The following is a 128,019-nucleotide window of genomic DNA, read 5'->3' on the forward strand; positions in this document are numbered from 1 at the left end:
CCAGCCACGTCCTGAGAGTGCGAGACACCAGCCACAGACAGTGTACCGGCTATGTAATCACAGCTCAGTGTACGGGACAATGTGTCAACTACAAGAAGCCACAGCAGGGTTGCCACCAGTTTACAATCAACGGGGTCTACTCGTTCTATAGGATTAGTGAAACTGCTTTTGGGGGACCCCACTCTCTCTAGAATGTAAGCTTGTTTGAGCAGGGCCCTCAACACCCTCTGCCCCCGTGCGTCCAACTAATCTTGTTGCAAATACTTGTCTGTTAGTCCACCTATCTTACAGCGCCGTGGCATTTGTAGAGACTTTATAAATAATAATAATAATAATAATAATAATAATAATAATAATATGCCAATAAATGTCTGCAGAACAGGGAGACTTTATGGGATAAAATAGACCAGAACTAGATCTCCCTCAGGTTAGGGTGGGGACTGCTTGTAGCTGAGGACAGACCCACTAAACAGTGTATCTTTATTGTATTTATTTATATCTTTATTTTATTTAATTTATTTTAGGTATTGTGTATCTGTTACCTATACAATGCATTAAAGAGGGGGTCATGTTTCCATGTTCACTCAGCCCCCCTCACTGTGTATACACTAGGGCAGCTCCTGAGCAGACCTCCAGCAGTTGTAGGACTACATTTCCCATGATGCCTTGCAGCATTGTGGTGGGGGGGCTGCCATATTCTCCCCCTGTGGCCCCCTGCTCTCCTTACCTGGTCAGTCTGCTCTCTCCTCGCCCCCTACTGCATGCCAGGCTGCGCTCGGCTCTCCCCCGCCCCTAACGGCTCCAGGGACGCTCCCTGCGTTGCCCAGCACTAAAAAACTCAAAGTCCTTCCGGGACTTCTCTGCCTAGCAACGCCGTAATCCCGCCCTTATTGAGCTCTGATTGGCCAGCTAACATAATCCTTGTTTTCTATTGGATGGTCGAGCTGTCAATCTTTCTAGCAGCTCAACGACGAAGTTCCGGTTTCGCAGAGCTTTCCGGGAAATGTAGTTTTTTTTTTAATCTGTGCCTCTGTGGCTGTCTGAGCTTGGCTGCACTCACATATATTATCTGTATACAGTGAGTCCTTCATATATTATCTGTATACATTGAATATTCCATATATTATCTGTATACAGTGAATATTCCATATACCATCTGTATACAGTGAATATTCCATATATTAACTGTATACAATGAATATTCCATATATTATCTGTATACAGTGAATATTCCATATACTATCTGTATACAGTGAATATTCCATATATTATCTGTATACAGTGAGTCCTCCATATACTATCTGTATACAGTGAATATTCCATATATTATCTGTATACAGTGAGTCCTCCATATACTATCTGTATACAGTGAATATTCCATATATTATCTGTATACAGTGAATATTCCATATATTATCTGTATACAATGAGTCCTCCATATATTATCTGTATAGAGTGAGTCCTCCATATACTATCTGTATACAGTGAATATTCCATATATTATCTGTATACAGTGAGTCCTCCATATATTATCTGTATACAGTGAATATTCCCTATATTATCTGTATACAGTGAGTCCTCCATATACTATCTGTATACAGTGAATATTCCATATACTATCTGTATACAGTGAATATTCCCTATATTATCTGTATACAGTGAGTCCTCCATATATTATCTGTATACAGTGAATATTCCATATATTATCTGTATACAGTGAATATTCCATATATTATCTGTATACTGTGAATCCTCCATATATTATCTGTATACAGTGAGTCCTCCATATACTATCTGTATACAGTGCGTCCTCCATATACTATCTGTATACAGCGAGTCCTCCATATACTATCTGTATACAGTGAGTCCTCCATATATTATCTGTATACAGTGAATATTCCATATGTTATCTGTATACAGTGAGTCCTCCATATATTATCTGTATACTGTGAATATTCCATATATTATCTGTATACAGTGAATATTCCATATATTATCTGTATACTGTGAATCCTCCATATACTATCTGTATACAGTGAGTCCTCCATATACTATCTGTATACAGTGAATATTCCATATACTATCTGTATACAGTGAATATTCCCTATATTATCTGTATACAGTGAGTCCTCCATATATAATCTGTATACAGTGAATATTCCATATATTATCTGTATACTGTGAATCCTCCATATATTATCTGTATACAGTGAGTCCTCCATATACTATCTGTATACAGTGCGTCCTCCATATACTATCTGTATACAGCGAGTCCTCCATATACTATCTGTATACAGTGAGTCCTCCATATATTATCTGTATACAGTGAATATTCCATATATTATCTGTATACAGTGAATATTCCATATATTATCTGTATACAGCGAGTCCTCCATATACTATCTGTATACAGTGAATATTCCATATACTATCTGTATACAGTGAATATTCCCTATATTATCTGTATACAGTGAGTCCTCCATATACTATCTGTATACAGCGAGTCCTCCATATACTATCTGTATACAGTGAATATTCCATATATTATCTGTATACAGTGAGTCCTCCATATATTATCTGTATACAGTGAATATTCCATATATTATCTGTATACAGTGAATATTCCATATATTATCTGTATACTGTGAATCCTCCATATATTATCTGTATACAGTGAGTCCTCCATATACTATCTGTATACACTGCGTCCTCCATATACTATCTGTATACAGCGAGTCCTCCATATACTATCTGTATACAGTGAGTCCTCCATATATTATCTGTATACAGTGAATATTCCATATGTTATCTGTATACAGTGAGTCCTCCATATATTATCTGTATACTGTGAATATTCCATATATTATCTGTATACAGTGAATATTCCATATATTATCTGTATACTGTGAATCCTCCATATACTATCTGTATACAGTGAGTCCTCCATATACTATCTGTATACAGTGAATATTCCATATACTATCTGTATACAGTGAATATTCCCTATATTATCTGTATACAGTGAGTCCTCCATATATTATCTGTATACAGTGAATATTCCATATATTATCTGTATACTGTGAATCCTCCATATATTATCTGTATACAGTGAGTCCTCCATATACTATCTGTATACAGTGCGTCCTCCATATACTATCTGTATACAGCGAGTCCTCCATATACTATCTGTATACAGTGAGTCCTCCATATATTATCTGTATACAGTGAATATTCCATATATTATCTGTATACAGTGAATATTCCATATATTATCTGTATACAGCGAGTCCTCCATATACTATCTGTATACAGTGAATATTCCATATACTATCTGTATACAGTGAATATTCCCTATATTATCTGTATACAGTGAGTCCTCCATATACTATCTGTATACAGCGAGTCCTCCATATACTATCTGTATACAGTGAATATTCCATATATTATCTGTATACAGTGAGGCCTCCTCCTCCATATACTATCTGTATACAATGAGTCCTCAATATACTATCTGTATACAGTGAGTCCTCCATATACTATCTGTATACAATGAGTCCTCAATATACTATCTGTATACAGTGAGTCCTCCATATATTATCTGTATACAGTGAATATTCCATATATTATCTGTACAGGGAGTGCAGAATTATTAGGCAAGTTGTATTTTTGAGGATTAATTTTATTATTGAACAACAACCATGTTCTCAATGAACCCAAAAAACTCATTAATATCAAAGCTGAATATTTTTGGAAGTAGTTTTTAGTTTGTTGTTAGTTTTAGATATTTTAGGGGGATATCTGAGTGTGCGGGTGACTATTACTGTGCATAATTATTAGGCAACTTAACAAAAAACAAATATATACCCATTTCAATTATTTATTTTTACCAGTGAAACCAATATAACATCTCAACATTCACAAATATACATTTCTGACATTCAAAAACAAAACAAAAACAAATCAGTGACCGATATAGCCACCTTTCTTTGCAAGGACACTCAAAAGCCTGCCATCCATGGATTCTGTCAGTGTTTTGATCTGTTCACCATCAACATTGCGTGCAGAAGCAACCACAGCCTCCCAGACACTGTTCAGAGAGGTGTACTGTTTTCCCTCCTTGTAAATCTCACATTTGATGATGGACCACAGGTTCTCAATGGGGTTCAGATCAGGTGAACAAGGAGGCCATGTCATTAGATTTTCTTCTTTTATACCCTTTCTTGCCAGCCACGCTGTGGAGTACTTGGACGCGTGTGATGGAGCATTGTCTTGCATGAAAATCATGTTTTTCTTGAAGGATGCAGACTTCTTCCTGTACCACTGCTTGAAGAAGGTGTCTTCCAGAAACTGGCAGTAGGACTGGGAGTTGAGCTTCACTCCATCCTCAACCCTAAAAGGCCCCACAAGCTCATCTTTGATGATACCAGCCCAAACCAGTACTCCACCTCCACCTTGCTGGCGTCTGAGTCGGACTGGAGCTCTCTGCCCTTTACCAATCCAGCCACGGGCCCATCCATCTGGCCCATCAAGACTCACTCTCATTTCATCAGTCCATAAAACCTTAGAAAAATCAGTCTTGAGATATTTCTTGGCCCAGTCTTGACATTTCAGCTTGTGTGTCTTGTTCAGTGGTGGTCGTCTTTCAGCCTTTCTTACCTTGGCCATGTCTCTGAGTATTGCACACCTTGTGCTTTTGGGCACTCCAGTGATGTTGCAGCCCTGAAATATGGCCAAACTGGTGGCAAGTGGCATCTTAGCAGCTGCACGCTTGACTTTTCTCAGTTCATGGTCAGTTATTTTGCGCCTTGGTTTTTCCACACGCTTCTTGCGACCCTGTTGACTATTTTGAATGAAACGCTTGATTGTTCGATGATCACGCTTCAGAAGCTTTGCAATTTTAAGAGTGCTGCATCCCTCTGCAAGATATCTCACTATTTTTGACTTTTCTGAGCCTGTCAAGTCCTTCTTTTGACCCATTTTGCCAAAGGAAAGGAAGTTGCCTAATAATTATGCACACCTGATATAGGGTGTTGATGTCATTAGACCACACCCCTTCTCATTACAGAGATGCACATCACCTAATATGCTTAATTGGTAGTAGGCTTTCGAGCCTATACAGCTTGGAGTAAGACAACATGCATAAAGAGGATGATGTGGTCAAAATACTCATTTGCCTAATAATTCTGCACTCCCTGTATACAGCGACTCCTCCATATACTATCTGTATACAGTGAATATTCCATATATTATCTGTATACAGCGAGTCCTCCATATACTATCTGTATACAGCGAGTCCTCCATATACTATCTGTATACAGTGAATATTCCATATATTATCTGTGTACAATGAATCCTCCATATATTATCTGTATACAGTGAGTCCTCCATATATTATCTGTATACAATGAATCCTCCATATATTATCTGTATACAGTGAGTCCTCCGTATATTATCTGTATACAATGAATATTCCATATATTATCTGTATACAGTGAATATTCCATATATTATCTGTATACAGTGAATATTCCATATACTATCTGTATACAGTGAATATTCCATATATTATCTGTACACAGTGATTCCTCCATATATTATCTGCATACAATGAATCCTCCATATATTATCTGTATACAGCGAGTCCTCCATATACTATCTGTATACAGTGAATATTCCATATATTATCTGTACACAGTGAAAATTCCATATATTATCTGCATACAATGAATCCTCCATATATTATCTGTATACAGTGAGTCCTCCATATACTATCTGTTTACAGTGAATATTCCATATATTATCTGTATACAGTGAAAATTCCATATATTATCTGTATACAATGAATATTCCATATATTATCTGTATACAATGAGTCCTCCATATACTATCTGTATACAGTGAGTCCTCCATATATTATCTGTATACAATGAGTCCTCCATATATTATCTGTATACTGTGAATCCTCCATATATTATCTATATACAATTACTATTCCATATTTTATCTGTATACAGTGAGTCCTCCATACATTATCTGTATACAATGAATATTCCATATATTATCTGTATACTGTGAATATTCCATATATTATTACTCTGTATACAGTGATTCCTCCATATATTATCTGTATACAATGAGTCCTCCATATATTATCTGTATACAATGAATATTCCATATATTATCTGTATACAGTGAGTCCTCCATACATTATCTGTATACAGTGAGTCCTCAATATACTATCTGTACACATTGAATATTCCATATATTATCTGTATACAGGGAGTCCTCCATATACTATCTGTATACAGCGAGTCCTCCATATATTATCTGTATACAGTGAGTCCTCCATATACTATCTGTATACAGCGAGTCCTCCATATATTATCTGTATACAGTGAGTCCTCCATATATTATCTGTATACAGTGAATATTCCATATATTATCTGTATACAGTGAATATTCCATATATTATCTGTATACAGTGAGTCCTCCATATATTATCTGTATACAGTGAGTCCTCAATATACTATCTGTACACAGTGAATATTCCATATATTATCTGTATACAGTGAGTCCTCCATATATTATCTGTATACAGTGAATATTCCATATATTATCTGTATACAATGAGTCCTCCATATATTATCTGTATACTGTGAGTCCTCCATATATTATCTATATACAATTAATATTCCATATATTATCTGTATACAGTGATTCCTCCATATATTATCTGTATACAATGAATATTCCATATATTATGCTTATACAATGAATATTCCATATATTATCTGTATACAGTGATTCCTCCATATATTATCTGTATACAATGAATATTCCATATATTATGCTTATACAATGAATATTCCATATATTATCTGTATACAGTGAGTCCTCCATATATTATCTGTATACAATTAATCCTCCATATATTATCTGTATACAGTGAGTCCTCCGTATATTATCTGTATACAATGAATATTCCATATATTATCTGTATACAGTGAATATTCCATATATTATCTGTATACAGTGAATATTCCATATACTATCTGTATACAGTGAATATTCCATATATTATCTGTACACAGTGATTCCTCCATATATTATCTGCATACAATGAATCCTCCATATATTATCTGTATACAGCGAGTCCTCCATATACTATCTGTATACAGTGAATATTCCATATATTATCTGTACACAGTGAAAATTCCATATATTATCTGCATACAATGAATCCTCCATATATTATCTGTATACAGTGAGTCCTCCATATACTATCTGTTTACAGTGAATATTCCATATATTATCTGTATACAGTGAAAATTCCATATATTATCTGTATACAATGAATATTCCATATATTATCTGTATACAATGAGTCCTCCATATACTATCTGTATACAATGAGTCCTCCATATATTATCTGTATACAATGAGTCCTCCATATATTATCTGTATACTGTGAATCCTCCATATATTATCTATATACAATTACTATTCCATATTTTATCTGTATACAGTGAGTCCTCCATACATTATCTGTATACAATGAATATTCCATATATTATCTGTATACTGTGAATATTCCATATATTATTACTCTGTATACAGTGATTCCTCCATATATTATCTGTATACAATGAGTCCTCCATATATTATCTGTATACAATGAATATTCCATATATTATCTGTATACAGTGAGTCCTCCATACATTATCTGTATACAGTGAGTCCTCAATATACTATCTGTACACATTGAATATTCCATATATTATCTGTATACAGTGAGTCCTCCATATACTATCTGTATACAGCGAGTCCTCCATATATTATCTGTATACAGTGAGTCCTCCATATACTATCTGTATACAGCGAGTCCTCCATATATTATCTGTATACAGTGAGTCCTCCATATATTATCTGTATACAGTGAATATTCCATATATTATCTGTATACAGTGAATATTCCATATATTATCTGTATACAGTGAGTCCTCCATATATTATCTGTATACAGTGAGTCCTCAATATACTATCTGTACACAGTGAATATTCCATATATTATCTGTATACAGTGAGTCCTCCATATATTATCTGTATACAGTGAATATTCCATATATTATCTGTATACAATGAGTCCTCCATATATTATCTGTATACTGTGAGTCCTCCATATATTATCTATATACAATTAATATTCCATATATTATCTGTATACAGTGATTCCTCCATATATTATCTGTATACAATGAATATTCCATATATTATGCTTATACAATGAATATTCCATATAGTATCTGTATACAGTGATTCCTCCATATACTATCTGTATACAGTGAATATTCCATATATTATCTGTATACAATGAGTCTTCCATATATTATCTGTATACAGTTAATATTCTGTATATTATAACTCTGTATACAGTGAGTCCTCCATATATTATCACTCTGTATACAGTGAGTCCTTCATATATTATCGGTATACAGTAAATATTCCATATATTATTACTCTGTATACAATCAATATTCCATATATTATCTGTATACAGTGAATATTCCATATATTATCACTCTGTATACAGTGAATATTCCATATATTATCTGTATACAATGAGTCTTCCATATATTATCTGTATACAGTTAATATTCTATATATTATAACTCTGTACACAGTGAGTCCTCCATATATTATCACTCTGTATACAATCAATATTCCATATATTATCTGTATACAGTGAATATTCCAAATATAATAACTCTGTATACAATCAATATTCCATATATTATCACTCTGTATACAGTGAATATTCCATATATTATTACTCTGTATACAGTGAATATTCCATATATTATCACTCTGTATCCAGTGAATATTCCAAATATTATTACTCTGTATACAGTGAATATTCCAAATATTATTACTCTGTATCCAGTGAATATTCCATATACTATCTGTATACAGTGAATATTCCATATATTATCTGTATACAGTGAGTCCTCCATATACTATCTGTATACAGTGAATATTCCATATATTATCTGTATACAGTGAGTCCTCCATATACTATCTGTATACAGTGAATATTCCATATATTATCTGTATACAGTGAATATTCCATATATTATCTGTATACAATGAGTCCTCCATATATTATCTGTATAGAGTGAGTCCTCCATATACTATCTGTATACAGTGAATATTCCATATATTATCTGTATACAGTGAGTCCTCCATATATTATCTGTATACAGTGAATATTCCCTATATTATCTGTATACAGTGAGTCCTCCATATACTATCTGTATACAGTGAATATTCCATATACTATCTGTATACAGTGAATATTCCCTATATTATCTGTATACAGTGAGTCCTCCATATATTATCTGTATACAGTGAATATTCCATATATTATCTGTATACTGTGAATCCTCCATATATTATCTGTATACAGTGAGTCCTCCATATACTATCTGTATACAGTGCGTCCTCCATATACTATCTGTATACAGCGAGTCCTCCATATACTATCTGTATACAGTGAGTCCTCCATATATTATCTGTATACAGTGAATATTCCATATGTTATCTGTATACAGTGAGTCCTCCATATATTATCTGTATACGGTGAATATTCCATATATTATCTGTATACAGTGAATATTCCATATATTATCTGTATACTGTGAATCCTCCATATACTATCTGTATACAGTGAGTCCTCCATATACTATCTGTATACAGTGAATATTCCATATACTATCTGTATACAGTGAATATTCCCTATATTATCTGTATACAGTGAGTCCTCCATATATAATCTGTATACAGTGAATATTCCATATATTATCTGTATACTGTGAATCCTCCATATATTATCTGTATACAGTGAGTCCTCCATATACTATCTGTATACAGTGCGTCCTCCATATACTATCTGTATACAGCGAGTCCTCCATATACTATCTGTATACAGTGAGTCCTCCATATATTATCTGTATACAGTGAATATTCCATATGTTATCTGTATACAGTGAGTCCTCCATATATTATCTGTATACTGTGAATATTCCATATATTATCTGTATACAGTGAATATTCCATATATTATCTGTATACTGTGAATCCTCCATATACTATCTGTATACAGTGAGTCCTCCATATACTATCTGTATACAGTGAATATTCCATATACTATCTGTATACAGTGAATATTCCCTATATTATCTGTATACAGTGAGTCCTCCATATATAATCTGTATACAGTGAATATTCCATATATTATCTGTATACTGTGAATCCTCCATATATTATCTGTATACAGTGAGTCCTCCATATACTATCTGTATACAGTGCGTCCTCCATATACTATCTGTATACAGCGAGTCCTCCATATACTATCTGTATACAGTGAGTCCTCCATATATTATCTGTATACAGTGAATATTCCATATATTATCTGTATACAGTGAATATTCCATATATTATCTGTATACAGCGAGTCCTCCATATACTATCTGTATACAGTGAATATTCCATATACTATCTGTATACAGTGAATATTCCCTATATTATCTGTATACAGTGAGTCCTCCATATACTATCTGTATACAGCGAGTCCTCCATATACTATCTGTATACAGTGAATATTCCATATATTATCTGTATACAGTGAGGCCTCCTCCTCCATATACTATCTGTATACAATGAGTCCTCAATATACTATCTGTATACAGTGAGTCCTCCATATATTATCTGTATACAGTGAATATTCCATGTATTATCTGTATACAGCGACTCCTCCATATACTATCTGTATACAGTGAATATTCCATATATTATCTGTATACAGCGAGTCCTCCATATACTATCTGTATACAGCGAGTCCTCCATATACTATCTGTATACAGTGAATATTCCATATATTATCTGTATACAGTGAATCCTCCATATATTATCTGTATACAGTGAGTCCTCCATATACTATCTGTATACAGTGAATATTCCATATACTATCTGTATACAGTGAATATTCCCTATATTATCTGTATACAGTGAGTCCTCCATATATTATCTGTATACAGTGAATATTCCATATATTATCTGTATACAGTGAATATTCCATATATTATCTGTATACTGTGAATCCTCCATATATTATCTGTATACAGTGAGTCCTCCATATACTATCTGTATACACTGCGTCCTCCATATACTATCTGTATACAGCGAGTCCTCCATATACTATCTGTATACAGTGAGTCCTCCATATATTATCTGTATACAGTGAATATTCCATATGTTATCTGTATACAGTGAGTCCTCCATATATTATCTGTATACTGTGAATATTCCATATATTATCTGTATACAGTGAATATTCCATATATTATCTGTATACTGTGAATCCTCCATATACTATCTGTATACAGTGAGTCCTCCATATACTATCTGTATACAGTGAATATTCCATATACTATCTGTATACAGTGAATATTCCCTATATTATCTGTATACAGTGAGTCCTCCATATATTATCTGTATACAGTGAATATTCCATATATTATCTGTATACTGTGAATCCTCCATATATTATCTGTATACAGTGAGTCCTCCATATACTATCTGTATACAGTGCGTCCTCCATATACTATCTGTATACAGCGAGTCCTCCATATACTATCTGTATACAGTGAGTCCTCCATATATTATCTGTATACAGTGAATATTCCATATATTATCTGTATACAGTGAATATTCCATATATTATCTGTATACAGCGAGTCCTCCATATACTATCTGTATACAGTGAATATTCCATATACTATCTGTATACAGTGAATATTCCCTATATTATCTGTATACAGTGAGTCCTCCATATACTATCTGTATACAGCGAGTCCTCCATATACTATCTGTATACAGTGAATATTCCATATATTATCTGTATACAGTGAGGCCTCCTCCTCCATATACTATCTGTATACAATGAGTCCTCAATATACTATCTGTATACAGTGAGTCCTCCATATACTATCTGTATACAATGAGTCCTCAATATACTATCTGTATACAGTGAGTCCTCCATATATTATCTGTATACAGTGAATATTCCATATATTATCTGTACAGGGAGTGCAGAATTATTAGGCAAGTTGTATTTTTGAGGATTAATTTTATTATTGAACAACAACCATGTTCTCAATGAACCCAAAAAACTCATTAATATCAAAGCTGAATATTTTTGGAAGTAGTTTTTAGTTTGTTGTTAGTTTTAGATATTTTAGGGGGATATCTGAGTGTGCGGGTGACTATTACTGTGCATAATTATTAGGCAACTTAACAAAAAACAAATATATACCCATTTCAATTATTTATTTTTACCAGTGAAACCAATATAACATCTCAACATTCACAAATATACATTTCTGACATTCAAAAACAAAACAAAAACAAATCAGTGACCAATATAGCCACCTTTCTTTGCAAGGACACTCAAAAGCCTGCCATCCATGGATTCTGTCAGTGTTTTGATCTGTTCACCATCAACATTGCGTGCAGAAGCAACCACAGCCTCCCAGACACTGTTCAGAGAGGTGTACTGTTTTCCCTCCTTGTAAATCTCACATTTGATGATGGACCACAGGTTCTCAATGGGGTTCAGATCAGGTGAACAAGGAGGCCATGTCATTAGATTTTCTTCTTTTATACCCTTTCTTGCCAGCCACGCTGTGGAGTACTTGGACGCGTGTGATGGAGCATTGTCTTGCATGAAAATCATGTTTTTCTTGAAGGATGCAGACTTCTTCCTGTACCACTGCTTGAAGAAGGTGTCTTCCAGAAACTGGCAGTAGGACTGGGAGTTGAGCTTCACTCCATCCTCAACCCTAAAAGGCCCCACAAGCTCATCTTTGATGATACCAGCCCAAACCAGTACTCCACCTCCACCTTGCTGGCGTCTGAGTCGGACTGGAGCTCTCTGCCCTTTACCAATCCAGCCACGGGCCCATCCATCTGGCCCATCAAGACTCACTCTCATTTCATCAGTCCATAAAACCTTAGAAAAATCAGTCTTGAGATATTTCTTGGCCCAGTCTTGACATTTCAGCTTGTGTGTCTTGTTCAGTGGTGGTCGTCTTTCAGCCTTTCTTACCTTGGCCATGTCTCTGAGTATTGCACACCTTGTGCTTTTGGGCACTCCAGTGATGTTGCAGCCCTGAAATATGGCCAAACTGGTGGCAAGTGGCATCTTAGCAGCTGCACGCTTGACTTTTCTCAGTTCATGGTCAGTTATTTTGCGCCTTGGTTTTTCCACACGCTTCTTGCGACCCTGTTGACTATTTTGAATGAAACGCTTGATTGTTCGATGATCACGCTTCAGAAGCTTTGCAATTTTAAGAGTGCTGCATCCCTCTGCAAGATATCTCACTATTTTTGACTTTTCTGAGCCTGTCAAGTCCTTCTTTTGACCCATTTTGCCAAAGGAAAGGAAGTTGCCTAATAATTATGCACACCTGATATAGGGTGTTGATGTCATTAGACCACACCCCTTCTCATTACAGAGATGCACATCACCTAATATGCTTAATTGGTAGTAGGCTTTCGAGCCTATACAGCTTGGAGTAAGACAACATGCATAAAGAGGATGATGTGGTCAAAATACTCATTTGCCTAATAATTCTGCACTCCCTGTATACAGCGACTCCTCCATATACTATCTGTATACAGTGAATATTCCATATATTATCTGTATACAGCGAGTCCTCCATATACTATCTGTATACAGCGAGTCCTCCATATACTATCTGTATACAGTGAATATTCCATATATTATCTGTATACAGTGAATCCTCCATATATTATCTGTATACAGTGAGTCCTCCATATACTATCTGTATACAGTGAATATTCCATATATTATCTGTGTACAATGAATCCTCCATATATTATCTGTATACAGTGAGTCCTCCATATATTATCTGTATACAATGAATCCTCCATATATTATCTGTATACAGTGAGTCCTCCGTATATTATCTGTATACAATGAATATTCCATATATTATCTGTATACAGTGAATATTCCATATATTATCTGTATACAGTGAATATTCCATATACTATCTGTATACAGTGAATATTCCATATATTATCTGTACACAGTGATTCCTCCATATATTATCTGCATACAATGAATCCTCCATATATTATCTGTATACAGCGAGTCCTCCATATACTATCTGTATACAGTGAATATTCCATATATTATCTGTACACAGTGAAAATTCCATATATTATCTGCATACAATGAATCCTCCATATATTATCTGTATACAGTGAGTCCTCCATATACTATCTGTTTACAGTGAATATTCCATATATTATCTGTATACAGTGAAAATTCCATATATTATCTGTATACAATGAATATTCCATATATTATCTGTATACAATGAGTCCTCCATATACTATCTGTATACAGTGAGTCCTCCATATATTATCTGTATACAATGAGTCCTCCATATATTATCTGTATACTGTGAATCCTCCATATATTATCTATATACAATTACTATTCCATATTTTATCTGTATACAGTGAGTCCTCCATACATTATCTGTATACAATGAATATTCCATATATTATCTGTATACTGTGAATATTCCATATATTATTACTCTGTATACAGTGATTCCTCCATATATTATCTGTATACAATGAGTCCTCCATATATTATCTGTATACAATGAATATTCCATATATTATCTGTATACAGTGAGTCCTCCATACATTATCTGTATACAGTGAGTCCTCAATATACTATCTGTACACATTGAATATTCCATATATTATCTGTATACAGGGAGTCCTCCATATACTATCTGTATACAGCGAGTCCTCCATATATTATCTGTATACAGTGAGTCCTCCATATACTATCTGTATACAGCGAGTCCTCCATATATTATCTGTATACAGTGAGTCCTCCATATATTATCTGTATACAGTGAATATTCCATATATTATCTGTATACAGTGAATATTCCATATATTATCTGTATACAGTGAGTCCTCCATATATTATCTGTATACAGTGAGTCCTCAATATACTATCTGTACACAGTGAATATTCCATATATTATCTGTATACAGTGAGTCCTCCATATATTATCTGTATACAGTGAATATTCCATATATTATCTGTATACAATGAGTCCTCCATATATTATCTGTATACTGTGAGTCCTCCATATATTATCTATATACAATTAATATTCCATATATTATCTGTATACAGTGATTCCTCCATATATTATCTGTATACAATGAATATTCCATATATTATGCTTATACAATGAATATTCCATATATTATCTGTATACAGTGATTCCTCCATATATTATCTGTATACAATGAATATTCCATATATTATGCTTATACAATGAATATTCCATATATTATCTGTATACAGTGAGTCCTCCATATATTATCTGTATACAATTAATCCTCCATATATTATCTGTATACAGTGAGTCCTCCGTATATTATCTGTATACAATGAATATTCCATATATTATCTGTATACAGTGAATATTCCATATATTATCTGTATACAGTGAATATTCCATATACTATCTGTATACAGTGAATATTCCATATATTATCTGTACACAGTGATTCCTCCATATATTATCTGCATACAATGAATCCTCCATATATTATCTGTATACAGCGAGTCCTCCATATACTATCTGTATACAGTGAATATTCCATATATTATCTGTACACAGTGAAAATTCCATATATTATCTGCATACAATGAATCCTCCATATATTATCTGTATACAGTGAGTCCTCCATATACTATCTGTTTACAGTGAATATTCCATATATTATCTGTATACAGTGAAAATTCCATATATTATCTGTATACAGTGAATATTCCATATACTATCTGTATACAGTGAATATTCCATATATTATCTGTACACAGTGATTCCTCCATATATTATCTGCATACAATGAATCCTCCATATATTATCTGTATACAGCGAGTCCTCCATATACTATCTGTATACAGTGAATATTCCATATACTATCTGTATACAGTGAATATTCCATATACTATCTGTATACAGTGAATATTCCCTATATTATCTGTATACAGTGAGTCCTCCATATACTATCTGTATACAGCGAGTCCTCCATATACTATCTGTATACAGTGAATATTCCATATATTATCTGTATACAGTGAGGCCTCCTCCTCCATATACTATCTGTATACAATGAGTCCTCAATATACTATCTGTATACAGTGAGTCCTCCATATACTATCTGTATACAATGAGTCCTCAATATACTATCTGTATACAGTGAGTCCTCCATATATTATCTGTATACAGTGAATATTCCATATATTATCTGTACAGGGAGTGCAGAATTATTAGGCAAGTTGTATTTTTGAGGATTAATTTTATTATTGAACAACAACCATGTTCTCAATGAACCCAAAAAACTCATTAATATCAAAGCTGAATATTTTTGGAAGTAGTTTTTAGTTTGTTGTTAGTTTTAGATATTTTAGGGGGATATCTGAGTGTGCGGGTGACTATTACTGTGCATAATTATTAGGCAACTTAACAAAAAACAAATATATACCCATTTCAATTATTTATTTTTACCAGTGAAACCAATATAACATCTCAACATTCACAAATATACATTTCTGACATTCAAAAACAAAACAAAAACAAATCAGTGACCAATATAGCCACCTTTCTTTGCAAGGACACTCAAAAGCCTGCCATCCATGGATTCTGTCAGTGTTTTGATCTGTTCACCATCAACATTGCGTGCAGAAGCAACCACAGCCTCCCAGACACTGTTCAGAGAGGTGTACTGTTTTCCCTCCTTGTAAATCTCACATTTGATGATGGACCACAGGTTCTCAATGGGGTTCAGATCAGGTGAACAAGGAGGCCATGTCATTAGATTTTCTTCTTTTATACCCTTTCTTGCCAGCCACGCTGTGGAGTACTTGGACGCGTGTGATGGAGCATTGTCTTGCATGAAAATCATGTTTTTCTTGAAGGATGCAGACTTCTTCCTGTACCACTGCTTGAAGAAGGTGTCTTCCAGAAACTGGCAGTAGGACTGGGAGTTGAGCTTCACTCCATCCTCAACCCTAAAAGGCCCCACAAGCTCATCTTTGATGATACCAGCCCAAACCAGTACTCCACCTCCACCTTGCTGGCGTCTGAGTCGGACTGGAGCTCTCTGCCCTTTACCAATCCAGCCACGGGCCCATCCATCTGGCCCATCAAGACTCACTCTCATTTCATCAGTCCATAAAACCTTAGAAAAATCAGTCTTGAGATATTTCTTGGCCCAGTCTTGACATTTCAGCTTGTGTGTCTTGTTCAGTGGTGGTCGTCTTTCAGCCTTTCTTACCTTGGCCATGTCTCTGAGTATTGCACACCTTGTGCTTTTGGGCACTCCAGTGATGTTGCAGCCCTGAAATATGGCCAAACTGGTGGCAAGTGGCATCTTAGCAGCTGCACGCTTGACTTTTCTCAGTTCATGGTCAGTTATTTTGCGCCTTGGTTTTTCCACACGCTTCTTGCGACCCTGTTGACTATTTTGAATGAAACGCTTGATTGTTCGATGATCACGCTTCAGAAGCTTTGCAATTTTAAGAGTGCTGCATCCCTCTGCAAGATATCTCACTATTTTTGACTTTTCTGAGCCTGTCAAGTCCTTCTTTTGACCCATTTTGCCAAAGGAAAGGAAGTTGCCTAATAATTATGCACACCTGATATAGGGTGTTGATGTCATTAGACCACACCCCTTCTCATTACAGAGATGCACATCACCTAATATGCTTAATTGGTAGTAGGCTTTCGAGCCTATACAGCTTGGAGTAAGACAACATGCATAAAGAGGATGATGTGGTCAAAATACTCATTTGCCTAATAATTCTGCACTCCCTGTATACAGCGACTCCTCCATATACTATCTGTATACAGTGAATATTCCATATATTATCTGTATACAGCGAGTCCTCCATATACTATCTGTATACAGCGAGTCCTCCATATACTATCTGTATACAGTGAATATTCCATATATTATCTGTATACAGTGAATCCTCCATATATTATCTGTATACAGTGAGTCCTCCATATACTATCTGTATACAGTGAATATTCCATATATTATCTGTGTACAATGAATCCTCCATATATTATCTGTATACAGTGAGTCCTCCATATATTATCTGTATACAATGAATCCTCCATATATTATCTGTATACAGTGAGTCCTCCGTATATTATCTGTATACAATGAATATTCCATATATTATCTGTATACAGTGAATATTCCATATATTATCTGTATACAGTGAATATTCCATATACTATCTGTATACAGTGAATATTCCATATATTATCTGTACACAGTGATTCCTCCATATATTATCTGCATACAATGAATCCTCCATATATTATCTGTATACAGCGAGTCCTCCATATACTATCTGTATACAGTGAATATTCCATATATTATCTGTACACAGTGAAAATTCCATATATTATCTGCATACAATGAATCCTCCATATATTATCTGTATACAGTGAGTCCTCCATATACTATCTGTTTACAGTGAATATTCCATATATTATCTGTATACAGTGAAAATTCCATATATTATCTGTATACAATGAATATTCCATATATTATCTGTATACAATGAGTCCTCCATATACTATCTGTATACAGTGAGTCCTCCATATATTATCTGTATACAATGAGTCCTCCATATATTATCTGTATACTGTGAATCCTCCATATATTATCTATATACAATTACTATTCCATATTTTATCTGTATACAGTGAGTCCTCCATACATTATCTGTATACAATGAATATTCCATATATTATCTGTATACTGTGAATATTCCATATATTATTACTCTGTATACAGTGATTCCTCCATATATTATCTGTATACAATGAGTCCTCCATATATTATCTGTATACAATGAATATTCCATATATTATCTGTATACAGTGAGTCCTCCATACATTATCTGTATACAGTGAGTCCTCAATATACTATCTGTACACATTGAATATTCCATATATTATCTGTATACAGGGAGTCCTCCATATACTATCTGTATACAGCGAGTCCTCCATATATTATCTGTATACAGTGAGTCCTCCATATACTATCTGTATACAGCGAGTCCTCCATATATTATCTGTATACAGTGAGTCCTCCATATATTATCTGTATACAGTGAATATTCCATATATTATCTGTATACAGTGAATATTCCATATATTATCTGTATACAGTGAGTCCTCCATATATTATCTGTATACAGTGAGTCCTCAATATACTATCTGTACACAGTGAATATTCCATATATTATCTGTATACAGTGAGTCCTCCATATATTATCTGTATACAGTGAATATTCCATATATTATCTGTATACAATGAGTCCTCCATATATTATCTGTATACTGTGAGTCCTCCATATATTATCTATATACAATTAATATTCCATATATTATCTGTATACAGTGATTCCTCCATATATTATCTGTATACAATGAATATTCCATATATTATGCTTATACAATGAATATTCCATATATTATCTGTATACAGTGATTCCTCCATATATTATCTGTATACAATGAATATTCCATATATTATGCTTATACAATGAATATTCCATATATTATCTGTATACAGTGAGTCCTCCATATATTATCTGTATACAATTAATCCTCCATATATTATCTGTATACAGTGAGTCCTCCGTATATTATCTGTATACAATGAATATTCCATATATTATCTGTATACAGTGAATATTCCATATATTATCTGTATACAGTGAATATTCCATATACTATCTGTATACAGTGAATATTCCATATATTATCTGTACACAGTGATTCCTCCATATATTATCTGCATACAATGAATCCTCCATATATTATCTGTATACAGCGAGTCCTCCATATACTATCTGTATACAGTGAATATTCCATATATTATCTGTACACAGTGAAAATTCCATATATTATCTGCATACAATGAATCCTCCATATATTATCTGTATACAGTGAGTCCTCCATATACTATCTGTTTACAGTGAATATTCCATATATTATCTGTATACAGTGAAAATTCCATATATTATCTGTATACAATGAATATTCCATATATTATCTGTATACAATGAGTCCTCCATATACTATCTGTATACAATGAGTCCTCCATATATTATCTGTATACAATGAGTCCTCCATATATTATCTGTATACTGTGAATCCTCCATATATTATCTATATACAATTACTATTCCATATTTTATCTGTATACAGTGAGTCCTCCATACATTATCTGTATACAATGAATATTCCATATATTATCTGTATACTGTGAATATTCCATATATTATTACTCTGTATACAGTGATTCCTCCATATATTATCTGTATACAATGAGTCCTCCATATATTATCTGTATACAATGAATATTCCATATATTATCTGTATACAGTGAGTCCTCCATACATTATCTGTATACAGTGAGTCCTCAATATACTATCTGTACACATTGAATATTCCATATATTATCTGTATACAGTGAGTCCTCCATATACTATCTGTATACAGCGAGTCCTCCATATATTATCTGTATACAGTGAGTCCTCCATATACTATCTGTATACAGCGAGTCCTCCATATATTATCTGTATACAGTGAGTCCTCCATATATTATCTGTATACAGTGAATATTCCATATATTATCTGTATACAGTGAATATTCCATATATTATCTGTATACAGTGAGTCCTCCATATATTATCTGTATACAGTGAGTCCTCAATATACTATCTGTACACAGTGAATATTCCATATATTATCTGTATACAGTGAGTCCTCCATATATTATCTGTATACAGTGAATATTCCATATATTATCTGTATACAATGAGTCCTCCATATATTATCTGTATACTGTGAGTCCTCCATATATTATCTATATACAATTAATATTCCATATATTATCTGTATACAGTGATTCCTCCATATATTATCTGTATACAATGAATATTCCATATATTATGCTTATACAATGAATATTCCATATAGTATCTGTATACAGTGATTCCTCCATATACTATCTGTATACAGTGAATATTCCATATATTATCTGTATACAATGAGTCTTCCATATATTATCTGTATACAGTTAATATTCTGTATATTATAACTCTGTATACAGTGAGTCCTCCATATATTATCACTCTGTATACAGTGAGTCCTTCATATATTATCGGTATACAGTAAATATTCCATATATTATTACTCTGTATACAATCAATATTCCATATATTATCTGTATACAGTGAATATTCCATATATTATCACTCTGTATACAGTGAATATTCCATATATTATCTGTATACAATGAGTCTTCCATATATTATCTGTATACAGTTAATATTCTATATATTATAACTCTGTACACAGTGAGTCCTCCATATATTATCACTCTGTATACAATCAATATTCCATATATTATCTGTATACAGTGAATATTCCAAATATAATAACTCTGTATACAATCAATATTCCATATATTATCACTCTGTATACAGTGAATATTCCATATATTATTACTCTGTATACAGTGAATATTCCATATATTATCACTCTGTATCCAGTGAATATTCCAAATATTATTACTCTGTATACAGTGAATATTCCAAATATTATTACTCTGTATCCAGTGAATATTCCAAATATTATCACTCTGTATACAGTGAATATTCCATATATTATTACTCTGTATACAGTGAATATTCTATATTGTATCCTCCATGGGGGGTGGGATTTCTGCTATTACTGTAATTAGCAATAGATGCTACTGATTGCAAAGAGCATGAGTTATAGCATTATAATAATAAAAAATAACAATACCAACAATAAAAATGATAATTATGTCATTAAGACATTTATATATATATATATATAACGCAGTAATGGCAAACCTCCCTTTCCCCTGTTTCTTAACTGCATTTCCCACGATTCTCCCCAATTCTTTAAACTGGCTAAGCATTATGGGTAATGAAGTTCAGAAAGATGGTGGGGGGGGGAGGGCATTTTTAGCCATTACTGGATTCCAATATCTCTGTAAAAGCCCCGATTCTCCTGGGTATGGTTTGTTTCTGATATCCACAACCCTCCTGTAAACAACATTTTTCAGTTCTCCTTAAATTACTATTTAGTGAATAACCCCCGTGGTTAAATAATAATAAATAAAAATAATATTGTTGTTATTATTCTGTGTTTTTAAATATAAGCTGATGGAGTTTGTACAGACAGTAATTTGGGCTGATCACACCCGTCAGGGCAATCTGACCCACAATCTGTTGGTTCTGAATGGATTGTGCTCGCTGGTCCCACACTGGATACAAACAGTCACATTGTTTATTTGTGTTCCTCCAGGAATGTTACAATGTATCAGCAGGTGGGTCCATCGCCTCGTGTCTCACTGTTACCAATCCTACAGGAACTACATCTCCCATGGACCTGCAGGAAGCCCCCTCCTCCTCCTGCTTGTCAGGACCAGGAGATCAGCAGTTCCCAGCCACTGACTTGTAAAGACAAGGAGAAAGGAGGAGATCTAAACACAGCTGCCTGGCACCATCAGGAGGGAGGGTGAGAGAGACCCAGGCATGCACTCAATCCATCCATGATGAGGGAGGTGGCAGTGGGAGACACTGGGGCCTGGAACATGACAGCATCCAGCTTGGACCTCCTCCCTGCAGACCTCTAGATCAGAGCATCCTTATCTCCCCTGGGGGAGGAAGGAGACACCCAGGATCTGTGTGAGATACACTGAACTGGCATGGGAAAGAATTGGGATTGACACAGGTCCCAAAGAAGAGGTGTCTCCCCTGGGGCTCCTCAGTGAGAGGAGGAGGAGCAGGTTGGCAAGATGGAGCTTGGAGCCCGTGCCAGTGCAAGCAGCATTTTTCTAGTGCTGCTCCCCTGGTTGCTGTCAATTGCTGGGCAGGTGGCCATCAGGGTACCTCTGAAGAATGGAGCAGGTCCTAATGGAGCCCAGGGCAGCAGAGTCAGGAGATCAACAGAAGAGTCTGGACAGGACAGAAACTTCCTGAACATGAGAGATAACCTGAGGGGGAAGTCTGGCCAGGGATATTATGTTGAAATGAGGGTGGGTACCCCTCCTCAGAAGGTAGGTGACACCTTTACATCCACCCATCTCCCTTGATCAATGAAACAGAGAGAATATATAATTAGATGGGGTATATTAAACGTGGGTTTGCTGGTACCCTGCTCCAAACACATAATACAGGGCAGGTAAATAGGGAGCAGGCAGGATTTTACTGTCTGACTCTACCCCTAGTGAATGGCCTTCCTCCTCCCAGCCTTTGTTATAGTAGGACAGCAAATCCTACTATACATTGGCACTGGCTGGCTGCTAATGATGGGAGTTGCACTTTCAACATGTGGGGTGCCTCAGGCTGATACACAGTGTTTAATGTGTGTGAAGCTGCTCTCAGATTTAGTTAGCAATGCATGCCCACACTAGGATTTTATTTATAAACAGATTCTACTCCAATAGTGACAGTCTTTCAAAATGAGCTGTTTGCTACAAACGTTAAAAGGCACTTATTTACAGACTTATTTACAGACTTATTTACTAGGAAATTCAAATTTCAGACAAAAATCAGCTATGTATTCAGCTTGGCTATTTTAAACTTAAAATTTCATTTCATTTGGAATTCCTGACATTTGACACTTCAGTGACTAGCCCTGCCTACCAGGAACTGCGAGAACTGATAAGGGTTTTGTACATTTTTAGCCAGATTAGTTCAAGTGAAAAAATTGTAAATTAAAATACATTTCTTATTTTGCTATTTTAAACAGAAAAAATAACCTCTTAAAGGGTTACTCCAAGCATCATGGCTACTAACCCCGTCTGTAGTGGTTAGAAATACCCTGGACCCGTTTCCTGGGTCACACCGGGCATCGATGCCCTCCTGTGGCCAGTGATAATTGTTGGCTTCTGCAGAACTGCAGTCGATCTTGCCAGCCACTCTTTAGCTGAGAGCATCAGCTGACCGCTCTCAGTCAATAAATGCAATTCTGACTTGCACAGACTCTATAAACACTTCCGTAAAGGGAGACTTAATGCCTAAACTGTCTTTGTTCCACAGGCACAGTTTAATTTAGAATTTCGTTAGAATGTCTTGCTCTCTTAATAACCTGTTAGAGCCTGCAGTAGCCTCCTGTGTGTCATTAGAGTTCAATTAACAGAGCAGGAGATACAAACTCCTAAATTAAACACACTGTGCTGTACGATCTGATTGAAACCATTCTTTCACGGAGGCCGTGTGAGTCACAGCCAGGAGAGGTGTAGCTAAGGCTGTATAGACAGAAACAAAAGTCATTTAACTCCTAAATGGCAGAGACTTGAGCAGTGAGACTACAGGGACATGATCGATACACCATTTCATTATGCTAAAGTTGTATTGTTGCTTGGAGTATCCCTTTAATTACAACCTTATTTTTGTAGGGTCCACAATGTTCCTCTGTTGTGGGGCTTGATTGTTAAATAGATTTAAAGAGAGAAGGGGACCTAGGCTTTCCAATAAATTATTTTACTTCTAATATTGTGAATCTAACAGTTAAATTGTGTGATGGTAACATATGAAATGTTTTATTTAGTCTTACAATTCATTTCTTCAATGCTTATAATGTAAATAATGTAGTATACTTCTTTCTCTTTTCCTCTCAATAACAATATTTAACACAAGAAAAATGAATATGCACAGAATTGACATTAGACAGCCTGGAACTTTAGCTCCGAGTTGGTTAATGACACCCGTACGACTATGCGCGAGGTGGAATTATGCCTCCGGAAGCAGAGAAGTTAAACCCTGTATGTACAGTGTTTAAAGGAAAATTCTGCACACTCCAGGCACTATAACCACTTCAAATCACTGAAATGGTCATGGTACTTCAAATAACGCTTTAATCATACAGTGTCTGTTTAGCAACAAATACAGGTTTTCTGCTACAGTTACTGTATCATAGAATTTATCATCATAACATTATCATAATATTTATACCACGTTATAATAAACTGGAAAAAGTTAAAAACAGCCAAGTTGTGACCTTAGCCTAGTTGCAGAAAAGTCCACACTTTTTGCCTAGATTTTGCAATTCAGTTTTCAATTTTCTACAATTTACAGGGTTATTCAAAAATGTGAGCATTCAAAGTGAATTTCAAATTTAAGGCCAAAGTGGTCAAACTGTAAGCATGCCTGACTCAGACAGTTCTTCAGTTCGACTATTCTCACCTTAAATTAGAAATTTATTTGAAATTGTCACGTTGGTGAATGACCCTGGATCATTCTAAAGAACAATTGTTTTTCTAGTACACACTTTTTAGCCTCCCTAAATCCGTGCTATTCTTGACACATAACCTGAGGGTTATTCATTTAAATGTGAATGGCAAGGAATTAAATGTGAATTTTAAATTTTAGATTAAAATAGCTGAATTGAAAATATAACTGGCTTCTGCTAGGATAGCCTGAAATTTAAATTCACATGTGATTTCACAGCAACTCTCACTATGGTGAATAAATGTTTGTTTTTTTTACCTACATATGACTCCTCTATTACTGCACAGATAATTTATGGAACACTCGTATTTAAATATATGGTATTTTAGTGTGTTACTTTTTTCTTTAGATTTAGGGCCCCATATGCCCCCTTGTTATAAAAAAAAATAAATTTAAAAAGTTAACCCCCCCTCAAAAAAAAGAAAATCTCATTGCAGCAGTCACCATTGATGACGTTTAGCCAATCTTATAAAAAAACACTGGGGATTAAATGGATACTATAGTACCAGGAATACAAAGCTGTATTCCTGGATCTATAGCTCTCTCTGCCTCCCTTGCAGGTGAATAAAGGGTTAGAAACCCTTACCTTACCCCAGCACAGTTGTCACTTGGCACGGGCCGATGCACCACCCCCCTGGGACATCCCGCGATGAGCAAGCTCTAATGCGCATGCATGGTAAATGCAGTACGCGTATTAGACCTCCCCATAGAAAAGCATTCAATCTGATGCTGGGTGTCCTCATGCAGAGCGTGAGGATGCCCAGCATCAGGTACTGGACCAGAGGTCTGTTTGGATCCAGGAAGCCCTCTAGTGGCTGTCTGGTAGGCAGCCACTAGAGGCAGACTTAGAGCTGCAATGTAAACATTGGAGTTTCTCTGGAACTGCAGTGTTTAACGTTTCAGCACTAAGGGCAATAGGGATACTGAATCCAGACCACTTCAATTAGCTGAAGTGGTCCGGGTGCCTACAGTGTCCCTTTAAGGGCGCATTAACTGCAGTTGACCCACTCTGCCAGTCTAATGCTTTTCATAAGAAACATTCAATCTAAAGCTTCTCTGTGACATTTAAAACTGAAGCTGTTAAGAAGGAAGGGACTCTAGCGGCTGTCTGCCTGATATTCACAAGAGACTTGTTCTCAGACAAATGTAGACGTCATTGCTTCTCAGTAACAGTAATGTTTTTCATTGTCAAATTAAAGGAACTACAGCTATGCGCCAAAACCACAACATTATGGCAAAACTACATCGTTTTGGTTCGTAGAGTGTCTCTTTAATTGCTTATAAAGCTGTATTTTATATGCAAAGCTTTCACTTACATTCTGAATCTCCACACGTACCTTCCTGTTACACAAAAAGCTTTTTACATATAATTGACACACAATGTACCCATATCAATTACACACTGAGACTTTCCTTATACTCTGTCTATAGGCAACCAGACCACTTCATCTCACTGAGTGCAGTGTCCCTGTCTCCTTAGCACTGCGGCTGAAGCCATTGCAGTTTCAGAAAACCAAATCTTGTCAGTTCATTGAGATTTTGCCAATTTTTCCGGTTCAGGATTTCCAAACAGACAAATGGAATGCGATAATCATCTCCAAATCGATCAATGGTTAAGATAAGTAGACAAGTGACTAGTCTGGTACCCCTATGTGGGATTGCCATATTTAAGGATACCCATTTATGGAGAGAGCTGTGTTTAGTAGATAGCTCCCTTATTATGGCCATCCTATATAAGGCTACTAAATCAGGGCGCTATCTAATAAGAAGCTGAAAGATCAAGGTTAAGAAAAGCAATGCGATATTTATTTTCTGATATATGACTTGCGAGTTGTTGACTAGCTGAATAAAAAAAAAAAATTAAAAATCCAGATAGGTTTGCTTTAATTAAAAAAATGTTTAAAAAAAATTGCTTTTAATCTGCTTTAATTTTAAAAAAAGAAATAGCTGCAAACTGGGTATGTTTATGTTACTCATGAACATGGATTGTCAGGAATTTATCAACGCAGTACTGAGTAATCGATAACCTGATCTGGATTTGTTTTCTCCTTTCTACTAATTGGGGGAAGGGGGTACTGGAAGACTTGGCTACATGACCTCAGCAAAGCATCCCACGAAGGTCATCAGTCAGTGCGAGTCTGCAATCTTGTCCGTGTACTTGTATTCTGATGGTAACAACCCCCCCTATACTTCAATTATGTAAGGAAGGAAACTTTCACTTTAGGGGGTGGGTCTGGAGTTGTGACCAGAGGCAGGGTAATTCCCATCATGACTTATTAATAACCGTTTATAAAACAGAAAACGTCAGCTAGAACAAGACCTTAGACTACTTTGCAAACACATTTTATATATAGTTTAATTACACATTAATATATTGAAATAAACCAACCTTGGAATAGAGGCGTCTAATTCCACACTGACTGTTCCTTAAAATTGTAGTGTCAGATCTTTTTGCAAACTGAGTTGGCGAGGTTTGCCAACTCCTGACAGCTTGGCTCCAGACGGTTTCTTATTTTAATACCTGTGTTATGATTATTTGCGTATTACCAGAAAGGAAAAGAGAGACTCCTAAATAGGGGCATCGGGATGTATGGTCCTGTATTCTTGCACATTAAATGGGAAGTCTAGCCACCATAACCACTACATGCTGATGTAGTGGTTATGATGCCAATAGGCTGCAGTCAGCGTCCATCATTTCTTGGACAAACTATTTTTTCGAGTTGTTGGATCAAAGCTGTGGTTTCCCAAGGCACCCGCCACCTTCCCAACAGAATCAATTTAATATATAAATATATATACTTTAGTAATCGCTTGCTGTTTTCAATTCAGCTATTTTGGTCTGAAATTTCACATTTCAAATCTCAAGTGAATAACCCTGTGAATAAACGTTTAAACGTCTCTCTTTAATGTGATAAATCACATCTATAGAAATGATCAATATATATTTCATACAAAATGTTTATATATTGAAATATACGTTGTATAGTCAGTTATGAATAATATTTCAACATTGCAATATTGTGCTAGAAGTCTTTCAATAAAAAGTTATTTAAAATTTACATTTAAAAGAAACATGATTATTCGCTAAACTTCAAATTGTTGGGGATAACAAACTGTGGGTAGAAATAATCCAATATTATTACACACACTGCAGGTCACAATTAAAGGGAAACTATTGGCTAGGAATACACGATTATAGTGCCATCCTCGCTCATGTGAACCCCATTCCCCCTCTGGAGCGCATAACCCTTTTGTCACTTACCCGAATCCAGCCCCTAAAGCACATGCGCGGCTGGTAGACAGCCACTAGAGGTGGAGTTACCCGGCAATGTAATTACAGTTGCAGGGTAAACTGGCAGGGGCACTGACTGCACCCAGACCACTTCAATGAGATAAAGTGGTCTGGGTGCCTATAATGTCCCTTTAAGAGATCTGTATCACAGCCACAGAAAAGTTGTCCATTGACACCCAAATACCTTATTAGACAATGATTTAATTCAATTTACGACTTCATAAAACTTAAAACACTTTAACGAAGACAATAAGTACCGTAAATAGATTTTGTTGATTCTGCCGAGCTATAAAATCTAGTATGTGCTAACTCAAACAATATAGTGACTTCCATCTGGTGAATAAGAAGAAGAATAAAAATCTCTTGTTAGAGACATAAAAATGCTCGGTATTGAATGGTCTCACTCAAATTAAGTTTGAATGGTCTATAGCTGCACCATTATAGTTGTGTCAAAATGTTGCCATTTTAATTTGATTTCACTACAATTTGGAGTATAGAGAAAAAAACCCCAAACAGAGAACAAAATGTTATACGGAAAAAAATAAATGGTGTTTTTGATAATTTTTCTCAATGCTAATTTATCCCTTTTACAGCTCAATATCTTGGTAGACACTGGTAGCAGTAACTTTGCAGTTGGCGCTGCCCCTCACCCTTTCCTAAAGCGATATTACCATCGACAAAGGTAAGTGTCAAATCTCAGAATCTCAGAATGCGTACACAAAAAGCGAAATGCGTCATACCGTATTTGTTTGCTGCGCAGTTGACAAGCTGAAGTTTTTTAGGAATTTTGAGGGTTCCCTGCCTGTACTTGATGTTATGAGAAGGAAAGTTTGGAAAATGTGTTTCCTCCTGGTTAGTAAACGGTCCACGAGACCCTAATTTCCATTTAATAATCTATAATCCCACAGCACCATTATATGTTTGCCATGTCTATCCAAACTAGACTGACTACTGTCTAACTTCTCTGTAGTCCCAACTAGAGGAGAACTGACTCAAAGTCCAGATCCCACCAGATTGATACTAGGGTAGGGGCTATGTTGGATGGAGGTAAAAAGAAGGAAAAGGATATGACGTCTTAATAGCAGCAAAGGATATAGAGTTTGTTTTGGTGGAGCAATTTACATATACCTAAATATTAATAATAAGTTATTGGTTTGATCATGTTTTCTGAATGCATTTTAATTACTGACAATTTATATATGTTTACACTGATCTGCATGGAGAAGTAGTTTTGCTTTAACATTTATGAATTATTGATGTGATGAAATCTTTGGACTGCACGCTATATGTTGACACATATAAATATATATATATGTGTATATTTCCAAGCACCCTATAACACGTGTCAACCCCTTCCCTTTTTTTGCTACACAGGATATAGCGTGTTTGTAGCATGAAATCTTATAGGGTTATATGTGTTTATGCTGAATATGTATGCGATGTTAGTCCAAATGGTATAATGATGATAATTTATTTGAGTAATGAGCACATTAGATGTTGTGAGGTGTACGCATGCAGTGAGCTGGTATGGAGCATTGCAGAACTTGCAGAGATGAATGTTGTACAATGTACAGAGTTTGGAAACTGCATTGCAAATAGGAAACATAATAATGTCAACCCTGCTTTCCTTTGGTTGGGGACGGTGTTTTAACTTGGGATGGGTGAATGTAGAGGTGGTAGTAGGAATGGATGTATGGAGGGTTGTATGGAGAGAGGGAGAGAGGGAGGGATGGAAGGATGGAAAGATGGAGGGAACAAAGGGATGGAGGAAGGGTTGGATTGATGGATGGATGGATGGCAGAGGGGGTGAAAGGATGGAGGGATGGAAGAATGGGGGAGTGGTAAGGTTGAAGGAATGGAGGAATGGTAAGGTTGAAGAATTGGAGGAAGAGTTGGATGGAGAAATGGTTGGATTGAATAGATGATGGAACAAGGGAAGTTTGGATGGATGGATGAATGGAGGGAGGGAAGGAGATAGGGTTGGATTGAATAGATGGATGCAAGGATGGAGGGATGGAAGAAGAGTTGGATTGAATAGATGGATGGAAGAGTGGAGGGAGGGATGGAATGTTGGAGGGATGGTGGAAAGGTTGGATTGAATAGATAGATGGAGGGAGGTTTGGATGGATGAGGAATTTTAAAATGGGTGGATTAAAAAGATGGATAGAGGGAGATTTTGAGATTTGGTTGGATTGAATAGATGGATGGGGGGACGTTTGGATAGATGGATGGAGGGAGGTTTGGATGGATGGATTGATGGTTGATTGAATAAATGGATGGATGGGGGGACATTTGGATGGATGGATTCAATAGATGGATGGAGGGAGATTTGGATGGATGGATTCAATAGATGATGGATGGAGGGAGGTTTGGATGGATGGATGGATGGATTCAATAGATGGATGGAGGGAGATTTGGATGGATGGTTTCAATAGATGATGGATGGAGGGAGGTTTGGATGGATGGATAGAGCGAGGTTTGGAGATTAGGATGGATTGAATAGATGGATTGATTGAAATTTCTTCCCCATCGTTTACTTTAAAAAAACATCTCCCATTGCTCCTTGGCCAACTAGGGTTAGAGCCAGATTGCTGTCAATGCTGCTTTTATTGTAAGTTTCGAGTGATAACGAAGTCGCTCGCAGCTATTGTCTTCGGCAAGGCAGAGGTTAACACTCCAGTAATGTGATAGAGAGAGACAGAGGGCCGGTAACCACAGAAACTGTAACATATAGCAGCTGGTGAGAGAGTACTGCTGGGAGAACGCCATTTATTCAACATGCAAGGCCAATAAATAATCTTTTTTTATCTCCTAATTAGGACACGAGCCAATCATTCACGTCCATGTTTGTTCCTTGTCTCCCTGATATGCTGTCACAGGGGAGGGGGAAGAATGAAACATAGTGTCAGTTTACATTTTGTGATGAATCCGTATGGTGATCTTTTTTTCTGAGTTTTTTTTTTTTCATTTATCATTTGGACTTACCTCTTACCACATCAGGTGTTCTGTTTGTAATCTTAAGGCTCCAGAGGCTTTAGCATGTTTTTATCTAAATTGTGTATTTTAATGTGTTTAGAGTTATGTTAAATGCTTGCCAAGACAGTCCTGATTTTGAACCCCTGTTATGGTACTTTCTCTGGTGGTCCAATTATAGGCTGTGACACAAATGTTGTACTTGTCGTGGTACTGGTACACATTACATTAGATGACAGAAACTAAAAAAAAAAAAAACCATTTTGATTTGGAAAAAAATGATGGCCCATCCCTCGCCTGCTAAGTTATTGTCAGCATAATAGCCTGTGGTACTCATAAGTCAATTAAATGTACTTTATTTACTTGTAAGTCCCGTAAACAGTGAATTTTGGTATATTCAAATGGCTGTTCTGTACACAGGATGGTGAGCTCTCCTCATGTATGTCAGACCGTGTGTAGCAGCTTTATATATACAGTGTAGGGTTTATCCACTAATATTCTTAATAAAAGTTTTTTTTTATTTATTTAAATGTAACGGGCTACTCCAAGCACCATAACCACTTCAATGTTACTAAGGTTGTGGTGAAAAGACCCTGTATGTGCTGTATGGGCAGCGTTTTAGTGAGAAACACTGTACATATTTTAATATTGTATATCGATGCCCTCCAGTAGTTTTCATTAGCCAGCTAAAGCTCATTTGACTCTCTCAGCCAATGAAGGAGAGGCAGAACTGAAGAAACTGGATATCTATTAGCTGGTATTCTTGTAGGCTTGGCAACCGGTGTTCTATCAAAATCCCCTACCCAGTGAAAATTCCCTACCCCCGTCACGTCCGGTGACGCCACATGTCTTACCGATGTGGGGCGCCTGCTCCATACTAGAAGGGAGGTGCGGAATCCTAACTGGGTGCCATGTGCGTGCCCAGCATGCACTAGGGTGCATGTGTGCATGCGCAGACAGAGCTGTGTGCACCTGATGTATACTTTGCATGTGCGGTATCGGGGTAGTGTTTTCGTTTTAATTTTTTTTATTTTTTGCAGTGCATATGAGTAGTACAAACAGGCATGAGGCACCCCAACAGCAATCCTCAGGCTTTGCAAAACATTGGATAAGGCATGCACATTTTTCTGTTATGAACAGGAGATATACGGGGTAGTACAATTCCTAGATAGGTCTATCCAGTTGAAAATCATGGTACAGGTTAGGTGCAGGCGTATATAGGAGACTTGCTAGATTGGGTAAAGGAGCACAAAGGTCAGAATATAATACAAGACTGTGTTGGCGTTAAACATGCTAGACTCACATGGAGGGCAGTCGACCTAAATAGATTGCTAAACAATAACATGTACAAGTAAGTTGCGGGGTAGTGTTTTCTAATGCTACATGTGCCAAGATCAGCTGTGCAGGGTACATGCGCAGTATAGGAAAGGGAATTCTGATGCTGCTACTGCGCATGTTCTGGGAATTTTCATAGAGTAGGGGATTTTGATAGAACATCGCAGAACTAAACCATGTGGCAAAACGGTTTGCCCCTTAATGGGAATGCACTAGAGTACAGAGTACTCCTGTAGTGGTTATGGTGCTCAGAGGAACAGTTTGTGTTAACCCAGGCTTCTTGTAGCACAACTTGATATAATTTTGGAGAATTCAGGACTTACATTTTTTAGTCCAAACTCCAGTAAATACAAACGGCATTCAAAACTGAGACTGAATATGATAGACAGGTTTACAATGCAGACTTAGAATGACGTGCTTACTGTTCCTGTTTATTTTGCAGGTCCCGAACATATCGAGATGTCCGAAAAGGGGTGTATGTTCCTTACACTCAGGGAAAGTGGGAAGGGGAATTGGGCACAGATTTGGTGACTATCCCACATGGCCCAAATGTCACAGTCGTGGCGAATATTGCGGCTATCACTGACTCTGACAAATTCTTCATCAACGGGTCCAACTGGGAGGGGATCCTGGGACTGGCGTACTCAGAGATTGCAAGAGTGAGAAAACTCAGTGTTGACATTTTCTGTAATAGTATAAACTTCATTTCCATGGGATAATCCACTTCAAGGCTTTCCTAGTGTGATAAGAATCTCCTAATCAATGATACCTATTGATCTCAAAATTGAGACAGAATAGATTGGAGACCAGTGGCTAACAAGTGATATTTTGTTACATGTACGATTAGTTTCAAACAATATCAATCCTCTGTATTGTTAAAGGGGCAATAAACTGAAAAATGTTACATTTATACTGCAACATCTTATGGGCATAATGCAAGCAAAGCATTATGGGAGATGTAGTCCACATCAGGAGTTCTGAAGGATGCCTAGTCTTGGTTTAGCACTTGTCCTGGTTTAGCACTTGATAGGTACCATGAAAGTCTGAGGTATAAAATAAATAGGTCCATGAAAGGTCCTCTATTTACTAAAATGTCAGTGCTGATTTCCTACTAGATGTGACAATGTATAGAATGAAATGTAGAAAGTAATCCAGGCACTCCGAAGTACAACGTTTCGACCCTCAGGTCTTTGTCAAGCTTGACAAAGACCTGAGGGTCGAAACGTTGTACTTTGGTGCTTGGGTCCAATAAAATTGCCTATTTTTGGAAGACTTTTGGAGTGCCTGGATTACTTTCTAAATTTAAATTCTACATTTGGTCCTTCTTGGTACTGGGACCGGTCTGGCCAGCACCCAAGGATTCCGGAGAGGGTTTGAGTGCAGTTCCACTACCTATAAATGTATAGAATGAAACAATTTATTTCTAAGTTAAGCAATATAGTAGACTTGTTGGATTCTGAACATATTTTTGAAATATAGGTGTTAAAAGGAGAAATGTTTATTTGTTCATTTATTTATGTATTGTCTTTTTAATATTGTTAAATTTACTGGTGGGTTAATCAATCTTACATGTAGGCATTAGACACGTAAGTTTTTATTTCTATTTTGCACATTTAATGGTGTCAATAGAGTAATCTGTAAATAGACCGACAGACACTGGAAAACCGAACATCTGTTCCCTGAATAATTAACATCTACCTTCATTCCTGGTCATTTTCTTTATCCATGTCTTTCTTTTTATTTTATTTTAAATTCTTTTTTCTTTTTTTGTGCACATATATCAGTACAGGTTTGCCTTGCCACAACAGCATTGGCATGCGTAAGAATTACATATAATCGAGAACGGTGTGTGGCTTCCAGTTGACACATTGTTTTAAATTGTTGTAGGACGCTATGCATTAGTTATAGTGAGAAGAAAAACTAGAAGGCATGTGTTAGACTTAACGTCTGACTGTGTTTGTGTTCTAACATGAGGTGTAAGAGACAGGCGGGTAATTGAGTAGAATTCTGTGTAACGTGCTCAATAGTCAGAGGACAGGCTGCATCGAAATAGCATTCATAGATCATTTGCAGGACAGCACTATTAGCCTAAAAGAAACCTGGCTATAAACCATGAACGAAAAAAGGAGCTACATATATAACAAGCGTTAGTGACCACTGGATTGCCTGGTAATATATGAATGTCAGCATATTAAGTAGGTACTGCTAGCATTGCGTGCCTACTGTGAGCATTTCTGGGGGCTGTTTAGCCAATGCCGAGAGATGGGAGGCGGCAGACGCATAACAGTAAGAGTTCATCTAGCCTCGTGTAGGGACTCCGCCATTGATGGGTGCCAATGTACTCTTGTGCCTTCCTGCCAGGGCTTCGGTAGGTACCATCACCCGGCTCAGGGCTTCTGGGTCTTTTTGGTGGACGTGGCCGACCTCTCTGAGCATTAACCCTTCTCTAGTGCGACTTGCGCGCATAGTTGCGGCTCCATCCAGAGTGCTTTGCTGTGTAGCTGCTGTAGAGTGGCTTGTTAGAATGTCGGCGTTCATGCGTAGGCCGCAGGCCCCGTGTCTCCCTCTTCCCTTTCAAGACTTTGCATGATGTGCGCTTCGGATGCTTCATCGCATCTTTCCTTCTGACAGGCCTGGGCTGGACCTGGATGTGCTGATCCCTTGGTGGGGCATTTGCTTATCTGCTTGCTATCTTGGCTCAGAATCGGGCACAAATTCTGTCAAATGCGTGCATCCATGGCCCTGTGTGAGCGGTGATACCCCAGATAGCTATGCCATGGAGCCCATTCATATAATGAAAGACTATGGGAAAGACTTTAGCTCCATGGCAATTGAACTGTGTGAATAGGATCTGAGCGCTATTCGGTAGTTTTGTGCGCTCAGATTCCAGCTATCTGGGGATATGTGAAATGTCTGTGTGTTATGTGTAAAAGGTGACTTTATGTATTTTAAAGTGTTTTACTGTCTTTGTGTCCCCATGTGCATAATGGAGTCTGGTCTCTGTCCTGGGAGGTAATTGGATTACTTCTCCATTGTCTCCAGGAGAGAGGGCTCTGTAAAACCGGTCTGAGCCGGAAAGCCATGCTGGCAGGGGTTTTTAAAAGATAATTTACTAACTTTTAAACCCCTGGTCTGATTCATGGCATTTTTTTATATGTTGTTCCCCTGAATGGATTGATTGTGGATGTGTATTTTTATGTGAATGTGATGTATGGTTTTAGAGTTATGAAAGTTGGGTAGAAAGTATGTTTTAACTTTATGTATAATTGAGTTTCCTCTCAGGATAAGGGGAGGGAATATGTGGGATGTAACTGTGATGCGATTGGTTGTTTTATACCTCCCTGTGGGCGGTCCTGTATTTGCAACAACTGTAATAAAAACCAGGCTGGGTGTGCCAGCACCTCAGTTCCTGCTTAACCCTCAAAGCGATGTGTCGTCTCGTTCTTTGGGAGAATTGGATTGTATGCTCACTGCCAGGAGTGTAAGCGGATTGTATGCTTTTCCTGTTCGGCTGATTCCAGGGTTCGTGTGTTTCTAGTTCGGGAGTTGGTGAATTCGTACAGTTTGGAGTTTGGGAGATTGGTGATTGCAATAGCTGCTGGTCTATGGGAAAGGGGATTATCGCCTAAACGTTTTTTTATCCCTTGTCTGCTGAAACGGTCTGCAACACGGATAATTTATAAATTTCACGAGAGTAAGTCAGAGGGCTCACCAGTAGGAACCGGGATAACCCCCACCGGTCCGGGGGGGGGGGGGGTGGTAGCGGTATTCCGGTGTCTCACGGAAAGCTGAAGAGCGAGGAGAGCGGCCACCTCTCCCTGACTCTGTCACGAGTAGGCCTCAAATCACTGTGTCAGGCTATCGGTGTCAGAGAGTTGCTTGTGAGGTATCGTTAAGGACTCCCTCTGCTAAGACCGCGCACACCTGCACTCAGATTTGCCGGTATGTCAGGATTTGACTCGGTTTGTCAGTGCCAAATGTGAGAGCCAGCACAGCATGCGTCTGGTCCGCTCGGCCGGCGTCAGGCTCCACCCCCTTGTCCATGTCTTTCTTCTGTCAAAACCCATCAATTATTTTTCTCTTGCTATGTCGACTATGTACTCATACGTATGTCGATATGTGCAGTTCTCAACCATTACAGTTATGTTTGTCTGTGTTTTATTTGTTTTTTGTTTTATTTGTCTGTGTTTAATATTTTCCTTTCCTTTGTCTTTGTTCTCAAATTTTATTTTTTATTTTTTTTGTAAATTGAGGATTGTGGAGAATTGACAAGGGAAACACAAAAATATACTAAAGTAACAGAAATAAAAAAATTCTCAAACTCCACTCAGGGTTATTCACTCAATTGTGAATTGTCGGAAATGTAAAGTGATTTTTTTGTCCAGTGTTGATAAATTGGATAAATTATCCAAGTCACCGATGTTATCAGTTTGGTTATTTTGGTTAATTTAAAATTAATTTATAGTTACTTTTTTTTATATGTGCCATGTTGACCTATTGCCTTTCTTTTGTTGATTCCCCACATTTGCAGTTTAGCAAATAAACCAATCTGCCTTTCCTTGGAACTCACTCATTTCTGTTATCTGTACCCAGCCTGATGACTCGCTAGAACCGTTCTTCGATTCACTTGTAAAGCAGACTAGAGTCCACAACATCTTCTCACTGCAGTTGTGTGGAGCGGGGTTTCCCATAAATGACAGCAACATGACTGCCTCTGTCGGGGGTAGCATGGTAAGTATGTAAGCTGCAAGCTTTGCCTCTTGGCAGATATATATTTACAGAGGCATAATCCAATTGCCACTTTTATAAAGTAGCTTGGTTACACCCCTCTGGCTGTCAATCAGACAACAGGTCCTGTTACTTCCTGGTTTGGCTAGCTCAGTGGAGCTACATTAAAGAGGTAACAATTGCCCAGAGCACCTGCCTTGCAGAGACTTCTCATTAAACTGCATTGGGAAGTCTGTGATTGGACAGCCACAGAAAGTCTGGGCGTGGTTAGAAGGGGAGGGCTTGCAAAAGCTACTGTTTTTAGGTTTACACACAATGAAAATATAATTAAATATATGTTTTCATTGGGGTATATCTACTAAACAGTGTTTTTTTTTTTTTTTTTTTTTAAATAAATTAAGTTGACAGCGGAGTGTCACTTTAAAATACCATCAGTCACATTTTTCTTGCCACTAGGTGGCAGTATCCTAACATATTACTGATATTCTAATTGACAAAACACTAGCTTGATTAAAATGGAGACTATCACTTTATTGGAGTTTACACTATTGAATAAAAGAAAAATCACATGTTACTTGTTTTGACTTTTTTTTTTTTTTTTTTCAAGTGATACTCTTTATACTTTAAGATTTATATTGAGATTTAAAATATTTAGATTTAGGGGCGTGGCCTGGAAGCCGAGGAAGATGGCGGCGTGAACCCGGAGCTCCCCGCAAGGCTCATAGCAAATCCTCGCCAGTAGCACCCAATTGCCCCGAAAATGGGCAAATCACAGAAGGCAACGCAAGCCTCGAAGCCCGCAGACACCCCGAGGGGAACATCGAACCCCTCCATGCGGCGATTCCTGACAAATCAAGCCGACGGAGAAACACAGGCCTCCACTGACTCGTTAGCCACGGGAGAGGCCCTCCCGACACCGATATGGAGTGGGGATGACACACAAGTAGAGAAACCACTGCCTTACCCCTCAGAGCCGAACCCGGAATGGCTCTCCATCCTCCGCAATTTACCTACCAAGGCAGACCTGACGGAAGCAAACAATAGCCTCCGGGCATCCATCACTGCGGAACTACAGGCCATGCGGGAGGAGTTTTGCGGCCTAAGTCAAAGAGTCTCCCAGATTGAAGCGGACTGCGACCATATGCAGGCGGCGCAGTCTGCCAACACGGACGCCATACAACTCTCCACCCAGCGACTCCAGCAGATGGCACATCATTTGGAGGACCTCGACAACCGAGGTAGAAGACAGAATATTAGAGTCAGGGGGATCCCTGAAGATGCCGATGAAGCTGCTCCAATACAGGCAACCCTCATGGGGCTCTTTAACAATATACTGGGCCGCGCCCAGCAGGAACCTATCCACATGGTGAGAGCACATCGGGCACTGAGACCTAAAGGCCCTCCCGGGAGCCTGCCAAGAGATGCCATATGCTGCCTCACAGACTATCACTTAAAAGAGGAAATTTTGCGCAAAGCCAGGGAGTCCGACAGAATACTATTGGGCAACACAGAGGTCCAACTATACCCGGATCTCTCTCCTACCACCCTTGCCTATCGTAGAGCCTTACGTCCATTTACTAGACAACTACAGGCCAATAGGATCAAGTACCGCTGGTGCTTCCCGACCGGATTACAGGTTCACACGCATAGAGGCCCATACATGATAAAGGACTATGCCGATATAGAGGAACTGGGGAGAGAACTCCAGATCACACCAGCCCCTCTACAATGGCCAGATCCCTTAGTCCTCTATACACCCGCCCAGGGCCCGAAACCACGAACGGCAAGTAACCAACCCCCAAGGATCACTCGACAACAAGCGACCGGCCCACGTGGCCTCTGAAAAGGGGTAAAGCCAGCCATTATCAGGACTTAAATCGACTCGACCCCCCCTACTGGGAACACACTCCACCTTGCTGAACTCCATCCCTCCCCGCCACCGGACTCACACAGACCGAGAAGAACTTCAGCATGACCTACACAAACTGGGGGTAACCCGTCGCACGGGAGTGCATCTTTTACATGCAGACAAGTGGCCTACTCTCGCAAGTTACAGACCCAAGGACTATGACGCAAGGACATTTTGCACTGGGCACCATGACTCACACCTCTAATCGCAAGTATCACACTTTACTGGCCGACAGGCCTGAGAGACTTTTAATGCTCATGTGTAACCCTGCTTAAAAACTGCTAACTACCCTATGAATGCCACAATGTGGGGGCAAGGGGAGGAGGGTGGGAGGGACAGATAACAAGGGCTCGAAGATAATCAGGGGCCAGCTCTAGGGGAGGCGAGAAGGGAGGGAAGACCGGGATGGGCAACCGTCCCCCCCCATGAAGGCCTTGTGATGACCTGGACAGGAGCAGGCTGGAGGGGCGGGGGCCCGCCTCGCTCAGACCCCTGGCACATGCACACAGATAGAATTGGGCTCCAAGCAGGGTACGATCTCTAAATAGGATACGAGTTAAGGGGCTGCTTCATTGTGGTGGGAGGGGGGGGGTGAGAGGGAAATAGCCACCCAAGGGCTCAAATATAAGACGGCTACACAGGAGCCGGGAGGTACTTTTATATGACTGAATCTCAACAGATAGAACGGGGAGCCGATGGGTAGGGATGGGAGGGAATTGGGAATCCCAGTGGGTGGGGGACGGGTCGACAAGCAACACATAGATGCCTCCATAGGTGAACGGAGGAATTAGAATGCAAATGACAACCTAAGAGGGCATAAGGCTAATAATTGACAATGCATGTTGTTATTTTCACTGTTACTGTTTTCCTTTATGTTAATTATCGTGTTATATGGTATACGTTGCTAATGTCACACTTGTACACTGGCGAGGACACGAGAAGCATACACGATCGTACAGAGCCACAAAGGGGACACCTAGGGACTAGGTGAGAGACACTAGGTCACACCAGAGGGAGACTCGCGGAGCGAGCAACCAGGACACTTCCATACACACGTAGAGGCCTAGACCCTAAATGGGACACGTCCACAGGCACATCCCACATACCCATACAACACCTGAACACGCTCAAACGCCTCATATCCAAATACACACTAGTAGACAGTTGGAGAGCCCACCACCCAGACGAGAGGGACTATACGTTCTACTCCCACCCACACAATTCCTATACCAGAATAGATTATTTTTTTATGACCCAATACCATCTCCCACTCGCCCTACGAGTAGAACACGGCACGGCCACCTGGTCAGACCATGCCCCCGTGACACTCACGATAAAATCCCCACTCTACAGACCCAAAGTCTCTAAGTGGCGACTCAACGAACACTTACTCTCCGTACCGGAGGTAAAAGCGGAAATCGACACGGCTCTCCGTGAATATTTTGCCACAAACACCCCATCCCAAACATCCCCGACGATCATGTGGGAAGCACACAAGAGTGTGATTCGGGGCCACTTTATTCAAAAAAGCGCTAAACTAAAGAGACAAAGGGAGGCAGCCATGGCAGACACTCTGACAAAAATTAGGGAGATCGATAACCTGAACAAAGTCAACCAGACGCCCGAATCGCAAAGTCAACTACTCACACTACGCAGGGACCTGACCAAGATGCTCCAGACAAAATATCACAGAGACGCGCTGCGACATACCGCCTTTTTCGCACTACATGGCAACAAAAGTGGTAGGCTACTGGCACGGATGTTAGCCAAACGCAGACAACAGACGTACATTGACCGCATACGAGATGATAAGAACACATTACACAGACTGCCTTGCAAGATACAGGAAACAATCAGGGCATACTACGCTAATCTATACGCACTACACGGGCCACACACACACCAGGCAGACACGAGACTGACGAACTCCATCGATGCATACCTGACGCTCAACTCGACACCTAAGATAGACAGGGACACGGCTGACCTACTAGACAGGGAGATAACATTAGATGAACTGACCACAGCAGTGAAACAGACGAAAACGGGCAAAAGCCCGGGCCCAGATGGCTTACCGCTATGCTATTATAAGGCGCACGCAGACATACTATATGCCCCACTCATATTGACGTTTAACGCCATAAAAGAGGATCACCCACTCCCCAAGCAATCCCTGGCAGCGCACATCACTATTATCCCAAAGGAAGGAAAGGATAGGGAACACTGCGGAAGCTACCGCCCTATTTCCCTAATAAACAGCGACCTCAAACTCTTGACTAAAATACTAGCGAATAGACTACAATCATATATACCCACTCTGATACACCCGGACCAGGTGGGGTTTGTACACGGGAGGGAGGCGCGAGAAAACACCATGCGCACCCTTACATTGATGCATAGAGGCGCGCGCACTGCCGGTGGCCTTCTCCTGCTATCCACGGACGCGGAGAAGGCCTTCGACAGAGTGGGTTGGAAATACTTATTCCGGACCCTCGCCCACATAGGCCTGGGCCCGGGCATCAGGGGCTGGATAGAAGCTCTGTATGCGCAACCATGCGCGCAGGTGATTGTAAATGGAGCCCCTTCGGAACCATTCGATATACTAAACGGTACGCGCCAGGGATGCCCCCTGTCACCGATCCTCTTCGTCCTAGCCCTGGAGCCACTACTGGTGGCCATTAGAAACAATCCGGACATAACGGGGATGAGGACGGGACCGATCCACCACAAGGTAGCGGCATATGCCGACGACCTACTATTCTACGTGACTAATCCCGAAATTTCACTCCCAAACATACTTAAAACATTGCAGGAATACGGGCGACTTTCTAATCTAAAAATCAATCTGAACAAATCATTCATACTAAACGTAAGCATCCCTGAACGACGGGCGGAAGCCCTGCGCCAACACCACTCGATCCAATGGGCGACTCAGAAGCTAAAATACTTAGGAGTCTGGCTGACAAGGAAGGCAGGGGACCTATTTAAAGTAAACTTTACTGACTTACTAACGAAAATGAGCACAGAGATGCAGGAATGGGCACACCCCCATATATCATGGTTTGGCCGCATTCAGGTGGTAAAGATGAACTTCCTACCGCGCATGCTCTACCTGTTTCAAGCAATCCCAATACAGATCCCACGCACATATTTTGCCACGCTACGCACAGCCATAATTCAATATGTGTGGAATGGGAAAAAACCCAGAGTCAACCATGCCCTCCTAACGCAGCCAAAGGACAGAGGTGGGCTGGCATTGCCGGACTTCACTCTGTACTACAGGGCATGCCACTTTCTACGGATAGTAGAATGGACCAAAACAGGCACACAAAAACTATGGAAACAGGTGGAGGAACATGAGGCGGGAATCCCGGTCGCAGTGCTGCCGTGGCTGCCACCTGACATATCGACAGGGCACGCAACACACTCCCCATACACAAAAGCGACTCTATGGGAATGGAACCATGCCAAAGGGAAGCACGGTCTCACCACCTATCCCACCCCCCTACTACCTCTCACTTATAACCCCGACTTCCCCCCCGGAACAGACCCGAGAGCATTCAAGGACCTAATCCAAGATCCTCTACCCAGACTCACACACGTACTCACACCTAGAGGCCCCAAGACCATAGACGACTTACGGGGACAATCGGAACACACCTTCTTAACACACCTCAAATACAGGCAAATAAGGAGCTACATAACCTCCCTCCCTCAGGGTCCCATACTTACAAGGGCAACCACCACTTTCGAGAATCTCTGCATGGACCCCCACCCACTGACGCATGGAATATCCGTCCTATACACCCTACTACTAACACTTACGCCAGTAGAACAACCACGATTTATGGGGAAATGGGAGGCAACACTAGGCCACACAATAGATAAAGATGAATGGGAAAAAAATTGCTACCTCACACACCACTGTTCAAGCTTTAGTAAAACACAGGAAACGGCGTACAAGCTATTGACCCACTGGTACTACACTCCCGCAACACTACACACACGAATCCCGACACATTCCCCACTATGCTGGAGATGCGAAAAGGAACAGGGCACTCTCCTACATATATGGTGGGAATGCAACAAGATTACCTCATACTGGAAAACCATACACCAAATCATTTGCCAATACACAGACGACCCGCCACCTTTCACCCCGGCAGCAATGCTGCTACATCACACTCAGATCACTAAGAACGCATACAAAAGATCGCTCACTATCCGCATTCTCAATGTAGCCAAGGCACTGATACCCCAATTCTGGAAGCAACCAGTCACTCCTCCCCTCAAGATATGGTTCGCACGAATGGAGGAACTCAGATCCCTTGAGGAACTCCATAACACAGCAAATGACACCTTCCAAAAATACCTCAATACATGGACACACTGGATACTAAATTCTACCACATCAGGTTTCCAAGAGATGATTATATCTCTACCAGACTCTTAATATGCAACGGCCTTACGAACACTGACCACAGGAGGGAAAGAATCCCCAACACAGGGATACCCCACCACTACTCCAAAATGCTGGGACCGGGACCCCGACCCCCACCTAGATAGAAGGGTGAGAATCCACACACATACTGACCCCACACATACTACCAAAGAAAGGGTTAAACCTGGGACGTCCTCAAGACAGATGGGACACACAACCCCGGACAGACAAGGTAGGGAGGGGATAGGACACACATCCAACAGGTAACTCAGACCTCTGCCATAGCAGGGAACAGGAGACACATAACTCATACCTAGGAAGAGAAACGAAACACGTAAGAAACGAACACCAAAAGACAGGGCCTCGGAACGGAGGAAGCTCGGACACCGGCAGTCTCAGGACCCGCCACACGCTACATTTAAGATGAGGGCCAAACAACACAGACACACACACACACACACACAGACATAATACATAGGACATGAGATACATCTACTAATGAGGGTAAATGCGTTAACCGATTTAAGAAACTGGGACAAATCAGGGTTGAGAATTCAGAGCCTACACATTCTAAAGTTCTAAAGTGAACCAAATGTTATAAAAATCAAAAGGCAACAGTTTATATGTATTTCACAAGGGTCCTGCGAGTCCCTACTACACAGAGGCGCATGTGCCCTTGAAATACTGTGAATTTATGCAACCGATGATACTACCTATTGAAAGTTTTAATGGAGACCTGCGAGTCTCGACATGTAACTTACCATATGTTGAAAAAATTATTTGAAAATAATAAAAATCATATTTACAAAAAAAAAAATATTTAGATTTAGCAAGCCAGTCCAGTTACAGATTGAAATGTAGAGACAAAATATAAACATGGTTTCATTTCTTCTCTTCTCTGTATGCTTTTTGTGTGGTTACTGCTTAGCGCAAATGACAGCGTTTATAACAATACAGATTAAAGGACCACTATAGGCACCCAGACCACTTCAGCTTAATGAAGTGGTCTGGGTGCCTGGTCCATCTAGGATTAACCCTGCAGCTGTAAACATAGCAGTTTCAGGGTTAATCCAGCCTCTAGTGCCTGTCTCATTGACAGCCGCTAGAGGCGCTTCCGCGCTTCTCATGGTGAAAATCACAGTGAGAAGACGCTGACGTCCATAGGAAAGCATTTAGAAATGCTTTTCTATGGACTGGCTGAATGCACACGCGGCACTTGCCGCGCATGCTTTTCAGCCGATGACATCAGAAGAGGGAGGAGAAGCCCGGCGCTGGAAAAAAGGTAAGTGATTAACCCCTTCCTCCCACTTCAGTGCAGCGGGAGTGGGACCCTGAGGGTGGGGGCACCCTCAGGGCACTATAGTGCCAGGAAAACGAGTTTGTTTTCCTGGCACTATAGTGGTCCTTTAAGGAACAGTGCATGCACAAACATACATTTCTAACTTCTATAAGGCTACTTAGAATCACCTATCTAAGCAAATAAATATGGGGATTCCGTTCCATCATACGGTCATATTGTGTTAAGCCCCCCACTACTTCACAGTACCCCAATATCGGTGGGTCCTACACTAATTCCAACGTGGGAGACAAATTTCTAGTCTAAAGTGCTAGTGCTAAATAAGTGTATAACAAAATAATCTGTTGTAAGAGCATTGTGAATAGATATAATGCAATATTAATGTGATAAACACAATTCAAAAAAATGCTGTGTCAAAACGAAACAATTAAAGTGATACATCACATTACTATCCAAAAATCGTCTCAAATTTATATCTCCCTGTGGTCACCTCCAAAGGGGTCTCTGAAGCTGGGGTCTGGGTGGGGTGCATGTTCTGGGTGTGCACCCAATTCATTTTGGTCTTTTTTAATACATGGTCTATAAATACCATTTAGTGCTGAATATTGTATTTTCATACTACATGATCTGCCAGCTATTTTGTTTGTTTTTACTGTTAATACTGTGTGTAAGAGGATACCTTACATTGTCTGTACTGTTCATACTGTTTGTAACAGGATACATTACTCTGTCTATGCTGGTCATACTGTGTGTAAGAGGATGTGTCACTGTTTGTACTGTTCATACTATGTGTAAGAGGATGCATTACTCTGTTTGTTCTGTTCATACTTTGTGTAAGAGGATGTGTTACTCTTTCTGTACTGTTCATACTGCGTGTAAGAAGATGCGTTACTCTGTCTGTACTGTTCATACTTTGTGTAAAAGGATGCCTTACTCTGTCTGTACTGTTCATATTGTGTGTAGGAGGGTGTGTTACTGTCTGTACTGTTTATACTGTGTGTAAGAGGATGCCTTACTCTGTCTGTACTGTTCATACTGTGTTAGAGCATGTGTTACTCTGTCTGTACTGTTCATACTGTGTGTAAGAGAATGCCTTACTACGTGTTCAAAATACTACCTGTTATCATTGTTTATACGTCAACGTTCATACTTTATTGAAAAAAGTCCCTATTTCTATTTTAATATCTGAAATGACATTGACACACCCAGAATGTTCACATGTGCGGCTCTCTACAGGTTATCGGTGGGATTGACAGCTCTCTGTACACGGGCAGTATCTGGTACACGCCAATCAGAAAGGAGTGGTACTATGAGGTCATCATTGTAAAAATTGAGATCAATGGACAGGACCTTAGCCTTGACTGTAAGGAGGTGAGATAGAACGTGATCTCCATAAGTTATTATTGACATAGTATGACAAACAGTTTAATGGGAATGCTACAAAATGTGATACTAGATGTATTAGTCATATATTCAGTTTTCCAGATCCGCCATGTTTTTCTTGACCCATGTTTTATTCTGTGGGCTGTTGGGCAGCATATGAAAAGTGTTGGCGTTTATTTTGTAGAATTTATTAACCGCAGAGGGGAAGTCAATTACCTAATCCAGGAGAGATCACGGAGCTTAATTCTTTTATAAGTCAATTGATTTCCCTCATGCAGCTCAGAAAACCAACAAACCACAGGGAAACACGTTTCATGTATTGCACATCAGCATACCTGGCAACCCTGTTATAGATATAAAGATCATATACTGGATTGGAAGCAGATTCTTGTCGGTGACACACACACAAAAACCACACAGACAGGGACTGATCAAAGCATTTTTAAGCATATGATACCTGTGAATCACAACTCCAGTTGTCAATGGCAGGTTTACTTGCTATATTATATTTTAGACAATATTTTACGTCTCACTACGTCACAACCAGCACGCCTTATTCAAGAGCAATTGATTATTTTAGGATACTGTTGTTGGGCAGTAGATAACTTGTGTTAAAATTATAGGTGTGTTGATCTGTTCTGCAAATCATTTGATGGTTGACCTTTAAAAATCCCATGTGTTAAAGCAATAGATTGTAGTGTTTTGTTTGAATTGTGTAGCTGCAGGTTCAGTTCTAGTAGATCCCAAATGCTCGTTCTGCAGGAGCAGAAACCAAGTTAAGAAAACAGTTTTTTTTCTTTGAAGCTACTGTTCCACGTCAAAATAACGAGAGTGCGTCAACAGGCTAAGCCAACCAAAGCAAGCTGGTCTGTTTGTAAATTTTTTCTTCAATAGTTTGATGCAAAACTTTCATTCCACGTTCCCTCACTGCTGTAAACATGATTGAACTCCAACTACAATGTATTTGTACCTCCAAGATATGATTGGGGAACTAGGGGAACTATCCCATATGTGATAATTAGTTATAAACCAGTCATTACAATAGCAGCGGTAAAGACTTTAAAATAAAATGGTTCTAGAGGGGGAAAAAAATACAATTATCCCAAAAGTGAGTTACTCATGCAACATATTTTGTGCATTTGAATCCATCCTTCCAACATGCTAGGGGTTTCATATCTAATATGTTTTCTCAAACACATGATTTCTACTTGTTGATTAAGTTTTTTAGGAAGGTAATTGAAACATTAAAGGAATTCTCTAGTGCCAGGAAAACAAACCCGTTTTCCTGGCACTGTAGAACCCTGCAGTGCCCCCCTCCCGCCCACCCTCCATCCCACGTCGCTCCAGACACTTACCTGAATCCAGCGCTGATGTCCCTCGGTGCTGGGTCAGGCACCGCCCACGCTCCTTCTCCCGCCGTCAGCCAGCAGGAGAGACCTAATGTGCATGCGTGGCAATGGCCACGCTCGCATAAGGATCTCCCGATAGGAAAGCATTATTCAATGCTTTCCTATGGGGATTCCGGTGACGCTGGAGGTCCTCATGCATAGCGTGAGGACGTCCAGCGTTGTGTAGATGACAAAGTCGTCCAAGAACCCAGAAGTCCCTCTAGTGGCCGTCTAATAGACAGCCACTAGAGGAGGACTTAACCCTGCAAGGTAATTATTGGAGTTTATATAAAAAAATTCAATAATTACACTTGCAGAGTTAAGAGTGATGGGAGTTGGCACCCAGACCACGTCAATGAGCTGAAGTGGTCTGGGTGCCTACAGTGTCCCTTTAAATCAAACAGGTATACCAAACAAAACAGCCTTGATTGGTTAAATGACTTCCACATACAGCGCCCAACAGAGAAAATACAGATTCTTGTCCAGACAAACATGGCGACCCTACCCCCGCCCAGCATGCCATTTACATTTTGTACTACTGTTTTCATGTTTTTATGCCAAAACTATAGCCAAACACAATGTGACATTTACTAGAATTCAGAGCCCGGAATGTTAATGCTGTTTCCGTGGGTGGTAATATTGTTTGTGTCTGTTGACATAGAGATAGGTATGAATATTTTAATGAAAGGAGATTTGTTGTGTCGGAGAACAATAGTGCTTGCAGAATGTAAGAGTCAATTTGGAAGATTAATATATCACATGTTAAAAGAAAAATAAACACGTGGTGACATAATACATTAGGTTTAAACCCAAACAACACCCATCTAATGTCTCTCTATTCACAGACAGACATGTTTTTGTCCTACAGCCCTGAGTATCAGGAGGGACACTCCAAGCATAACAACCGTTTATGTTCTTACATTGGTTATGGTGTAAGTAGGTCCCTGTATTCCTGAATCCAGCTGCTATTTGCTGCAGCAATTAAAAAAAAAACATTTCCACATCTATAGTCCTATAAACTACCTGATCTGAGAGGACCCTCATGCACATTGACTACAGAGGGCTTTGAGGTTATTGGTTGTGCACTCTATATCATAGGGGAGATGTGAGGTTTAAAATTAGGGTTAGGAATTAAAGGGACACTATAGGCACTCAGACCACTTCAGATCATTGAAATGGTCTGGGTGCAGTGTTCCTACCCCCCTTAGTCCTAGTTTTAGAGAAACAGTAATGATTACTTTGCAGAACTAAGACTGACTCTAGTGACTGCCTATCAGACAGCCACTAGAGGCTTCTTCCTGGATTCTAGCTGACTTTGAGTCCCTTAAAGCCTCACTGCTCAATTCACTGTCATTTAGGAGTTAAATCACTTTGTTTCTGTTTATGTAGCCCTAGCCACAGCTCCCCTGGCTTTGACTCACACAGATTGCATGAAAAACACAGTTTCATTTTCAATCAGATGTTTTTATCTCCTGCTCTGTAAATTGAACTCTAACCACACACTCCTGCAGGGTCTTTGGGGCTATTAACAGAGCAGGAGATAAGAAGTTCCAGATTATTTGGAATTTGCAATACAGGAACCTTAAATATCTAGATTCCTTTTCAGGAAGTGTTTAGGAAGGCTGTGCAAGTCACATGCAGAGAGGTGTGATGAGGGCTGCATAAACAAAGCGATTTAACTCCTAAATGGCAGATATTTGAGCAGTGAAACTGCAGGGGCATGATCTATACACCATAACTGCTATATTAAACGGAAGTTTGGCTGCTGGGTTGCCTTAACTACATTGATTTATGCTATATTTTGGTATTATTATTTTTTACACCCGTCTCATTTTTCATTCTAATTTTTCTGTTCAGTATAATTATGATAAGAGCATTGTTGACAGTGGCACGACCAACCTCCGCCTGCCGAAGAGAGTGTTTGAAGCTGCTGTGAAATCAATTAAAGCCGCATCGTCGGTAAGTAAGACCACCCAAGAGGAAGGGGGAAAAAAACTGTCTGGTGTAATCGGGAATCTCAAACACCAATTCTTTAAAGAACAGTCCACTCTGCCTGACTGCTACTTCCTGCCAAAATCTCTCAGCTCTGAGCTAAGCTGGTAGTGTAGGACTTAGATCCCCACCTGAACACAATCAAGAGTGCCCAGCGAACCCCAGACAAGTAATCAAACTGTCGACAAAATTACACTATTGCATTAAATACATTATTTATAACTGTGTTCTGATTTTGTTTTAATATGGCAGCACTGTTTAAAATATTTCTATTACATAGTTACATAGTAATCAAGGTTGAAAGGAAAAAAAAAAATAGTCCATCAAGTTCAACCGTGATGGACTTGATTCTCCTACATATATAGCATATAATACTGCCCTTTGAAAAATAAATTGTATTATATTTGTGAATGGAGCCTTCTGGGTCTCTTTATTGTGAAGACATCATGTTTGCTGTGGTACGCTGCATTTTGGGCATCAATGTCTATAAAAATAATTGTATTTTATTTTTGCAAGAGTTCAGCTTTGCCTATGGTGGTTAAGGGGAAAATGTGACTGTCTGTAGAATTGAGAAAGATTTGTATCCATTTGGAAGAAAATTGGATAGTTTTCCATTCCTTCTCTCCACAGACAGAGAAATTTCCAGATGGGTTCTGGCTGGGAGAGCAGTTGGTTTGCTGGCAAGAGGGCACAACCCCATGGCATATATTTCCTTTCATCTCCCTTTATCTAATGGGCGAGACCAACAACCAGTCTTTCAGGATCACCATCCTACCACAGGTTGGCCTACTGATCTTGTGTGTCCCTGAAGGTACTGTATTCTCAGTACTGATGTGGAAGTTTTTGAGTGTCACGAACCTTTTGTTTTCACCGCGTCTTTCCTACCCCATATATTTTCCATTAATGTTCCATCACTCATCCACTTTCTCTTCTCCTCACCTCTGAGGCAGTAAACAGAGATGTGTTTTCTATATCTCTTTCTCACCAGCAATACTTGCGTCCCGTGGAGGACATCGCAACATCTCAAGATGACTGCTACAAATTTGCAATATCACAATCCTCTACGGGCACAGTTATGGGAGCCGTTATCATGGAGGGATTCTATGTTGTCTTCGACCGCGCTCATAGACGGATTGGGTTTGCAGTCAGCACTTGTCATGGTGAGAATCCCACCACTCTTGTCTCAATCAGCTTTGTGATAGAAAGCACAGACTGTTAATATTTATAATTCTGTCTTAGATCATTAACATCAGACATCTTTACAGCATTAGTACCATGTGTAACAATATGTACTAGATGTCCAAATCTAAAGCCAAATCGATTTGTCTGGGATTTACTCCATATAACATTCCACAGATGAATTCTGGGCAAATCGATTTGTTGACGTGTTGATTACACAAATTTTGATTCAGAAGAACCAGAAATGAATTTTTGCATAAGTCTCCTATGTACTCCACTCCATAGAAACATAGAATGTGACGGCAGATAAGAACCATTCGGCCCATCTAGTCTGCCCAGTTTTCTAAATACTTTCATTAGTCCCTGGCATTATCTTATAGTTAGGATAGCCTTATGCCTATCCCACGCATGCTTAAACTCCTTTACTGTGTTAACCTCTACCACTTCAGCTGGAAGGCTATTCCATGCATCCACTACCCTCTCAGTAAAGTAATACTTCCTGATATTATTTTTAAACCTTTGTCCTTCTAATTTTAGACTATGTCCTCTGGTTGTGGTAGTTTTTCTTCTTTTAAATATAGTCTCCCCCTTTACTGTGTTGATTCCCTTTATGTATTTAAATGTTTCTATCATATCCCCCCTGTCTCGTCTTTCCACCAAGCTATACATGTTAAGATCCTTTAACCTTTCCTGGTAAGTTTTATCCTGCAATCCATGAACCAGTTTAGTAGCCCTTCTTTGAACTCTCTCTAAGGTATCAATATCCTTCTGAAGATATGGTCTCCAGTACTGTGTACAGTACTCCAAGTGAGGTCTCACCAGTGTTCTGTACAATGGCATGAGCACTTCCCTCTTTCTACTGCTAATACCTCTCCCTATACAACCAAGCATTCTGCTAGCATTTCCTGCTGCTCTATTACATTGTCTGCCTACCTTTAAGTCCTCAGAAATAATCACCCCTAAATCCCTTTCCTCAGATGTTGAGGTTAGGACTCTATCAAATATTCTGTACTCTGCCCTTGGGTTTTTACGTCCAAGATGCATTATCTTGCACTTATCCACATTAAATGTCAGTTGCCACAACTCTGACCATTTTTCTAGTTTACCTAAATCATTTGCCATTTGGCTTATCCCTCCTGGAACATCAACCCTGTTACATATCTTAGTATCATCCGCAAAAAGACACACCTTACCATCAAGACCTTCTGCAATATCACTAATAAAAATATTAAAGAGAATGGGTCCAAGTACAGATCCCTGAGGTACCCCACTGGTGACAAGCCCAAGCTTCGAATATACTCCATTGACTACAACCCTCTGTTGCCTGTCACTCAGCCACTGCCTTACCCATTCAACAATATTGGAATCCAAACTCAAAGATTGCAGTTTATTGATAAGCCTTCTATGTGCAACAGTGTCAAAAGCCTTACTGAAATCTAGGTAAGCAATGTCTACTGCACCACCCTGATCTATAATTTTAGTTACCCAATCAAAAAAATCAATAAGATTAGTTTGGCATGATCTCCCTGAAGTAAACCCATGTTGTCTCTGATCTTGAAATCCATGTGTTTTTAGATGTTCAACAATCCTATCCTTTAACATGGTTTCCATCACTTTCCCCACTACTGAAGTAAGGCTTACTGGCCTATAGTTGCCCGACTCCTCCCTATTACCTTTCTTGTGAATGGGTGAACTCCTTTGCTGATAACTTGATACCTCCCAGAATCCCATAATTCAAAGCATAAGATTATGAACAGTGCTTTAATAAAGTACTTTTTCTAGCAATATTTTTGATCAATACATTTCTTTTTTATTTCTTTTTTTAAAATTCTTTATTTTTGCCATGACGGTCATCAGCAAACATATCAGTTACATTCAAGTGAGCCAATACACAACAAAAACATGCAGTCAAAATAAGTGTCGCAATACAAAAATGTATGCCAACATATCTTCAAATACAAATTTTGAGGACATTGGTAGCTGTGCATGTGTATGAGCCATGGAACTTGAGATGATCCATCTGGGTTTTTTAATGTAATATACAGAAACATTAACAACAGAAAAGGAAGTATATAACTTGGTGCCCAGCTTAATAACACCAATGATTAGCGAAAAGACCAGGGCGTTAACGTCCCCTTCCCCACCGACATCAATACCTTTTATCCTGCTGGTGGGAATACGAGAAAATCATAAACCAACCTCAATTAAGGCCCCACCCAAAAGATGGTTGGCACCACACAAAAAAAAGCATACGGAGATAGAAAGAACGAAGGAAAAGGAAAGAGAAGTAAGAGGAAGATGAAGGGAGCTGCGGGGGTGAGGGAGGGAGAGGCAAGGAAGGCAAAGAGGAATTAACTTCAGAGAGTGATCTATTTTAGGGAATATCCCCCGGTGGGACCCCTCCAGCAGGGTGATTAATAAATTTCTAAGCAATGGCTCTAGAACAGTGAATTGATTCAGTGGTCAGCTCTTTAAATGAACACTCCACGCACCATAACCTCTACAGTTCATTTTAAAGAGATACTGTAGTCGCTATAACCATTTCATCTCTTTTAATTAGTTATAGTGCCTGGAGTCCTCTGGTACTGTCCCTCCATTCAGTGTTAAACCATGTTTGAGCAGATTAACACTAAATAAGGGGCCATGGCCACCCACAGCCGGCCCCTTGTGGAGGTGTGGCTAATGCAGAGACTACACACTTCCTTGTTGTCATACCCATTCATACGGTCAGTTGGAGCTTTGATAGGCTAAAAGCAGTCAGCTGACACTCTTAGCCAATCACAGCTGCCCATTGCTGCTCTTGCTAATACTTCATTAGCCAAAGCAGTACAGAAGGGATGGACTGCCGGGGACTATCGTTTAGCATTAAAACTTAAAGAACTGGTTAATGCTGAATGAAGTGACACTACCATGGGACTCCAGACACTATGACCAGTTTAATGAGATGAAGCTGACATAGTGCCTCCAGTGTCCCTTTAAGAATGGGTCCTGGCAGGTGCCAGCAGCAATGTCCCTAAAAGCTGGAAGTGTCGGCTGAGCACTCTAAGCCATTGAGCGCCTCCTTGCTCTGCTGGACTTAGTTCAGTGGTAGAGTTTTCATCTGCAGAGGAGGCAGTGGTTGGTGTCTGGCATGTCTCAGGTAAGTTTTCAAACCGATCTTGAATGGTTTGACTTCTTTAAGAGTGAATGTTTGGATTTCTAAGTGACAAAATCGCTGAATTGGAAAAATTATCTACATCAGCTATGTTTATGGTTTGCCTATTTTAGACTAAAATTTCAAATTCACTTAGAATTTCCCACAGTTCACAGTGATTAACCCTGATTGTGTGCCTCTAAGAAGTGTGAGAGAATGATCTCTAATCAAGGATACTCATCTGTTTTCATAATTCAGATTTTTATTGGTTAAAATGTAAACCGCAATGTTATGCCCACATCTCTCCCACTAATTGATGTATTTTATTTCACAAACACAGAACACAAGTATGAGAATATATATTTAGCACAGCCAGTACAATGATCATTTTAAAGGCACACAGAATTAATTGATTTTACTTTAAAGGAGGATTTTAGGGTCAGGAACACAAACATGTATTCCTAGCCCTATAGTGTTAACACCACCATCTAGCCCCCCTGGGCCCCTCATGCCTCCATAAATGTAGTAAAAAAAAAAGCTGTAAATCTGCATGCTGTTAGACTCAGAAAATACAGTGTTTACATGAGAAAGGCTGCAGGGAGCTATAGTTCTCACCTGAACAACCTCATTAAGCTGAAGTTGTTCAGGTGACTATAGTGTCCCTTTAAGAGCAAACACTTACAGGCACTCAGACCATGTAATCTCAATGAAATGGTCTGTGTTCTAGGATACTTTAGTTTTAACCGTGCAATGTAAAGCATTGTTTTTTAGTAGATACGGAAGTGCTTACATTGCCGGGTTACCTGACATCCACTAGAGGCACTTTTGCTGTGCGAACCAAGAAAAACTCAGTTTTCAGGGCTGACCTCCAATAGGGTTGCAGAACCTCTGCGCGTGCATTTTTTTCTTCCCCAAAGCTTCTTAATAAAGGAGCATTGGATTGGACTTTAAAGGTGTCAGCATGATGTCATGGTTGGCACATCGAACAACTGCAGAGACTGGATCTTATTGCTGGAAAAAAAGATAAGTTTGTATTCCCAAATATAGTGTTCCTTTAACAAAACAATTTCCCCAGATCACATATCTAAACTTAAACAATGTTATATTTCCAAAATTTAATTTTGTACATTTTTATTTTTATGGTTTCCTGTTTTTACAGTGCAAGATGATTTCCGTGCCCCGTCTGTGGATGGCCCATTTTACACTCTAGATCCAGAGGACTGCGGTTACAATACCCCACAGTTGGATGAGTCTGCTCTTATGACCACAGCGTACGTAATGGCAGGAGTCTGTGCCCTCTTCATGCTACCCCTCTGCCTCATGCTGTTCCAGTGGCGCTGCTTTCGATGTCTAAGACGAGGAAAGGACGATCTTGATGATATTTCCCTACTTAAGTGAGAGATCTGTGCTCTTCCTCCCAAGCCCACCAAATTGGAGTCACCCACGTTATAGTTTGTTCTCGGAATCTGTTCAAGGAGATTCGGGCAACATTGCTCTGACGACTTCTACACAAGACTCCAAAATCAGGAGGCCATAAGAAACCTATGGGTACAAGGAACCCTGCTAACCATGGTGGTTTATATATCAGCCTTACAGTGACCAAGCAAACAAATGGAACTGAAATACTGAACTAAAGACTAACACCACAGAGCTTTTAAAACACAAAGCCATATTGAGGAGAAATAGGACATGTGTAGTTTGGGGTCAGTTTTAAGGATGACAGTACTGGGAGGCGTTGATTTTGAGCTTTTACTAATGAACCGACCGATCCAGCAAGAATGGAACTTTTTTTAGATGTATTCTCATAATGGAGAATAATGAATGTTACAAGAGAGTATGGGAAAGTGCTTGTTTGTGACCAGTATCTTGGGTGTAGCTGTGATTACCAAAAAAAAAAAAAAAAAAGTAATTGGTCCATCTCTGGGTATAGATCTGATATTCTTGTCCAAGAACAGGACGACGGTATAGAGCTTGTATACAGCAGTATGCTACGTTCCCACAAGTGATAAAGGGTTAATAATTAGTGCCCATCTAAGCAGAATTACTTGTGTTAGTCCCAGTAGGGCTGCAAAGGATTATGGACCAAAAAGGCTGCTTTTAACAAGGTATGTGTTAAGTACAGACTGATGTTTGGGTTAAAATGAAATTAATTAAACGCAATTAAAAAGAAGCCGCACCAGTTATATAATTTCCTGCACAGTGCAAACAGTAGTCACAGGACCTAGAACACAATTGGACTGACGAGGGGAACACAGGGTATGAGTACTAATGATGAGATATTCATATAATGACCTTAGAACTTAATATCCAGTAAAAACTTCAAAATAATGGTATTGGTACTTGGGGTTCTAGTTTTGGGAAAATCATACATCAGCAGCTGCGTATTGAATAATTGAAAAATGCAGCAGTCCGAGCCCAAGCTCATTTCCTACAACTTCCATTGAAATCAGAGTCTAACCCGTAAGCCTTTAACATTCCTGTTTCAAAGTTCTGGGCAATCAGCAGACAAATACTACTGGTTTACATAATCACTGCACCACGATTAGACGTACGCTGCACCATTGTTTTGTAGAAATAATTCAACAATTCATAGTACGGTTCTGAACATAAATTGAACACGAGGAAAATCTAGAAAACTGAAAATAATTTAAAGAAACAATACACCATTATCTCTAGTACAACTTTATTTGTTGTGGTTATGTTGCAAGCAGTTTGTTGCAGTCCACCTGTTTTTGTTTGTTAAAGCCTCTTTAGCAAATTTGGATACAATTACACAAATAATGTGAACGTGAAGCTTCTGTATATTATCTCGGTGCCGGAAGAGGGCTCAGTTTTGGGTGCCGAGACAGCCCTGGCTTTTCTTAAGCCACTTGAAAACAGAAGGACTGCGCTGTGCTTAGAGTGGCCCTTTAAGAAATGTATCCTTTGTATTACACTTGAAAAAAAAAAAAGACAATTCCTAAGCATTAGCAGGAACTGTTTTCTATACTTAGGGTTTAAGGAAACGGAATGGCACTAATGAAGGTACCTTGTATTTGGGTGGATGGGGGTGATTAAATACTTTATAAGCTAACTGTTCAACAGATTACAGAGGTTTCATTTTTCAGTGCCGTATCACTGACTGAAAATCTAAGTTTCATATTTGGTCTGTTCTTTGTTTTGAAGGACATTATAATCATTGTGGGGCAGTTCTACAAGTAGGGGTATAGTAGAAATGATTGCAGTGGGTTAAAGGGACACTACGGGCACCAATACTACTTTAATGTATTTGACAGGTTTTTGCTTCATTTATATGTTGTATATTTTGCATGCACAAATCTTTATAGTTTTTGCATAAAATATAGGTTTTGCAGGATGCTGCACCATCAGTCTACATGTTCACACCCCTTACTCTAGAAATAGACTACCTTAACAAATATATGTACACAGCTCAGCCAGTGACAGCAGTGAATGATCTGAACATTAAAACCTGCATTAGAAGGAAGACACAGAAGGAGACATATAGCAAGGATATCACTACTTGTTTGTAGTTTCTCTGACTGTCTGCAGCGAGATTGTGAATTGAAAACAGCTCACATGCGATGGTTAAGGGAGTTTTTTCTGGCATGAGTGAACGTGGCCAAGGAGGCAGGCTTGTGGTGTAGCATTCTGCAAAACATTTATTTATTTTGTGAAACATTTGAGCATGCAAAAAAAAAAAAAAAAATCTATTAAATGCATAAAAGCTGTATTGGTGTCCCTTTAACCCCTTAAGGACCAAACTTCTGGAATAAAGGGGAATCATGACATGTCACACGTGTCATGTGTCCTTAAGGGGTTAAGTTCTCTTTGAGACACAAATGATTATGGTTTTATTACTAATAAATGCAGTTTGTTTGTTCCTTTGTTTAAGAAGAAATGTATACCCATTCTTGCTCACACCCTCCTTTATAAAAAGATGTATTTTAAAAGGCACGGAGGGCAAAAAACTGCCTTTAAATAGTGCACAGATGGAAATATTACAGGAAAACAGTTGCAAGTTGTATCTGTGATAAGAAAGAAATCGCAGAGGGTTTATTAAACTGTAAAGCAATCAATATAAACTGATTAGCAACACTTAAATCTGAAACAATATATTTTACAAAACATTTTCAATGTGTCCAGTATATACAGATAATTCCATTCTGGAGCATTAGACCGATGTGTCACGCAAACGTCTATGACTTCTGCACTCTTTATCGCTGATGATTATTCTGGCTTGGACAGAAGGGACAGCAATCCGTTTGATTTATACTGGACCAGAACTGAGTGCACTTTAGAGAGAAAGAGACACAAATAGTTGGTTGGAAGGAAGGATATCACCGTAAGCATTGATTTTCCATTTAAAGACCCACAAATGGTGGAGTTCAGTTTCACAGAGAACATTTGGTTTAATATAGATCAGTGCAGTGAGGTCACCCCTCTGTGCGTCTGCCATCCACCTATAACCACTTCTATGTCCCCTGTGCCAACCCTGCCTGCTGAATGTGTTTTGCTCACATGTTAATTATCACCAGCCTTTTCGGTTTTTGTTTTTTTTGTCTGCCATATACTCGTTACCCATGTTCCTCAACCTTAAAGGACAACTGTTACCTGACAGCTATTTAATATAACAATCCTTTCATCAAGTTTTGAAGGGAAATTTATATTTTCAAGAGAAGTACAAGCGAAAACTGATCCCAACCTTTTATTATATTAAAATATATATATTTTTGAGGTGACAGTTGTCCTTTATATCATGTTCCCCTATCTCCCACCACAGACACCTTATCTCCTCCTGCAGCCATTATTACAAAACTCACATCTTTCCTTTCTGCTTAAACACCCACATTTTAGACAACCAATGTTTTTCTGACTCACACCTCTTATTCAGCAGGTTCATTTTCCCCAGAGTAATCTGGTTCTTTCCCCCAAAAGAAGAGGGACAATTTAAGGAGACCATGTATGTACCTCCAGCTTACAGCCATCTGAGGCAGGAGTGTCACTTCACAGCGAACTGCAGGGACACCTCATATAAAACTGCCTCAGGTGTTAATGTAATTAATTAATAACATTGTGCCAAGTATCACCGACACATTTTATATAACTTTCAGAATATAGTGTTCAACAAGCAAAAAACAAACAAAAGTTAAAATTCTTAATTTAGTCATTGCTTAATTAAATGTAAAATACAGTGGAGGGGCCACAACACAGGAAATGAGGAAAAATAAACACCATATGAGTTTTGGGCTATAATGCCTTAATATTTATAGTTGCAAATGTTAGGCCACAATATGGGAGCTAAGAAATATTATTCCAATGTGTCCTTTTTTGGCTCAATATTTGCAATTGCCTTGCAGGACAAAGAATCTTAGAATACGAACAGCTAAAAGGAAACGCACACATCGTCCTTTGTTGCCAATACCCAGTAAGAGACCAGAAAGTAACTAAGACCTCAAATACTGCAGCTGTAATAACGCAGTTTAGAAATGCAGAGTTTTACGTTATTCACCAAAACAGGTGGACCAGGTACTCCAGGTACTTATGCTGCGCGAATGTATCTTAGACTAGAAAGCGAACAGATTTTTGTGTGTGTTGTAAAATGGCTGTTTTATTTTAAAAACAACCACTTTCATCATAAAAACAAAACCACAGTTTCTGAAGATGATAAAGCCTTCTTTCTATGAAAAAGTGTGTATGTGGCATTTTACATCTGAAGAAGAGACGAGTTGTATGAAAACCATAAACTTTGATGCCATTACCGGCTAATCGAATCCCACGATCTCTTACTAGGCTTGCCATGTGAGAGACGTTTCTTTTGTTCGAGAGTAGAGTGTTTTTTGTCACGACTGTCATGAACAATACAAATGTTATGTGGTAAACGACCCGGTATATATGAAGAGCTCACCTTTTTATGCAGGATATGGCTGCAAGGCATTGGTTTCATATCAGTAGGAAGGACAATTTTCTGGCATATAAGGCACAGTTTACACGGAGCAGATGGCTATAGGAAACAGAGAGTAAAACAGTGAGCCTACGTTAAACTGCACAAAGTGAAACAATCTGCTTTATTCTCTATAACTCCCACTGCAAACATATACAGAGTTATTCATTAAAGTGAGAACGGTCGGGAATTCAAAGTGAATTTCAGATTTAAAGCCAAAAGAGCAGAACTGGAAGCATAGCACCATTGGAGATTTTTGTTCCAGTTTGGACATATCGATCTTAAATTTGAAGTTCACTTCCACAGTTGTTAGGAGAAGTAAATTAACAAGTGTATAACGTTAAGGTTTGAGTTATAAGTTGCACTCACAAAATCAAAAGAATATTTGCAACTTTGTAGTGACCAGCTCAGCATCCAGTCAGACCCTCTCAATGCCTAACAAGTGGCCACACTTTTAGCGTAATGAGCCATGACTTTATAGGCGACTGCCTGTGCTTACATAGCGATGCAATCCTCAAACTTAAAAGGACACTCCAGGCACCCAGACCACTTCTGCCCATTGGAGTGGTCTGGGTGCCAACTCCCACTACTCTTAACCCTGCAAGTGTAATTATTGCCGTTTTTTATAAACGGCAATAATTACCTTGCAGGCTTAACTCCACCTCTAGTGGCGGCATTGCCGCGCATGCGCATTAGGTCTCCTTGGCCGGTGGGCGAGATCAGTCTCGCCAACCGGCCGACGGAGTAAGAAGGAGGAGCGGCGCGGAGGAGGAGACAAGGGTTTTCACTCCTTCAGTAACTGGGGATTGGGGGGTGGGAGGGAGAGGGAACCTCCAGTGCCAGGAAAACGGATTGTTTTCCTGGCACTAGAGATTCCCTTTAAAATCCAAATGAGACCTATACATCTACTAGGGGACTTGCAAACTGTCATGATGTCATTGCTGCAGGACTAGAATACGAAGCAAGTTAGGACACATGAAGATCTTCCATAATATATTACCTGCGGTGGCAAAGCTGCAAATTGCATTTGTGCTGGCAGAACAAGGGAAGGAAGCCCTTGAGGTGTGTGATAGAGCAACCTCGAATTTCCAGCAGGCTGAAGAGACAAAACATTTATATAAAGAGTCAAAATAAATTACCCAACAGATCTTTATGTTCCTTTAATAGAACACTACCAGCAGTTTAGTCTTAAATGTAATCGATGGCTATTAAAACGAAATCACACCCTAAAGAAGCACTTTTATTTATCTTTGAAGAATTGTATGGTTTATAGTAATAGGAATTGGTTAAAACACTGATGTGGTGATAATTAGACAGGTACTATGATTTTATTTGAGAAATATGGATTAGATGATAGCAGAAATATTATGTAGAACACGAGAACATCTTAGGACAGCAATTAGATCAGAATTAAAATAATAGCAGTCTAAACTATGGCTAATTGTATTAATATAGCTCAGTGCAGTGGTTATATGCTACTAATTCTCTGTCAAAGGTTCTGGAAATAAATTCACAAAACCTGCATCTCTCCTCCTCAACTAGAAAACCTCTCCCTTATCAGAATTTCTGCATTATCAACGTCAATGTTGTCAAACCTGGAAGGGAGTGATAGCCTGAGAGGATGGGGTGGATTGTAAAGGGAAAAGGTGTGTTTTTTTTTATTGCCACCATTCTTCCAGAAAAATCGTTCAAGGGTTTATCACCTTCACCAAGTGGTATTTACTAACATCACACATAAACTCACCAGTGTCCCAACGGTTCCCACATCTGTTTCCTTTAGACGAGTGGCTACATGTTGGCATAATTGCTCCACGGTGAGTCCAGACAGTGTGCCACGCGACATCTTAATCTGCTGCATGATCCCGGTCAGCTGGGATCTAAAAGGTAAACGGCCACAAAGCTCAGATGATTAAAATATTACCTTTAGACATACAAAGACGTTTTATACCCATGCCGCATATTATGGCACTCAATGCTGCCTTATCAACAGAATCATTATTTCATAAATTACATCAATAGAAATGGGAAAAGAGTTTGCATTCTTTACATTGTTTCTTTGCAAAAACATTATTTAACCATAAAATGCAATTCTGAGCCCACACATGACTTCTTCCGTATGCATTGTATGAAATAACAAAATATTTAGTTTTTGGTTAGTAAAGATAAAAGCATTTACTTTGTGACCCTAGTGAGAATATTCATGAGTTTAACAGCTCCGATTCTGAGCTCTGGAAATGGTCTCTGCCATAGAATAACACACAGAATGTTCAGCTTCTTATTGGCCGATATCAAAGTCGCTAGCAGCCAATGGGAACGATCATATCTCCTTCTACTTTTAAAAACAGTTTGGGAAAAGTTTGAATCTTTCTGTATATTTAATAAATTTTAAAAAACAAACAAACAAAAAAAAAACCACAGAAGTTTCCAGTGGTAAAAACTCAAAAGTATCGCCTCAACAAACCGGAAGGTTACATTAACATACCGATACATCCTTTTTCAGTAGACTAACAATACTGAAGTTGACCTGTCATAGTGATTGATTTATATTTTGTTTCCGGCACATCAGAAACCTTAGTAAATGCTGGAATATGTGCATTGCAATATAGCGTCTTACCTGCAACACAACTACAAAACATTTCCCCAAGCATTGCCTGCCAACTTTAACGACATACACACTAAAGAGAAGTATTAAAATGAAACAAACATATGGTCCAAAAACACATCTGGTGTCCATCTGCTTGAAAAAGAAACAGAAACTGCAGTCTTGTGCTGTTAAAATAGAATTCCCATCATTCTCAATAGTCTGAAGACTTGTAGAAATTACTGGAGATACAGCCCATCAGCATTTTTGAACAACTGACAATTTTGAGAATAAAAGTGAGGAATTGCTGGCACTGCGGCTCATTATATACTAAGTTACACATACGTACTTGGTGCACTTAGGAAATCTGGCTTGTAGCTTCTCCAGAATCTTGCTAAGTTTGTCTGTGCCAGGTGGAGCAGAAGACTCGCTATGGGCACTTGTGGGAACGGTACTTGCTGCCGCCCTGGGAAAGACATTGGTGGCACCACCAAATGGTACAGGAATGTGTGGCATAGAAACAGAAGGTTGGCATGAGAGGGCATTTGAAAGCTGTGGCGGTAAATGGAAGAGGTCTCTGGTTGATACTGGTGGCTGCATTTGAATACTTTGCATCTGAGGAGCAAGAGCAATTCTCTGCAACAGGAGGTTGGTCTGAAACACGCAAAAAGAGAACATGTAAACATGGTGATCCCAGAAACATATGCTGCAAAATATAGACACACCTAATAAACCAGGTATACTTCAATTTCCTGCTCTTTCTGCTCTCCCTCATGACCCTGTAGAGAATTTCAGCTAGCCTTTGTATTGTATGAAATTGACCAGACATGTCCCACAACTTCTTGGTGGACCCTCTCTCTGGTGGCTTAAAAATATATCTGCAGGAGCAACACAAAACAAATGCACCTACACGGGTAGGTTACGCTTTTCCACAGGACGAGTACTAAAACATTTTATTTGGAAATCACTTACTGGAGAGGATGGAAAACAAGTAACATTTCTAATACCAAAACAAACCACAGCATAAATCCTCAAATTCTTTCTAAACTGCTCTGTACCTCTGTCTCCCTCTCCTGGGTGCCAATTGTTTTCTTACACTATTCATTGTGCTAATGTCGTTATGTCCACGTTGGAATCTCCGATGGACCATTGGCAGACCTTGTAATGATTTCATTACTAGCACTTTGCATGGTTTCTGGTGGAACCTACTTAAAGGTTGTGAAAAGCAGTCCTCCGGCTGCTATAGTTTTCGGTGACTCATAAATGGAGAAATTATGGGGATCTTAGTCCATTAATATCAGAGGGGTACACGGGTTAACTCCTCTGACCTACATACTTGTCAGGTAAAAAAAAAAAAAAAATTAAAATACAAAAATAGAATAAAAAACTATCCATACATTAGCAGATCTATAGCAATGTGACATTGTGTATGCAAAGTAATTGCTTTGTGATTTTATTACTTTTATTGACAACCTTTAAAGCTTTTTAACGGGTCATCTATTCGGAGTTAATAATTTATTTAAACATGAAAATTCATTTATAGAGGTAACCCTCTGGCATGCAGAAGGGTTAAACTTTTATATTCTGTAAAACAAGCGTTACTCTGCATTTATGGTTTTATACCAGATATGTATAGCGAGGTTCACGGCTTGTATACTCACATCGGAGGGCGGTGGTGGCAGGCTAGGAGCCGCAATTGATGGCAGGCTGCCTAACTTGGTTCCATCTTTAACTTGTTGAATATGGGAGACAAACTGATCCTAAAAAACAAAATAGAAGAGGATGGAGTCATGTGCTCATTCTATATTCTGGTAACAGTTATTTGTCCCACCTGAATGGGGTTATTCTCTCCAAAACCGACTGTAACGGAAGCTATCCAACCTTTGAATGGCTGCCCTATAAAACTGCTCACCCATGTCACCTAATGCCAACTTAACAGAGACAATATTGCTTGTGGAGGAGCTTGAGGCGGGCATCCCAAAGGTAGGGAAGCTTCTGTTACACCAACAATCAGAAATCTGCCACCATGTTAGGCTCTAACATAACAAAGACATGGTAAAAGATGAGACAGCAATTCTGTAATTTTCAACATTGCACTACAGTTGAAGCCTCATTGTTTAGCTAATCACAATTTTTTACTCAGCCCTTTACATGGCACATCAACAGAACCTGATGGGATTTAATTAATTCACGCACAAGTACAGGCAGATTCGATACAATCTTGCTCTACTACATGCATGCCGTCAGCTAAATGTGCGCACTAACCTCCATCCAATTTCCCAGACCACACTGCAATCCCAGGATCTGTAGCAAATGCTATTATAGCTCACCCTTTCACCTTACCCAAAGATTTGTTTTAATCTGCTTGATACCGGCCAGCCTTGCCTCCCATTTCTGTTTCAACTGGATCCACTCTATAGTGGGATTGGCAACCCTAAAAAAATAGAACAGTCAGCAATGATGTGGGCATTAATTTCAGTATCATATTTTTAAACTGACTAGACAAAGGACATGCCATACATCTTATCAGACACTAACCTGAGCAAAGACAGCGTTACTTCAGCCTCACTTTCAGCTTCCTCGATTGAAAATAGTAAAAGATCTCTGCGACTCTCCAGTGCTAGCACCTAGGGAAGAAACTGATATCTCACCAAATGGACATGTCTCAAGAGGAGCAATAGAGACTTCAGATAAACCAGTTATATGATCAGTAACATTATTGTCACACTACTATGGACAGCATGTGGGGTATGACCTGAAACTTTACAATGCACTTAATAGGGAATAGTAAAAAAAAAAAAAAAAAAAATCTTACTAGGTTACTACTCACATAGCATTCTGAACCGAAAGGACTCTGCTGGACGAACCCAACTGAGAGTGGCACCATGTTATGTATCTGAAGACAGATACAATCTACTATTGTTTTTTTGCCAACACTTTTATTAAACAACACTATCGAATTTATTCAATCCTATAAAAATTCACTTACTGTAAACCTGCGTATGACACTAAAATTTGGGCCAAAAGTGATTCTTCACAATTCACTATTAGAGATATATTCATTAAACAATGAACTATGATGAACCGAAATCTTATTACAAAATTTAAAAATTGTCCATTAGGAAGAATTCTCTAGCTCAGCTATAGACGCAGCTCATCTATTTTACTTTTTTAAAGTTTTGCAACTCGGTTTTGACTGACTACAATGCAGTGTTTAGTAAACATTAGCAGTTGTGCAGCATGTGTTTGACTTCCATGGTCATTCCAAAAAAAGCAACAGGTTATACACATGAATGATCATTCGTCATTCTCTGCAAAACAGGTTTATACAAAATATGCTTTGCTATGCTGACTTCATACTGGTATCCACAACATGCCACTGGATACGCCATATGCAGTTTAAGCATAATTCTTAACTTTTGTTTCATCGAGACTAATAAACACGAATGTGTGGGAAGTCAGACATTTGTACTTATTGCTAAAACATAAAATATTTCATTGTTTCGATCGTTATCTTTGAAAGGTTTGTCTCTTCCTAGAATCAGCTACATTAACTAATCCATCTAGGAGGACAATGAATATACTGAGAACATCACTACCCGGGAAGGTGCCTGCTGCTTAATTAAGACAATTTGTTTGCAAAGCATCTTTTTATTACCTCGGCTCTTATAACTCTTTCCTTCTCCTGCTGGACACTCTGTGTGATCTCATCCTCCAGCTTCTTTAGCGAAGCAAGCTCCGAATCCCACTCCTCCCTGAGGGAATCAGTATAAATATATGTCAAGTGATTTACCAAGGACATCAATCAAGCATTGAGAGAAGGAATAAAATGGTCATGGAAAAATAAAATATATTGTATTTATTGAATTAAAACCTCGGCATGGCAATATTGCTAAAATGGCATAGGCGTGGTAAAGATCTAACACATTGAAAATTTACCTTAATACATAGATTTTGAATTTGTAAGCAGACATAACTCCAGTTACATGTCTTTTGTTTTCCTCTTATTTCCACATGACCGAAATCCAGTACCGCAGCTTAAATGATGTTACAGTTAACAAAATTCCAGAAGGTTGCCAAAGCAGTGGGTTTAAAAGAGTGCCCAACATTCTTTCTCTTAAAGGAACAATTAATATATATATATATATATATATATATATATATATATATATATATATATATCTTATGTGTGGTGTGTGACATTTTTTTTTTCTATTTTATAAAAGTGCTAAATTTTTATTGAACTTGGTACTTTTACAAATGAACCCTGTTACTACTCCCAGGCTGTCAGACAACCAGTCATGTTACTTCATGGTTTGGTAAGCTCAGTGGAGATAAACTCAAGAGGCAGCAATTGCCCAGAGTGCTTGCCTTGCAAAGACCTCATAACTGAGCTGCATTGGAAGTCTGTGATTGGACAGCCACATAAAGTCTGGGCGGGGTTAGAAGGGGAGGGTTTACAGTAGCTGCAGATCCTAAATGTGCAGCAACTGCAAGCCACAATTTCATATACTGACAAAAAAAAAAAAAAAACCATACATAACAAATTACATACATTTTTCCTCTGGAGCTAGATGTACTAATCTGTTAGTTTATTTATTAGTTTATTTTTTAATGGAGTGTTTCTTTAAATTCTTAGTGAACTATCTAATGGGAAATTAATTAAAACATTACAAAAACATGTTCCTGCATATATTAAAAGTGAGATCAGCCAACATAAAAAAAAAACAACAACAGATCAATACTATGAATATATTTGTGCAAATATGACATTTACTAACATCTTACTATTTGATTAGGAAACTAATTGCTAAATGACAATAAAATGAATTATTTGTTAACGTCCATACGTTTATACATTTATGAATGTACTGTTCTCTGCACATGTCACACTTTGTGCTTATTATGATTAGTAGTTCGTTATATCCTCACTTCTCATGTGTCTGCTCTTCCAGGAGGGACTGAACTTTATTCTCCATTTCATCACGTTCTTGCTGTAGCCTGCAATACAATGAACAATTTGTTAAGTGCATGGTGGAGGGCTGAAATTATATAAACATAGATTTCCTGTTGAGCAGCACTGCGCTACAAGCAAACGGATATGTGTGATAGCAAGTACAAACATACAGCCCTCCTGGGCTTCCTCCTCTCTAATTACTGTTATAAAGAATCATCTATACTGTGTCAAATTGTATTAAAGTCTTCATTTACCACCTTTCCAAATGAATGCCAGACTCACATCTGTGGTCATGCCATGCACATTATTCTGCTCCCAACTGTGATCCACTCACTCAAACTCTTACAAAGTATCCTCAGTCCAGCCATTGTTCTACATACCATCTGCCTATAGGTTTTGCAACATCACTGCTTTTAATGGCTCAACCTCACCTCTCACTGCTTGTTTGTATGTCCCTGTGTCACAACATCTGTATTAGCTAGGCTCGCTTTTTGGATAAACTTTTCAAATTGTTTTTCAAAATTTTTAAATATGAAAAATGTTACAAAATTCAAATACATATTTATGTATTTTAACAGCATTAAATCGAGGCCTATGAGAGTGAAAGGACCTCACCACTATGACCCCTCTCTTCCCAGGGGGACCCCGCTCTCCCCAGGGGGACCCCGCTCTCCCCAGGGGGACCCCGCTCTCCCCAGGACCTCGCCAGGGGGACCCCGCTCTCCCCAGGACCTCGCCAGGGGACCACGCTCTCCCCAGGACCTCGCCAGGGGACCACGCTCTCCCCAGGACCTCGCCAGGGGACCACGCTCTCCCCAGGACCTCGCCAGGGGACCACGCTCTCCCCAGGACCTCGCCAGGGGACCACGCTCTCCCCAGGACCTCGCCAGGGGACCACGCTCTCCCCAGGACCTCGCCAGGGGACCACGCTCTCCCCAGGACCTCGCCAGGGGACCACGCTCTCCCCAGGACCTCGCCAGGGGACCACGCTCTCCCCAGGACCTCGCCAGGGGACCACGCTCTCCCCAGGACCTCGCCAGGGGACCACGCTCTCCCCAGGACCTCGCCAGGGGACCACGCTCGCCCCAGGACCTCGCTCGCCCCAGGACCTCGCCAGGGGACCACGCTCGCCCCAGGACCTCGCCAGGGGACCACGCTCTCCCCAGGACCTCGCCAGGGGACCACTTTCCTACTGTGTCCTTCAGCTCTCACCAATTACCGTTTACTCTTGGCCTGCAGTTTCTCCAGCTCAGAACGCAGATCTTGCTCCTTCTGAGAATGGTCTTTCCTTTCCTTTGCCATCCTCTTCTTTGTTTCTTCTCTTTTCACTGTTACATCTTGGACAGCTTTCAGTGTATCCTGAGAGGTAATAAAGAAACAGATAACAGAAATCTCATCAGTTCCACAAGAGTATTAAGAGAACTAGGGCACCTAGCTGCATATTGTGTTTCATTCTCAGAGTAGAATAGTAAATAGTAGTGATAATCATGATAAAATGTCCACGTGCCAACTACCCACTTACAAAATAATAAATTCAGCTTTGGGGAGTACTACCTGATGTCTGCTAATCTCTTCATCCCGTTGCTGCTTAAGTTGTTTAATCTGAACTTGAAGCTGTTTTTCCGCCTGTGTCTGTTTGTCCAGTACCTCTTGGTAACTGTCCTTCACCTGATCCCGGTGGTTAACAAGTTCTTTCTGAAGCAGAGAGAGACAGAACATAAAGATGTAGTAATTTGACACACAATGGCAGAATTACCAGATAGAAAAGATTTCACATACTCACCAAAACATGTTCTGTATTCCTGTCTGTAATGGTTCCTGCATCCTGCTTTCTATGCTCTGTCTGTAAAAAAAGAGAAATAATCAAAACTATATTTTAGAACAGAACTAGCCGAACTTGTTAGCAGGCAGGTTATTTTTTTTAAACATTAAATCTACTTTTTTCCCTTCCAAAAAAACACATTATTAAAAATGTTTGACATTTAATGCATTCATTCACGATAAAACAATAGTGATTAAGGTTAGGAATAATACGAAAGCAATATTCAATCCATCAGTTTGTTTTATTTATAAGGGAACTGTCAATTCCCACGATTTATAAAATCATGTTCTTTAGTCCCCAGTATTTTTGTGGATTGTTATGCAACGTGCTAAGAATGTAAATTTAAAAAACAACAGGGTGTCCTATGAAAACAAAGGTTAACACAAGTTATAGGTGCTTTTCCATGTTTTCTTTAACTGTGCTTTCTAGAGAAGTTACATTATCTTTTGTTTCACATCTATGAGCTCTAAACAAGGCGTACAGATCGTTACTGCTGTATATACACACACATTACTAGTTTTTGTTAGGGATGTACAAACTTTTCAGAGAGGGGGCCAGATGACAGATTGAAATTCAAACCAGAGGCCACTATTATATGATTTCAATGAGATGGGTATGCTTGAATCTTTGAAGTGATCTTTCGGGGTATCTGGTTGCAGGATGAAATCTGTAGAATTCCTTTAATTCTGCTCATCCTCCCCAATTCTGTCTCTGCTTCACCTCCCACATGTCCTTCCCCAACCTCTTCACATTCATGCCTTCCTTTGTGTATCACCCCCTTTCCTTGTGTTTCTCCACATTGCTCCTTTTCCCTGGGCCAATGCCCTATTCAAAATCCAGAATGTCTCCCCCCACCCCCAATTTTACAATGACAGTCCGCCCCTGATCAGTATACCTGCTCACCTACATAGAGAGTGCAATATGTAGGTGAGCAGGTGTACTGATCAGGTATTACATATTACTATTATGTAGTTTAAAATAAATCCTTACCTAAACCTGCTTATAACTTGCACTGAAACTAAAAATATATCCTAAAAAAAAACACTAACAGACATTACTTGTTTTTAATATGACAGAAGGTTTTGATTTTGAAGGAAGCCCTCATTGCTTATTCAACCGAAAGCACTCCAGCTTCTGTCAACTGTAACCCTCAGGCTACTAAATTATACAAAAGATACAGAGATAGAGGCAGGCCAAGTTTCATGAAGAGAGTGGGACACAGAGGGATAGACTAAGTATGGTGGGAGGGTGCCAGTGCAACCTACCCCCACCACCCATTGAAACTAGCCAAATAGTTTCAGAATGGCTTGACTTCTTACATGGATTTTGCGCTGGGCGCCACTCCCCACCTCTCGCAGCCTTCAGTAGTGACAGAAGCTACTGCTTATGAGCTTTTGTTAGCTCTTCTGAGCTAAGCCCTGCGCAGAGCGTCAGCTGATCGCGCTCAGCCAATGAGCGAAGCACTGCACTGGTGGTAGAGGCATGAAGTGGACCCCAGGTAAGGAGTCAAGCCATTTTAAAACAGAATGTCTACTTCCAGTGAGAGAGGAAGAGCGCACTCTGTAGTGCTTATGGTGCTTGGCATGTTTCTTTAAAGGGAATCTCCAGTGCCAGGAACAATCCATTTTCCTGGCACTGCAGGTCCCCTCTCCCTCCCACCCCCCATCCCCTGGTAGCTGAAGGGGTGAAAACCCTTTCAGTCACTTAACTGATACCCTGCCGATGTCCCTCAGCGGTGGTTTCTTCTCGACGCCGCTCCTCCCAGTGATTCTGTCAGCCGGTGGGCGAGACTGATCCCGCCCGCTGGCTGAGGAAACCTAATTAGAGCTCTCCATAGGAAAGCATTGAAAATGCTTTTCAATGCTTTCCTATGGGGAAGTGGGCGACGCTGGAGGTCCTCACACAGCATGAGGACGTCCAGCGATGCTCTAGCACAGGTTTCCTGTGCTAGGGACACGGAAGTGCCCTCTAGTGGCTGTCTAGTAGACAGACACTAGAGGTGGAGTTAACCCTGCAAGGTAATTATTGCCGTTTATATAAAATGGCAATAATTACACTTGCAGGGTTAAGAGTAGTGGGAGATAGCACCCAGACCACTCCAATGGGCAGAAGTCGTCTGGGTGCCTACAGTGTCCCTTTAATTGAAAATATGGTCTTCAGAGTACAAATGTACTCAAATCTAAATATACCATACAACCACTGATTAGTTTAATGAAGCAGTTTTGGTGAATAGATCATGCCGCTGCAATCTCACGGTTTAATTCTCTGCCATTTAGGAGTTAAATCACTTTGTTTATGCAGCCCTGTCACACCTCCCTTGCCTGAGACTCACAGCCAGCTACCAACTGCAACACATAAAACCCCACACAATGGGGTGGCTGTATCCTTCCAGCCTGACAATTAATTGATGTCAAAAGTAATCAAATATTCAAGCAACTGCCCAGAATATCTTTGTTATACACTATACTAGCCTTGTAATAAAAAATACGCAGTATAACTTAAACATCGTCTCACCTGTACTCCAACGCAGTGGCTGAGATTTCCAGACTGGATGCAGTTCTCGCCATCCATGTGCATTCCCGAGTACACAAGCCGGTATGTAGCGTCCCCTTCAGCCATACTTAAAATCACAAATGTCTATGCCGTGCAATGTGCAATTTAAAATTCTTGGACTGTGATAGAATATGGACTCCTTTCAGTAATGTTCTCAGTAACCTTCCCTCCCAGTGTACTGTGCACCATCATTCAATGTATTGTCTTCATCACTAGAGGAGAGAGTAAAAGACAACAAAAAAGATCATTTAGAGAACACACAGCTTGATTCTCACTGAATCAATCTTGATATAATTTTGTAAAAACGTGATTGATTTACTTTGGAGGATTATTTTCTGAATCAGTGCATTGTGGAGCATTATCTGTATCTTAAGGCTATAGTGCCCTATGGTCCCCCCCCCCGGCACATAAACGGTTAAAAAATATTTTTGTCACTTACCTGATTCCAGCACTGATGTCCTTGGTGCTCCGCCTTCATCTGATGGGCGGACCAAATATGCATGCGCGGAAAGCGCATTAGGCCCTGTCCATATGAAAGCATTGACTCATTGCTTTTTCTATGGGGTTTCACTAATGCTGGATGTTCTCATGCAGAGCGTGAAGATGTCCAGTATGTCCCGTTCAAGGGACTCAGAGTCTGTTAGAATCTTGCAAGTGGCTCTAGTGGCTGTTGATAGACAGTCACTATAAGCAGTCATAGTCCTGCAGAGTAATCATTGCAGTTTCTCTGTAACTGCAATGCTTTAAATTGCAATAATAAGGAGGACAGGAACACTGTGCCCAGACCAGACCACTTCAATGAGCTGAAGTGGTCTGGGTGCCTATAGTGTCCCTTTAACAATGAATGATGCTTTGCTAACCATCACGCGATGTGTATTCCTGCAAAAGACGACAATCTACTTTTTGGCCATCTCCTGCTCAGTTAATAGTTTGTTAACTCCTGCAGGAGCCTTTTGTGTATGAATAAAGTTCAATAGACAGAGTAGGAAAGTTGAACTTCTAAAGGAAGCATATTGTGTTGTTTTTTTTTAAAAAAAAAAAAAGGAAAAAAAAAAATGCTTGCTAGGGAAGCTGTGTGAGCCACAGACAGGAGAGGTGTGACTAAGGCTTTATAAATAGCAGCAAACATTATTAAAACAATCTAAGCACCAGAGACACAAGAGCTCAACGCAGTGACTCTGGGTCAAAGAGTCTTGAAAGGCTGCGGTTAGATGCTGCTTAAGGCCAGCTGTAATGCCTGTCAACCTGACAGCCAGAAGAGGGGCCTCCTGCTTGTGGTACTGCAGTCTTTGCAGGAACAACATTCAGTATCTCCATGCTCCTTGTGGAGGTGCAACGAATCTCTATGGGGAGAAGCAGATTGGCACATTTTGATCTGTTACAATTTGATGCACAGTGAATAAAACTCTTAAAGGATCACTATAGGGTCAAGTACACAAGCATGTATTCCTGACCCTATAGTGTTAAATCCACCACCTAGAGCCCCTGGGCCCCTCATGCCTCCATAAATATAGCAACATCTTACTGTATTCAAGCCTGAAGCTGTAGATCTGCATGCTGTTTGTCTCAGAAAAACAAGCTGTCTGTTGACATCATCAGAAGTGGTGGTCTGATCCAATCACAATGCTTCCCCATAGGATTGGCTGAGACGGACAAAGAGGCAGATCAGGGGCAGAGCCAGCATGATTAAAACAGCCCTTGAATTGAATTAATGAATCTCTATGAGGAAAGTTCAGTGTCTGCATGCAGAGGGAGGAGATACTGAATGTTTGGATGCATTTTAGGCAGCCATGACCCAGGAAGGATCTCTAACAGCCATCTAAGGAGTGACCAGTGGAGTTATCACTAGGCTGTAATGTAAACACTGCATTTTCTCTGAAAAGACAGTGTTTACAGAAGAAAGCCTGAAGGTAATGATTCTACTCACCAGAAAAAATTCAATAAGCTGTAGTTCAGGGGTCCTCAACCTTGTCCTCAAGGACCCCCTACCAATCCAGGGTTTAGGGATTTTTTTCCCCTTTTTCTAAACACCTTAGACACACCCAGGTAATCCCCAAATCCTGGACTGGTAGGGAGTCTTGAGGACTGGGTTGAGAACCCCTGCTGTAGTTGTTCTGGTGACTATAGTGTCCCTTTAAGTGTAAATTGGTCTTGAATTAAAAGTTTAGATCAAAATAGATGAACTGGCAAAATTGAGTCAGTTATGTTTTCAATCCAGCTATTAAAATACCTTGCAACATATTAAATGGAAAAAGACTTTAATTTAAAGGGAATGAGTGGAAGTTTTAGAAGGGATGGGGCTATTAACTCACTAATAATCTATGTACCTAAAATATAATTTATAACTAGAACAATGTACCTTATTTAGACAGACTGGTTTCTAAACACATTTATTGCAGTTTAAAGACACATTACTGGGAGTATTATTGTTGTGGAGCTCTGTTATACACTCAGACACATTACTGGGAGTATTATTGATGTGGAGCTCGGTTACTGGGAGTATTATTGCTGTGGAGCTCTGTTACTGGGGGTATTATTGCTGTGGAGCTCTGTTACTGGGGGTATTATTGCTGTGGAGCTCTGTTACTGGGGGTATTATTGCTGTGGAGCTCTGTTACTGGGGGTATTATTGCTGTGGAGCTCTGTTACTGGGGGTATTATTGCTGTGGAGCTCTGTTACTGGGGGTATTATTGCTGTGGAGCTCTGTTACTGGGGGTATGGAGCTCCTAGAATAGTTATATATGGAATATGATATAGGGACTGTCCATCGTGCCGGTTGGGAGCTATGTATTGTGGATATAATGTTAGACTGACACTATATTCCCAGGTTCGGTAACAGCCCGGTTAGTACAATGTCCGAAAAACTTACACACATTACTGTCACCCCCTCCGCACACCTGGACCACAGACCAGATCTGCTTCCGTTTCCGGTGACTTTACCCAGCATGCCTCGCTCAGGACCCTCACTCAGCTGTCATTCGGAGCACGTGGAGTTCTAAGCACGCGAGACAATCATCGCCAAGGCTGTGAGCTCCGGGAAAATGGCCGGCGTGTTAGCGCTCTGCGGGCAGCCATGTTGGAGACAGCAACAAGTGACAGCGACAGGCGGTGTGCTCTATTGTATAATACTCTGTGTGAACCGAATACGGAAGCTCAGAAATAAAAAACGGAAGGAGTGCATTGTATGACGGGCTGTGTGTAAGCAGGTACTGACAGGACCGCGTATGGCAGCTCGGCTTTAATAGAGGTAAGTCACTGGGTAACCCTACTGCCATGTAGGTAAGTCACTGGGTAACCCTACTGCCATGTAGGTAAGTCACTGGGTAACCCTACTGCCATGTAGGTAAGTCACTGGGTAACCCTACTGCCATGTAGGTAAGTCACTGGGTAACCCTACTGCCATGTAGGTAAGTCACTGGGTAACCCTACTGCCATGTAGGAAAGTCACTGGGTAACCCTACTGCCATGTCACTGGGTAACCCTACTGCCATGTCACTGGGTAACCCTACTGCCATGTCACTGGGTAACCCTACTGCCATGTCACTGGGTAACCCTACTGCCATGTAGGTAAGTCACTGGGTAACCCTACTGCCATGTAGGTAAGTCACTGGGTAACCCTACTGCCATGTAGGTAAGTCACTGGGTAACCCTACTGCCATGTAGGAAAGTCACTGGGTAACCCTACTGCCATGTCACTGGGTAACCCTACTGCCATGTCACTGGGTAACCCTACTGCCATGTCACTGGGTAACCCTACTGCCATGTAGGTAAGTCACTGGGTAACCCTACTGCCATGTCACTGGGTAACCCTACTGCCATGTCACTGGGTAACCCTACTGCCATGTAGGTAAGTCACTGGGTAACCCTACTGCCATGTCACTGGGTAACCCTACTGCCATGTCACTGGGTAACCCTACTGCCATGTCACTGGGTAACCCTACTGCCATGTCACTGGGTAACCCTACTGCCATGTCACTGGGTAACCCTACTGCCATGTCACTGGGTAACCCTACTGCCATGTCACTGGGTAACCCTACTGCCATGTAGGTAAGTCACTGGGTAACCCTACTGCCATGTCACTGGGTAACCCTACTGCCATGTCACTGGGTAACCCTACTGCCATGTAGGTAAGTCACTGGGTAACCCTACTGCCATGTAGGAAAGTCACTGGGTAACCCTACTGCCATGTCACTGGGTAACCCTACTGCCATGTCACTGGGTAACCCTACTGCCATGTCACTGGGTAACCCTACTGCCATGTCACTGGGTAACCCTACTGCCATGTCACTGGGTAACCCTACTGCCATGTCACTGGGTAACCCTACTGCCATGTAGGTAAGTCACTGGGTAACCCTACTGCCATGTAGGTAAGTCACTGGGTAACCCTAATGCCATGTCACTGGGTAACCCTACTGCCATGTAGGTAAGTCACTGGGTAACCCTACTGCCATGTAGGTAAGTCACTGGGTAACCCTACTGCCATGTAGGTAAGTCACTGGGTAACCCTACTGCCATGTCACTGGGTAACCCTACTGCCATGTCACTGGGTAACCCTACTGCCATGTAGGTAAGTCACTGGGTAACCCTACTGCCATGTACACAGTAAGTAGCCCTGCTGCCATGTAGGTAAGTCAGTAAGTAGCCCTGCTGCCATGTAGGTAAGTCAGTAAGTAGCCCTGCTGCCATGTAGGTAAGTCAGTAAGTAGCCCTGCTGCCATGTAGGTAAGTCAGTAAGTAGCCCTGCTGCCATGTAGGTAAGTCAGTAAGTAGCCCCGCTGCCATGTAGGTAAGTCAGTAAGTAGCCCCGCTGCCATGTAGGTAAGTCAGTAAGTAGCCCCGCTGCCATGTAGGTAAGTCAGTAAGTAGCCCTGCTGCCATGTAGGTAAGTCAGTAGAAATTCCTGTTTTTGGTGGGTAGCCCTGCTTTAACATAGGTAATTTTAGGACATGGACCTTATTGGGTTATTCGCTAAACTGAAAAAAACTTTGTTAAAATTGGCAAACTGTGACTAGAGCTGAGTTGGAGAATTTGCCAAAACAACAATTTTTTTAAGTGAATTTCAAACTTTACTATTTTAATCTGAAATAGCCAAATTGAAAACACAGCTGACTTGGAGATTTCGTGTTACTTCAGCTTTAAACTTTGAATTCTATCGGATTTCCCAATCATCCACACAAGTAAATGATCCTGCCTGCAAATGTGAATTGATCTCTCTGACCTTTTTCTAGATCTGTATTCACTGTCCTTCTCTCCACCCCCATACCCTGACACGAACAAGCAGCCAGCATTGTAAATGTATTCTCTAGGCCGAAGCTCTTACAAATAACTTGGTCACCTCTTCTGCAGCTGGTCAGGTATTTCACGAGAGCTGGCATTATGCCAGTTTTGGGTAGTACAGGGTTACTGTTTGGAATTATATTGTGTCTGGTGATTTGTTCATGTGACAACATCATGAAAAGCAGCAATGGAATGTACACTACAGTCACCAGAACCACTACAGCTTAATGGAATACTATTGACACTCACACCACTTCAACTCATTGAAATGGTTTGCGTACAGTGTCCCAGCTCCCTTAACCCTGCAATGGTAATTATTGCAGTTTTTGATAATCTGCAATAATTGCCATGGAGGATTAACGCCACCTCTACCAAACAGCCACTAGAGGGACTTCCGGGTGGTTAGGCTACTTTTGGTGTCACCAAAAACCCAATAGGAAAGCATTATACCCTGCTTTCCTATGAGGGAAGTCCCAATGCAAGCGCAGCAATTGCTGCACATGTGCATTAGATTCCCCTCCCCTCATTTGCTGACGTTTTTAAACCCCTTCTGCACCATGGCGCAGGAGGAGGGCACTATAAGAAGTGACAATATCCTGCCTGCAAATATCAATTGATCTCTCTAACATTTTTCTAGGTCTTTTTCCTTGTCATCACTGTCATTCTCTCCACCCCCGCCTTCCCCTGTTGTATTTGTTTTTATGGCCCCCATGCCTGTCAGGAGAGAGCAATATATGGCATTACCTTCTCTGTTAATTTTCAAACATTGTCTGTTAATACGTCTACAAATCGAAGATCACAATTTACCCTGGGCAAAATCTTCCTAAAGGTTCTAAAATTGCAAATTCAGTGTCTGATAAGTGAGCAGTTTTCAGTAGATATTTTAGATACCAAAACTGCCATTAACTTGATCAGTCAAAAAAAAGTGCATGTTTTTTCATCGGAAACAAAATTCTTTGAAAAGATTGTACAACAGCAAGAAAGGTGAGTCTTTTTTTCTTTTTTCGTTTTGCTTATTTTTTTTTGTAACTAAACTGAATATTTTGCGGGATTTATTTTATTATATATTGTGTCGCTGTGATAATTTTACAATGCCAGAGTTGGTCGAGTGTTTATAATATTTGATTAGGAACCACTGCTTTGAATAAATAGTTTCCCTGTGCACTTGATTGTCCTTTTTATTGGACGAGTGGATATAATAGAAACGGCTGAACGTTTTTTCCCCCTATAAGGCGTTGTTGGTGATTTCATTCTACTGAGAACATACTATCTCTGTTTCTGTGAATGTAACCTTTTACAATAAACTAAATCAGTGCAGTTGTTGGAGGCAGATGTATACATCACCGAATGCTACATAGATATAAATGCAAATATGTTTGTTTAGTCTGTTGAAATGAAATTACTAGATTCACTTTACCCTTAAAGTGGAAAGCGACACTGTCACCCCTACATTAAAAATGAGTATATCATAAAGATATTTCACTGGAATTCCAACCCAGTCAGGAGAAATACAGAGACAAAGTGGGGATTGCTTTGTCTCTGTATTTCTCCTCCGCATGATATTTCCTGACACAAGGCATGTAGCCGTCATCAGTGATGGCTGGGAAGTGGCCGAGTCTATGGAGGGTCTCGCAGGATTCCCTATGGGCTTCAATGCTGTACTCTTGCGCAATCACATGAGTACAGCAGTGACTTTGGCTCCTGACGCTTCAGTGCTGAAGTGGAGCAGTGCGATCAAGATGTCGGCGCCCGCGAGGAACAGGTTCAGGTAAGTAATCTCATCTTTACCTGTCTCCCGCAGCCATTGGACCATCAGTGGCGAATACGTCAATGTCAATGATGGTGACAGTGACGTCAAAGTCCCCCGATGGTGACAGTACCGCTTTAATGCAGAGATTTCAGACTGTCTACTAATGTCCCGATACAGTAGTATTGGAAGTGTTCACCATAAATAACCTTTGGTTCTTAGTCCAGTCAGAAGGATGTTTGCAATGTTTACACAAGAGAAGATGTTGGCACAGACACACACAGGAACATAATAGCATTAGGAATACAAACCTACAGTACACCTGTCCCTAGTTATATCTAGCACCAGGGCTTACTCTCTTTGCCAAAAAAATTATTGTTAAAAAAAGCTTTACTTTTTTAAACCAAGGAATGATCTCTATAAGAAGCTTTGATGACCTGACACTCCTGCACGGTGAGTGCTATACACGCATCCAATGCTTCTCATAGTAAATTATTGAATCCAATGCTTTCCTATGAGCTGCAGTGTCATGTTAGATTAATATAACCGCCACTAGTGGCTTGTTTGGCCATTCAAGGTAAACATTGCTCTTCCTGTAAAATGGCTAGGTTTTACCTTGAAGATTTAAACATATAGAACCAATGCCCTCAGGCTACTTCATTGAGATGAAGTGGTCTGGGTGACTCTTGTAGTGTTTTGCAACAGTGCGCTGTAGTATTTGTGGTGCCAGGAATGCCTTTGGCGACTGTCCCACACTTAAGTGGTCAAATCATTTTAGAACAGGTTGTGTAAGTCACAGACCGGTCAGGTGTGTCAAGGGCTGCATGAGCAAAAGTGATTTAACTTCTAAATGGTAGAGAACTGAGCAGTGAGACTGTATGATCTTGTGGCAGACCTCTCTGCCTTTGGATTACTACTGTTTCATTTGTTTGTTCGGTATTTGCTGGTTGTTCGTATTTTTCTGCTTTCATTCACCTACATACGAATGAGCTACTGAATGGCAGGCCAACTAGCAAGGAAGTTTGCTGCTTGTTAACCTTTCTGCCCTCATTAACATTGTAGTTAACTGCAGACACTTAACTGCAGAACGGTCGGCTGGGTGGTCGTTGTTCGTATGTATGTACACGTGGCGGCGGCCATCTTGGACAGTCGTACGCCCAGCGGTGTTCGTCGACAAACTCAAGGAACTAATTTCAGACTCTGTTTCCCACGAACACTGCTGAAATCACCGACCCTTCATCGTTCTGTCTAAGGTTCATACGAACGCTGTGCTGTTCGGTAAAGTGACATTTCACGAACAGAGCTGCCCCTGATATCCATCCCATGGAGCTCATTCGTTTCGTCGAAAGCACCCTGTACAAGAATTTAGCTCCATGGCGATTAAACTACATGTATGGGATCTGAGCGCTATTCGGCTATATTGAGCGCTCATATCTAAGTTATCTGGGGATACGTTGAATGTGGGGATTCTGTTCGGTATATTTAGAAATATATATTTTTATGTGTTTCTACTCTTGATATAAAATGGAGGATATTCCCTATCCCTGGAGGTAATAGAGTTACTTGTTGCACTTAACCCAATTATCTCCAGTATAGAGAGGAGGAGTTGTACTGTCCATGTGGGAGTGTTTTATTCTGTAAATGTATGTGATTGGTTGCTGTACAAAACTGTCTCAGTCTTCCCCAAGGTCTCTATGGGAGTGTCCCTTGCTGGAAGACCTGCATAAAAGGCTGACATGTAGCCCCCATTAAACAGATCCTGCTTGCCCTCAATGCAGAGCCTCGTCTCGTACTTGGGGGGGATTATTCGTATGTTTCCTGTTCGGTAGCTGACTTCGTATTCTGGAAAAGGAACAGCTTTGGCGGCGTTAACCCCTTCTATACCCGGGGTGCCGTTACAGATCTATACACCAAAACTGCTTCATTAAACTAAAGCAGTTTTGGTGATTAGACTATACCTTTTAAGGGAGTGGGCATGAAACTCAAGGAATCCCTCTTATTTTTGTCAAACTACTAATATTATTAAAAACAAGTGTATTGACCAATTACAGAGGGATTGAAGGTATTACTTCCAAATACAATAATTACACTTACCTGTAGTGATTTACAGTGCTTTGTATGTCTTTTATTGTGGTTTTTTTATTCCGTTTAAGGGACTTTTTTAGTAATTTGAATCTGTTATCTACAGGTCCTGATGCCCATTTTGGGTTGTTTCTTGGGTAATGGGCCGTCACAATGTATCATATCCCTGCCTTTCCCGTGAGCCTTCACCTCCTGCTCACCTGGGTGTTCTCGCTCTCGCCTCTCACGTACGCTGCCTGCACACTCAGCGGTGATGCTCCTCATTCTGGTGAAGAGCTGACATGGGCTGTCCATCTCAACCCTCCTGAAGATTTAGAAAGAGGGGAGACCCTGGACACACTTGCAGATGAACTGTCGCAGGTCTTAGGACTTGAGAACCGAGGAGTTATAGGAGAACTTAAAGACCATTACTTGTTCGCCTATGTGGGCGATCCCCAATGCCAGGAGGATGCACGGAGGAAAGCCCATGCCCTCTTGACACAAAATAATAACGTGAGGTGGTTCTCAGAGCAGAAACTACTGAAGAGATCCAAAAGAAGTTTGCACTTTAATGATCCCAAATACCCGCAGCAATGGCACTTGGTAAGAAGCTTCTACAAATTCTGATTCTTACTATTACACTATGCGTGACATTTCATTTCATTGTTTATTACACTATGCTTGACATTTCGTTGTTTAGGGATCACCTCTCTTTGAATATGTGTTTGTTTATATGCACACAAAAAAAGTGCGACGAACCGTGAAACAATAGTGTGCCTCTACGTACATGTCATTCCTTTTTAAAAATTGACGTTGCAAATTAAGCTCCACTAGTACACTATGATGGCAGCTTAGACCAGTCTTTATTTTTTTTAAATAGATTTTGCAATCTTTCTGCCTGATAAGGTAGCTTCACCATTGCTGTAGTACTGTCTCAAACACATTTACTCACTACTTCGAATTCACTCTAACTCTCCATTCTCTGCATGCTTTGAAAGTTAAAATGTCCCTAATCCAAGCTTTTGCCATGGCATTTGCCTGTATTTTCCTTGTCATTTTAAAGAGTAAAGACTGTTGTTAATACCCCCTATATCGTATTTTCTTTTCTCTCCAGCACAATAGTCACAGCCCTGGAATGGATATTAATGTTACCGGGGTCTGGGAACGGAATGTGACGGGTCTCGGGGTGACAGTCGTGGTTGTTGATGATGGAGTCCAGCACACTATTCAGGACATCCAGCCTAATTATGTGGGTATATACTTGGTAGGGGGCATATGCTTTGGCAATTTAATAGTGAGTTAACCACAGGCCATGTCGTAAAAGAAGAAAACGCTACTGAATGTTACCGTGGAGGGGGTTTGAAAAGTGATCGGTCATTATAATGATGCGGCAAAAAAAAGTCTATTCTGTGCATGAAATCGTGATGGAATTCTCAATATTGATTGACAACGCTGCAAAAAAAGTCTCAAAATGGAAAAGATTGGGTTACATCAGGCAGATCTAGTTACATCTAGTTTTCCTTTTGGGCAGGGAATGATTCATATGATTCGTTATTGATACAGTGAAATGGATAAAAGGACAAGTGGACTTTGTAACTGATTCTTCAAACACGATCTGTTACCAGTTATTGAACTCTGTGCGCACTCACTCAAACTTTAGTTAATTAACGTAGAACAGTTTAATGATTACTGATAACCACTCCTAAAGCAAATTCATATATCGTTTATCATAAAGTTAAATTATATAAACAGTTGCTTTATCAGCTGTTGGGTTACTTACTCTTCAGTGTGATTAGCCCAAAGTATTGAACTACATTTTTTATTTTTTTTCCCTTTTAGAAAGTTTTGTCTTTGACTTCTCTATTATTTCAGATAGTTCACAAACACATTGATTCACTGCAAACGATGATGTGTATATAAGAGGCTGTTATTTAACCAAGCAAGATATCTGGCAAGGTTACCCATAAGGAGTAATGTGCAGGATTACATTTCGTTTGGATGATCTTTGCACCATTTATTTTGGAGCCTAGTACGGATTTATGGTTTCATTAGAATTCTATGCCAGCATCCGATTGCTAATGATTTTTGTGTTTCAACCAATATCACTTGAGTGTTATGGGTTTCTTTAACGCAATGCCGCAGAAGTTAGTAAGACTATGCTTCGTGGCTGTCAGTGTAACAGCATTTCCCTGCATTGTAAACATTGCAGTTTAAAAAAAAAAAAAAAAAAAAAAAGAATAAAGGATATAATGTACATACCTGTTTGGCCCTTTTTATAGCGCAGTGGTTATTGTCATAGCTGAGATGTGTCAACAACCTGCCCTGTTCCAATTCAAAATAGAAATGCGTGTGTTTCCCTAAACCTCTTCAAAATGAAACATAATTATAGTGTACCTGTGTATTTGTTGTCATTACGGTCACAATGTTATATTGGCGTTTTCCTTTATTTTCTCTCCCTATAGTGGCTCTGTCACCTCAAACTTGCCTTAATCCTATTGTTTCCTCTTCTCGTCCTCTTTCAGAATCTGTTCTTCTTTTCTTAATTTCTGATCTATTTATCTTTAACACATAAGACAAAGTAGTCCCTAGCAATCTTGACAAAAGGTGGAAGCTTAAGGAATAAGGCAAACTCCACTTGCTTTGTCAAGATTGCGAAGTGTAGGATAAATACAGAAGGGCAAAGTGGTGGCTACTTTGTCTTATGCGTTAAAGAGAAATAGATCAGAAATGAAATGAAAAAGGACAGATTCTAAAAGAGGAAAGTAAAGAATAGGAGAAAGGTAAGTTTGAGGTGACAGAGCCACTTTAATTACGGAGGAGCTACTCGTAAACGTTTGTTGACTTGGCAAACATTTTCAACTCCGGATCTTTTAGTGATGTGTGTTCTGATCACGTGTAAACACTTTGCAGGTTTTCTATGTATTGAATTTGTTTGTTTTTTTCCCCATAAATCCCCCCCTAAAAATCCACTAAGTGTAAATTGGTAATGTGTAGATAAATCCTCTTCAAACCAAAAAAAACTCCTATACAGAGGAGGTGTGTTACTCCAAAAAGTGCTCAAATTTACAAAAGTAGTTTATTAGCAGCTCTACACTCTTGTGTTGGATACCCTCTTCTCCACACACCACAATAAACATCACTTTACAATGGTACAAGACACACTTCTACTTGTAGTGGAGCGCTAAAAGTGAATAAATAAAACGGGTAACTTACGTACGTACAGAAGATTATGACCGGTACATAAACACAGTAGAAAGACCAACTATAGTGCAGATGGTAATGGGTATAAGCATTATATTGATTTTTTTTAAGATTGGATCACTCACATATATAGGCTTCCAAACTTAAAAATAAATATATTGCTTTCTACTCATTACATAGAAACATAGAATGTGACGGCAGATAAGAACCATTCGGCCCATCTAGTCTGCCCAATTTTCTAAATACTTTCATTAGTCTCTGGCCTTATCTTCATCTGCACTATAGTTTGTCTTTCTTCTGTTTTTATGTATTATGTCATAATCTTCTGTACGTACATGTATATATACACAGGGTAAGTTATCTCTTTTATTTATTCACTTAATCTTGACCATTTAACTTATAATAGTGGGATTTAGATATATGTATTGTGTCAAGAAAGAAAATGATGATATCAGGGATCCAAGTTTCTATTCGCCTGCTAGCCATTGGTAAGTGCCATGGACACTCGACGCTTGCAATGGTGTGTAACTTTTAATGCCCAAGAACTAACGACATCTTAGTAGGTTGCACAAGGTTTGGCAGGATTAATTAGATATCGTAAGGCCAGAAGAAGTCGTAACCTGGGGATGGGAAAGAGAATAAATTGCTTGAAACAAATAGGCTGAAAAAGAATTATGCAGTTTAGTCACCGACAAGGCTAACATTTACTGCTAATATCTTTAGAATGCAAAGTAAGAGGCTGTCAAAGTTAATATATCATGTGATGATCTATGGTTAAAAATATAACATTGCGTACAATTGTCAGAATAAAAAAAATATACTTTTCTTTGTCCAGAGCCCTGAAGGGAGTTACGACCTGAACTCCAATGACCCTGACCCTATGCCGCACCCGGATGGTGGCAGTGATAATCACCATGGGACACGATGTGCAGGGGAAATTGCCGCCGTCTCCAACAACAGCTTCTGCGCAGTGGGAGTAGCATATGGAAGCAGGATTGCTGGTGTGTGAGTCAAGAGGTGACCAGCAGGGGGTACTGCTGCACTGCTATGTCATTTGTAACTACACAAACATTCACTGTCTTTCGGGAAATGTACTATTTAGCATGTTTTTAACTCTAACACTAAAATATATCTAATTGCCACCAAATAGGGAGTTGCACAGCTTTTAGAACTACTTAGAGGTACTTAATATAGGGCCTGTTACCCTGAAATCCATCGATTACCTGAGATGCGCCACCATGGGACAATAGGCTATTCGTTCACCACGCGAAGGCCACCTAATATTTTAGATGGAAGCCCACGTTGAATATGCACCCTAGTCCTGTTACCTACTCACTTTACCTTTTAGCACTTGCTGGTCCACGTAACTCCCTATTGTGCCTTGGACCCACAACAAATACAGCGCAATCGATGACTTATTTGCCATCTTGATAACACAGCGAGACCTCTCTTGACAAGACTTAGAAGGGACACACTCGCACAGACACCTAGTTGCACAAAACTAAAAACAGTCAGCTTCCCCACCGAGCCAACCTGAGATGCATTATACTGCACTAATGCCTGATCATAGTGGTGATTGTTTGATCTGCCATGTCTCTTTTGTTATATGCTTCTTCTCCTCTCATGCTAAAGAGAGCTAATCACAAACAAAGAATTAAAAAAAAAAAAAAAACTCCTTAGAGGGACTCTCCACACTCGATTTGTGGGCCATATGTGTATTTATCTACCCATGGCTGTGTAGGATATACAGCAAGCTTTCCCCCAAACCACGAGATGATCTACACACTGTACTTTCTATAGCCCTGCTAGGCTTTTCCCATAAGCAGTGCTTTAGAGGTACAGCAAGAGCTTCTGGGAGTTGTAGTTCAATTGACAACTTTCTGTTGTAGTTAGCTGTTGAATGACCACTTCCAGAATCTTAAGCCAAGACATTATATACAGAAGTACAAAAAGTACAAATTTTAACCCAGGAAATGCTGTACGGTGGAAGAAAAGATGTAGAAAGGTTGAGCTATTTGTTATAATTAAATATTATGTTAAGAAGCTCTATTCCACCCATGGCTTTAGAACACATGCTGCCAACAGGTTGGACAGAGGCTGAGTGTTCTAGATCCAGCTCGACTTTCTGTGATACATGGAGCTGTATTAGAATGCACTGTTCAACACTCCATTCGACCTCATGACTTATTCTTGACTTCATTTCTCTCTCTTTACAAAACCAGAATGTTTCCAAATTCTAAGATACCATGCGTGGCCTTGCGTATTAAATTCTTTATTTTTCTTCTTCAGGGATACGTGTGCTGGATGGACCCCTGACAGACAGTATGGAGGCTATTGCCTTCAACAAACATTATCAGATCAATGATATCTACAGCTGCAGGTAACCTGGAGGTTTTGTGGGACAATGTGTACAACATTAATGTTTGCGTACAATGTGTTTCTGTGTTTATATGTTTTGAATCACTTCTGTTACCTTGTAATTATCTATTTGACTTTGTATTTGGTATTTTGATCATGGTTTGCTTTGATTTCATAAACTGCTGTCTTTGTAAGCAGTATAGTTCACTGATCACAACACTACTGAACCCGCTTGTTTTTAACCCGTTATGACACTGTTTTCTTCTTTCTCACAGTTGGGGTCCTGATGATGATGGTAAGACAGTTGATGGACCCCACCAACTGGGGAAGGTACTTGCTTTTCCATTTTTTATATTCTCTCTCAAATAATCCACTCTCTGTATTTGCTGAAATATACATCAACTGATATTTCTCATATAATACTTTTCAGCAAAGCCACGTGTCTATTTGAAAGTCCAAAGAACATTCGACTTGAATTTTTTTGTTTATTTTGTTTTTGACAGAATTAACTAGATATCCTGAACAGATTCAAGTTATGAGCTTAAAATTCTCTTTTTGGTCACATTTATGTACAAAACACTAAGCTATGTATCCACTAAACAGTGAATCAACAAGTAAATATGTCGTTTTAGGATAAAATTGCAGAATTTTTGGGGAAAAAAATACCTCTCCGGTGTACTTCCAGTTCAATAGGATGTTTGCTAAGAATTTATAACTTCTCATAAGCCTTTGGCAGAACACCAGAACCCAGCCTTGACTTGAAAATGATTGTAAAATTGCACATACCTTTTATTCATCCATACTGAACATACAATTTGATAAGACTGAGAAGGGGGGCAGTAGTGCAGTCTGATACATTTTGTGTACTTGGTACTTTATCGAGCTGTTTGACTAAGTGCCAAATGCATGAAATACGCTGGACTCTACTGCCCCTTATTCTCCCTGTTGCCTATCATGTGATTTTTCTATGGCTGAATAATAGCATGATCACTTTTATACTCCTTTTCGGTTCACAGCTGGGTTCTGGCATCTTTGCTCGAGTGGCCTTGACAGCCTTTCATGATAATTTAAATTTAAATCTAGCCTCCTCAAAGCTGTCCACATTCGTCACACAAGGTACTATTTTGTCTTCTTTATATAGTTCCCATTTGAGCTTAAACCTTGAGGGCTTTTTTTGTTTTGTTTTTTTAAATTTGTAAATCCTTTATCAATTCTCCTCAGTCCCTAGATTTGGTGAAGAGAACCAAGTGAGTTAAAAAAAAAAAAAAAAACTTAACACATTTTGGCCACAGAAACCAACCTGGCATATAATATGTCTCCATTTTGACTGGATGTAGCCCAAATTTCCAAGACGGTTTCAGCATGCCGCAATTCACTGTTTAGTAACAGACCAAGTAAAGGACGAGGATAGATCAATGGAAACACAAGACTTCTCAATCGCTGTGCGGAGCAATCACTCAGGTTCTCGTCCCTCTTTTTCTAGATACATTTTTGAGAATTGCTATAGTGAGTTTAATGTGAGATGGCCAATGTTACCTCTTATGGCTTGGTAAGATTATATAGGAAACCTTTTGGCAGTCCAGATGTGGTGAACTACATCTCCCATGTAGTCCACAATATCAGGCATGAAATAAAGTTGCCTACCCCTGACATATGGTATAAGATGATATGATAGTAACAATGTCTTCTCATAGGCCAGTAATTGCTTTACATAAGGATTCTCATAGCAGCTGGATCCTATATTTTTGTTTCATATCAGAAAGAAGTGTACAACCAAGTGACACATGGCTTGATGGCAAATGCGACAGATGATTGCTATTTATGAGAATTAACTTTTTTCCTTCCTTGTAGGCAGCTCTCCAGCATGGAGTGATCGCTGGACGAAAAGGGTTTGGAAGCATCTTTGTGGTTGCCAGCGGTAATGGAGGCCAGTACAACGATAACTGTAACTACGATGGCTACGCCAATTCCATCTACACAGTCACTATAGGTAAACAACGTTTATTAGATATTAGCGTTATACCCAGTGTAGATATATTTGTTATAAATCTGATTATGAAAGCTTTTATTTATGCACAAACGGAAATCTGTGAAGACAAAAGAGCTTGCGTGAGTCTGAAGCCTTTTTTTTTTTTTTTTTGTATTTTTTTTTTAATTTTGGGTGGACCTTTTTTGTCTAAAATGTCCTACTAGGCACTCTTAATAAGGCCCCCCCTCCATGAAGAACTAATCCCTGCAAAAAACGATTTTTCACATACCTGGAATCCAGCGCTGGGCAAAGCGCCTTCCACACTTCTTCCTGATGTTAGCCAGGGCCTCTCTCGGTCCAATCGCATACTTTTCCTAGTACCATGAGATTAAACCGTTTTGCTGGTTTAGAATGCTTGCACGCAATCTGAGCTGGCAACAGGGGTGGTAGAGACTAGCCCCTGTCACACAAGTGGAGATAACTCCGTTTGTGCATACATACTCACACCACCATGACCATTTCAAATCACTGATGGTGGTCATTGTGGTTTTAAAAGCCCTTTAGTAGGTAAGTAATGACTTCGAAGTTAATATATATATATATATATATATATATATATATATATATATATATATATATATATATATTTATTAATCTGCTGCAAGTCTAGGACAGAAGAAAATTAACATATCCCCATATACAACTGATAGAATAAAAAAAAAATATGAATCTATGAACATACAACTACTACATGAGGAGGATTAATTGTCACCAGTGGAATTCAATTGAGGTTATGGAGTATAATACCACTGGGAATATAAACTTGAGAATTTGAGGTCTATAGTCATTTGGAGAAATATATTGGCCTTGACCTGTTTGTAGATATATAAAAAAAAAAAAAAAAAAAGTTTATCCAAAATATGAAATCAAGGCCAAAATCAGCTGCATTACTCAGGTACCTTGTGTATTCTATTGATTCTCATTTTGGAATTAAATGGCCCAATGTGCAACAGGGAACCATTCTTGAACATTAAAAAGGTTTTCTAAGCACCAGAACTACTACAGTCGTCTGAAGTTGTTATGGTGGCAGAACTCCACTGTTGCCAAACCAGTAGTTTGACACTTGCTTGTATCCACTGTGTACTCTTCAGTTTTCAGTAAAGTGGAATCGCTAGTTACAATAGTTCCGCACGTGTTTAGGTGGAATACGTTGGCTTAGAGTTTTAGCTGATGCTCTTGAGTGATGAATTCTGTCCAAAAAGTGTCGGAATCCATTCATACAATGTTATTTCTGTCGGTGCTGCGATCACATGGTATGTTTAAAGCCAGCACTTCCATGCTATTTTATAATGTTATGACATCTCTCAGACCCTAGTTATTTGTAAATAAAATAAAGTCAATGTGTATAGTTATCTACGGATAGCTTATATTCAGAAAAGAGAGGTGTGAATAAGGGATTTAAATGCAGAGCTTTAACTGTGAGAGGGATTCTGTGTACTGAGCTGCTGACAGCTTCTACGCGATGTTCATTCCCATTGTCTCACCTGGCATTAATCTTATTGCAGGAGCTGTCAACGAGGCTGGTAAGATGCCGTTCTACGCAGAGGAGTGCGCGTCAATGCTGGCTGTCACCTTCAGTAGCGGAGATAAAATGATGAGGAGTATTGTGAGTACTGTCTTTTTAACAAGTGGAAGATACTTTTTATTTTAATTAAATATTTGTTACATAACATTGAGGATGTTTGCTTTTCACCTTGCTGTTTATATTATACTCTCCCTGTATATGTATTTTGTGTGTCTGTCTATATTTTACCATAATAGAGGACCTGCTGTATTCCAAAATATTGATGTGATCTAAGTGCTAAATAGTCTACAAGGGCTCACTGTCTTTATGGTTTGCCTTATAATAATTTTTCTTTTTAAATTCTTTATTTTTGAATTCGAGAATGGAACGTTACAGTTCTTGTGTGGACAATATCATCTTTACAATACCTTGACAGCAAATATCTGTATGCCGTTCCGTTTACTTATCACATCATACTGTGTTAGGGAGTAGTACATGTCTTTAAGTCCCCTGCCATAGTTACATTCCTTTCTTTCAGCGGTTGTGACTGGGTGTGCCACGGTTCATTAAGTTTCTGAGTACACGTTTTGCGTACGGCTAGCCCGTACCTTTTCAGATCTGATGAAGTCTGTTTGCGGGAACTATCAAGCATTGTCTCATACAGTATTTATGCATATTGCTACGGCTGTAGGTCCTCTCCTTCATGGTCTTGGTAGGGACCTGGTATTATACACTTTTGGTACCCTCGGTACAGAGAGTGTGTATTACTTTAGGCACTCTTGCCTCTCGCTCCACATCAAACTTTTTTTTTTTTTTTTTTTGGGGTGGGAGGGGGGTGTTCCACCGGTTGCACCCACCGCACTCTTGAGTTAATGTGTGTCGCCCGTTCTTGCTTGTATGCCTTATGACGTGCGTGCCGTCCTATCTAGGTAGTCTTCCCACGGTTGCCACACTTTGGAAAAGGTGACCAACCTGCTCCGTATCTGGGCTGTCAGTTTGTCCATTTTGTGTTTGTCTTTTATTTTGTGTATCACTTTGTGCATAGGGGGGGGGGGGTGTCTGGGCTAAGCCATTGTTGGGTCAGTGCTCTTCTGGCCGCTAAGGTCAGTTTGTTAACTAATTTCTGTTCCCTTGTCGTCAACTTGTGGTTTGGCTGGCAGGTATGTCCAGGTATCTTTGTTTATTGGTCGCTCCACTACCGATGTCATTAATGTCTCTATGTCTGAGCAATACCTTGCAACTTTGGGGCATGTCCACCACATGTGGATGTACGAACCTCTCTCGCCGCATCCCCTCCAGCATGTATCTGAGGTAGTTTTCCCTATTCGATAGAGTTTGGCCGGGGTAGTATACCACCGCAGGAGGGTCTTATATGCCTGTTCCTGAAGTGTTACACATATGGACACTTTGGCCGCTGCTTCCCAAATGTCCCTCCAGTCCTCCCGTTAGGTGATATAGGTGAGGGGCTCAGCGTCCCTGTCTGGGGCGCTAAGTTGTGCGTATAGTACGGTGATCAGGCCCTTACGTGTTGATTCAGTCATGCATAACTTCTCATAGCTAGTTAATGGGGCACTGGCTGCCTCTTTTATTCTGGGGTGGTTGGCGTTTCTGGGTTTTTAAATATGTAATATTTTTTTTTTGATTGATATTGCCACGATACAGTTGTGTTTTTGCAGTTTGTCTGTCTGTCCTTTTAGATCACTATGTATATATGTTAGCGTTTGTCTGTGAATGTATCAATATTTAAATGTTTATGTATGTATCACAAGGCTACTTCTGTATGACACCTTCTCCTCCATAATATCTCTCACATCTTGCTTGTGCTGTTTATTTCCCATGCCTTCAGGTAACCTCAGACTGGGACCTGCAGAAGGGGACAGGGTGCACAGAGGGTCATACAGGGACCTCGGCTGCTGCCCCTATTGCCGCAGGGATGATTGCCCTAATGCTACAGGTTCGCCCGTGCCTGACTTGGAGGGATGTCCAGCACATTATCGTGTTCACTGCTATCAAGGTACTGATGCAATTTGAACTTTTTTGTTAAGTGGGATGAGATGATTTTTTTTTTTTTTTGAGGAAGGGAAAGGGGGGTTATTCCTAACTTGTATTCCTAGTCCCCAGTGTCCTGTAGTAACCCTAGATCCCTATTTGTGTGTTATTACAGTATGAAGACAACATGGCAGCCTGGGAAACCAATGGAGCTGGTTTCAGTCATAGTCACCAGCATGGGTTCGGTCTATTGAATGCGTGGCGACTCACCAATGCAGCCAAGGTAAATCCGACCACTTTATATAGTATTATTCTTTCGTGTCCGGTTGAGCTGGTCATAGGAAGTATGGTCTCAATGATATAGCTCATCACACTCATCATGTCTCACTGTTAAAGATTAAGCGAGACTGATCTGTATAACTCAGAATTCACTCAATGTATTTATAGCTATTTATATAGACACACTGCTGCCCTCTTGGCCACCAAAGTTCCATTCCTCCTAATCCTCTCTGTTTACAGTCCTGCCGAATACACTGTGGCTTACGTTCCCTCCTACTGCTAAGTAGCTCAGGCAATTAAGTAATTTTCCTCTCCAAATTTCCAGGTGTGGGAATCTGTTCCCTATTTAGCCTCTTATGTGAGTCCTGCATTTAAAGAAAAGACAAACATTCCTCAACTCCCCCACAGACTGGAGCTGAGCTGGAATGGTGAGTTAGAATTGTATGTCTTTACTCCTCTACATACATCTACTGTTGGACAAATGCTCTGGTTTTATATCCATTATTCTTTTCTTCAAAGTCATGACGTGGTTGGATTTTTATTTTATTTGGCATACTATAAACACTTAAACCATGTTTTGTTTTTACATTGTGGCATCACGTGGATTAAGTTGCTAACCCCATTGCAGATCTGGGATGTGTATAATTCCTTCATTTGCTGCAGTATTCCTTGTTAATTGATGGCCTGATTTCTTCCTGCACTTTTTAAATGCTGCCCATCAATGTTTATAAGTTATACGTGACTTAAAAACATGGCGGCACTGTCAGGCCTAGCTACCAGGTCCTCCGTTTTTTTCCAGGTCTCGAAATTAAAAGGAATAGTACTTGATTCACATGGTACAACATTGATTGAAGTTTATCCATGCTGAAGATGGATAGAGCACTGGGGATTGAAGCTTACTTTTAATTTTCTGAATAGATCGTGATAGCAGTATCTTGTAACAAAGTGGTTAATTGTCTTGAGCATTGCAAAAGCCCATTTGAAACTGTTGCTTAAGAATCCAACAGATAATGGTTTAGGTGGTGGCTTAGGCTTAATGTTATGTGAACATGTTTCTGGAATGTGATGTGTACAGATTTAATGTGTTGAGAAATTGAAAACTGCACATGCTTTATAGATCCTTTGTAAAAACTTCTAAAGTGCACATATGTGAAGGTCAAAGCTTCTGTAAGTCCATCAAATGATAAATTATCATTCACACACCCAGCATGCAGTGTAGGTTCACTTTAGGTTGTCGCTAGATACAGATGTATCTATTTACATAAACATATTTTGTGTTCATGAGTTCACGACAAATGTGTGTAGTGCAATTAAGTGTTTACCTTAACTGTTGATAATCATCTTTGTTGTGTTTTTTTTTTTTTTTTTTTTTTTTTTTTATTAAACTTTGGGAGCAGAATGGAAAAATTTATTTTTATTCATAAATTATAAGATGAGAAAAACTGAAACCCATCCGGTGTCACCTCATACAGCAGACCGTAAAAGCACAAAAACGGACCACGTGTGTGTATTTTCTCTAGGTTACATAAAACCTCTTGTTTCACTTCAGATCATGTGATATTGATTCAATTCCGAGACTTTTCACAGTTATGATCTCATTCGTGCAGCATTCGGGAAGTCGATCCCAAAAAGTAGAGTAATTCATATTTGCCCAAAGGATATAAACGCTGTTGAAGCCTGCAATTACAATCATGAACAACCTGAATTGCAAGTCATTGAAGGCATTCTAGCATTAAGCAGTTTTTTAAGAATTAATGTCAGTAAAAGGGCTATAAATCAGCATTACACATAATGAATGTAATTCATTTCTAAACACGAAACGTTGAAGAAATCTCTGTGATGCCTGGGAAATCACGTTTCTGGATATCGTGGGAATAGGCTATAAATACGCAATTCTCATATAGTGGATTTTAGTTCTTTTCTTTCAGGGCTGTTATTTATTGCACTTGTTTTATTGTACTTAATTCTGTACACAGTGCGGTTTAGTACATGCTTTTGCTCTGTTTTAATGTGGCTGCTAATACAATTATTTAATAGGTGTGATTTGAAGTCTGGTACTAATAGACATTTTTTACATTTATTTTTTTGTTGTTGTAATTTTCATTTTGCTTATTTAAAGGGACAGTCTAGGCACCATAACAACTTAATTGGAGGTTGCTGGCGCCGGCTTAACCTCAGGTTTACACCAAAGTCTTCAAGCCCCAATGCACTAATTAGCTCTGCCCCTGCACTTCCATTTGAGTCTGAGGCTTCAATCAGAAATGCTTTTAGCCTATTAGTAGCTCTCCATTTACAAAACTGAGTGAGGGATATACGTATGTTTCTCGCTCCTTTTTGTGAATGGGTAGCTGCTCAGCCTGTGACTCAAACAGAAGTTCAAGGACAAAGTAACTGGCTCCAAACTGAAGACTTTGGGGTTAAGCTGTTCGTTAACGGTTAACTCCTGAAGGTAAGCTGGCACAATGGATCTCATGGCACCATAACAAATACAATCTAATTTACCTGCCTTTGCAAATACATATCTATAGTGTACATTTGGGGAGAACATTTCTTAAAAAGAGGGTCGGAGCTGTTTGTGAGTGCGCCCAAATTTTCTACCTGAATTTATTTGTTGTTTGTTTGCTAATGGAATTGGAAATTCATTGAGTTTACCAGTGAGAAAGCAGAAGACTTTAGAAGAGTAACACAGTAAAGGAGTTTAAGCATGCGTGGGACAGGCATAAGGCTATTCTAACTATAAGATAAGGCCAGGGACTGATGAAAGCATTTAGAAAATTGGGCAGACTAGATGGGCCGAATGGTTCTTATCTGCCGTCACATTCTATGTTTCTAAGAGGCATCAAAATGTCTCGCCTGTAAGAGTAGAAAGTTGTTCTATAGCAGTTCTTTATTGCTAATCAGTCTGGCGGAATGTGTCAATCTTTTCAAAAGAGCCCTACTGTACGGAACACCTTCGAGGAAGCCTGTAATAACTCTCTCTGTGCCAAGAATATTAATGCAGTACATGTAGCGGGTTCTAGATGGCATCGTCAACACGTTACCAATGCCAGGAAATTCTGAGCTAGATGTTCTCTAACTGCTCTGAATTTCTCCAGTGTTACGTAGGCAAAGCATTCCTGGTGGAATGGTGCTGTCATGGCACATGGGAGTTACGTTGTGCACACTCCTGCTTCTGGCACAACTTGCACGCGTATCAAGAGTGTTCTTGTCCTCAAGCCACCACAGTATGACCTGAGAATTATCTGTGAGAGGACTAGTGATGGCAGCTAGAAACTAATACGGAAACTGCCAAATGAAAAAGATGCTTTGCAGAACCCTCGGAATGAGCTCAGAGTTATTTAATAATTAACACAAAACCATAGGAATGCGTGTTCTTTTAAATGTCTAAATGAACGTGGAGTTCCTGTTCTTTTTAACTTTTTGCTTATTAACATTTTTTTTTTTCTTTTTTTTTTGGGTTGCCTAAAATATGTGCAATGGCATAAGCCCATTTATTAGATATGATGTAATGTATCTGAAAATGCAAAAAGTTTTTATTCAATTATACACTGTGACAAAGGCGTTTCCATTGTATCGAGAACATCGTGGACAGAAAGAATTTAATGAGCTCGTTCCTATCCCCGCCGACCCACTGAAAATATATGGATTTAGGTTTTGGTCCTGATGTAGAGATAAGAGATTTAGACTAGCCTAATCAATCTGCACTCCGTAGGGCTTATGGTAATTTTTTTGCCAGGGCATAATCTTCCTATTTATTTTTACTCCACTTTGGCAAACTATACTTATTTGTTTTGTTCTACTCTTGGTACGGTTTTCATTAGCTGTAGAATTTTGTTATGTCTGTAATGTAGACGCGAGAAGTCTGCTTCACTGTTACCAGAGGCTCATCGCCCCTCTCGTCAGTTTGATTTATTTAACCACTTACTGCAACTGACTGGTGCTAGCTATTCTTTAAGCTTATCTCTGTGTGTGTGTGTGTGTGTGTGTGTGTGTGTGTGTGTGTGTAAAATTGGTATTTCATCCTCATAGCTATAATATAAATCTACTGGTCTTTTATTCTTATTTCTGTATAATATAAATCTATTGTTCTTTTAGTCTTATCTCTGTATATCTATCTACGTATAAGAGAAATCTAGAAAATTACTATTGAGCATCGCCCTTTATATCTTAAACTGGATTTTGGAAAGAATTTTTTTTACCAGAAAACTTTTTAATCCATGTGCCCCTTGTTAGAGTTGGTATCTTATTTGTATAAAATAGCTGTTGTATTCACACCCCTAACTTCTCACAGCTGTAGACGACATACAAGCAGGAGTAAATCCTGACTTGACTTATTAAAGGAACACTATAGTCACCTAAATTACTTTAGCTAAATAAAGCAGTTTTAGTGTATAGATCATTCCCCTGCAATTTCACTGCTCAGTTCACTGTCCTTTAGGAGTTAAATCACTTTGTTTCTGTTTATGCAGCCCTAGCCACACCTCCCCTGGCTATGATTGACAGAGCCTGCATGAAAAAAAAACTGGTTTCACTTTCAAACAGATGTAATTTACCTTAAATAATTGTATCTCAATCTCTAAATTAAACTTTAATCACATACAGGAGGCTCTTGCAGGGTCTAGCAAGCTATTAACATAGCAGGGGATAAGAAAATCTGAATTAAACAGAACTTGCAATAAAGAAAGCCTAAATAGGGCTCTCTTTACAGGAAGTGTTTATGGAAGGCTGTGCAAGTCACATGCAGGGAGGTGTGACTAGGGTTCATAAACAAAGGGATTTAACTCCTAAATGGCAGAGGATTGAGCAGTGAGGCTGCAGGGGCATGTTCTATACACCAAAACTGCTTCATTAAGCTAAAGTTGTTCAGGTGACTATAGTATCCCTTTAAGTTAAAATGATTACTTTACCAGCTTACAATTTCAGATCATATCTCATCGGCCCTAATTCCATTTTATTTTATTTTTTGCTCTTACATTATACTACCGAATGTCAAAACAAACCGCTTATGGATAGATTCACTGCAGTCTCCATTTATTGTTTTACAATTGGAATGCCAGAAGGATATGTAATGCATTCCAGAGTTAAACTAAAGAATCTCACGTGTCATGCGTACTGAGAGATGGTGGGTGCTCCTTTTCCACATTGAACTTGAATAGAAATTAAACCATTGACCATAGTTATTCTTTTTTACGTAGAGTTATATTCTGTAAAAAGTATAGGAGTTTTAAGCTTGTTGTACCACAGATTCATTAAAGTAATTCCCACAGTGCATATAAACTAATAACTGGACAGATAATCCTTCAATTTATTTATAAATGCTGCCTTTTGTTTAATTAAACTAGAAAAATGGTCAGAACTGTGGCAACTGGCATTTAATGTGGATAAGTGCAAGATAATGCATCTTGGACGTAAAAACCCACAGAGTACAGAATATTTGATCGTCCTAACCTCAACATCTGAGGAAAGGGATTTAGGGGTGATTATTTCTGATGACTTAAAGGTAGGCAGACAATGTAATAGAGCAGCAGGAAATGCTAGCAGAATGCTTGGTTGTATAGGGAGAGGTATTGGCAGTAGAAAGAGGGAAGTGCTCATGCCATTGTACAGAACACTGGTGAGACCTCACTTGGAGTATTGTACGCAGTACTGGAGACCGTATCTTCAGAAGGATATTGATACCTTAGAAAGAGTTCAGAGAAGGGCTACTAAACTGGTTCATGGGTTGCAGGATAAAACTTACCAGGAAAGGTTAAAGGATCTTAACATGTATAGCTTGGAGGAAAGACGAGACAGGGGGGATATGATAGAAACATTTAAATACATAAAGGGAATCAACACAGTAAAGGAGGAGACTATATTTAAAAGAAGAAAAACTACCGCAACAAGAGGACATAGTTTTAAATTAGAGGGGCAAAGGTTTAAAAATAATATCAGGAAGTATTACTTTACTGAGAGGGTAGTGGATGCATGAAATAGCCTTCCAGCTGAAGTGGTAGAGGTTAACACAGTAGAGGAGTTTAAGCATGCGTGGGATAGGCATAAGGCTATCCTAACTATAAGATAAGGCCAGGGACTAATGAAAGTATTTAGAAAACTGGGCAGACTAGATGGGCCGAATGGTTCTTATCTGCCGTCACATTCTATGTTTCTATGTTACACTGCACCTGCCTGTATATGTTCAGCACCCACCACTGGAGGGCAGCAGCTGTGATTGGGTATCTGACGGTTATTTCTAATGATCAGAGATGTTTAACTTGGCACTGTCACGCTGTACTTGCCTTATACTAAGCACATCCTCTTCTTTTCCTCTTTTCTACTCTCTTTCTTACTCTTTCTTTTTTTAATTTTAATCTATTTCTATAGAGATTACCTTACAGTATTTTTTTGTATACACCTGACTTTCTTAGATTCTGGGCTACAGTGTCAGTCCTGACAGGCGTCACCATTCCTGCAAGGAATTGTCCTTTTTCTCTGGATCATCCTGCAGTCTCATTAGATCTCCCCTAGATAGATATAGATCTCTCTCTCTCTCTCTCTCTCTCTCTCTCTCTCTCTCTCTCTCTCTCTCTCTCTCTCTCTCTCTCTCTCTCTCTCTCTCTCTCTCTCTCTCTCTCTCTCTCTCTCTCTCTCTCTCTCTCTCTCTCTCTCTCTCTCTCTCTCTCTCTCTCTCTCTCGTGTGTAGATACGGATCTAAGAACGGCATTGTATCTGCAAATTATAATATGAGTCAGTCACAGCTATCTTAAATCACTTACTAGTTTGAAAGCTGTCCAGCAGCATATAAATTCTACATACTACAAGACCAGCCTTGCTTATAAGCAAAAAGAAGAAGAAATGTCTCTAGCAAAACATGACCGATCTGGTAAAGGGTTACTCCAACCCTTTTTTTTTTAATTATATCCTTAACCCCTTAAGGACACATGACATGTCTGACATGTCATGATTCCCTTTTATTCCAGAAGTTTGGTCCTTAAGGGGTTAAAGGAACACTATAGTGCCAGGAAAACAAACTTGTTTTCCTGGCACTATAGGGTCATTAGGTCCCCCCTCCTGCTGGGATGAAGGGGTTAAAACCCCTTCAGCCACTTACCTTTCTCCAGCGCCGGGCTCCCTCTGTGCTGGTGACCTCTCCACCTCCTGCCGACGTCAGATCTGAATGTTCATGCGTGGCAAGAGCCGCGTGCGCATTCAAACAGCCCATATGAAAGCATTACTCAATGCTTCCCTATGGACGTCCAGCGTCTTCTCACTGTGATTTTTTTTCACAGTGAGAATCGCGGAAGCACCTCTAGTGGCTGTCAATGAGACAGCCACTAGAGGCTGGATTAACCCTAATGTAAACATACCATTGTCTCTGAAACTGCTATGTTTTCAGCTGCAGGGTTAAAACTAAGGGGACCTGGCACTCAGACCACTTCACTGAGCTGAAGTGGTATGGGTGCCTATAGTGGTCCTTTAATTTACATTATAACGCACTGTTAGACCTTACTAATTGCAAACCTCCCATAAACCTATAAAATAGGATTAAATTTACCGGAATCCAGCACAGGGCAGAGCTCCCCGTGCTGCTCTTCACTCCCTATCCAAGGTCACATGATCCCCTGTGCTGCTCTCCACACGATCCCTCTCTGGGGTCCAGTCCAATGCTTCTTATAGAGAAGCATTTAATTGGATTGATCTCGTGGCCCAGTGCACATGTGCATGCTTTAATCCAGGGAGCGAGGGATAAATCTGCCACTAGCGTGCAAAGCACACGAACGACAAACGTAATTTTTGCACAGAACTAATATTAATAGAGTTCTGTTTGCATTGCTAGCCGACTGCACAAAAATGCAAATATCTATGGATGTGCAGCTTATCAGGCAGATTCCTACCACCATGACAACTTCTAAAAGTAGAAGTGCCCGTGGGTGTTGGCGTGGCTCTTTAACCCTATTTACAGCTCTCTCAGACTACGTTTTTTCATACTTTTATTAACAGGATTAACTGTTGTATATATTTGTGGTCTAGACCTCAGTTGCTTTTTAATAGTTATAAGATGGGATCAAACGTTCAATCATTCCCAATCTCTCTCCCACTCTCTCTCCTTCCCCTGTTTTTGTTTTTGTTTTGTCTAATAGCTAGGGGTGTCAGACTGGTCATGCCAAATTATTTCTTGCACACTATACTGTGTGTCACTGAGCTCCTAAATGTATGTGTTGGAGATCACGGAATATTCTGATGTACATTTAGCAGTATTCAGTAATAAATCTTTTCTTCCGTTCCACAATCCATCCTTAAGTAACCAATGTGTTCTTTTTCTTGGACATCTGTGAACTAAAGCCATCCTTTCTAAGCTTAGCGAGCAGCTTTAATCAGTTAACCCCTCGTGTGTGAGGGTTTCATGCCGCTGGTTACATTGTTCAATCGTTTATATAGAGTTTATATAAGGTGCGATGTGACCTAACGGGTTGCTTCCCTCTGCTACTGTGTCCAGAAAAAGCTTCCAGGCTGTGCGTGTAAGGGGTACAGTTGGCATATTTGCTTTCCCTGGGTATCTGCCAAACTTCTTGCAGGTTTTCTGCCCTTTTTAGGAAATGTTTACTGCTTCTGACTTGGCCTGCAAAAAATGTAGACAAGAAAAAAGAAAAGTGATCGGGAAGGGGGCTGGAGGGGGGGGGGGGAGGCAGAGAGGAAATGATGATGGAACGAGACTCCGTGAGCGTTTTCTGTTTTTTGGAAATCTTGCAAAGTATGAGGTGAACAAAAAGCAAGGAGGTGAGGGGTGAGGCTGTAAGGAACTAAGAGGTATTGACGGGGATAAAGTAAAAGTAAGGCATTAAGGAGAATTAAATGGGGAGATCGCCTGTACTGTAAATGGAGAGATGATGAGGGGGTAGTTAGTTTGTATAAGGGATCCTGCAATCTTCACAGATTTTTAAACCCTTCAAATGGGGAAAAGGGAACGTGTAGCAGAAAAACTGGATGCAGTTTTGTTGCACTCCTGTTATTAAAGATTTGTTTTATTATAGACATTGTAACACACAGAAACTTACATTTCCATGTATCAGAGATAACCGTGGCTTAGACCAGGAAATGCAGAATATACAGTCATGGGAATCAGAAAGCACATCCTCTTTGAATTCTATAGCTTTACATATCGGGACATAATAACAACCATCAATTCCTAAACCGGTCTTAAAATTAGCTAAAAACAACCTCGGATGAACAGCAACACATGACATATTACACCGGGTCATAATTTATTTAACAAAAATGAAGCTAAAATGGAGAAGCCAGTGGGTGAGGCTGTGATTTCAGATTATGTTGCTTTATGAGTTATTTTTGTTCGGGGGTTTACAGAGGTCATATAGACTCTCCTTTTCAGTATTGTTAGATCCTATCGGGCTCTTCTCTTACCTTTCGCCCATTGTCACCGATCCAGTCACCGGATATTATCTGCCTCAAGCACCATGTGTGGAACCTTAGACCTTGCTATAGCATGAAAATCTGCTTTACAGGAATTCTGTGCGTCTAAAGAAGCTATTAAACAAGTATGACTAACTCTTCGCAGTCCTGGTGCTGTGGACGGTGGTTCCTATGTTTCCAAGTTGCTCATGGCAGTGCCAAAGATCACAGCGCCCGCCATGATGACCGGCTGCGGTCTGAGCTTAGACTACAGTCCCATTCTGTGGACTCCTGCTAATCATTATTGCACAAGCAGTACTAATTAAATCCTGGTATTCGATATTAGTAGATTATTAAGGTCTGCCTAGCTTGTTAGATTTCATTTCATACATAGTGTGCGTGCTGTGTGAAGGTGCAGGTGAGAGATGGCGTAATGTATAAATAGTCATATTTCTCCACTGTCACTGTTTCCCTGCCTCCGTCTCTCCAACTCTGGAATTGGATTCTGCTCGAACCAGTGTTTGAAATTCCTCCTCTCTGGATTGGCTCCGTATATGGGAATTCACACATACACAAACAAATGCTGTAAGGGGTGAGAGAATCTTCACTAAACTGTTCTTTCGGCAGCGTGAAGGAGCTCTAGGAACACGTCAAGTTTTCTTGATTAGCTAGATTGGGTCATACATGTCTGTCTCTGTCAACTCATCTCATTACCCTCTCCTTCTGCATGTACCACACTGTGAAGGTCCTGTATTCTCATTGTATTATCTCTGCCAGGGTTAATCACTAAAGTGACCATTGTTGGGAATTTCAGCTTAATGGGCAGTAGTCTGGACTGACAATGTTTATTTTTATCACCATGGAAACAGAAGAGAGTGAGAGAAAATTCTGAATTAGAACATAATTTAAAAAAAATATGTAAAAATGTATAGCAGCAGGAGACTCTTATGTGATGTGAAAATCCTAGATTCATTATTTTCTAGCAGTCCCCTATAGTGATGGGACACCCAGAAAATGATATACTGGGGTATATATATATTATAGTATAACCACATCAGAAAATAGTTACTACAAAGGGAAAACGAGAAGGATTTTCAATGTGACTATAACTTTAATTGACTATATATAGCATTGTGCCATCAATTTTCTATTTCAAAAATAGAATGTATGTATTTTAGTTTTTTAAAGTGCAAGGCTTAGGGGGTTAGGTTGTGTGTGTGTGTGTGTGTGTCGCACGCTGGCAGAAAAAAATGACTTGCAACAAAGGATTTTGTGAAAAAATATTCATCATATCTGTACATCTTTGTCTTTAGTGACCTCTGCTGACCTCCAGCTTTCAGGGATGAAAACACTGGAGCATGTGACAGTGTCAGTCACCATCTTGCATCAACGTCGTGGAAACCTGGAGATTCGTCTGTTCTGTCCAAGTGGAATCTCCTCACTCATTGGAGCCAGACGCAGCATTGACATGTAAGTGAAAATATATTGTTAACCTTAATATTCTACAACGCATCCCTTTTCACTTTTTCATTTTAATACTGGACATCACCAGTTCGGGGATAAGCCAAGATTATTTAAAAGGAACACTATAGGGTCAAGTACACATACATGTATTCCTGACCCTATAGTATTAAAAACACCATCAAGCTCCCCCTCACCTCTCTGGCCCCCTAAATATAGTAAAATCTTACCTTTATTCTAGTCTGCTGCTTCTGGCTCTGCCCCTGATCTGCCTCCTTAGCTGACATCATATGAAGTGGTGATCTCAGCCAATCACAATGCTTTCACATAGGAAAGCATTGGCTTTGCTGAGAGTGTCAAGGAGGCCGATCAGGGGCATGGCCAGCATTAAATAAAGATTAGTGTCTCCATGCAGAGAATGGGGACACTGAATGTCAGTCACACTGTGCAGCACTGCTCCAGGGAGCACCTCTAGTAGCCATCTCTAAGAAAACAATGTTTACTCTAAAAAGCCGGATTCGACTCACCAGAACAAATACATTAAGCTGTAGTTGTTCTGGTGACTATAGTGTCCCTTTAAGTATACTGTAGTAAACACTGTTCTTATTCCACACTGTATAATCTCTTCTTTTATGATCAACTTATACATTTCTTTTTTTAAGGGACCCAAGTGGATACACAGACTGGACATTCTCCACCGTTCGATGCTGGGGAGAGGGTGCAGAAGGTGTATACAGATTGCTGATCAGTGATTCCGGTAAGTTGTCAGAACATTTGTTTTCTCGTGTCAGTGCATCGAAGGCATATTATATACAGCGTATGCATGAGCAAAGACAAGCCATGTCATTTGTATAAGTTGATCAGTTTACAAGATATCCCAAATCTCCTGTAATTAGTGACAGACTTTGTTTCAATGCCAGTATAGGGTTTTTGCCCTGTTTCAACTGTAAGAAAAAGTTTAATCTCCTCCGGTGTCACAGATTAAACCTGTGTAGCACACACGACATCCGTGCATTACAAAGCTGCGTAAACAAAACAGTCCTGTCACATGGCCCCCCTCCCCCACATAAACTAACCGGGTTTAATAGCAGTAATAAAGTAGGAGTTGTTGCTCAACGGTAGACGAGGATCTACTTTTTTACATTTCTGTTCTAAATTATTCTGTTTCAACCTTAGATTTCTTTCAAGGTTAATCTACATCTTCTGTGTATTTCCAGTCACCTGCTTCACCCGTATAGTGTAGTAAACATAGTTGTAATTTTTCCGAGCAAGAGGTGATGGGAGTAATCTGTTTCTCACCTTCCTCCTTTTAGGAGATATCAGCGGGGGAATTTTGGAACGGTGGCAACTGACATTGTATGGATCCTCCTGGAACTCCATGGATGTGGCAGAAAGAAGAAGGTACAGTATGAAGGTGGTCATTGATGGAAGCATTCCCACTAACCCCGTGTATGACGTGTTTGTAGAGGTTTGATCCGGTCACTTGCTGCTATCACTGTCTTGTTGCTGTGGACAAGGTATTGTGTCAATATGTATAGATTTTTATTTTTGTGTCTGAATATATGAGATACTTACAGTCCTGACATTTCTATGCTGTCCACTTCTCTAACCTTCTCGTGTGCCATTCCCTCTCTCTCAGGGTGGTGGAAGACGCTCAGAGTGGTCAGTATCTGAATGATAACTTCTCGCTTCCCTGCCCACCTGGTCTGGAAATCTCCGAGCAGGATAATTATACCATCACTAATAACACCTTGCGGGTAAGTTATGTACATATATTATTTCTGTACAAATGTGTATTATTACTTTTATTTTGTGTTAGTTTTGTATTTTTTTGGTATCTAAAAAAGTAAAAAAAATAAAAAAAAAATGCCAAAGATCTCTCACTCTGTTTTCACATATTAAATCCCTCTGTCTTTTTGTTCCCCAGACATTAATGCTTGTGGGCTGTTTTGCTGTTTTCTGGTCCCTATATTATACTCTGGAGTTGTACCTGTCACGGATTTCCAGCACCAAAGATCTAGATCTGAGTTGTGAGGAATGTCATTGTTTGTGGCCCCGCAGCAAAGGGTCTGTAAGTTTGCAGCAACTGGAAGCAGGCAAAGAGATGGAGTCTCTGCCTCTGTGTGGTGCAAAAAACTCTACTTTGGATGAAGAGGAAGAGGATGAACTTCTATCATCCACCAGAAGCCACCAAACTAGAATTGACCTCACAGGACACAGGCAAAACAGGACCTTGGACCTCCCACCGTACAGGGACAGAATTAAAGAAGATGGTTGTGAATATGAGATGACTATGATTAACGTAAATGAGGCCAGATACGCTTAATTTGAACATTGTGGAATTTGGTCTAAAGCAAGAGAATAGCAAAGAGTTGTTGGCTTGTCTTTGGATGGCTTGAATGCACTTTGGGGGTTCTTGGGCCAGCCTTGGTCTAACATTAGTCCCCTTTCTCCTTCATTGTGACTCCTTTTATTTAAGGGGACATGTAACCACTTCTTTGAAGCTTCTTTCCACGATGCTGATTTTAATGTAAAGTGACCGTCTTGCTATTGAAGATACTGGGCTCAGACAGGCCTCAGATTTTGTTATATTCTAATGCAAGGTGGTCTCACAGCAAACCGAATACTCGTTCTACTCCTGACTGTAAACAAGGAACTATAGACACTGTAAGTCTTATCGGTTAGGGAGATGGTGCAGTAAGCAAATTATATTTGCTATATATGATACTGGTTTATTATATTTAAATACGGGTGATAATTATTGTCAAGCATTGGAAACAAATTCTGCTGCTGGTCTGTGCGTGTGTTTGTGAGCACGTGCGTGTGTTTGTGTGCGTGCACACGTGGGCAATCCCACAAGTGATCATAATAGACGCATAAAGTAACATTGTGGCTTGGGAATCAAAACTGGTACAAAAGCCATTTTTTGATCTAATGCTGGTTTGTACTTCTATATAGGGTGTATGCATCACAAAATGACTGCTGTGTATAGAATTGAAATGTGGACATTTATTATCTGGGATATGCCAACAATGAAACATACCAAAATAACTTTATAGAAACACAGGTTTCTATATTGTCTGTATTCTCATTCCATATTTGTGGATAAAGTCAATCGTTCCATCATGCTATGATACAGAATTTGTTCAGTTTATATCTGGTACAACAGAGGCTTTATTCTCAAATAAAGGTATTTTTGGCTTCAGATGGGCAGCACAAGGCTCATTCAAATAAAGTATCTGCTCTACCGTATAAATCTATATAAAATATGAGCTAACTTTCAGCTTGATACGCATTGTTAATGTCGGCTTTGTTTTCCTGGCACTGGAGAATCCCTTTAACTCTTCATGGTCAGCCGATAATCCAATGTTTCCAGTCTTTGCACTGTGCCATTTTCTACTTATTATTTTTATATCTTTCTTAAACAGCTTTTATTTTCTCTGAGCTTTGGTGACTGTGAATTGCATAACTATTATACTGCATATACAGATCTTTAATAGTTTTTTTTTTATTTTTTCTATTTCCTTTTAACCTGGCTGATAATGTTTGGAAGGAATGAGTAAAGCTTTGAGGCAAACAAAAATATTGACCGTACTTTAAAAAAATGACGTCACTGTTGTATGATATTCATTCTTCAGTCTAAAAATGTAACGTTTGTAATTTGTTTTTCCAGGGCAGACACTGTGAATTAGGCACAGAACATAAAGCACTCATACCTCTGGGAGAATAGAATTTAGAATATTAACCTCCTACATCCCCGCTGTCCTATCTTGTACTAACAGTCCTAAACTCTGATCACTGAATTAACAGGAAACGGCCATTTAGCATTTCTCAGCTTTGCCTTCTAAAAATATTCAATCATTCTAACCCCAGAGGAGCTAGAAGCTATCTGTTTAGAAACAGCTTTTTGAAAGAATGATACAGTCTTTGTGATGTCCTTTTTGAAATTGTCTTCTGAACACTAATCAAAAGTGTATAAAAAAAAAAGCGTAATTTAAAAAAAAAATTTTTTTTATGGTTTAGCCGTTTTTACACTTTTGTTAAGCAGTTTTAGTATACCTGCTACCGTGTACTGCAATTTTCTTCACCAACTCTATATATCCCATGACAGAGATTCCAAAATACACAAAATCAGTAGAAACCGCCCGGATGCAGGGATTTTAAGTACAGATTTATTGAACTGTTTTGAAAGGAAATCAAATCCAACCTATATAATAATGTTAGATACGTATTACATCAACGTGCATATGTCAACTGAAATGAGATTTCAAATACTCACTGAGGGATGCCTTAGGACGGTGATCTGCTTTTCATTTTAGAACATGCTAAATATTTCAACTCGTTTTCTAGAGTTTGATAAAAAAAACAAAAAAAAACTGTTCTTGCGTTCATAGTTTGTGGAAATATGTATGTGTGTTAATTTATGAATGTTTGACCCTTTCAGTGCACTACAATCCCCAAGAAAGGGTTAAATAAAGGTGATTTGTTTTGCCTCTCCAATTGATCAATCCACATCTATCCTCTATTTATGTCCAGACAGAGTTTTGGAGGTTTAATTTGACAATTACACAACATACTAAAAGTATCTGCGGAGTGAGATTGTTTGTTTGTTTCTGTAAAACTATTTAAATAAGGTTTTCTGTTCCTCCTAAGGAAGCAGAATTTGCGTGCATTGATTTCAGTGGCAGAATGCAATTCTGAGTTTTAAGGAAGTAATATTTGAGCAGTGTGAAATTTATTTTGAGAGCAATAAAAGGTTTTTAATTGGTGGTCTGCTTACTGTGAATGAGTCAATGCATCTCTTTCCTTGTCATATACCGTCCCTTCCATTCCATTAATAACGAAAGGAAAGTTTAATAAATTCAGGGTACCAGGTCACCATGGCAACACAAAAAGATAGGCTCTGACACTGCATGTCATGAGGCAGATTGTCTCCGTACCTGTTAGATCAACTCCCCCGTACGTTAATGCACTCCACAAAGCACAACAAATTGCATTGTTTTCTTTGTAATCCTGAGACAAGTGTTTAGTGAAACAGGAATTGGCATTGTATACTTTACTAATTCTGCAAGTAGAATAACATTATTGTTGAACCATCCTAAGATGCATACAATATAAAAAAAAAAAAAGTCCGACAATGCTAATGATTTAAACATGTTTATTTTATCCAACAAAAAAAAAAATAGTACAAAACATTGGTTTCTTTCTCCATTTTAAAACGACGTTCTAGGCAAACATCCTGTTTGATTTAAGACTTCAGTAAAGGAAGAATGATTTTAGTGTCAGGCATATATGCGGTGCAGGGAAGTGTAGAGAGATGGAATGATGTACAGGACTTCTGGAACACTGAAAAGGGGTCTATTCTCTAAATGGCAAGCTGAACCGACTTACAAAAATTTAGGACAAAATATTCGGATTGGGGGGTGGAAACCCTTCATTTCAACTGAAATGGAAACTACTGTTTTTTTTCCCCAACTCTCATTCTTTGTCTAAATTTTCAAGTCTGTCCTGACATCTGTGTCACCCTTAACGTGGCGCATTAGCAGTGGTGCTAGTTCTAGCAAGTTGCTGTCTGAGGATGATATGGATAGTAGTCTACAAAAGCTAGATGATTTCTTGCTTATTGCTGTAGGGAGAATAAAGGGTAGTGTCTGATTGTGAGGAGTTTGAGAAATTCTTATAAAGTTGCTTCAGCAGTGGAGAGAGGATGAATACAGACTGACTATATATGGGAAAGCGTTGCTTGTTTCGATTATACAGACTATCTACCTTGCCTCCTATCCTGAGGCAGGAATTCAAGGCTTGCGTGACGCCGTTTACCCATTCTACAACAGGAATGTGGCAGTTAGCAGCCATGCACAGGCAGTTTAATGATTACAAATCCAATATTAATCCTGTCTGCCGCTAGCTGAATTAATTAATATTATTAATTCCTCCTTAGGACTAATGATGTGTGAGGACGGTCACAATAAACTTCTATTGTTACAGAGGGAATTATAATTAGCCCTTTTTGAAAAAAATAAATTCAGATGCCTATTTCAAGATAGATTAAAGTATTTTTTTTCCCCCCCTTCCCCACTTTGGCATAATAGCGGGTGCACTGGGGTAAGTAGTTTTTCTGATTGCATTGTGTAACCCCTTCACTGCTGAAACCACTGGGCAACAATGTACTTCCAGCAGTAAAGAGGTTAAAAGGTCTCTTACGCGTGTTTCAAATTTAGCCGATAATCTGTCTGGGACGTCCGTAACCCGTCATGCCAGCCTGGGTGGCACCCTGATTGCTGCCCATCTGCAAACCAATGACATGCTTTCCCTGTTTCAGTTTATCATCAGAGAAATCCCGTTTGTGTTCTTGCGCTTTCCTGCGAAAAAGAAAATAGAAACAAATGTTGGCTCACAAAAAGTAAGATTTGTTGTTTTTTTTTTTTTTGCCTGAACTGAAGTTCAGTGTTCAATTCACTACAACGTGCGGTTTGTACACTCTATAAAGTATAACATCATAGACCGATTAGTTTTCTTTACTTACTTCATGAACCACGAGGGGTCTCCTTGGTATTGTCCATCATTCTTGGTAACAGCAATGCTGCCAAGAGCCACAATCGTCCTCTGCACGGCCGCAATGTCCTTTCCTACGATAAAGACAAGTCTGGTATAAATCTGTAGAATGTTTGGGTGGGTTGGTGGGTGACAAGTTGCAGTCTGTATGTCTCCATCCCAATCTACCACTTTAATGCCTGCTACCGGTCCCTCTAATTTATAGTGGATCTGCTGTGTGCAATCTACTTTTATATCAATCAAATCTTAGATATGCCGTTTTAGGTTTTGCTTTTGTTTTCTACAATCTGGGACATTTAATATCGACATTTACAGACTACTTTATATTATGTGATTTTCTTCCAATGACACTTGAAGGCACAAAGACTATTTGTTTCAGTTTTCTAATCCCTTCTTATTGGTCTAATCTAGTTAAACAAAACTCCCACGGCATCTACTGTTGCTTTATACAGTATATGCATTAGTTGATATGCAACATAATTTGGATTATTAACGTACACTGAGAGCAACCACGGTATGGTTACTGAGTTTACGGAGCAGTTTGGAGGTTTCTTGCTTACAATGGGATTGTGGTGTATCTCATCTGCTGGAACTTGACATTCCAAATGAAATTTATAGGTAAACGTTTGTTTGCGTGGAAGCTTCGTATGGTTTCCCTGGTCAGCATAAGTTGAAAGTACCCAGCTGTACTCCTCTGTAAAATCATAAAAGGGACACTATAGTCACCAGAACCACTACAGCTTAATGTGGTGGTTTTGGTGTCATGTCCCGGAGAAAAGGCAGTGTTTACATTGCTGGCTAGCTACACCTCTAGTGACAGCCAGTCAGACGGCCACTAGAGGTACTTCCATGGTCAATGTTGCACAGTGTGCAGCACTGGCAGTCCGCGTCTCCACTCTCTGCGTTGTGCTGTGCTCTGCTCGTGAAATAGCCTCCTAATGCTTTCCTATTGCAAAGCATTGGATTGGCTGAGATAACCCCGTTTCATGAAATCCCAAAATTTTATAAAAACACCTTTCCCATGCTATTGGTGAGGGGGAATGGGAGGGTAAGTGGGGAGTGAAACATTAGTGTTAGGCATACGTTTGTGTTCCTGACATGGTAGTGTTCCTTCAAGCTTAATGAGGTTTGGCCAACTAAATGCTCCTCACAGAGAAGCATTTGAGAGATACAGCACATGCGGTGTAATCACAGTGATCCACCAATCCTGTGCTTCTCCATGAGAGTGCTTCTCTATGCTCACACCCAGTGTCTGGCAGCGACATTATTAGAATTCTGAAGCCAGAGGTAAAATTAATAAGATTATAGAATTTATTTTAATCCAAGTGCCCCTAGGCAGGGTCTGCCGGATGGACATGTTGTCAGAATCAAAGCTGCTAGGAGCATGGGAATTGCAAAATGTAAAAAGTGCCATTTCTCGGGAATGACACAGTTTTCATTTGCAGACGCAGTATATATGCCCCAATATCACATCTTCAAGATGAAGTGATTTCAGAGTTTATAATGTTCCTTTGATGGGTATCTATTATCTCTCAGCAGAAGTCCTGGCCCAAATGTACATAAAAATAATTTTTACTTCCATGTGCATAGAAATTCAATATCAAGACCTGTGAAAATTCACATGGTTACTCGACACCATGTTTTACCTTCGTATAGGTCTACAGTTTGGAAGATGTCTGTTTTCACCACGCCATATTCCTCTGCTGCCTTCAGAAACTGTGCCACCTGCTCCATTTGCTTGAAGACCATGCTTGGGGGAGGATCAGGAATCTTGACTGGTTGGGATCCCTTGGGATACAGGCTGTTGATCAGCTTTGAGAGGATCTGTTAACAGAAGAAAGTAAGTTACAGGCGTTTCCAAAGGATTAAATCCACCTTTCACTACCCCAAGAGCCTGTGGATAGAGTAGAAAAGGGATATAGGACACAAATCCATCTTTCCAGAGAGTGATACATGGACAACGTATTGTAACATGGTGTTTGTCTTTGTAAACTGGACGATAGACCCAGACTCAATGAATCTTCCGGGTGGAATAGTGTCAAAGGTTGGATGTATCTATCCAGAGAGAAATGTGACAAGGACAAAATGTGTTCACAGACTGAAATCTGTACGTCCTGAGAAGAATCTTTCTATTGAGTGGTGACTCGTCTGACATCTTCTGCCAATATTTACAAAAATAGCAAAAGGATGGTGTTATTTGTGAGGACCTTTTTAGTGGCATTCCTCAAGCCTGTATTATATATTAGAATGGCAGGGGGAGTCAGTTACTCAGATTTAATATTTTAAATGGATTATTTTTTTTCCGATAATGTTTTTAAACTGATGGAATCTTTTTTTTTTTTAAATATGTTAATATTTATATGTATTTTGTTTTATTATATATAATATATTTTTAATAGTTTGAAAAAAATCATTTAAAATATCCAACAATCATTTGAAATTCGTATCCAAAAATATTACATCAACGCCATAACAGGAGAGATTTATCAAAGTGCCGTTGACACTGTCTCATTGTTGGCAAAATGTATTAAATCTGTTGGATTTTTCCATCTGCTGGATTTTTTTTTTTTTTTTTTTTACGCCCTATCCTCTTTTTTTTTAATATGTGCCATTTGGCAGTCTTCTGAAATAAAAATTTTGATAAATAAACCTCATGTGCAACTACAGGTCACAAGACACAGACATGGGATGGACGCTGAAAAGAGGTAGGTATCCTTACCACTCCATTTTTTAGCCACTGCTGAAAACCAAGTCTTCCTTGCTCATCAGGCGACCCAACATCACTCCCACACTGAATCTTGATCCACTGCACCAATCGCACTTCAAGTTCATCATCATACTTCTTCTCAAGACGAGATTGTATATCGCGGCTCATGCCGTAAGATGGACCTTTGTTGGCCATGGCTGTTGGGAACTGCACAAAAAACAGAGTGTGAACCTGGGGTCATTTAATTGGATGATTTCATATCCTAATAGTGATAATGAAGACACAACTTGGAAATCACACTTAGAATTAGTGTAGACTCTCTCCGCAGAGAATGATGATAAATTGTTACTTTATTCTAAATTTCTCAATTATTTTTTCAAACGTGGAAAAATTCTTCATCTCATCCATATCTAATGATACTAATCCAATAAAGGCAGTGTTGTTGCAATCCAGAAAAAAATAAAAAATACATATTCATACTCAAGGCTAAGTTAGATTGACTAGACGGCTGGCAAAGTGACTTGTTTTCCAAAACCTTGTCTTTGGCGACAAAATAAAAGATAATGGGTTTATTACACTACTAGACAATTGTAGAGAATTTCAAATTTAACGTCAGAGCAGCTGAACGGAAAGCAGAGCTGACTCACAAAAGTTTGATCTCAAATTTTAAATTCACATTGAATTAAATTCACATTGAATTGTGACGTTAGTGAATAGCTAGCCCTTTTACAATTTTACATTTCTATGTGATACAATCTCTTATAAATAATACAGGATTGGTAGAGATACTATTTTGGATTACACTTTTATTATTACTGCATAATAGTGGGCTAACTTGAAACGTTCTCCAAGTCTGCTATGCTCCCAGATTGCCTACTGTCACCTTAAAATTCACAGCCGTCACTGATGGCAGTCACCTGAAACAGGGTGTACCTCTCTTGGCACGCACAGCTCTCTGTGAACACATCATTACTGTGTATGTCATACAACCGGAGGCTGGAGGGATATGTGACGTCACACCATTACACCAGCAGCCCCCATCTGTCAAACCCATATATCACAAGATCTGTCAAACCCATAAACCCATATATCACAAGTACCACCATCCACATTGGAATCTGTGAGATTGATGTTCAGAAAAGGGCAGTTCATTAATATTTGGCCCCCAGGCTATAAGTTGTCAGCCCACCCATTGGTCTTGATGGGTTTCAAAGTTTCGATTTGAAAGTAGTTTTCTATAATATGTAAATATCCCCTCTTTAACAGCCATAGCTCTTGAATGTCGTAACCTGGTAACATCTTCACATTATACTGTCAAAGATAGCGTTAAAATAATCCCTGCTGTTGACAAAGCAGTGGGGCGTAGACTATTGGCAGTCAACATGAAAAACCAAACCGCGCTGTTCCAGATTACAAAACAGAAGTTTATTCCCTGAACAATAAATTGCAGAGAGCACAAAAGTCAAACTGGCAAACTGTAGGCCATAACGGTCTACCTGGAATTATATCCATAATATTGCGAGCGGATTATTAGGTTCTGTAATAAACAAAGGGTCAGCCTCTGACCATACACCTCTGTTAGAGTAGAACTCCCATAACTATTGGCCAGCCATTTGTTGCGGCCTGCTTTTATGACCATTAGTGGTCGTAGCCCAGGGCACAGCATTATGGAGCACCTGGTAAACCAAACAATTGTTATATCTAGTGTGTACGTACAAGTATGACACAACACATTCAGGGCAACGCAACAGAAAACAGACAAACATGTTTTAAGGAAATTAACTAATTTGCTCTAAGGCAGACTGGAGGCAGCAACAGGGGTTACAAATAGGTTTCAGCAAGAAACGGGATGCATTTAAGACAGATTTGGGGTGTGCGGTTATGTATATAAAGCTTTGTGCCAGGAGTCTATCCATGTCTATCTGCTCAATAACAAAATAACATAGATTATTCTTTAGTTATTTTGTTGTAGATTCTTTAAAAAAGTTTCACGTTTGAGTCAATTTTATGTCACTTTATTGAGATAATAAATGGATCACCTTTTTATCTTAAACATGTCCCAAATCTGTATATCTGTCAGGATTGAGGGTACCTGCAGATGGTATTTACAACACGATGCATCCTATGGTGACATGCACAGCTGTGTAAAATAATTCCATTGATCACCATTAATCAATCACTTGGACTATGTACAGAGCATTTACAGTAACCAGTAATTCTACAATACCTTACAGCATCCCCAATAACCGCCACATACATAGAGATCACTGGTACTACCTCTGGTATTACCTCTGAATGTAATATATTCTAGAAGACATTTTTATTGTCTTGTTATCATCCTGCCATCTATTTCCTTCATTATCAAATAACTGCAGAAACCCCTGTTCACCTGGTAATCAATGCCATCAATCAGGGCTATTGATAAGCATCACATCTGAACATTATTCCTTAAACACAGACGTCTCATTAAGCAGAGATAGATCTCTCTGTATAGAGATTGCAGAGTCTGCACCTGGATGTCAGAATTCTAAATCAGAACACTCTGTATCCAATCAGTAAGGAGGACAACCAGGACAGGTATCCAATCAGGACAGGTAACCCATTCCACAACTGCTGCAAAGCATCATCAAACTGAATTCTCTTGTAGGTCATTGTATCTGTCAGCAGTTACTGGCTTATTTAGTAGGTCAGTCTTATATTTAATAGAAGTTTGTTTCTATCTGCATGCATTCTCCTATCCTCTAGAATTCTAATCTGTGTGCATGTTTTCGCTAGAACCTCTGATCAGTCCTTTCTACCAAGCAGTTCTGTTCTCTATTAGTGCAAAGTATGGATCCATCCCACAACCATCACATACCCTCCAACTCACAGTTTGCTCCTGGAAGATGCTCTCTGTCCCCTGGATGCTGAATACTGACTGAGAGAAGAGCAGGGATGGGGAGATAAAAATCCTGTCCTGTATCTGCTTGTAATGTGGGGTAGTCTCAGCCCACTGCCCCCTCCTTCCCTGCACAGTATGATCTTCCCAGCACCATATTAGGGGAAGGTCTGACCAAACTAAGATTTGGGGTCTGAATGCATTCTCTGGCTAGCTAAAGTATGCAGGCAAGGGGGCAGACTGGGAATGACTCAGAGAAAAGGAGGGATGCACCCTGCAGCAAATCCTTTTATAGACTCAACTTAGGGGTATCTCCCTGATTAACTCCTTGAACCCCACAAAAACCTTTCCCAAGACCATCTGAGAGGAGATCCGTCACCTATTTAGAAAGAGACAACATAGAAAGGCAGCAAGAGTTTGCAGGATATGTTAAGAAATAACTGCTTAATATTGCATTATTATAGCTGTATGGATGCTATGATCCCACTGAGAATTATTATTTATTATTACTGGTATTTATATAGCACCAGCATATTCCGTAGCGCTTTACAATATTATCAGAGGGGAAGATTTAACTATAAATGAGACAATTACAAAAACTTACAGGAACAATAGGTTGAAGAGGGCCCTGCTTAAATGAGCTTACAGACTATAGGAGGTAGGGTGTAAAACGCAACAGGACAGGAGGTGGGAGTGACGCAGACAAGGTGGGAGTGAGGCAGAGCTGGAGGAGAGAATAGAGTGCTGCCCTTTAGGAGAGAGCAAGGGACAGGTATGTGAGTTAGAGGTTACTCCGGGAGGCCATAGGCTTTCCTAAAGAGGTGGGTTTTGAGGGGCTTTTTAACGGATTGAAGACTAGGGGAGAGCTTGATGGTCGTAGGCAGGCTATTCCAAAGGAAAGGAGCCGCCCGCAAGAAGACCTGCAAGCGTGAGTTGGCCGTGTGGGTGTGAGTAGCGGACAGGAGAAGGTCACAGGCAGGGCGGAAAGACCGAGAAGGGGCATACCTATGGGTCTGTGAAGAAATATAGGAGGGGCTAGAATTGGTCAGTACTTTATAGGTGTGGGTTAGTACCTTTAATTGCGTCCTATAGGATACAGGAAGCCAATGTAAGGACTGACAGAGGGGAGAGGTGTGAGAGGAGCGACAGGAGAGGAAAATCAGTCTGGCTGCAGCATCCATTACAGACTGTAGCAGGGCATTACGACTTGTAAGAAGACCTATTAGGAGAGAGTTACAATAATCCATGCGAGAGATTACTAGGAGCATGGACAGCAGCATATGATTCCTAGTAACAGTCTAATGATATCAGCATGGATTATTCACCTGGAATAAAAAGGGTGAAGTATTCATTCCAAAACTAAAAGGTTTTCCGACAGAAATCCTATTTCATGTTTCTGCTATGATTTACAGCAAACGAAATTTTATTTAAATAGTTGCGTTAACCATTAACCCGTTCATTGCAACTGAAACAAATGTGTTGGGGTTTATTCACTAAACAGAGAAATGAGAAGAAACAGACGAAGGACTGGAATATTTCAGGACTAAATAGGGCGAGTAATAACTTTTTTTTTTTTATTATTCCAGCTTTGCCATGTTAACCTAAAATAGACCCACTAATGATCTGTTCTTTAAAGGCACACTATATTCACCAAAACAACTTTAGCTTAATGAAGCAGTTTTGGTGTGTAGAACATGCCCCTGCAGCCTCACTGCTCAATTCTCTGCCATTTAGAAGTTAAATCCCTTTTTTAATGAACCCTAGTCTCACCTCCCTGCATGTGACTTGCACAGCCTTCCATAAACACTTCCTGTAAAGAGTCATCTACAGTTCATCCTTCCTTTTTGCAAGTTCTGTTTAATTTAGATTTTGTTATCCCCTGCTGTGTTAAAAGCTTGCAAGAGCCTCCTGTATGTGATTAAAGTTCAATTTACAGAGAAAGAGGTACAATTGTTTAAGGTAAATTACATCTTATTGAAAGTGAAACCAGTTTTCTTTTCATGCAAGCTGTTTCAATTAAAGTCCGGGGAGGTGTGACAAGGGCTGCATAAACAGAAGCAAGGTGATTTAACTCCTTAAAGGACCACTATAGTGCCAGGAAAACACTAATTTTCCTGGCACTATAGTGCCCTGAGGGTGCCCCCACCCTCAGAGTCCCACTCCCGTGGCGCTGAAGTGGGAGGAAGGGGTTAATCCCTTACCTTTTTTCCAGCGCCGGGTTCCCTCGGTGCTGGGACTCTCCTCCCTCTTCTTCCGTTATCGGCTGAATGCGCATGCGTGGCAAGAACCGCGCGCATTCAGACAGTCTCATAGGAAAGCATTATCAATGCTTTCCTATGGACGCTGGCGTCTTCTCACTGTGAAACTGCTATGTTTACTGCAAAAAGGGTTAAACCTAGCTGGACCTGGCACCCAGACCACTTCATTAAGCTGAAGTGGTCTGGGTGCCTATAGTGGTCCTTTAACCCCTTATGGACACATGACATGTGTGACATGTCATGATTCCCTTTTATTACAGAAGTTTGGTCCTTAAGGGGTTAATGGCAGTGAATTGAGCAGTGAAACCAGAGAAGCATGATCTATACACTAAAACTGCTTAATTAAGTTAAAGTTGTTTAGGTGACTATAGTGTCCCTTTAAGGATCCTCTTCCAGAATGGTATGGCCCTGTCAGTGACAATGGGTTGTACACAGCAGCTGAAGCTAAATAGATGGATAATTCCATTTTGACATAGGGTATACAGGGACTAGATTGTGACCACAGCCTATAAATCCCTCTGCCATCTCAATCTGACCTGTAAGGACCGTGTGGTAGTATAGACGGTCCCGTTTATGGAGCATCGGTGGTCTTATTGAGACGTTTTATTTTAATACAAGATTTTTGACTACCAGGAATGGGTTTCAAAGCCTGTTGTCTAGAGGTTTGCAGCTGGGATCACTCTGTGCATTGATTGAACAGCTATCTGCAGCTCTTAACTGTGGCTGGGGTGGTGTTATCTCCTGGTATTAGTACAGGGCAAACTGATCCCAGCAGCACCCCCGTTGCCGAGGTCTGCTGAGCTTAAATTGGCAGAAGAGACACTTGCAACACAGCTCTGTTGCCAGTAGGCAGGTGTCAGCTCTGGTTAAATTGGGGTGTTTGTGCCCCCTTCTGCCAACTGGGATGACCCGTCCCCTCTCCCCCATGTTACTGGCCTAGAATATTCTAGGTATATGGACACCTGATGACATCTCCAGTACCTACCAATGAGAGCAACAATTAACAAATCAGAAGGAAGATAGATAAGGGAACATGGGATGAGGAAGAGGGGGGGGGGGGGATGAACTTGGGGGAATATGGTTTGTCCTTCAAAATTCATGCTTATAGAGTGTTGTTCACACGGTCATTGAGAAATTACCTGAATCATTTTTGGGCTGGGGAACGCTGGGTGGATCCTTTTCCCAAAAAGAGGCTCACTAGAAGCAACAAAAATGGTTCTGTAGAGAGGTTTAAAATATCTAAATACTAGTAACAAATACAGGACCGAGTTCCATCACGACGAATCCCGAAGGAAGAAACGGGGGATGTAGGGGCAGAATAAAAGGAAAATAGAACACGTTATCACATCCTTAACAAATAAATGTTTCAATATACATATAAGATGGAACAGAAGAAAGTATGATACGTTAATATATGCCAGCAGAGAAAGTCTCCACATCGGCAGCCCTGCTAATATAGAAGAAAGACCTCACTTATTGCTTAATAGATTAAGATGACATGGAGTGTACGTTAATATTACAGGGCACATGGTCTAAAAAAATAAAAGACAGACAGAAAATGAACAGGGGAAAACATGTAATGAACACATGAATGATATTTTGAAAACGCATAAGAAAAAGTAATTTGTCCATGATAATCTAGCAGTGTATATAGATATTTATTTTGAATCTTTTTGACTTCTGTTTAAATGACATTTTGTGTTAACATTGCATTATTAATTCTAAAAATTACATATGTGCGTAAAGATGAGTACTCCATCCATTAAAAGGATCATTTATGTAACATTCAAAATGGCAGCCTCTATACATAATCGGGTTAAAGTTTAATAACAAGAAAATAAAGTAGACCTGATGACGTGATTAATAATGTAACATTTGATCACCGGCCAATGAATTAGTGGAAGGAAATACCGCCCCCGCCCCCCTTTTTATTTGAAAATAATTGTAATGTGTTGTTAACATTAATAAGCTTACGTGTACTCCCATAGCCAGCATCACCTGCGATGCTTAGGGAGTTACCATAGCAACCACAGCGCATGCACAACTTCAAACAGTTCATTGATTGACAGGTGGGAGAAAGACTTTTCTTTAAATTGTTTTTTTTTTTCTTCTCCCAACCTATTCTTTTGCTAGCACAACGCAGAGCTAGAATGTCATGCTTTTTAAAATGATCACGAGTTGTACCTGACACGACCGGTACCGTGCAAACCGGTCACTGAGATAGTGCAGCGGGAAAACTATCCACCGAGAGATCACAACAGATTTTACAGAATAGGCATTAAATAAACCCAAAAAGAGTTCTAAATAAGTAAAAATGCACTCACAGTTGCAGCATTTGCTGGATATCACAAGGTTTGTCAGAGTCTTCAGTGATTTAGCCAATCATTCTGTTCACTGAACTTTCTATAGCACTAATGATCTTACCTGAGGCAGCATTTTATAGGCGAGGGAAGGTGTTGTAGTTCAAAAGTCAGATTTCTATTTATAAAGCTGAACGAAAACTCACATAAACCGGAGCAATTACATAGTGTACAGAGCATTTTCACTTCTTCTTCTTCAATAAAAAAAAAAATACTGCAGGTTGACTGGCGGTGTGAGTGGTAAAACAGGGCTTTTTAAAGAACACATTTAAAAATAAATTAAATAGAGAAAAAAAAAAAAAACAACAAAAAATAAAACCGACAAACAAACCCCCAGCACAACCGGAACCATTAACCCTTAAAATGACCTGGTTAACTTTAAATCAAATACAGTCTCACATGCAATGAAATGTATATCAGATAAGATTACTCTAAAGATACATTCCACAATCAATCTTAACACGACAGCAGACTGAAAAATCAAAAGACTTTATTGTCTCAAACATAAAACAAACTGATCAGAATACACTGAAATCAAATGTAAAACACGCAGCGATGCTACGGATGGGAAGGATGGCACAGGTAATAGAAGAGGGAAAGTGTACACACCCTGTACCCAAAGGGGCATTACCTTGGCAATGGACATCAAAGGGTCAATTGGCAACAAATACAATGTGGCAATTTACAGACATTGAGGCTGTGCAGCCGTTCCTTCCGTCACCAACCTATTCCGATCACATTTAATGGGAAACTTAACTCATGAACTTCATCTGGTGTAAACTCTTTAACTTGTATCTTAATGTGTCCTACTGGCGACATGGAACTTTTGCAATGTTACCTTTTTACTCAAACTAGAAGTTCATGTTATATTAAGCTCACGAGGACTATTGGTAAATGGCTAATTACCTTCTGAAACCAGAACTACCTCCTCCAGGAAACGAACACGTGTAACAAACATCCTTATATATGACTGGAGGTCCTTCTGACCCAGGATTGGAGACAACTGGCAACAAGGGCAATAGCGACACCTCCTGGCCAACGAGGTGGCAGTTAGTACATTCAAAGATGGTATCTCAGCAGGTCATTTATATGCACATAGCGCACACCAAACTCAGTGCAACTGATCTCCTTCTGTGTAGCAATAAAAAGTAAAAACAAACAAAAACTATTTAAATAAATTTAAAGACAGTTTAAACGACAAAGGCCGACTTTGAATGAGGCCACCAGGACGGATAGTTCAGTGGTTCTTCTGCCGGTCAGCTTGTCTAGCTGCAGATGTTTGCATTCGGGTCTCTGGTTCTGTATAATCCAGAGCACTGCCAGCAAGTTTCAAGCCTCGCAGATACACGAAAAGCAGTGGATTTGGCGACTGTTCCAGTGTGTTCCACTGTGTATGATTAGTGCTGATCCATTCGAGCAGAGCTCAAAACACATAAATCTTGTCTCTCTGTACACAGTCCAAATCGTCATCGAGACACAACAAAACCTGGAAATAGAGAAAACAGATTACAAATGGAGCAATATGATCCGCCAGGATCTAGCGTAACATTACAGGGGTTTATTTATTAAACAGCAATCAGGGAACCATGAAAAGACAGGTTATTTGGGGAGGTTATAGAATAACACCACTACCAGCTATCTTAATGTAAATTGCAAATACCTGGTCCTATACAATCCTTGAATCCAAGAATGCTGTCCGTAAAGGATGGACATGCATTTAACATCTTCATCTGTTAAACTAAAGTGCATAAAAGCAGGGCCGACAGACAGACAGAGACACAGACATACAGACAGAGAGACAGACAGACACAGACATACACAGACAGAGAGAGAGAGACAGACAGTAAGACAGAGAGAGACAGACAGTGAGACAGACAGACAGAGACAGACAAGCAATGTGCCCCCAAGGTTCCTTCCTCACTGTTCACGTTTGAAAGATTTGGTTTCCCTCTAGGGTTTCTGTTTTAAAGGATTACTTTCTACTCGTGACACCAATACAGTCTATCTTCTTTCTGATCCCATTTAGAGTACAAAGGACTCTGAATACAAGCTGGTTGCCCAGTAGGAATTGAATGAAACTCACTAGGAAGGACCCGAACATTGCAATGGAAGATAGGAAATGCCAGATATCATGATCATCGAAGAATCCAAGCAAGATGCAGTCCCTGTTGTGCTCTCGTGATTCAGCTGGAGTTTTCTATAAATGAAATAGGTTATTAGGAAACGCAGAACATGACAAGTGTATCCACAAGGCACAGCAGTGCAATACCCCTTATTGTGCATGTAAGAGCCATCACCCAGTGCATGCCATTTCTGCCTTACCTGCCAGGTGCTCAGTCCTTGGAAGAAGAAGTACAAGGCAAATCCCCAAACCACAGACGTGCAGGCGATGCAAAGGAGAGGGACCGGTAGTAATCGTTCTCCACTGCGCAGCTATAAATGAGAAGGATCGAAAATTAACAGAGAGACAAAAATGTTAGACATAGGGAAAAAAGAGCTGAGGCAACAGATATGATCAATTTGATATGGTCACCTTCTACACAGAACTAGTATTTATCATTTTGTAACTACCAGGTCTGATCCACACTGTAAGTCCCCCGGTAAAACTCACCTTCATTATGATGTAGAAGGCAAAATACAGAAGCAAGTTGCAGATCCCAATGGCGAGGAGATAGGAAGCAAAGTCATTGGGTCGGAATATGAGCCCGTAAGCCGCCCTGCAAATACACAGAATGAATTAATCCGCCAATACTGGCACAGTTACAGAACACGGCGAGGAGAAAGCGGGTTGTAAGTATAAACGGTAATTCCCCGAGGGAAAGTTTCTGATCTCAGCATTCAATGATTTGCACCAGACATGGTCCAGTATATCCTCAATACAATCTTTACTCACAGTTAGAGGGATACATTGTTACAAAGCCAGGGAGAGAATGGGGTACTTACAAGGACCAGTTCACAATGTTTCCCATCACAAGAAGTACCATGCGATCCTGGAAAAGGACAAGAAGATGAGAGGAAGTATGAGAAAACCAGAAAGAAACAGCACGAATAAAGAGAGGTATGCGCATGTGTGTATATTACGTAAAATACGGTGTCATGTCTGTGTATGTGCATTACATGCGTACACAGCTCCCGATTCACCCAATCTGATACCCTAACACCCCTTTCCCTAGAAAAAAAAAAAAAAAAAAAAAGATTGTCATTACTTACCACATACATAGGGGGGCTGCACTGCCTCACACAGTCGGTGTACAAAACCTGTAGGATGCGTCGGAAGATTCCAGAATCTAGGAATGAAGGAGAGATTCTGTCAGGGAACGCATGTGAATCACTATGGTACGTGCTACCCATCGATGGAAACACTCACCTAGTCTCTATGGTACATGCAACCCATCGAGGGATACACTCACCTAGTCTCTATGATCCATTCTACATATTGATGGATACACTCACCTAATCTCTATGGTACCCATTGAGGGATACAATCACCTAGTCTCTATGATACATGCTACCCATCGAGAGATACAATCACCTAGTCTCTATGGTACATGCTACATATTGATGGATACACTCACCTAGTCTCTATGATCCATGCTACATATTGATGGATACACTCACCTAGTCTCCAGCGACCCATGTAGTAGAGCTGAGTACTCAGGAGCATAGTGAACAAGATGTGAATCACTGAAAATATGATCCAAAACACCATATTTCCTTTCCCAAACACCTAAGAAAGGAATCACAGTAAAGACAGTTAGCAGTTTTTTCTCCTAGAGGACCCAAGATTTCTGTGTTTAACACCAATGCCTCTATTGGGTTTTGTATTTTAAAAAAAGGGATACTCAACAGCTAGAAGTAGCCTTCTTTTTTATTGCAGTATTTGAAAAATACATAAAAAAAAAATAGGCCAAAAATGGGAATATCTTACTTTTAAAGTTTCCAAAGCTATCTTTTCACATCTCTCCACCATCAGTAATATTGGGAGGAATGATGGAGGAATGGAGCAAAGTTTCTAAATTAGCCCATATGATCTTGCCCGAGGCAACGATAAGCATATTACATCACAGGATTAGCCAATCCCCCAAACAAGTAGATTTTCTAAAAAAAAAATCAAAAAAAAAATCCTTCCTATTCCATATGGACTCGATGGAGGCCTTGCTCAATAAAAGCACTTTAACGAAAAAATTCTTTATCAACTTGCAACCTTATATCAACTCACCAGACAGTTCCACCAAGTCCGAAATTAAACCCAATTTTGAGTTCACAGATTGGTATTTATACTTCTAGTGGGCCAACCCCCCATAGTAATATAAGGCAATCCTTTTCATACCGGACATACAGATATATCCCACCCACCTTCGATAGTACATCTAATATATTATATGGCGGTGATTTACACAATTACCAAAAGAGAGCATGTACAGTTGGTTTGTTTTGATTTTATGTTATATTGTTCTTTACTACTTTTATTTAAATTATATAAAAAAATAAAATGTCATGCAAACTATGTTAACCAATAAACCATAATTTTATTTATTTTCAAAGTACTATATGTGAATACCTCACTTATTATTCTTCCTTGCTTCATGACCATAAAACACTGAAGTATCCAAAGCCGCTGAACCATTCCCATGAAAAAATCAGCTGCGAACAGACCGCCATGAGCAGAGCTTGTGGTGCGTAAAGTGACGATATATAGCACACGTGTTATGTCTAACATCTTTTAGTGTCATTTTCAAGAGCCTAAAAGATCATCCTCACCACCGAGCTGGAAGAACCACTTTAAAAATGTATATATTTTACAAAACAAGCCAATTAAAATATTGTAATGGTGGGCGGAGCTAACGGCGTTCAGGAGCAGACGCCATTTCACCCAGCTCCTCGATCATCGCCCAAGAAATCGCCAATACTCTGCGTCACGCCATAAATCCAGAGCCGGAATAGCGATCCTTGCATTGGGGTCAGCATACCGGACCTGTGGATGCCTTTTTTAAGCCCGTCGGGCATAAAAATCCGGTGCAAAGTGCCTCGGGCCTACCGAGCGGGATTCCCGCGGCAGCCACGAATTACCTCCTGGGACACAGACCCACAAGCAGCAGACATACCTTGGGGCATACCCGAACCCTCGATGGGCCACAAATCACAAAAACCGGCTCCGGCCACGGCTGCCTCAAACCACGATATCAGCCAGATGCTGGCCTCGACGCCCCGCACGCGGGAGCCTTCACCCCCCCGGCGGGAAACTACAACTGACCCAGTGGTGGATAAGGTACCTGGGACTGGTGCACAGGCTATGCCTGAAACGGAACCACCTGTGACAAAACAGGACATCCATGATCTCTTGGCACACTTCCAGGACATGTTCTTTGCAGAACTCAACCTGGTTAAAGCAGAGATGCAAGCTATAACGGAACGCCTCCAAGTATATGAGGAGGACTCTGCGGACATAAAGCAACACATGGCCACCCAAGGGGAATCTATAAAGCAGCTACAAACCTCCCACTCCAAAATAGCAGCCAGAATGGATGCATTGGAAGATAAAAGCAGACAAAACAACATCAAGATAAGATACCTCACCTCATCAGGCGACTCACCGCAGCCATCCTCCCAATCAAGCACTCTAAACAGTTCGCCTATGACGGACTATACCGCATCGCAACACCCTTGCAAACGCCAAACTCCCAGCCTAGGGATGTTATACTCTGCTGTCGATCCTTTGCGGATAAACAACGATTACTGCAGGCACTACGGGGGAAAACCCCATTCCAGTTCGAGACTCACTCACATTTTATCAAGATCTAAGTAAAGCCACACACTCCTGTGGCGGAAAACAATGCGCCCTATCACGCAGCCCCTGCAAACCGCTGGCCTCCCTTATAGATGGACTAACTCCAGAGCACTGCTGTGCACCAAAGAGGGAAAAACCTTCAAAGCTACCAACCCTTCCGAGGGCCCACAATTCTTACAAGCCCTAGGCCTGCCTGTACCCGACCCGGCGACTCTACCCCAAAGAGTATGGGACGTGGACAACATACCTCCTTTCATTCCCGGAGGGGAACGGGACACTGTCACTTGAATATGACCTGGACTGTATAAGGTTTCTAGTTTAATGATACCACAACAGTTCAAAAATTTTCCACCATATTCCATTACATATATTAACGCATTTGGAATTACCCCCAAAGGCAATCTTGTTTAATGTTTTCGTGTAACACACGCTGACCGCTTCCACATTGCTATGTACACATGCTCCTGACGCTACTATACCAACGACCTCAGAGGCCCAACCACTTGTTCAGCCACTACACACACTCACTCCTACGAGACCGTCTGATCCCGACACCTGCTTATCCTCCCCCATATACCACCACGCGAATGGGGGGAACTAAGGCCCACACAACACACCTGGGCCGGAACCCCACAAGCTAGACTAGCAAACAGACCATCACAACCCCAGAAGAAATGCGACTAAGGTTCCACACTAACATCCTCTAGCCCGATCCTCTATTCCCATTACATTTAGCTACCTGTGTCAATCAGTGAATAACACATTTACCTTACGACGGGATAGCTCATCCTATAAGGGCTGGTTTATAAACATATTGAGCACTACACCTCATGTACCCTACATGCTTACATCTACAACACACAGACGAAACTTTGTAAAACTGTAATTCACCTACAAACTTCTGGACCACTACCTTCACTAAATATAAAATGTGCTGTCTTATCTGCCATGTTGTAAATTGCTACTGCCATATTGTTATTGTACCCGCTGTTGTGGCGCTTCAAAAATCTGTTACTCTATGCATAAGTAAAATAAAGAATTGAAAAAAAAAAAAATAATAATATTGTAATTCTCCTTCCCTGCCCATCAATTCTCTTTATAACCCTCTCCGGTGACGTAGTATGTGTACCCAGACTGAAGTGAATGGAAATAAAAAATGATGGTAATCACAACTAACGGGAGCTATGACTCACCACGCCGAGGACGGAGAAGAATATGACAATAGCGAGGCACGCGTAGGCACTGTACGCACTGGCGTTAATATCTGGGTGTCTTTTCTGATACAACTTCAGCATACAGAGTCCAGCAATCATGTACATAAAGGAAGTGTCTAATAGAGAGATAAAAAGTAAACACAAACAATAACAGAGCACCTGGGAGGAAGCAGAATGACAGGGGACATACAAATATGCACAGCCACAGAAAAGTTGTGCCTCTTTGCAGTTTAGAATCGTGGTCTCGGGTGGCTTTGCTGTTGACACAGGAAAACAAAATCCTCGAAAACTCAGCCTGGCTTTAAAGATTTGTCCATCCTGATAGGATTGTGACTATTTGGGCAGAGATTTATTCCTTGCCATCCTAAGGACCTGAACAACACTTCTAGGGTTATTTACGAAGGAGAGAAATGTAGGGAATTCAAAGTGAATTTAAAATTTTAGACTAAAAAAGCTGAACGGGAAGCATAGTTGAATTGAAGATTTGTTTCCAAGTTTCCAAGTTTATCCTTAAATGTAAAATTCACGTTGTATTCCTGACAATTCTTACTTTAGTAAATAAGCTAGTGAGTATTATC

At 39.8% G+C, this 128,019-nt stretch overlaps 5 protein-coding genes across 12 annotated transcripts in view; 2 read left to right on the forward strand and 3 right to left on the reverse strand.

Moving 5' to 3' along the window:
* Positions 1-22,618: 22,618 nt before the first annotated feature.
* Positions 22,619-58,340, forward strand: BACE1 (beta-secretase 1). The gene is made up of 9 exons (XM_063436348.1): positions 22,619-23,307; positions 29,369-29,457; positions 33,526-33,742; positions 37,677-37,814; positions 46,695-46,829; positions 50,087-50,188; positions 50,852-51,001; positions 51,210-51,381; positions 55,693-58,340. Exons 1-9 carry the CDS (start codon positions 23,047-23,049, stop codon positions 55,929-55,931), a joined length of 1,503 nt encoding a protein of 500 aa, XP_063292418.1. The 5' UTR covers positions 22,619-23,046; the 3' UTR covers positions 55,932-58,340.
* Positions 58,341-58,545: 205 nt separating this feature from the next.
* Positions 58,546-75,336, reverse strand: RNF214 (ring finger protein 214). The gene is made up of 15 exons (XM_063436347.1): positions 75,258-75,336; positions 72,349-72,599; positions 69,796-69,855; positions 69,567-69,707; positions 69,232-69,371; positions 67,988-68,056; positions 66,714-66,810; positions 65,594-65,682; positions 65,399-65,489; positions 64,717-64,815; positions 63,405-63,709; positions 62,219-62,351; positions 61,475-61,570; positions 60,439-60,534; positions 58,546-58,825 (listed from the first exon to the last, which is right to left on the reverse strand). Exons 2-15 carry the CDS (start codon positions 72,451-72,453, stop codon positions 58,748-58,750), a joined length of 1,599 nt encoding a protein of 532 aa, XP_063292417.1. The 5' UTR covers positions 72,454-72,599; positions 75,258-75,336; the 3' UTR covers positions 58,546-58,747.
* Positions 75,337-75,538: 202 nt separating this feature from the next.
* Positions 75,539-107,073, forward strand: PCSK7 (proprotein convertase subtilisin/kexin type 7). 2 transcript variants are annotated; one of them, XM_063436076.1, is made up of 16 exons: positions 75,539-75,635; positions 81,601-82,076; positions 82,588-82,722; positions 85,510-85,675; positions 86,964-87,054; positions 87,308-87,362; positions 88,884-89,022; positions 90,567-90,667; positions 92,412-92,579; positions 92,730-92,837; positions 93,159-93,261; positions 103,534-103,690; positions 104,344-104,438; positions 104,995-105,082; positions 105,321-105,438; positions 105,609-107,073. In XM_063436076.1, the coding sequence occupies exons 2-16, from the start codon at positions 81,648-81,650 to the stop codon at positions 106,005-106,007; spliced, it is 2,352 nt and encodes a 783-aa protein (XP_063292146.1). In that variant the 5' UTR covers positions 75,539-75,635; positions 81,601-81,647; the 3' UTR covers positions 106,008-107,073. The 2 variants fall into 2 exon arrangements, with proteins under 2 accessions (XP_063292146.1, XP_063292147.1); XM_063436077.1 differs by lacking the exon at positions 75,539-75,635 and adding an exon at positions 77,634-77,742.
* A 1,749-nt stretch (positions 107,074-108,822) lies between these two features.
* On the reverse strand, positions 108,823-116,013 carry TAGLN (transgelin). Of its 2 annotated transcripts, none has more exons than XM_063435807.1 (5): positions 115,813-116,013; positions 112,956-113,150; positions 111,883-112,060; positions 110,208-110,310; positions 108,823-110,043 (listed from the first exon to the last, which is right to left on the reverse strand). In XM_063435807.1, the coding sequence occupies exons 2-5, from the start codon at positions 113,136-113,138 to the stop codon at positions 109,899-109,901; spliced, it is 609 nt and encodes a 202-aa protein (XP_063291877.1). In that variant the 5' UTR covers positions 113,139-113,150; positions 115,813-116,013; the 3' UTR covers positions 108,823-109,898. The 2 variants fall into 2 exon arrangements, with proteins under 2 accessions (XP_063291877.1, XP_063291878.1); XM_063435808.1 differs by having other exon boundaries at positions 115,801-116,013.
* Positions 116,014-120,912: 4,899 nt separating this feature from the next.
* Positions 120,913-128,019, reverse strand: part of SIDT2 (SID1 transmembrane family member 2) — a 40,614-nt gene continuing 33,507 nt past the window's right edge. For all 6 annotated transcript variants that reach the window (XM_063436073.1, XM_063436072.1, XM_063436075.1 and 3 more), the window contains 8 exons: positions 127,421-127,557; positions 124,058-124,166; positions 123,650-123,726; positions 123,383-123,429; positions 123,051-123,156; positions 122,762-122,872; positions 122,523-122,636; positions 120,913-121,925 (listed from right to left, as the gene is read on the reverse strand). In XM_063436073.1, the coding sequence (XP_063292143.1) occupies positions 121,863-121,925; positions 122,523-122,636; positions 122,762-122,872; positions 123,051-123,156; positions 123,383-123,429; positions 123,650-123,726; positions 124,058-124,166; positions 127,421-127,557 (764 nt within the window). In that variant the 3' untranslated portion in view covers positions 120,913-121,862. The remainder of the gene's footprint in view (positions 121,926-122,522; positions 122,637-122,761; positions 122,873-123,050; positions 123,157-123,382; positions 123,430-123,649; positions 123,727-124,057; positions 124,167-127,420; positions 127,558-128,019) is intronic.

This window comes from Pelobates fuscus, chromosome 11, assembly GCF_036172605.1.
Source record: "Pelobates fuscus isolate aPelFus1 chromosome 11, aPelFus1.pri, whole genome shotgun sequence".
In the NCBI taxonomy this organism is placed as follows: Eukaryota; Metazoa; Chordata; class Amphibia; order Anura; family Pelobatidae; genus Pelobates; species Pelobates fuscus.

What these genes read in the sequence shown, in the direction of transcription:
- BACE1 (XM_063436348.1), top strand. Translation starts at nt 23,047, where the DNA reads ATGGAGCTTGGAGCCCGTGCCAGTGCAAGCAGCATTTTTCTAGTGCTG. An exon ending in CCTCTGTCGGGGGTAGCATG is followed by an intron (nt 37,815 to 46,694) that starts GTAAGTATGTAA and finishes GGCTCTCTACAG; the next exon opens with GTTATCGGTGGGATTGACAG. An exon ending in CAATTAAAGCCGCATCGTCG is followed by an intron (nt 50,189 to 50,851) that starts GTAAGTAAGACC and finishes TTCTCTCCACAG; the next exon opens with ACAGAGAAATTTCCAGATGG.
- RNF214 (XM_063436347.1), bottom strand. Translation starts at nt 72,453, where the DNA reads ATGGCTGAAGGGGACGCTACATACCGGCTTGTGTACTCGGGAATGCAC. An exon ending in GCCACTGCGTTGGAGTACAG is followed by an intron (nt 69,856 to 72,348) that starts GTGAGACGATGT and finishes CTTTTTTTACAG; the next exon opens with ACAGAGCATAGAAAGCAGGA. An exon ending in TGCCACCACCGCCCTCCGAT is followed by an intron (nt 63,710 to 64,716) that starts GTGAGTATACAA and finishes TGCGTGTTTCAG; the next exon opens with ACCAACCTCCTGTTGCAGAG.
- PCSK7 (XM_063436076.1), top strand. Translation starts at nt 81,648, where the DNA reads ATGTATCATATCCCTGCCTTTCCCGTGAGCCTTCACCTCCTGCTCACC. An exon ending in AATGATATCTACAGCTGCAG is followed by an intron (nt 87,055 to 87,307) that starts GTAACCTGGAGG and finishes TCTTTCTCACAG; the next exon opens with TTGGGGTCCTGATGATGATG. An exon ending in ATTGCTGATCAGTGATTCCG is followed by an intron (nt 104,439 to 104,994) that starts GTAAGTTGTCAG and finishes TCCTCCTTTTAG; the next exon opens with GAGATATCAGCGGGGGAATT.
- TAGLN (XM_063435807.1), bottom strand. Translation starts at nt 113,138, where the DNA reads ATGGCCAACAAAGGTCCATCTTACGGCATGAGCCGCGATATACAATCT. An exon ending in AGTGGCTAAAAAATGGAGTG is followed by an intron (nt 112,061 to 112,955) that starts GTAAGGATACCT and finishes TTCTGTTAACAG; the next exon opens with ATCCTCTCAAAGCTGATCAA. An exon ending in GACCCCTCGTGGTTCATGAA is followed by an intron (nt 110,044 to 110,207) that starts GTAAGTAAAGAA and finishes TCTTTTTCGCAG; the next exon opens with GAAAGCGCAAGAACACAAAC.